Source organism: Brachyistius frenatus, unplaced genomic scaffold (genome assembly GCF_029030835.1).
Source record: "Brachyistius frenatus isolate BFR_SWC_R1_liver_20210118 unplaced genomic scaffold, ASM2903083v1 Contig_47, whole genome shotgun sequence".
Lineage (NCBI taxonomy): Eukaryota > Metazoa > Chordata > Actinopteri > Embiotocidae > Brachyistius > Brachyistius frenatus.
Genome location: NW_027210646.1, coordinates 1,110,077 through 1,240,020, shown reverse-complemented (window position 1 = coordinate 1,240,020; position 129,944 = coordinate 1,110,077). Strand labels below are relative to the sequence as shown.

At 41.2% G+C, this 129,944-nt stretch overlaps 7 protein-coding genes and 1 non-coding gene across 11 annotated transcripts; 3 read left to right on the top strand and 5 right to left on the bottom strand.

Annotated features, from left to right (window-relative positions):
• Positions 1-11,765: 11,765 nt before the first annotated feature.
• sec22c (SEC22 homolog C, vesicle trafficking protein) lies at positions 11,766-16,152 on the bottom strand. The gene is made up of 7 exons (XM_069703573.1): positions 15,903-16,152; positions 14,777-14,988; positions 14,422-14,585; positions 14,107-14,286; positions 13,851-13,969; positions 13,444-13,509; positions 11,766-13,360 (listed from the first exon to the last, which is right to left on the bottom strand). Exons 2-7 carry the CDS (start codon positions 14,956-14,958, stop codon positions 13,160-13,162), a joined length of 912 nt encoding a protein of 303 aa, XP_069559674.1. The 5' UTR covers positions 14,959-14,988; positions 15,903-16,152; the 3' UTR covers positions 11,766-13,159.
• Positions 16,153-18,600: 2,448 nt separating this feature from the next.
• nktr (natural killer cell triggering receptor) lies at positions 18,601-32,701 on the top strand. Of its 2 annotated transcripts, XM_069703572.1 has the most exons (16): positions 18,601-18,679; positions 19,361-19,435; positions 20,580-20,687; positions 21,249-21,293; positions 23,006-23,093; positions 23,945-23,974; positions 24,468-24,613; positions 25,761-25,983; positions 26,194-26,361; positions 26,476-26,563; positions 26,667-26,815; positions 26,922-29,630; positions 29,829-29,912; positions 30,230-30,289; positions 31,587-31,688; positions 32,021-32,701. In XM_069703572.1, exons 1-16 carry the CDS (start codon positions 18,622-18,624, stop codon positions 32,082-32,084), a joined length of 4,197 nt encoding a protein of 1,398 aa, XP_069559673.1. In that variant the 5' UTR covers positions 18,601-18,621; the 3' UTR covers positions 32,085-32,701. The 2 variants fall into 2 exon arrangements, with proteins under 2 accessions (XP_069559673.1, XP_069559672.1); XM_069703571.1 differs by lacking the exons at positions 18,601-18,679; positions 19,361-19,435; positions 20,580-20,687; ... (1 more) ...; positions 23,006-23,093; positions 23,945-23,974 and having other exon boundaries at positions 24,535-24,617; positions 26,898-29,630.
• Positions 32,702-35,624: 2,923 nt separating this feature from the next.
• Positions 35,625-56,904, top strand: zbtb47b (zinc finger and BTB domain containing 47b). Its single transcript, XM_069703537.1, has 6 exons — positions 35,625-35,877; positions 51,939-53,315; positions 53,769-53,916; positions 54,402-54,517; positions 55,501-55,645; positions 56,380-56,904. The coding sequence occupies exons 1-6, from the start codon at positions 35,875-35,877 to the stop codon at positions 56,823-56,825; spliced, it is 2,235 nt and encodes a 744-aa protein (XP_069559638.1). The 5' UTR covers positions 35,625-35,874; the 3' UTR covers positions 56,826-56,904.
• Positions 56,905-57,003: 99 nt separating this feature from the next.
• klhl40b (kelch-like family member 40b) lies at positions 57,004-67,376 on the bottom strand. Its single transcript, XM_069703540.1, is given in 8 exon segments — positions 57,004-57,252; positions 63,954-64,104; positions 64,448-64,597; positions 64,911-65,096; positions 65,277-65,384; positions 65,516-65,676; positions 66,066-66,346; positions 66,349-67,376. Coding segments are annotated over 7 exon segments (1,851 nt in total). The 5' UTR covers positions 67,202-67,376; the 3' UTR covers positions 57,004-57,252; positions 63,954-63,992.
• Positions 67,377-68,746: 1,370 nt separating this feature from the next.
• hhatlb (hedgehog acyltransferase like, b) lies at positions 68,747-75,756 on the bottom strand. Its single transcript, XM_069703543.1, has 12 exons — positions 75,689-75,756; positions 72,920-73,050; positions 72,341-72,408; positions 72,139-72,252; positions 71,577-71,771; positions 71,272-71,481; positions 70,531-70,702; positions 70,086-70,230; positions 69,969-70,004; positions 69,685-69,886; positions 69,458-69,599; positions 68,747-69,372 (listed from the first exon to the last, which is right to left on the bottom strand). The coding sequence occupies exons 2-12, from the start codon at positions 73,023-73,025 to the stop codon at positions 69,161-69,163; spliced, it is 1,602 nt and encodes a 533-aa protein (XP_069559644.1). The 5' UTR covers positions 73,026-73,050; positions 75,689-75,756; the 3' UTR covers positions 68,747-69,160.
• Positions 75,757-79,813: 4,057 nt separating this feature from the next.
• gars1 (glycyl-tRNA synthetase 1) lies at positions 79,814-86,734 on the bottom strand. Its single transcript, XM_069703536.1, has 17 exons — positions 86,447-86,734; positions 85,922-86,023; positions 85,330-85,432; positions 85,081-85,222; positions 84,618-84,706; positions 83,934-84,010; positions 83,690-83,835; positions 83,452-83,601; positions 83,183-83,345; positions 82,864-83,028; positions 82,669-82,781; positions 82,418-82,558; positions 82,220-82,305; positions 82,024-82,133; positions 81,223-81,316; positions 80,927-81,117; positions 79,814-80,320 (listed from the first exon to the last, which is right to left on the bottom strand). The coding sequence occupies exons 1-17, from the start codon at positions 86,693-86,695 to the stop codon at positions 80,195-80,197; spliced, it is 2,247 nt and encodes a 748-aa protein (XP_069559637.1). The 5' UTR covers positions 86,696-86,734; the 3' UTR covers positions 79,814-80,194.
• On the bottom strand, positions 84,795-84,930 carry LOC138623915 (small nucleolar RNA SNORA84). The gene has a single exon (XR_011311114.1). It is a non-coding gene; the product is annotated as a small nucleolar RNA SNORA84 (small nucleolar RNA).
• A 7,524-nt stretch (positions 86,735-94,258) lies between the features above and the next one.
• Positions 94,259-129,735, top strand: ctdspla (CTD (carboxy-terminal domain, RNA polymerase II, polypeptide A) small phosphatase-like a). Of its 3 annotated transcripts, XM_069703566.1 has the most exons (8): positions 94,260-94,876; positions 113,431-113,597; positions 114,907-114,939; positions 118,556-118,657; positions 126,363-126,419; positions 127,395-127,487; positions 127,581-127,766; positions 128,544-129,735. In XM_069703566.1, exons 1-8 carry the CDS (start codon positions 94,801-94,803, stop codon positions 128,667-128,669), a joined length of 840 nt encoding a protein of 279 aa, XP_069559667.1. In that variant the 5' UTR covers positions 94,260-94,800; the 3' UTR covers positions 128,670-129,735. The 3 variants fall into 3 exon arrangements, with proteins under 3 accessions (XP_069559669.1, XP_069559667.1, XP_069559668.1); XM_069703568.1 differs by lacking the exon at positions 126,363-126,419 and having other exon boundaries at positions 94,259-94,876; XM_069703567.1 differs by lacking the exon at positions 114,907-114,939 and having other exon boundaries at positions 94,261-94,876.
• The last annotated feature ends 209 nt before the right edge of the window (positions 129,736-129,944 follow it).

Here is a 129,944-nt window from a genome sequence, read left to right as displayed (position 1 = left end):
GCGGCAGAGTTTCGGCTGGGTACTGATTGGTTAAAGCTGCCCCAATAGTTTCCAAATGAATCCGAGGTCTACGCCCAGCAGCAGGCAACGACGACTGCAAACAATTCCCGACGGAGCGTACCCAGACCCGCATATTCACGCAAGCTAACAAACAGCGGCCTCCCGTTCGATCGATCCAAGCATCCCCAACCTAACCCGCTATGTGGACTTTGTCACTTTTTATATTCTGCTCCCATCATACTTACTACGACCACTAGAGGTCACAATGAATGTGAATATATGTAGTTTTACACCCTTTAACAATCGAAATGATGCTGTCGTTTTCCTTGTAAGGACGGGCTCGTAGATTGATACGGCTCACAGATATGAGATCAGTCAATCTTCTCATGTAAATTTCAACAATAGGGCAAATAAGCATATTTCAAAAAATTATCTTAAAGACTCCATATCCCACTTTGCTTAGTGCCTGTCCTGTGCTGTCTGGGATGTTCAATGTAATTTTGTGGAATTTTCAATATACCTCATAATGGTGAATGTAAATACATCTGTACATACTGAAGCGGCGGTTCTCGTACAGTTTAACGTTCAGTGACCGACGTCGCTACATTTGATCTTTTCATGTTTCGGTAACCTGCCATGGTCATTATTAACAGTGAGCTAACATTAAAAAGGGATATCGAGTCAACAAAATGTGCACTTACAATAACTATTCAGTACTGTCTAAATGTGTATTATTATTATTATAGATTTGTTTATCTGCAAACTGGATACTGTCCTGTGTAGATTTAAGATGACAGTTGATTTGTTTGGTTTGCTGTTGTGCAATTCGTGTAACACTGGTGCAATGCATACCGTGGTGATGCTAAGTGTACTGTACGTATTTATTTGCTTGAGTTCACAATTGTGTACACATAAAGCCACATTTTCTTTTTTTTCTTTTTTTTAACTTGCAGGGTTGTATTTGTATATACTTTTTATTGATTCTGTTGCCATTTTAATGTAATGAGTCTTTTATTAGCAGGAATTCAAATTGCCAAAAAACTATGTCATTTCTCCACTAATACTAAATGAATAAATCATTTAGAAATGTAAAATAACGTGTTCCATTTTCTTACATGAAGCTCCTCTTTGTAATAGTGTTGTTTTAAGTCTGTACACTTTTAAAGTGAAGTGATCTCAGCAGACCAGTGAGGCATGATTAGTTGTCCTCACTGACTGGTTTCTTGTCTAATAGAGGCTTATTTTCACAAGTGCTCTCTGCTACTTGACAAGGGCATGGCCTTAAGCTGATTCATTTTGAATTTAAGGTCAAGAAATGCTCACTTAAAGCTTCAGACTCAGTTATTTAGGTAGGTAGGTAGGTAGGTATATACTTTATTAATCCCCGAGGGGAAATTTTTTCACCACAACAGCATACATACAGGAGCAATAATAGAAACAATAGAATAAAATAATAATAGAATAGAATAATATAATAGAAAAGCAATAAAATAAAAAATAAATAAAAATATAAAATGCACAGTACATACAGTATATATACAGTACATTAAATATCTATATATATTATATACAACAAACCAATAAACACAGTCAACATATATATATATATATATATATATATATATACATACGGTACAGTATATATCTATATATATAATATACATATAATATACAAGCAAGAAACCAAGAAACACAGTCAACAGTGTTATTGTACTGTGATGGATTTTGCCAGAGGTGAGTTATTGTAAAGTCTTATGGCAGTGGGCAGGAATGATCTCCTGTATCTGTCCTTGTGACAGCGGAGCTGGAGGAATCTTTTAGAGAAAGTGCTCCGCTGTCCCTGCAGCAGGTGGTTGAGAGGGTGGACAGGATTATCCAAGATGGACAATAGTTTGATCAGCGTCCTCCTCTCCACCACCTTTTCCAGACTATCTAGTTTGTAGCCGATGATGGAGCCGGCCTTCTTAACCAGCTTGTTGAGTTTGTTGGTGTCGCCGGCTCCAATGCTTTTATTCCTATGACCAAAGATTTACATTTTATTTATTCATTTAAATATTCAGATTTCACACTCGGTGCCACTTTGTTCAGATTTAGCTTAGAAACAGATGATGACCTGTTCAAACATCACTATGTTTAATGTGCAAGCTTAATGTGTTAGGTGTTTGTGGCAGCTCAAAGGGTTGGAAACACGACACACACTGCCAGCAGCTCACAGAGAGGAATTATCCCAGTAAATGACTGCACTTTTTCATTTCATTGTGTGCTGCTGCAGGTCACCGTGCCCTGAAAAGACAATAGTCCCTGAAAATCCAGAAAATACTTTTCTTTAGGGCTTCAGGATTTCGGCTCATCAAAGCGAGTGTAACCAGTTTTTTACATTGATTAAGTCAACGATTGAAAGTAAATAAGTCAATTTATTTAAGGATTGTAGTCTTTTGTGAAGATGAATGCAAGCCAACAACTTTGTTGAGGTTATTCATGTTTGTTAATTGCGTGTAGTTAATTTCCAGTACATAAGCACACATAGCAGTAAAACAGGCCTAGTTCAGTTACAATAAGATGATTAATAGTTGATTTTTAAGTTGCAGTTAATTCATCATCAATATTAATAAGTTATTAACACTAAAAAATAATTGAATTTTTTTTAATTTTTTATTCCAAATATCTTTTACTGCTTTATTACATTTCCTTAAGCAGAACCAGACTTTTGACTTCTGAGTATTTTTACATTGTGGTATTGCAATAGTTTTATTCTAAGTACTTTCAGTGTAGTTCATCACTGTGGAGTTCTCAAAACACTCTCAGTGCCGTGGATCAATGTTTTTGTTTGTGTCATTGTTTCCCTGATGTCCAGGTGCAGCAAGAAACACTGCAGTGCAAAACAGGGGAAAATCTCTGTTCCTAATGTTTAGACCTCTGTTGGTGGTGAGTAACGCCGAATGTAAACAGAAAGAGATTTTGTTTACAATAAAGGTAAACGGGGAACCTTTAAGTACAGCTTTCAGGAAGTTTATGCAAATATATACTGATACTCCCCTACTATTTAGAGAAATACAAAGTGTATTTCATACTGGGTTATTTCTACTTTTGCTGAGCCATCTTCACTCACTGCAATGAAATGCTAAAAACCTTCTCCTTGTCTTGAAGGGCTAGGAGCTGTTTTTGCGGCAGGAGGTGACCTACAAAATATTAGGAAGGAGGTTTTAATGTTGTGGTTGATCAGTGTTTACTTCTGTAGTATCTGAGGTAGAAGCTGTCTAACTTCATGCAGACAATGTAGGCTGCACACAAGAAAGAAGATGGATGAAGTTATTTTCAGGTTCCCTATGACTTTTAAAATGTGAGACAGCTGTCTTGCCTTTAAGCAAATTTCAATATTCATGACACCGGTGGTTAAATATTCGTGTGACAAATAAGGGAAAGTTTGGAGAGGTGAGTGATTGAGCAAACAAGTTAGCTCTGTCCAAACCGCTGAGAGGCTGCTTGATCTCACCTGCCGTCCTCACTGCAGCTCTGAGAAGGGAAATCCCGATTTAAAGAGAAGTCGTCTGCCAAATCTGATCTGACATGTTGCCAGGAGTCACATTGATGAACATCAAAGGTTTGCCCACTTTTCACAGGCAGAGCTGTAGGACTTCGTTATTGTATCTCAATGATTTCATGACCTCTGTGGCTGAGACTGGCTCCCGCAGCTGTTTGTAATTCCAAACAGTCTCCACTGAATGATGACAAATGCTTGACTTTTCATTCAACACAAAGGCTCACCGGGGGGCTCTGGTCTTACTCGGCTCTGATCTTCTCATTTGCATATAACGGAGACCGTAAAAATGAACTGTATTACTTTGAACTTTATGAACTTTTCCCACACTAACATGCCGACTGCGACTTCCAACCAATGCCAGCTGGTATCAAAGAGCAAAATGACCCTGACTCACCAGAATTTAGCCCAAAGATATTCTGCTCAGTGGACTGTGTCATGTTCAGTATATAGCCAACCCAATATCATCCATCTATTTTCTTCCACTTATAAGGGGTCGGGTCGTGGTGGCAGTAGGCCTTGCAAGTTATCCCAGACTTCCCTCTTGCCAGCAACATTTTCCAGCTCCTCCTGGGGGATATCTATGCGTTCCCACGCCACATGAGATATAAAATCACTACAGCGTGTTTCACATTTACCCCGAGGTTTCTTACCAGTTGGGTCCAGGAGGCATCCTAATCTGATACTCAAAACAACTCAACTGTCTCCTTTCGAAGTAGTAGTAATTCTCCTGGGAGCTCCTGCACTGCACGTCGGAGCTTTCGAACCTTATCTGTAAGCCTGAGCTTGGCCACCCTGCGGAGAAAAACTAATTTAAGCCGCCTGTAACAGCAATCTCAGTGTTTCAGTCACTACCCACAGCTCATGACCATAGGTGAGGGCCGGAAAGTAGATTGACTGATAAATCGAAAGCTTTGTCTTGGCCTCCCAATCAGAATGAATCAGATTCACCGCTCGCTCCTCTGCAAACTTGTCCAAATATGGTGACTTCTGGCTCCAAAATAACAAGAAGGCAATGGCCTAAATACCCAAACGGAGGCTTTAGAACGTCAGTTCACCACCTCTCGGGCCTGTTCGCTGTAATCAGCTGTTCCGCTGCCACCAACTGGGGGTGGGGGGAACCATCAATCAACACATGCAGCTTTAAAGAGGTGTTATTTTTTTTCTTTCAGTTCTTTGGTCTTTTTGGTGCATTGTTGTTGTGCAGCCCTTTCATTTTGGGTTGTAAGGTACAGCCAGTTATGATTAAAGCCAATTCTTTTCTTTTAATCTATGCACTTACATGCAGTTCATAAAGTGATCTGTCACTTCCAACACACACTATAGAAGAAACCGTTTTAAAGCTACACTAGTTGATTCATGTTTAAACGTCACGTAAACAAACTTGTCAATTTGTTCCACACATTTTACAATGACAGGATGCTTGATGTCACTTTTGACACAAATACATCATTCATTTAGGGAAAATATGACTCATGTTGTGTTTCAAGTCTTGTTTGGGTGAAGCGGTTGCATTGTATTTTGGGCTGGGCTGGTTTAACGAGGAGAGTTTTTGTGAGTTTTGGAAGCTGCAGCCCTTTGTGCAGAAGCAGTCGGAGTTTTTGAGTCTTAACATTGAATTTGTGGCTTTTCTGTTGCAGCTATATGTAAAAAAAAAAAAAAAAAAAAAAAAAAGATTCCCAGAGCACAGGTCAATAACCTTTCAGATGACTCCACACTGTAACTACTTTAATAGCTCTCTCAATCACTGTACTATACATAATGTATATCACTGGTACATATATTTATTGATTTATGTGAACAAACTGTATGCAGAAAAAACCTTTAAGTCATGTTTATCACTTTGTTGTCACAGTAAATTTCAAGTTATGGTGCAGCAGCAATCCAGCAGACTAAAAAAAACAGTTCCATTGAACCAAAGAAAAAAACATCCCTTGAGTTTAAATGAATGCGGCTTCATCTGATTGCCTTTCTAATATTCCTTTACAGCCGCTTTACAGATAGCTCTCGTGGGAGCGGTAAGTGTTGGACTGATAGTGGAGTCAATTTCAGCCTATCTCTATGTTCTCGGAATTTCATAAGAGGGCAGGACTCGGATGAAAGCAAGAAAAATAAATGGCCAAAGTTATGAAAGTATTTTTTCAGGCTATATTAAGGCTGGACTGCAACATCAGAGAAGGCAAATAAAAGGGCAACGGTCAACAGAGCACGCTCTGTTCATGGATGAAAAGCGCTGCTTAAATACAGTTTATATCCTTAAAGTACAAAGGAGATGCTGCATATTGTGCAGGTCTATTTCAGACATTGCAAAGAACTTCAGTCATATCATGTTAATTGATCTTCATCAGTTCATCAGTTTAACTGGAGATGTTGTCACTGAATTGCAGCTCAAATTTCTGATGAAGATCATGTGATATAATTAAAAGCTGATGAGCAGCATGTGAGTGAATGTTGTGGTGGGACTGTCACCTCAACGATATCAGACCAATACTTTATTGGAGAACATTTAATAAAACAAAGTAGGGTTAAAATCTGATCTAAACTCTGTTTCTTAAAGTCAGGAAGAGCCAGCATGGATGAAAAAAACAACAACAACACCAGGTGAAACTTCATCTCCTGGTGAAGTTCACGTGATCATTACTGATCCATCTCAGAAATGGTTTTATTCTCGGATCAATTACCATTCTGACAGGCAGCATATCTGCATAGCAGGAGGAGAAACTTGTACTGTTGAGGGATGGTTCAGGGACCCTGAGCAGAGAACATCAAAGGGTTTATGAATTGTTGAATATATTAATAAGCATTAAGGACATGCTGTGTTGCTTGCTGGGCTCTCAGACTGGGAGCCAACACATCACAGCTGGAACACAGTGTGAATGTGAAAGCTTCGCCATTATGTTCTGCCACATCACTGAGAGCACACAGTAGACATCTACATAGCAAAAAACACAGAGGTGATGAGATTTCTGGATCAAAATAAATGTAGTTCCTTTATAAAACTTCCAAATCCATTAAAGTCTGTACAGCAGTGTTTTATATGGTGAAATCCAGATTTGAAATACATTAAATGCAGCTGCAATAATCTATATTTTGTAGCTAATATTGGATCCAATGAGTTGCTGTAGTGACAATCCACAGTGAATTGTCAACCAACATAAATCTTCCTCAACTGTCTAGGGTTTCTGCATCTTTTAACTAATTTTATCTTCACTTCCCACAATTTTATTGCTTTGTTTCAGTCTCTTTGCTCTCATCAGTGTTATTTTCTACATCTAACTAAATTAAACCTACTGTAATCTACCTGCCCAGCACCAAACAGCAGCAGCAGTTAGCAACTAGCCGGTGAACACAGTGGAGCGGCGATATTTCCCTCAGGGGTTGATGGAAAGCAAGATATTGGATGTAAACACATTCTAATGTTGCTCCAAATCTGTAAACAAGCTGTGTGACGCTTATATACACCACGACCCCGATGACTGGGAATCTTCATAGTCAAGCTGCAAGCCAACATGTCCGCCACAGTATGTGACTGTTGTGTTTCCTTTGTGTCGTTATGCCCCAAAGTGGCCAGAAAAAAAAAAAATCTCTTAATGCTAATATCTGTACTGTGAGCACAAGTGCTGCTGGCATAGGCATGAGAGGTGAAGTGTATCTGTACCCAATGCTCCTGATGCAGACAGAGAGAGGGAATAAAAATTCAAAATAATTCTCCACCTCTCATTGCAGACCTCCACAGAGGGACTGCTGCACTTATGGCACCTGGAATGAGAGATGAATGATGCATTTGAAATTCATGGAGAACACTAAAGTGTGGGCCTGAGACAAAGATAAAAAAGACAAGTGTGGGTGACCGGAGTAATTTCATAGTCGAACTCCAGAACACATCCTGCCATCACCTTAAACTCTCAGGTCAGGTCTGACTCTCTGAAAATGGCTGTTTTGGTTGTTTTTTTGCAGCCACAGTCAAGTTAAACAACAGAGCAGTGGTTCACAACCTTTCTTCTGTCCGACAGCCTTCAGACGAATTCAGGTTTACATTTCATTTGAATTTATTTTAAACTGGATGTTATAATAGAAGTGGATCAATCTAGGTTTTATCCAAATGCAACTGTATTTGGTTTTTTGAAGACTCTCAAAAAACCATAAAAACCTGCCAGGAATATGCCAGCTGAAGAACTGAACTGAAGACGCCTCTGGGATTAGAGGTGAAACGTCAATCCAATTGCCTTTGGATAAAACTTTGATTATTTTAACTGTTTATCATGTGGAGCAGAGCAGGCAACTGGCAAGGTGTTTTGTACACATTCTAGGCTATGTAATGGTAAATTTTGTGCAGTGAAACGGAAAACCATCAAGAAAATAAACATTTACTTCTTATAAAACTGGATATCTGTATCCCTTCAGAGGCTATTCGTCCAATTAACCAAAGAATAAGAAGTGTCTTATGGAAACGTTTACAATACAGAATCAGACTGTCAACTTAAAGCTTCATTTTCGTACTCTGCTGAACTGAAAAATCAACATTTGAAAACTCGTCAAATGTTTGCGTGGATGCAGATTTCATGCCTTTAAGCATTTGTTAGTCAGCGACAGTAAACAGCACAGAGGTAGGAAACAGCTGAGTGTACGTGTAGGTAACGACCATCACATTCACTGCTTATTATGAAACAGAACTATAACGCTACAGTGAAGATGGAAGTGGTTGTAAATTTTGTATTAAATCATCTGTGAAAGTTGTTGTTATGTATTTTGTTATTGCTTAAAGCCGATAAAGCAAACATGTATGAAAAACTTCTGTTCGGTGAACATGGGAGGAGATGAGCTCGTCTGTGAGCGAAAGAAATGTGAGCCGTAAACATTTCAGCAAGACCACCCATGCTATTCAAATGTATTTGCTGAGGGAGAGCTGGCAGCGTCTCAACAGCAGGACCTTCTGCCAATTACGATAAAAGGGGTTAATCCCTGCAAACGAGGATCACATCTGAAGCTGATCATTTAATTTGGATGCAGTGTAGCTGGACTGATGGCACTGCGGATTTTTAATGCCACTCTGAGCTCTGAGGGACATGATCCATTTGTTTGCAGGTCACAACCTCAGTTTTCCCTCCTTAATATGCATGAAAAAGATGAGTAAAATTTGCTTTACATCTTATGACAAATATGTCAATATCTGTAAACTAGTGACAAAAAAAAAAATAAAAGAGACAAAAGAGACCATCGGTCATATTCCTGGCAGGGTTTTATAGTTTTTTTTTTCTGATACTAAGCAAAAGCTTATTTGTGACTTTATTGGAAACTGCACTGAATGATGTCGGTTTAGGTCAAAGGTCATGAAAGGCCAATTCATATCTTAGTATAAGTAGTGTTGTTTAATGTGAGGAGGCTTAACACTGCACAAAACCTCTGCATTGAAGGTTGAATGAACTTAGCAAAATGGAAAAAGCAGGAAAAATACTACTTTATTTTCATGTCGTGACGGCCTGAGAGTTTAATTCATCACTCTCAAGGTTGTGTCCTATACCTTTAACTGAGTAAATGTTGAATAAATCAACCAAAGATCTGAAAAACACACAAATGAATGTGTACTCTGAACCCAACATTTCCATAGCACAAGTTTCCTTCTTTATTTAAAAGTCTTTGTACTTTTACCTGAAGTAGACATATTTTTGTATGCCTCTTTGAAATGTTGGCCAAAAGAAAAAAATTCGGATAATTCTGTACAGAAGGTTTGCATCTTTTCAGGGTTCTCGTGCTGGCAGAAGTGTGTGTTCAATGAGTTGGCAGCATGAACAGTTTATCTGATGGAAAGAAGCAGTTTAAAAAAAAACCCCAAAAAAACAACCTTTTTTTAAATTTGTAATGGAACTTGGTCTGGCAGCAAGGAAGAGTTTTACATGACTGGTCAAATTAAAACACAAATATCTATGAATGAACATATTGTTGATGTACGATGTGGAAAAATGCATCTGTATTATTGTGATGGTGCTGACCTGTTTGTTGTTTTAGCTTTCTGTTTTAGTTTGAAGGTTACCTTTTGTTATGGTTTGAACTTGTTTTTTCTGTTCTTTATTTTCAGTTTGATGTTTCCTGTTTTATTTTTGAAAGTCTCTTTCCTTTAGTGTGTGCTCACCTCCATGTTGTGTCACCTGCCTGCCACACCCACCTCACGTGCTTTCACTTGCCTATTCAGCCTCAGCTGCACTCACTTACCAATCACCCCTACCAGTATATATTCTTCCAGTCTTCATTCCCTCTTTGTCAGTCTGTTGTGTGTTCCCTGTTTAGCTACGTCAGCAGACAATCCAAATAGGAGACATGTGTCCTGCCTGTCTCCTATTTGGATTGCCTGCTTTAGTTCATTTGTCTGTAAGTTTTATTTTTCCTTTTATTGCTATTGTTTGGTTTAGTTTTATTTTTGTTGGACCCACTGCTATTTCAGAACAGCTTCACATTGGCACACCTTTTGTTTTTGTTTTTTTCTGTCATATTCCAAGTTTTTTGTGTTAATAAACCCTTTTCCACTTTTGTCGTGCAATTGGGTCCTACCGGAACCCGAAGAAGTATTAATGTGGCCAATTCAAATCAAGTTCTTGAAGGAAAAACTGGGCAAACAGTGAATAAAATCTAAACCTGATAAAGACATTTTTAATAAATCTAGTACTCTGAGCACTTTGTTGCAAACTTTTGTGTCTTTTCCCATCAGGCTTTTCTTGTGGTCTCAGGAGTATCTAATCCCAACTACCTGAGTGTAATCTTTGCAAGGCTGTAAGAACTCTTTCAAACTACAAACAGTATTTTGACCTGGAGCCCAATGTGAATATGCAGTGAGCTGAAAATATAGCAAAGCTTGTACTGATTCTGACATTGACTGCGCTAGTCTCCTATGCTACACACAAACCTCAGCCTTGTGAAAGGGCTCCATCTGGTGCAATATTGGAAAAATGCATTACTAAATTCACATTTGATTCTTAAAGGTTGCTGCAGCATTTTGAATAAAGTTTTATTTTTCTGTGGCTATTCTGTTTTGCTTTTGGTGCAGCTTCAAACATTAAAACATTTCTTATCTGGGATGTACCATTACAGATATATTTAATAGCAAAGTGAACTTAATTGTTAAAGGTAAATATTGTCTATCCCCTCTGAATATAATGGTAATTGTGATTATGTGCACTCACAAATGAAAGTCCAACAAGTGGAAAAAAAGACACTATTTATTAATGAAATGTCAGTTTCACCACATAAAAAAAATAAAAGCCCTGTATCATCAACAATGTTTTGGCAGTTATGATGAATGGCATGGTTTCAAGATTTCTGCAGCCACGAAAGCCATTTAAGCGACCTTATGTGAGTCCAATTAAATACAAATAACTGGGCAAACAAGAAAAACAGACACAACATACTTCAGGCTGCCTCTGAACCTGAATCATTTTTAAACTGGTTTCAGTTTAGACTTTACTTTTTATGCAAATCAAAGAAGAAAGGCTGCCACATGTTTCAGCTGCACAGTACATTTCTACTGTATATTAAAACCCTTAGTATATCCTCTATCATTTTGAGAGTTTAAATATCCTCCACATGATTTGGTTCAACATCTTGTACACACTGACGTTTACAACATTGTTTTACAATTCATTTGGTCAGCAGTTTAATTACTTGTAGTGGAGATGGTGAATCAGTAAGACCTCATTCGTATCAAAAATAGTACATCATCAATGGCCTGGAAAGGAAATGCCATGCAGCATAACAAAGTTTCTCTTCTTTTGAACATTTACTTATTACTGATCATAAAATCTGTTCAAGAAAACCTCATCAAAGGGCTGATCACTGAGCCTGTTTGATTCTCAGCACTGCACAAACTTCTGAATCGAATAACCTTATTAAGAAAATGTAAATTTACTGTTAGAGGGCTTACATGTGTTATCTGCAGCTTAACTACAGAACTAATGGGGGCTTTACCTACCTGATGGTACATTACCGTAAAGGACGTTTGGATTGTCGGATGACATGCGACATCTTCACTTTCCTTAAAATCCCCTTTAACTTTCTAAATTAAACTAGGGATTGAATATTATTTTTCTTTAAAAAGGACGGATTTTAGATAATTCCACTATAAGTAGCCATGATGCTACTTATGTGACTAAAATGCTAATAATTTACTTTGTTTGCTTTACAGAGTGAGTGAAACTTTTTAGCCGTAACACACTGTAAATGAAAAACAAAAGGACAATTATACTTAGTCTACTTATTTAGCAGCACTACTGATGTGTTTATATCCAAACACAACTAGGAACCATTGGACTTCTATGTTTACATAGAACTACAGATAGAGGTGATATAAAACAAACAACCAGTAAATATAAAATGGGACATAAATACCATCTTAGCTCAACCCAATGAGCAGCACATTCAGGAACGTTCGCCTAAAACATCACATAAAAGCTAAACTTAATAGTGCAACAACTTAAAAAGACTTCAACCATCAAATCAGTGCATTCAGTTTACATTTCCTCAATGTAGAGATCAGTAGAAAAAGATGGAACTTAAAATCTAAATTTGCTTTGCTTGTACAAAAAAGGTTAAATGGAGACGAAGTGAAGCACTTTTCAAAATCTGTTAAAAATGGCTGTTTAAACAATAACATGCCTCAACATCACATCTGACATGTCCACGAGACTAACACCCTCCCCTCATAGACTGTGAAGTCATTAAATTATGGAGCCCTTACATTTGGATCTTTGCGATGAGTAGCTGAGCACGTGCCGGTGAATCTATAAAACAATATAACTTAAAAAAAAAAAAAAAAAAAAAGGAAACCAATCAACTACAGTTTCATTGTCACACAATAAGGCATTAACAAGCCATAGCTTTACATTTACACCTGAAGCCTAAAGAGCAAAAATTAATTAAAAAAAAAAAAGCAGCTTGGCCCTTGAATTTCACCGATATTTATCTAAACAACACTAGAAAATGTAAGTATCATACCCCTATCAATGCAAGATGAACTAATTACCTATGAAGTCTTGTGTATTTATCTTACAAGTACAATTATATCAGTTTTAAGTCTGTTATAATAACTGCCACCTCACGTTGTAAACTGATTAAGAAAAGATAGTCAGTGGACGTGGTAGCAGAAAAGAAAACTGACCCGAATGTTCGCACAAATGCATACTAATTACAAAATTGAACCTCTAACAGTTAAGACTCTTTGGTCAGCAACCTTGAGTGGAAAAAATCCTTCATCTTCTTCAAAAACTTTTTGGAAAAGATGAATTTGACTGTGATTGAGCAAAAAATGTTCTCCTCTTCTTCCAAAGTTTTTCCTTTTTCTGATTATTTTGAGGTTAACCAGACGTTTTTGAGGTTCCAAAAAATTAATGCATTTCACTATGTTCTTTACAGTCTTGAAGACAATGTACACAAAGTGCAACTATGTACTGTACACAAGAACATATTAACTTCTAATTATCATGTCCCACGATGACTCAAAATTCAGATATGTTTTTCGTTAGAAATCCACACAACGTCTTTATTACTCATGTGGACGAAGTCATTTACTTCCCTGTTGTTGTCACTTGCACTGAAAACTGGAGCAGTGCAACACCTTAAAGTGTCCCGTGCTCCTCAGACCCCACAGTCATTGGTTCTGTCGTGGAATTTGCGATTCAGGATGAGGTGGGTGGAAAGGGAAGCGACAGAAATGTGGAAAAGAAGCTGCCACAAGTTTCTCATGCCGAGCAGGAACAAGTTGCATAGGACGATCACACTCAGCAGAGCGAAGGACTTCAGTTTCTTCAGAGACGAGTGGAACAGGTAGAGGTGGCACTACGGAGTGTAAAAAAGAGTTTGACGTGAGCTCATTTCTGTTTGCAATGAACACTTGTTTTATCGTGAGAGCTGCTATTCACCTGAAAAACACAGCAGAGAAACGCCAGCAGAAAAGCCACGACATTCCAAATGCCTTCGTAATCATCCTGTGGAAAAAATAAATGAATAAAATTAAAGAAATAATTAGTCATTCTGTTGAAAGTCTGTTCCTACGTTCATTTCAATTCATAAATTAATTCAGATACGAGTCAATTTCTGCAGACCTCAACATGACACCTCTGCTTTCACAAACAAAATGCTAATGCACAGCATTCAGTTGGGCCAGCTTAGCAAATCTGTAATTAACATTAGTTTATGCATGACTAATTCCCTGAAAAATCCCTAACCAAAAGAAAAATAACTGTTTTGATACGCGAGTGAGAAAGTCCCAGTACAGGACTTACGAGTAATTTATTTGTTCATATTTGTGGTCAGGTTGAGCCCCTACCTGGAACGTGTACTCTATGAGGTGCACCCCCCGGATCACATTCAAAGATGCACACATGATATTAAGGACCAGGGAGAGGATGCCTGGTGCTGTCACTGGTTCAAGTCTCTGATTTTGACCTGGAGAACAAAAGAAATTTACAACATGAGTAATTTATAACTTTAAAACATAATGAAAATGTTAAAGTTTTCTTATTTCTGGATTCCTTGAACATGAAAAGGCAGTAAGCATTTATTGTAATTGCTCTACGTCTTACCAGATCCAGGACCCTGCTCCATGTGCCCATTTGCAGTGCCGTTGGTTAGCTCAACGTCATCCAAGTTAATTACTTGTGGCGGATGGATCCTCAGATCTTCCTGGACTTCTGCCAAAGTCACCTCTAAGGCCGGACCACCGCTCTGGTTGTACTGCTGCTTCAGCTTCTGAATGGTGCTGTCTGTCAATTGCCAGCGAGATTCAGATACACATAATTCAGTTTATTTCACATGACAATGTTTGTCATTTAACACACTGCATCATAAATCAAAGTGAAACCTCTAAAATCTAGATGACGCTGTTTCTCTTCTCTCACCAAATTCCAAAAATGGATATGGCCTCGCTGCCAGGGCAACAACAGTGCTATTGAAGCATGCTGTGAACTCCCAGCGCAGATCTTCCAGGAAGCAGAAGGCCTTAGCAACAGGGAGGCTGCAGTGGCACACAGTCATGTAGGATACACCCTCTGAAGAGACGAAGCTGAACAGGTGAGAGGAGACAAGGTGTTTAGTAAACAAACAGCCTGACGCAGTGTGACATGGATGCTCACATGGATAACGCCGTGTCTGTCCTCAGCATCACAAAATCCAATACGCACTGAGATGCTTTCGACAAGAGTGCAGAGAGTGCAATGAATCCGTCTGCTGCTGCTTTGTTTACTGAGTGCTTACTGTATGTTGAGCTGCCGGCCCTTAACGGTCCCCCTGTCAGGGAAGCGGGCCAGCGACTTGCTGATGGTCCTGAGCTGCTGCTTCCTCTCCTGGAGCTCTCGGTTGTGTTCAAAGTCTGTGGAGGCTGACAGGGGGAGTCCATCCCTGACCCGAACCACAAAGGCAAACAGGATCAGAGACATGATCCACTGGGTCCATGAAGAACACACTGTCTAGAAAGCACAAAGTGGAAAGCAAGATTATACTATCAGCATTACCATATTAAGATACATGAAATGTAACTAAGTACATTTACTCAGGGGCTGTACTTAGGTAAACATTTTAGGTATCTGTACATTAATTGAGTATTTCTATTTAATGCAACTTTATACTTCTACTCCACTAAATCTCAGCGGCAAATATTGTGCTTTTTACACCTCTACATTTGTCTTACGGCTTTAGTTACTTTTAAGATTAGTTTTATACCTTTTCTGTCACATCAAAACCATATATTCTCAAATTTGTTGATTTTGAATTTGAATTCTTCTGACAAACTGAAGGATTACAAACATTGTTTTTCTCAGCTTGCTGACTGTTCAGAGACGTGGCTCTTAGAGCACAGAAACTATACAAAACTGATGATAAATATATGAGGTATGATGCATTACTGTAGATTTAACTGGCCAACAGTAAATAAAGCCATTACGAAATAGCGCCAAAACGGATAATATTTCAACAATAATATGAATCCAAAACCATAAAAAAAACAAAATGTGTGAAAATGTGTGTAAAAAAAAAACAAAAAAAAAAACACATGGTGTGTATTTTTTCTTTGATACTTCAAGTACATTTTGCGGATAATACTTCCACACTTTCACTTTGGCAATGCAGGGACTTAATTTTGTGGGTGAATATTTTCACAGCGTGGTACTAGTACTTTAACCGGATCGAAATACTTCTTCCTCCACCTAGTTTTAACACTAACACAGTTTGTGGTGCAGTTCAATTACGCGGCGCTGTATTAACACGTGTTTCTAACGCGTGATCATATTCCTCTTTATATCAGGACGACTTACTTGACTCTGACTGGGAGAAATATGAAGTGGAAAAAAAGTATGAAATGTAGTAACGTCGCATTACACCTTACCTCATTATTGCGGGTCTCATGCTGCACTTGTTACAAAGCTACTGTAGGTTAGCTGACTATGGCATGATATCACAGGACTAACCCACGGCTGGCAAGCCAGACTTCAGCTTCAGCTACGCGTTACAAGTGCAAACAGCTATTAATATAGACCGAAATAAACTTTGCAATAACACGGACGGTAAGACCTTTAGATCTAAACAAGCGTCCACCGAGCTCACTTTGAAATCAGCTTCCTGATACAACAAAAACCACAACAAATCTTCTACGGTGGCCCGGGAGGGACAAAACTCCTCGAGAGCGTCAGCCCCGCCCCCCCCCCCCCCTCTCCGAAAGGCGGAAGTGAAACACACGCCAATTATCGACCGTCAGTGACTAGCTAATTGCCTGGCTAGCTGCTGTACAGAGGTAAGGCTGTTATCATTTACACATTTTTTTTGTTTGTTTGTTTTTTTTTGTTGGTGACCTGTAATAGGATTTTAAATGTCGCAATACGGTGTTGATAATCATGACAGCGGAGAGAAAGCTCACGTGAGCGGCTCTGCTAACTTTAGCAGCGCTTCGCTGTTGTCTGCAACCATTTTGGAGGAAGACAACGTTTGCGCTCGCTGTTGTTGTCCGAGAAGACTCAACGGGTGTCCGCTGTCGTTTCGTTGCTCTCGGCGGACTAAACCGAGCTAACGAGTAAAAACGTGTGGACGAGGAGGTGTTTTGCGCGGACAGATGTCGACTCCCGGATTGAAAACAGTTGCGGTCCTTCAGGCTTCGTTTGTATTTTTTTTTTGTTTGTTTGTTTACTTGTAAACAGCTGATCCGGTTTACTAGTGAACGAAGGCTGCTGCATTGCATGTGGGAAATTAAGCTGATATACAGTTAATTGATCCAATTTAGATGACTTAAGTACTTCAAAAGTCTTGTGAGGAAAACAACAACAACAACAACAACAACAACTCTGAACGGTTTGGACTCCTCCAGAAGTTCAGCTCGATTATTGTTGTCTATATTTAGAAAGCGAGATTTACAGTCAGTTCCCAGTAAATCAAACACAGTCAAGGTTAGTAACGTGATACTGAGTTTGTGCCGTGAATGCGATGCAGGCCGGTTTTGGGGCTGTGCAGAAGTGATGAAGCCACACGAGCTGCTGTACAAACTCGGTATAAATCACCTGCAGATTTATTTGGTCAGATTTGTGATTGCTGTGTAATTCAGCTGCACCGACCCAACTTCTTTTCTTCTTCTGTTCATTACCCGTGTCGTAAGATTTGGAGGACACCAAGGTCTCTGTTGTTGTCCATTCATTTGCTGGCAGCTCTCTCTCGGTCCCTATCGAGCTGCCAGATATCAGGAAAGTATGAGGTTTAATGAAGTGTGTGACATTTACATGATGAAATTCAATGGAGTAAGTTAAATGTGCAATCGGGAAAATCAGGCCAGCTCCATTCATATAGTTTAGAAAGTGTGTTTTTCTTTGTAATACTTGCCATCCACGTCTACGTTTTTATTCGCGTTGGTTAGTGCCTGCAGAAGTCGATCTGTCTCAGTCTACCAGAGAGGCGAGTGTCACAGCAGATGCACATAAGCAGCTGTCGCTAAATTAGATTTCAGATATATTCATGCTCTCTCTCTTTCTCTCGTTACATTACTGTTCGATAATTGTTTTCATCAAGTGAAAGCTGCATGTTCTCCCTTGTTGTGTTCTGCTCCAAGTGGCCCGAAGTGAAGTTGAGTGCAGTAATCCTCTTATTCCACTTATTAGACCACTCTCTATGCAAAACATCCCCCCCGCCTCCCTCATACAGTATATGCAATATGGGAGCCGATAATCGTATCATGTCTGCAGTTTTTTTTGTTTTTTTTTAATCTAGACAATGCAGAAGAACTGCTCCTCTGCTTCGTTGTGGCGTTGCAATTTCACCAATGAACCTGTTTTGCAAGTCAGTCAGCATTTTATTTCGTCTAAAACTGGGACCCAGCGACATGAACAGCTGACAGGGCAAACATTCCCATGTACTTTAGTTATAATTAAGAAAGATAATGACATTTTTGTGAGTATAAACTTAAGACGTTTGTGCCATTCAGCTTCTCTGCTCGATAGCTAAGGACCACCGACAGCATCGTTTATTTTGGTGTGACAGTTTTATAATTTGACGAGTGTAAACATTGTGAGTTGTTGTACTATTGGTGGTTTTTGCTCCCATCGTTGTACTGGCTAATAATGTTGACATATTGAAAATCAAACCTGTTAAAAAAAAAAAAAAGGTGACTGACACACTTGAGATAAAAAAAAATTCCTCCCATTCCCAATTTCATGTCATCGATCAGGCTGAGCAGCGGCTCTGACATTTCACTGTTTGAAACTTGTGACTCTTTGCTATCAAACGGGCAGTAAAAAGACCTAAACAGGGATGCCGTGTTTTGCTCTGCTTGATTTGCTTTGTCAGTACATTTCCCCCATAGACATCCCTCTCCCTCTCCCTCTCTCTCTCTCCCCTCCCATGGTTCTCCCCTCCCCTTTCTGTTTCTTCCTCCCTCCATGTTATTTAGTCTCTCTACACCCACCCTTCTCAATATTCTGTACCTCTACGCTTAAACTAACATGTAAAGGGAACTTGAAAGACGGGTTTACTGCTCTTTTTTTTAAGAGCGATATACGCATTCTTTTTTTTTCTTGGCTATTTAATGTACTCTTTCTACATTTTAGGTCACCCAGACTTTGATCACAATGGGGGTGAAAGACCGCCCTCAGTGTTACTTTGATGTGGAGCTCAACCGGGAGCCAGGTAAGGAGGGACTTCCTTATCACTTTACAGGTGGGAGGATTAGTTAGTAATCATTAAAAAAAAAAAAAAAAAAAAAAAGAGAGATGCTTAGATTTTATGTTTGTAGTTTGTTGTTGTAGCGTTGGAGGTTTTCACTGAGGTTCATTTGGTTGTACAAAATGAAAGTGGAGCACCCAGTCACACATTGGCCTGGTCGACTGGTTTGCTATCAACCATATCTGTGCTGGAGGAATGTAATGAAGTTTAGACCTGAGGATGTGAGCAGGAACTATGTAAAGACAGACTGGACCATTTCAGTGGCCTTAGCTTTAAAAAAGGTAATTGGCTAATATTTGTGCTGAGGGGGGACAAAATGATTCCCCTTCACACTTGTGAGCATTGTGTCAGATTTGCTACCAGCTATGGAAAAGTTGTCTTTGTCTGAGCTTCACCACAGGATCCTTGTAATTACGTGCTGGAAGCCAATTAAAAGTGAGCAGTCTTGTAACTCTTGGGCTACTTAATTGTAATTCTTAATTATATTCCTGCCCTCGTAAAGATTATTCTCCTTTAGTTGTTTTCTGTAACTCAGAGTCATTATTCAAAATGCCTTATTTTATCTTTAAACATTCTTAAAACATGCTTGTTTTGTGTTGCAACGAGTTCAAGTCATTCTTCTTTTCTCTCTTTTGTGTTGTGCAGTGGGGCGCATTGTCTTTCAACTGTTTTCGGATGTTTGTTCCAAGACAAGTAAAAACTTTCTCAGTTTGTGCACTGGTGAGTAATGTTCACTCGACGTTGCGCTCAAATATCCTGCTTTTGCAACACTTGGAGCACTGAATAGTCAAATAAATACAGATTCAGTTTGAAAAATGTGATGTTATAACATGAAACTCTTTGTCGTATAATGAGTACAACCGCACAGTTGTTTTCGGGCTATGAACGTCCATAATAAAACCAACGGGGAGATACATTTCCAAAAAGTGAAAATGAAAGAAACACCACTGTGCTCCCTTCCCGTCTCTCGTCATTTAATATCTTGAGTAAATGCAGAGTGGCTGTGGTGTAAATGTTTCAGTGACAGACGGGGTCACTGCATGGATGGTGGTGGTGGTGGTGGTGAGGCGGGGGGGGGGGAGGATTGGTGTGTCGCCCAACGTATTTCATCCCCCAGAGCAGAGCAAATTGTATTGTAGAAGGTGGTCTGCAAAGAGATAGCCATGACTCTGCAAACAGGCAGCCGATCGATCCTCTCGAACGTGACGTGATGCTGGTGAGGGCAGACATAGGAGGCGGCAAGTTACTCTGTTCCTGAGCGTACGTCCAGCCAGTCAAGACAACGTGGGCGCAGTAATACAAACCGTTCAGCTGGTGCAGTTTGCTGAGACTCTCTCAAAGTGTCTTCTGTGTCCTTTCAGAACAGGGTCAGCTCGCACCGTAGGAAACCAAACCCTTGGAACAATGCTGAAGCCAGTGAAGCTAAATACTAAGAGATTAGCAACCTAAGCTGCCCATTTGATCAGCCAGCTCTCTCTCTGCTGAAAGCAACCTTAAACACATCAACACATCTAATTAAATCTCTGCCTCCATGTCTCTTAACCCCAGGGGAAAGGGGAAGGGGGAGTCCAGAGGGTAATAGCTTTGGGCCAATATTCTGTCCCCAGTCAGCGTGAGTCCAGTGGGAGATGTATTCATGAAATGTGCAGTCCTAAAGGGAGTTTTAAAACCTGGATGCCTGACCAGAGGCATATAGTTAACTGAAACCCACCACCAACTGTGTGGCTTTCAAGCCATTGTTGAGAGTAAACCCTCATGTGGGAACACAGTTAGGCACCCGGTACAACAAGAAGTCTTTACAGTAGCATCTCTGTTGAATGTTTGGTGTTTGACGCGAGCTCTGTTAACACACATGTGATTGCAGGTGAAAAGGGGACTGGGAAAATCACAGGGAAAAAGCTGTGCTACAAAGGCTCCACATTTCACAGAGTTGTAAAAAACTTTATGATTCAGGGAGGCGACTTCACCGAAGGTAAAATCACGCACAGCCAACTCGTCTACTTTGAAAGTGTATATTAAATCAAGTTGAGTGAATGACGTTCAATCAGCCTGTGGTCATATTCTTCCATCTTTTTAAACTGCTCGTTCTGTTAAATCTAACAAAACAGCTGCTGTGAAAAAGATTTGATTTGTTACTGGAAGAATTAAATGCTCTCTGGGGGGGGGGGGAAATTATTTTCAATAATAATGTTTTGCATGGTTTCACATCGAACAATTAATGACTTTAATTACAAGCAGAATTGAAATGGCTAATAAATGTGTGAAAGCTGTGAACATAGCGTGAAAGGGCACGACGGCTTTGTTGTGGGTGTTTGATGGCAGAAATCCAGCAGACTGTGGACTTTTTATTGAGTGCTACAGGCATTTAAAAAATGTGTCCTGTAAACTTACATTACCCACATCTTTTTTTCTTTTCTTTTCAATTTAGATGAGATGGCTTGTTTCTGTAACGTGATACAGTGTGTACACACAGTTATCAGGGTTTCATGTAAAGAAGCTGGAGTTTATTTATTTTCCTTGTTATTATCTGCAGGAAATGGAAGAGGAGGAGAGTCCATATATGGCGGCTATTTTGAAGGTATTGGGAATATCAAGTTATCTATTAAGCAGTCTAAATCGATATCTCATGAATGTGTATTTAAGTACCAAAATCTTTAGCCTGAGCATATTGTTGCATATTCCTTATTGTTGTAATCTTGACTTTCTTGTGATTTTTGTTTTGTTTTGTTTCCCTATGTATGGTTTGGTTGACCTTCACTTTTCCATTGTATAGTGCTGTCTTCTATCTAATAACAGTAGTGTGTTTTATCAAATCAGCATGGAGGGTAGGCATTCTCTTTACTGAAAGCTACAATCTTCCTGCCTAAAATTTTCAACATATTCTTTTATTTATAGAGTGGTCTTTTGCAAAATAAGAAGGTAAGAGATGTACACAGCTCAGTAACACCATGTCAACATCGTCCCCACCACCTTCCTCAGTCAGTCAAAGCAGTGCAAATGTTTGCAGCGGCGCAGATGCACATTTTATACCGAAGGATTTTCTGCCCAAACGGCTCCCCCTGTTAGTCCCCCAAAGCCTTCGGCTGCTCAAATGACTTTTTATGTTAAATATGTTGTATTTATAGCTACAGTACCATAAACATGAGTGCCACGTCGTGTAGTCGGATACAGACAGGTGGTTTTGCTCATTAGCGAGACTGTATAATGTACCACAGTGGAACGGATATATTTAGACTTACAACATGAATGGGTTTTAGGCCATTGGAAAGCTTTAATACATGCAGGTAGCATGATAAAGATCATTTTGTAATGATTTATACTGTATATTGACTATTTCAATATGCCCACGTATGATTTCAGCCTGAACAACGTCCTGGTTGTTTCATGTATTTTTATTCTATTAAAACTATTATACTTAATGTCGCAGAGGACCATTTTTCCAAAGCATCCCTAAAGTTTCTCGATTCATTTCTTATTGAATTATTTTAATTTCAGCATGCTTTGAAAATTATATTGCAAACTCTTGAAACTTGCTTTAGATAAGGTGAAACACAGATTTTACACCTTTCATTCTTGTCAAAGTTATGTTACATTGTAACTCCTAAAATGACTAAAATCAGCGGTGTCAGCAATTCTCTTTTTGAGATGTAACAAACCGTCCGGGAGAAATTGGCAGTTCTCCAATAACAAAGGTTAACAAAACTCTCTCTGCTCGCTCTCTGGTGAACTTGAGAGCAAGTTATGCTTCGTCATATTTGGATAATGTGTTTCCTCAGTGAGCAGCAGCATCTGTTTTTCTTTCCTTCCCTGTTCTGTCTAAATAAGTCGTGCAGACATGATTCTTGACTGCCTCGCAACCAAGTGTGCACTTGTTTACTTATTGTTCCTTCCTTCCTTCCGTAAATCAAATTCCGTATGTTTTATGGATGATCCTTGCTTGTTTTCTTTCTCCGAACAATCATAATGCAACTTTGACTAGAAAGGGGTGAAGGGTCATATTTCCTGTGGGTCCCCATGTAACGATGAAATGAACAGAAACTAATATGGTCTTCTTTGGAAAATGGTCTGAAAATGTAGCTTTAAATATACTGAACCACTGGTTTGGTGATTTAAAAAAAAAAAAAGATTTTTGCCCAAGAAAAACCTTTTTACAAACATCTGACTTTATGGAAGGGTAGGTTGGTGAGATGGATTTATTTGATTTTTTTTTTCCCTCCCTGAATATTTCCATTAACACGAATCAGAGAACGCACTCTGAGACCTGGATCCTTCTTTCTCTGCTCTCGCCAGACGAGAACTTCACTCTGAAACATGACAGGGCCTTCCTGCTGTCGATGGCCAATCGTGGGAAGGACACCAACGGTTCTCAGTTCTTCATGTGAGTAACTCTCAGTAAAACGGTTCTCTTTGCACCTTGAATAACCACATTGTTTAACTTTCATTCTTAATGAAGTCTGGTTTTGCTTTGTTCTTTTTTTTTTCTTTTCTGTTTTGAGACTGTAGAGTAGAATTTGTCATTGAGTGGGACCATCATCAGTCCCCTCTCTGTGTGCAGTTAGATTTCAAAGTGCAGAGAAACATTGGATTCATTCTTTTTTACCTACAAATGTGTTACATTTTTTCTCTTGCCGTTTTTGTGTAAAATTTACAGAAACTCTAGCATCCTGCTCTTCCAAGGTAATGTGTCTCAAAGGCTGTGTTTCTCTCTCTCCTGATTTTATTTATCATTCAGTAGTTTTTATATGCAAACATTCTGCACCGTACAGTGTTTATTATGCTTAAATATTTCACAACTGGCTCGAGGCGACTTATGTTATTTACCCTCGTAGTCACGTAAACAGGTCACGAAGTAAAACATTTCCTCTATGAATGAAAAAACCTTAAAACATGAAGAGGGAAATGTACATAGGCTATCTTTTTTTTTTTTTTTTTTTTTTTTACGAATTCATACGTAAAAATATGAAAATGTAATTTCCCACACTCTGTTGGAGTGTTTTTATTTAAAAAATAAAATAAAAAAATTTGCAATTAAATATCAGTAAACAAAAGGTGGTCTTGGAAATTCTGTAACTTTCATAGAGTTTTTCCCTGTGGCACAGTAGCACCCTCACTTTGTCAGAGTTATTTGTTATTCTCATTCTTTTCTCCATTTTTGTCCTCTTTTCATGACCCCACCACCGCCACTGCATGACTCCACACCTGGCTTACTGCTGAATGATCCACAAACAGCACAACAAAGACGGCACCTCATCTCGATGGGTAGGTTTGACCAAATTCTACAGTTATCATTGAAACATTGAAAATTGTCCTCACAGCTAATGGTGAACTTAATTCCTTAAAGCCCCTGAAAACAAGGCTTAAAAAGTATTTATCGTTTGATATTTTTAACCAAATAAGTTTGACAGAGTGAAACTATACTGAACTATAACATTGAGTCTGCTTCATCAGAACTGCGTAGGAGTGGTTTGATTGGATTTCATTGGCAGTGACCAAACACCCCACTCGCTGCCATCACATTCGTACTCTTAATATTGCTGCACTCGGACTGATGCAAAGTAGACTGACAGTAGACGGGAGAAAACAACCACGTATTCTAACGTTGGCTGCAAATAATGTGCTCATGCACGACACCCTCATTCTCACAGTAAGAAGTTGACTCGGAATAATGTGTTGTCTGGACCTTTGGATATAGTAAGATAATGTAATAGTTAATGTTGCTGTTTAGTTGTTAAAGGCCTGAATATATTTGCAGAGTCCACGTCGTCTTTGGTCTCGTCATCTCCGGCTTTGAAGTGATAAAGAAGATTGAGGGGCTGAAGACTGATTCAGCCAGCAGACCCTACGCTGATGTGAGAGTTGTGGACTGTGGACAGCTGATCACCAAGTCTGCAAATGATGGCGAGTTCAGTAACAGATCTACTTTTTCTTAAAAGTTTGGGTTAGCTTTCTTCTGGTATTCTGCTTTTTCTTTTTTCTTTCTCCTTTCTCGTCGTTAAATCTGATTAAAAGGCCAAAAGACGACCTCCTTACTTTGTCTGTGACATTTTTCCTGACTGAGATGTAAATCTTTAAAAACGGGTCACTGAGACATTCATCTTTTTAAAAAGCCTGAACAAGTGGGCACTGGAGATATTGCATTTGTTGGGGACCGTTTGTAGCTATGAATTTAGGCAGTTTCAGCATTTCCCATACGTAGGCTCGACTTGGGCGCCAAGGTTGCTCAAGAACCGCTGAGGTCGATAAAAACACTTGAATTCTACTTCTGGCATCAGATTGTCCTTTTTCACTTATTTATAACAAAAAAGAAACCTGTGGTCAAACACCTGCCTGAGTCCCACGTGCTGCGGTCACAAGAGTTTCTGTGCACGGCTGCTTAGCTAGCATCTACAGATAGCCTGCATGTGATGTGTTTCGGGATATTTGTAAATTGCAAGTATCAAATAACAAGTGAATTTGTTTGTTTTGGTCCTTTGAGAGTTATTGATTTAAAAAAAAAAAAAAAAAAAAGATTATGTGTTGCCACCCAGAAAAGTACAGTGTGGTGTGTAGAAGTTATTTTAATCCAAAAGTTGAAATAAATGTTATCCTTTGCTTTTCAGTGATCTATACACAAGGTTACACGTTTTCTCTTCTCCCTGGTTTGTGTGTCCAGTGAGGGATAACGTGTTGACTGATTGTAACTGGGTCATATTTTCTGCTCGTACTGTTGGAGGTTGACATCTGGATGCCAGACTTTTTCCCCACTGGCATTAGTATGGGGCGTGTAACCTGATCTTCTGTTTAATGAGGATCAGCGCGGCGATCTCTGCGGAGGTCAGTTGGCTTCAGCCAACCTGACTCTGCCAGGCCTGCTTTCATTGCCTCCGACATACCGGGAAGAATCAAACAAAGCCTGTTGTGGCAGAGTCATACCACCCTGAAAATGACTCCTGGCATTTGAAGATTCCCTCGTGCTTTATTTTGACTGATAATACAAGTGTCGTTTTCTTAAAAATTAGCACGTTTCAATTAAATGACACCCGTTCTGTTATATTTCTTCCTCCAGTGCTTGAAGGCAAGCGGAAAAGAGCCTCCTATTCTGCTGACTCGGCCCTCAACTCCCATGACTCGTCCTCTCAGTTGTCCTCCTCGGTGGAGTCTGAAAGTGAAACAGATGAAAAGCACAAACATCACAAGCGCAAGAGACATGCGAAAAGTAAACGGCCTAAAAAGAAAAGGAGGGAATCGAAAAAGGAGAAGAACATGGATGTTCCGCCTTCCAAGCAAAGGTAGTTTTAGTCCTTGTTCACGCTCACATTTTAAACATGCTCATATAAATACTCGCATGCATGTTAACCTACGTCGTCACAGTTTTGATCCAGTTTGCTCTGTATAAATAAACGTGCCAACATGAGTCAGTGACAACTTTAAGCGACAAAGCTTGTTTTTTTTTTTGCATAGACACGTTTTGCATTGTCGTGTTGTTGTTGCTCTCACAGTCCTGTGGAAAGCGAGATGCTGGAGGCCGACGACGAAGTGGAGGAAGAGAGGGAGCAGGGTGGGAAGAGAGAGAAGCCTGTTGTTCGGCCGGAGGAAATCCCACCTGTGCCAGAGAACCGCTTCCTGCTGCGACGGGACATGCCGACTCAGGAAGAGAAAACGGAAATGTCAGTTTTAAGCTGGGCTTCATTCATATGGTGTTTTTAGGAATAGATTTTAACATCATAGACTTAAGTGATACCAGGTGTGAATATTTATCTTTTCAAATTTGATCTTTTCAGAGTTGAAAAAGAAAAAGCAGCTCTCTTGACCGACCAGAAACCAGCGGTGTCGAAGTCCGGACGGAAGATCAAAGGCAGAGGAACAATTGTATGCTCATTTTAACTAACGTCAGACATTGACAATATAATTGTTATTCTGCAAACGTGTGCAACTGACAATCCTGTCGTCATCTTTTTTTATACCTTTGCAGAGATATCACACTCCCACGAGGTCTAAATCGCGCTCCGCATCTGTGGAGGAACGTGGAAGTAGCGAAACTCCGCCACACTGGAGAGAAGAAATGAAGCGAACTAAAGTTTATCAACCCCCGAGCACCGAGAGGTGGAGCAAAGGAGACAAGTATGACTTAACGTTTTACTTCCTAATTTCAAGGGCCAGTTTTTCCTTTTATATTCTTTCATGCATCTTTTGACTTTAACAGATTGAATGACCATTCCTCAAGCAGATGGGACGACAGAAGCGACTCTGCGTGGTCCCGGTCTGCAGAGCGCTCCTCTGACCGCAGCTCCGAGGGGTCCAGCCAGCGCCGCCAGCAGAAAAAAGAGAAGAAGAAAGCCAAACACAAGAAGAAGGCCAAAAAACGCAAACATGGCAAGAAGAAGAGCTCGAAGAAGAAACCTCAAGAACCTTACCTGTCAGACGGTAAACACTCCGTGTCTTCAGGAAAGAAGTCCGGAAGATCCCGTTCTCCAACTCGTTCTTCCTCAAGTCCGCATCAATCGTCAACCAGGAGGAGGCGGCGGTCCTCGCTGTCTTTCAGAGATTCACGATCTTACTCAAGGTCGTACGCATCCAGTCAATCCAAATCTCGAGGGCGGTCCAGGTCTTACTCAATATCCAGAAGCCTTTCGAGGTCTAGAAGTCGATTTTTGTCTAGATCCAGAACTCACTCTTATTCTCAATCCCGGTCGAGATCCAGGTCAAGGTCAAAGTCAAGGTCCAGGTCCAGGTCCAGGTCCAGATCCAGATCCAGATCCAGATCCAGATCTTTGTCACCATCCAGAAAAAAGAGTTTATCCAGATCTCCAAGAAAGAGAAAAACAAGCAAGCCCAAACCAGACGTCCTGATCCATGTGGCTGAGAAGCTTCCGGAGAGCAAAGCCACACTTGTCACCAGACTGCCAGCAGTCCCTGTTCCTGAAAGTGTCCCTGTGATCCCGCTGAGCGACAGTCCTCCTCCCTCACGCTGGAAACCAGGTCAGAAACCCTGGAAGCCCTCCTACATCCATATTCAGGAAATTAAAACTAAAGTAGCGCCCAGTAACGTTTCCTCCACTGGGAAAGGAGTTGATGGTGTCACAGAAAAACCTCAGACTTCAGTCACACCTAAGTCTTTGCCAGGCGCCTCCAAAAGCCACAAAGCACACAAACCTGCACGGCGCTCCCGCAGCAGGTCGTCCAGAAGCAAGTCCTACAGCCGTTCGTACAGTCGCTCGAGGAGTAGAAGTTATAGTAGATCCAGATCCAGATCCCCTCATCGGTACAAGAGCCGATCGGACTCTGAAAACTCCCAGAAAACAAACGGCAACAAGAAGAATTCATTAGACAAGGAATGGAAAGAGTACTACAGCTCTCTGAGGAGGATAAAAAATTTAGATAAGTACATTTCACTCGCCAGTAGTCAAGATGCCCACTCGGGATCAGAGAACAGGACAGGCAGTGAGCGGAGTCCTGATATGAGTGTCCCAAAGAGAAGTGTCTCTGTGGAGGAAGAGAAAGGCAGCCCACAGGAACCTGAGACAAAACATTACAGTTCAATGCCAGCGGAGGGCTTTTACAACAGGTCTGAATGGGATAGTGACAGTGATAAAGTGAGCCAAAGCAACAGTGCTGTCCCATTAGAAAAGCAGAAACAACTTGTTCAGGCTAGTGAATTCCTCGACAAGAAGTTGTCTGTCCTCATGGGATGGAATTCAGACAGTGAGTCTGAAAACGTAACGGCCAGGACTTTAGCCATATCTGAAAAAGAGGAAGGTGAGGCCAGTTCAGAATCAGATGATGAGAATTTCAGAAAGACATCGGAGGCGGTAGTTGCTCCGGCAGTCACCGGTCAGTTGGAGAAAAGCCCTGAGAAAGCCGCAGGGCCCGAGAAGCACAAGAGTAAGAAGAAAGCTAAACGCAAGCATAAACGTAAAAGGAGAAGAGAGAGTAAAAGCGGTTCCCATCACAGTAAGGACAAGGCCAAGAAATCTAAGAGAAAGCATCAGAAGCTGAAAGAGACTTTTCACTGGCAGCCACCTTTAGAGTTTGGAGAGGAGGAAGAAGAGGATGAAGCCAGAAGGGAAAGACACAGTTCTTGTAGAGTTGTAAATCCTGGCGTAGATATCCAGAACAACAAAAATCAAACCTTAACCCGCTTAAACAAGAAAGAAGAAGAAAGGGGTCAACGGAGGGCAAAAGAATGTATCAACAAAAACACAAAACACACTCAGCCTCATCTGGAGTCAGCCAATAGACACAGTGCCAGCAGTTCCCACCTGTCCAGCATCAAAGAGCAGCAGTCATTAGATGATATGGACATTTGTACCCCAGAGCACGATGTAGACATTTTTGAGCCTCCAGTCACACATGATTCAAACGACAACGCCCCTGAATTAACCCTAAAATCTACCTCGGAGTCCTCGGATATGGGAAGTGGTGATGGTGTTTTACCTCATATCAAAGAACAGTCTGACGTTACTGCCACAACAGCAGCCGGTGGGCCGCATGATGAAGCGACCACCGGCAAACCTCAAGCCGCTGCAGTTCATTTCAAGTGGAGGCCACTGAAAGGAATGGGAGCGCTCCAAAATGTGAATGTGCCGCCTGTCACGGCGAAAAACAACCAGACTCAAGAGACCCAGACCGTCAACGCACAGGGAGTCCGAATGGAGATAAAGAGCAACAGCCGGGTCCGACCGGGATCTCTGTTCGATGAGGTCCGCAAGACCGCACGGCTCAACCAGAGGCCAAGAAACCAGGAGAGCTCGAGCGAAGAGAGATCCCCGTCTGCGGGAAAGACCAGGGGGCCGTCGCGCACACGGGCCCCGAAGGAGTCCAGGTCCGGGTCCAGGAAGTCTCGCTCCGTTTCCAGTCACCGGTGCCGCTCCAGGGGTTGGTCCCGCTCCTACAGCAGGTCCAGGAGTCGATCCCACAGCTCCAGCTACTCCTCCAGGTGGGGGAAAGATTAAATAAAAGGAGCACGAGGGCAGCATCAGTAAATCTCTTTTAGTCTTAGATCAAGATTGTTGTGAAGTAATAAACGTGATGGATGTGAAGCATTTAGTGGAGGAGCTGAGTCTGTTTCTGCGATGCGCAGCCTTTGTGTTAGCGCGGGCGAAATGTAATTTAAATATCAATATCGTCGTTTCAGGAGCCGAAGCAGGAGTCGAAAGAGACGTGGGAGAGGACGCTCGCGCTCTCGCAGCAGCACATACCGGAGCTACAGGAGTCACAGGTGCACCTTGAAACTCTTGATTTAATCATCTGCTGAGGAAAATGAAGTGTCCCGGTGGGGAAATGGTTCCTGCTAAAGCCATTAGGAACTACATAGAGAAGGAACCTTGGAGCTGCTGCGCCGGCTTCAGTGTCAAACTCCTCAATTGATATTCCAGCCACGCAGATTGTGAAGCAGTCGAAAACCTCTCCGTCACGTTAAAACGGGTTTTTAACGTACACACAGTCTCGCCACGACCTCCCATTGTGTGTTTCATCATCAATAATTAACCACCTTGAAGTTAAACGTGTGTATTTTTCTCTTCTTCATCCCATCAGCCGGACGTACAGTAGAAGTCATTCCAGAACTCGCTCGTATAATCGCCGGAGGAGGTCCAGGTCTGTGAGAATGTTCTGTTATTTATTTATTTTTTTTATGGAAAGGAACACTGAGCAACATTAAGCTTTGATGTAAACAGCATTGCGTGTGAAGTATATGGAAATGAAAACAAACACAGCAGTCTAATTTGATCTTGATAAAAGCCAGTTGAGGAATCTGACGTGTATCCTGCAGAAGTGTTGAAATAATGTTTTTACACCTGTCTGTTGATGAATCATTTGGGTTATATGATAGCAAGGTAACGGTGAATCCTGAGTAATACACATCATGCAAATGAAGGCTTTACTTGATTAATTAATTAATTAGTCAGTTGACAGAAATATTTTAATATTTTAAAACACACTCAGAGCTTCTCAGTTGTGAAGATTTTCTGCTTTTGTCACGTGACGGTAAAATCAATATTAGGTCCCGGATCAGACAAAATAAACTCTTAAAAAGGGCTTTAAGAATTTGTTGGACACTGTTCATGTTTTTCTTACATTTTAGAGACTAAAAGATCAATTTATTAATTGAGGAAATCATCAAATCAATTAGTTGGTGCCCTAAAAAAGATAATTACTTAAACATAAAACAGACCGATAAACAGGACAAAAACGGTTTCTGCGGGTCTTGAAAAGTCTTTAAGTGTTGAATTAATTTTCATTAAAAAAAAGACCTTAAATTTCATACTAAAGTTTTAGATACGTTTTCTTAGCCGCTGTATATTATTTCTAAAACGTTTTTCTGTTTGATTCCCGGCGGTCAGGAGATGTTACTTACTTACTTACTTACTTACGTACATACTGGAATTTAAATAATTTATTAGATAGATTGATTAATCAATCTATCCATGGCACCTGTTTCGGCCCAGTTAGCATTAAGTTAATAATGTATGTAATTGGATTTATTGTTGTATGCCACTGGGAAATAGTCAAAACACGTTAATATGATGAGTAATTCTCTGCCATTTCGTCCTTTTTTGGTTCTGCTTTGCTGTCATACTTCGTTATTTTGTCGAATTACTTTCGCTAAACAGATGTGAAGTTGTATTCTTTGTGGTGCTGAAAAGCTTTTAAATAAATCTTAAATGTATAAACGGTGAAGCCTGCAGAAAACTCTAATTACATCCTTATGAGACTATATATGTTCATATGTCTTCAATAAGTCCCGATGACCAACATACCAGGACTCCTTTTTTTCTTTTTTTTTTTTTTAAAAATATGTCTCTACGAACCAGGTCACTTTGAATCAAACCGACTTTCTGTAGAAATTGCCAAAGTAACACGTCCGTTGTCATCCGGCTGTTTGTTAACGCAGGTCGGACTCCTATGACAGCTACTCCAGTCGGAGCCGCAGTGCGAGCAGGAGGCGAGGGCGCAGACGAAGTGACAGCTACAGGAGCTCAGACCGCCGATCCCGGTAAGACCGTCTTGCCCCCCCCCCCCTCCCCAACGGACACCATAACATAATGTGGCAGGTCCCACTTCAACCTTTTTTCCAACCCCTCTCTGGTCTCTGCGTCCCGCAGCAGAATGTGAGATTGTGGTTCGACGCCAAGACGCGCGCTTCAAAATGCATTTCAAGAAGCACGTCTGTGCTTTTTGCTTCGTTCACGGTCGACCATTAAGCTTTATGGACTGACAAGACTTGTTTTCGGCCACGGATGTATTCCCACGGCCTCCCGTCCCCGCGCGTGTGACGATGTGCGCGGTGGCTGAGGGGTAAAATATTTCCCCGTTATGTCTGTTCAGGTCGTACCGCTCCTCCAGCCGCAGCTCTTCCAGGAGTCACAGCCGCAGCAGCCGCTACAGTTGAAGCTCGGGCAGCCCGGCGGGGAGGAGGAGGAGGAGGAGGAGGGGGTGTTCACCTCCGCACAACAACAAGTACTCTCCTACTGGCAGACGAGGAGGCGTTATATTCCATCATGTTTCCAGGTTAATACTTCAGTCGTGAGCAAATGAATGTAAATACATAAACCACTTTACAAGCTTGCACAAAGACAGACCTCCCTCTTTCAGGGGCCGTGTTCAAATCTGTCGACGCGACGGAAACGTTTTATGTGAAATTGACGCTGTGCTTACTCCAAATATACAATAATGAAGCTGTAAATAATTTAGATTATTGTATATTTGTGTATTCTTTTTCTACTTCTGCCTTTTTCTACACTGAAAAGTAAAAATGTTCAAGTGTCTCATCCTCTCAGCTTCGATGTGTTCGAGGAGTCAATGGGTTACTAAGTCTAAGGTCATGCCTTAAGTTTTCTCACAAGAAAAGTTCACATTGAATGAAAAATTATTTGTTTTTGTAACTTGTTTATTTTCTCCATTGCTTTTATTACGTTACCATGAATGTTAAAACTGTACTCAAAGTTGAGTTTTTATTCAAGCTGTCACAAATGTTTACACTTAATAAAAAAAAACACCACATCTCAAGTCACTGGGTTTATCCTTTTTTTTTATTAGTTTATTTAGTTTGCTTTATTAGTTTACGAACCTCACGTGTGTCTGAAGTGTTTGTACCCGTACGATGGCGCCCCCTACCGCTTCATTTAGAACTGCGGCGTTTGTAAGTCCATCCAGTTATCGCTCCACGGTGATGTGTTAATTGTGGCAGATGTACGTCCAGCAGTTATCTTACCGATTAAAGGCTGCACTGTCATGTTTTTGTATTACATGTCATGCAATTAGAAGAATCAGATTACTACACGACTATATTTCCACTCTCTTGATTAGTGCACTTTAATGGAATTAGAAAAAAAGAGACGACACCGTGATTAAAAAAAATTTCCAGACCTAATCGCTGATATTTGCAGGAGTTGTGCTGCTGTGTGAGCGCCTGTCTTTTTATTGTGGGAGATTTGTGAGCTGCATGCAACAAACCAGAAAGTGTCCGTCGGTTACAGATTATAATAAGTGCTACATTGTCCACATTTTTATCTGCATGAGCAGGAGTGCAGGTGGTGAATACATTCACTGTTCAGGCCTGTTTTGTGTGGACGACCTTCAGTACAAATCAAATTTCAGTTCGTGGCACTTCATCAAAAGCTGGAAAGGAGCAACATGTTTACAGTTTTATACCAAAATATTTTTTGTAATATAATTTCAGCAAAGTTTGCAATGGGTAGTTATTGTGATGTGAAGGTATATTTTGAACATGTTAAATAACAGTGAAGATGATGGCAATGGAAACCTGTGGAAAGATAAGTCGAGATAATAAAATGCATAAAAAAGTAAACAATCTATTGTTTATAAATTATTCAAAAATATATAAAAAATTATACTCGTATAATAAATATTTTCATCTCTTCACTCCCTGAAGTGAAGAAAGATTACATCACTTTTGATTTAATCTTCCTACCTGTCCTGCTCGGGCTTTTGTTTATTTTTCATTTGTGTAGGTGTGTGCGTGTTTATATATAATGTATATGTTTGCCTTCGTGGACGTGAAGGTGTTCGCTGCACATGGACCGAAGTGGGATTTTTCAGGGTTCTTTTCCAAATGTGGGAGCTTCACTTGAGCTCAGCCTGACGTTTCATTAAAATCATTAGCCTGCTGTCACTATTCATCAAGTTTCCCTCTCTTTAGTTTCTGCTTGTCTGAAATATTAAGCAGAATCTGAAACACTGAGCTGTTTTTAAACTACACCAGTTTATCACACTTTCACATACCATCCATTCATTATCTATACCCGCTTTATTCTGAACAGGGGCACGGGGAGGGGGGGGGGGCTGGAGCCGATCCCAGCTTACTATTGGTGAAGGCAGGGTACACCCTGGCCGGGTTGCCAGTCCCATCACAACACATAGAGACAGACGGAAACAAAGACCATTCACGCTCTCCTTCACATCTAAGGGCAATTAGTAGAATCACCAATTAAGATGCATGTTAATTAAGCCCGAGATGTTTTTTGGATGGTGGGAGGAAGCCGGACTACCCGGAGAGAACCCACGCAGGCACAAGGGAGAACTTGCAAACTCCACACAGAAAGGCCCAGGCCCGGATTCAAACCCAGAACCTTTGTTCGCCGTGGGGCAACAATGTTAACCGCTTGCCGCCCAGTTTCACATACTGTGGTGTAAATACAAACTGGCACTATTTGCTGAATGTGTTTTAAAAGTAAAGGTTGACTTCTCAGTTCCTCTTGAGTGGACATGAAGTGTTTATGATTATATCCTGCTCAGGATTTAGTGGCAGTGACGTCCAGGGATCCTTATGGGAGCCACGGGACGAGGCTGCGGGGCCCTGAATGTCAGGAAATCTGGAGGCTCTGAGTTTTTGCAGGAACCAGGACATAAAATCAATAATTAGCAGATTATATTTCATTTGTAGCCTTTGCAGATGTGGTATTGATCTTGTCATCTCAATCAAGAAAGTGAATATTACCATAAAGTACTTTCAGGTCATTCTTGAGGCCCCATATTGCAGAGGGTGCACCTCAGTTTTTGGCCCTGGGCCCGTTAGCTGGATGTGTTCCCGTCATTACCGCCTTTTTTGTTTCCCTAAACAAACTAAGATATACCGTTACTTATCTTAAACACGAAGGAGGATTTTCATATCTGACATTGAAGATGTTTTTTCTTCTATATCTTCTGTTTTAGATGCCCTTAACAGAAGCAGACAGGAGTCACAGAGTTCGCCTTGGCACAGGCGGTACTAAAAAGACACAGGAGAAATGAAAATGGATGAAATTAAACTAAATTAAATTAATAAATATGTTGTTTTTTAAAATACGTCCATTGTCATTTATATATTAGATAAAGCCATCCATATAGGGCATAGACATATCTTTCATAACAGTTATCCTGGCTGTATATAAAGCAGGGGATTTTTATTTATTTATTTTTTTTTTTACAATATTTTGAAGTATTAATAGTATTTGACTATGGTTTAATATCGTTTGAAATACCACTGAAGTGCTGTTGATCTTTAGTAATGATTTCAATGTTGTTTCAGTGTTAACCGAGGGTGCAAAAGTGATTAGGAATCAACGTTCGAGCTCAACGTTGATTCAATGAAATCAATGTTGACAGAATAACGTTGACTTAACACAGTTTGAATGAATGTTTGCTATCCGGGCAGTAAAAGGCTATATTCATGGTGGAAATGAAGTTTCTGTAATATGGGAAATGAATGGCTCCCTGACCTCCGCATCTGTCTGCCCGCGTGACGTCACACAATTGCAGGCGCGCACAGCAGGGTGAGGAAAGCGCACTCGGGTTTGCGCCATATGACTGTGTGCGTGTGTCCTCCTCCGTCTTCCTCCTCCTCCTCCTCATCCTCCTCCTCCTCACTTCCAAATATTCCCGCACGGTACAAAGAAATGCGCCCGTCTCGCAACTCCGCGTTAAACAGTACCGTGTCCCTTTAAAAGCGTCTGACAAAAAGCCCATATGATCCCCGAGCTCCAATCACCAATTCCTTCTGCAAAAGCAGCCTCTGCATTTTTGTCTGTCTGAATGCTACAGCAGCACGGGGGGGAAAAGACTGAGAGCAGGCAAAAACTGAAGAAATGTGACAATTCCACGGTCATTTTCATGGCGGAGGGAAAACTGGTGCGAAAGGAGTTATTCTGGGACTCCTTCGAGCCTCGAAACGCCGGATCAAAATGGTAGGCTCTAGAGCTGCGCTGCATTTTTGTTTATTTTTTTTTATTTTTGTGTGTGTGTGTGTGTGTGTGTGTGTGTGTGTGTCCCTTCTTGATCTCTTGCAAATTTGAGCTACTTAGCAGGCCGATCAAACTTGCCACACTTGTGCGTCGTCGTGATTCCGTGCCACTGGCTGTCATACATGTGTGCCGTGCTCTGTGTCGTTAGCAGGGAAGTTTGTAACTTGCCGACATGGCACAAGTTGGAAATTGAAGCTGCCCCGGAAAGAATGCGATGGCTACAATAGCTGCACTGATGCAGACAAGGAGTTAAATTCTTTCATATCAGGGCGCTTCTGCTGAAGACTCAGGGGTCGTGACTGGTGCAAACGTAGACAGCATGAGTGTAACTCAAAGTGCCTCCTTGTTCTCCGAGCCAAGACAGCCGGTGCAGGGCAAGTTTGTCAGGCTTTGACATTCAGGCATGCATTAGAGAATCAGCTGCAGGAGGTGTCACTCTTCTTGTCTTAATAACTTTACTTGGTTGCAGGTGACACTCAAGTAGAGGTGAAATGATTCTAGAGATGTCAAAGGTTTTAGTTCAAGCTGCCTGGTGCAAATAATTACAAATACATTCTATGCTTTTTTTTTAATTTTTTTTTTTTTAAAGCAGAACAATCTTAATATTTGATTGTACAACGTGTAATTTCACAGTCTATGTAGTGTGCTGCTGTTGCTGTAGGGACATGTCTGATTCATGTTTACTGACTAACATCCCCTGTCACCCAGGATAACCTGTATTTTCAACCAGAATCTAAGATGCTTTTATCCCTCCTTCATGAGCGAGGATGACTGTGACAGAGAGAGAGAGAGTTGTGGGAATAGTGAGGCAGGCTGGCCGCTCTGTCTCCGGGGTCATTTTAGGATGCCTCATTAGGAAAGCATGTGGAGCTTGATGCAGTGGTGGAGTAATCCCAGTGCGCGTTCACATCTGGAGGCTTGGGTTAATATCTGGGTCAGGTCAGCAGGGTTAGCCCTGGTGCTCGCTGGGTGGCTTCTGGTGGAGGGAGAGGGAGAGGGAGGTTTGGTTATTGCTGTGTTTTTTTTTTTTTCTCTTTTTCCTTTTTTTTTTTCCTTTTAAATTTTTTTTGTTTTTTGCAAGTGTATGAAAGCAAACTGCGATAAAGTGCAAAGTGTGCACAGCAAATGCAATGCACCGGCGATCACAGATATCTTTTGACTGTTTTGGTGAACATGTTCCAGATAGTTTCTGCAGTTACACTGTTGACATGAAAAGCAGATTAATCCCAGCTAATTTAGTCTTTATTCAATAGCGTACCTTACATCACGCCAAGTCTCATGGTGATGGATGGATTACTGAACGGGCCCTGCAGCGACGGCATAGCGGCCCAAGGGGTCATGGGTCTCCTGGACAAGAGCCCGTGTATGAAGTGACTGTTAACATTTTCAGGTTAGAAAGTCAGTCAAATGACCACAAAGAGACTCAAAATGAGTGACGAAACTATAGAAGAGCTATAGAAAATGCCCACCAAGATGCAAAACAAGCACCTGATGAAAATAAATAAACTTAAGAGGCCACAAAGAGACAAAAAAAAAAAAAAAATGACCCAAGAGAAGATGCAAAACAATTACAAATGAGAAACATATTGACTAAAAGGAGGTGCAAAACCATCTAAAAAGACCTAATGAGTGAAAATTGGACACGAAACGGAGTTCAAAATGAGACGGACAGAAATGACCACAAAAAGGCAAAAATGACCAAAAAAGGTGCAAAACAATCAGAGATGCAAAATTAGATCCAAAAAAAAAAAAAAGACCCAATGTGTGGAAAAAAAATGCACACAAAACAGCTGCACAGATCAAAGTGAAAAAAAACCAACAACAGATAATGACCACAAACGGACACATAAATTACCCAAAAATATGCAAAACAGATGCAAAATTACTAAAAACAGGTGGAAAAAACCCAATACGAGTACAAATTGGACACAAAACAGTCACAGAGCATTTTAAGATTAGAAAAGAACAACAGAAATTGACCACAGAGACACAACAACGCCTAAAACGATGTCAAATACAACCACAAAGAAATGCAAGAGACACAAAACTGCAACAAAGTGATCTTTTACTCTTGTTCTTGTGTAGTTGTGGTTTGGGGCCGTTGTTTTATAATCCATCCTTCTTTCTTTTTTTTTCTTTTTTTTTTCTGCTGACAGGACTTTATTTGTTTTTGTCCTTATGCGACTGGCTGTGAAAATCTAAATGTGTCTCAGTTTCGTTCTCCCTAAAGATGTTTGTTGCGTACAGCTATGTGCTACAGTTTAGTTTCACTCGGCACCGAGAGGTCCTGAGTTGCTCCTTCTCGCTCCTCTCAGGGTGCTGCGAGTTTTACGTAACCGCCTATTCAGGGCATTCCTGCCCACCCTTGACTTTGAGGCTTCGCTGTCTCTGGGTGCTGAGTGAGGAAACTGTCTTTTAGTCTTTGTGACAAGTGCAGCTATTTCCCCGAGACCCGGCAAACAAACTCCAGCAGACATCGTCGGGGGCCGCGCTCCGTGGGAACTGTGAGCATACTGTAGGTGCTGCTAATTTATGCCCCAGAGATTAAGAGCAGTGGACAAGGCCGGGCAGACAGCAAGATCAAACTCAATGGGCTTATGTAAGGTTCCTTTTTCTTCTTCTCGGTTCAAATGGCACAATCTTGTTTGAAGGAAGTTCAGGTAGTTTTTACTCCTTGAGTAAATCTATATTTTTTATTGTTTCTCTGCAGATGCCACAAAGCTGTGTTTACATCTGCTTTAAGACAGTTCTTCTATTTAACCATTTGACTTTTTTTTTTTCTCTCTCTCTCTCTTAAAAAGACTTCATTATCAAAGAGCCCAAACAGCTTTTTCTTTTTATACAGTAAAGCTTGATATGAGGATTCCTATTAGCTTTTCATTGTGAGGCATTTGAAGATATTAAGAGAGTTTAAAAAAAAAAAAAAAAAAAAAAAAAAGGGGGGGGGGGGCGGAGGGGCGGCATCTATCGTGTTCTTATAGCTTTTAGCTGAATTCAGGCCAGTGAGCGAGAGAGAGACTTAGGAGGAGCTTTAAAGCAGATGGGAATGAGTTTTCGTGCTGTTTTCAGAGACTTGCCAAGCAGAAAAGTAGGGATCCTTGATCTGATCGTCATCATCACAAATATTTGTTTGACGCTCAGTCCTAGACGCAGATTAATGGGGGTTTTATACAGGAATGAAACCATTATCCATTTTTAGCTGCTTATCTGCGTTAGAGTAGTGCACAGATCTCAGATAGAATTGGGCAGAAAAGTTTGGGAAAATATATTTACTATATCTACGATCACAAAGTTCTCTCACCTTAAACTCAAGTTTTATCCTTAACCAGTAGTTTGGCTTTTTTTGGGGGGGGATGGAGGGGTGCATTCAGTTTCTTGCTGAGGAAGACGAGAAAGACTTCATGTTTATGCGTCAAATATTGAGCTGCAGTTAGAGTAGCACAAAGACTGGAAACCACAAGGACATGGAAAACTGAGTGTAAAAAGAGCAAACTGATGTTTATACAGGGTTCTCCATGACCGCAAAGATGAGAGACGTTCTTACCCGTCACACAGTGTCATCCGGGAGGCGTCGGATTGGTCCCACGTCAGCGACGGGGAGAATAAAGAAGTCCTGCTATTGACGGCGGTGTTGGTGTGTACGCTCCCCGCTGACATGCTCGCAACATCACGGAGTCAGTCTCTCATTACGTGAAGCGATAGAAGAACTGCTCTCCTTGGCAGACTGTGAACTCGTGCACCTGAGGGGAAATGGTGCCGTTTTAAAAGCGAAAAGTGGTCGCACCAAATATTTGTTGATGGGGTTATCGGGACAATAAATACTGGTCATGTGATTGTTTTTGAAAGAATCCTCACTTTGCTCTCCTAAAACTTCAGACAACGTCTTGGCTCTGCTGGAAGCTACTTCTCCCAGCCAAGAAATCACAACCCCGCTGTAAAGCAGCTGTTTGCCTGAGACGCTGCAGGCGGAGTTCGTTGCTTCTGGGTCGGGCCAGGCGAGCCGGGCCCCCTCCCCGCCCCCCTCCTCCCCACCCACCCCGCTTCCAGTTTTTAATAAGCCGATCGCTGTAGCTTTATACAGGAACAAACCAATACAAGAGTTTTTATCAGTCGTCTCATCTCGGCTCTTCACCGCAAAGTGAGTAAGTGTATTTGTGTCGATGTCGTGCGATTCCCTTCAAGCTCATATTCACCGTTCCTCTGATTGGTTGCGGCTATAGAAAGCCAATGCTCCTCCTCTACTTGTTTTTGTTTTTTTCCCCCCTCTTTCTCCTCTCTGACCTTCTCATCAAACACATCAACTGCCCACACACACACACACACACACACACACACACACACACACACACACACACACACACACACACACACACACACACACACACACACACACACAGAGCACTGCCACACCGCCACACCAGAGAGATTCCTCTGATAAGGAGCTCTTTAGAGTCTTGTGTTAGCCTCTTCTCTCTTTGTGTCATGCTATGAAAGGGATAATGAAGATATCACAGTTTCAACCTGTGTAATAGCCCTCGGGTATGTCTGCACCTGCTCTCTGCTACACATCAGACTTATCTGTTGTCTCTAATAGATCACTTCAAAGGTGCATCATTCACCCTTTTGTATCATTTACGCAGACAGATTTAGAGTGAGTAACTTCAGACTTGACTATAGTTCAATTTGACCCCCCCCCCCTTGTTTGCTTTTTTTTTTTTTTTACAAATGGAAATATCCCTGTTTGCACGAGCCTCCACACTTTACTGTGCCACAGGTATTTGGTGCCACATCCCAGTGTTTACTGATGAATGCGTGCTCAGCAGGCGGGGCGTGTGCGCCAGCGTCGCGCACATGCGTGTACGGCGCTGGCTTGGAAACAGTGTGTTATGACTCCAGCAGAGCGGTGGTGTGTGAAGCGTTGCAACGTGTGTGCGAGGAGGAGATGCCAGCACCACGGGCCCCCTCTCTTGGCCGGGCTTCCTGACTCAGCGCTTCCTCTCCCAGCTCATTGGCCCAGACACAAGCTTCCTGGCAGAGCTTCAGTGCGGACGCTCTAACCTCATCGCTGCCCCTCACCCTCCACCCCCTCCCGGTCCCTCCCCATCCCCACCTACAGCACCACACACACACACACACACACACACACACACACACACACACACACACACACACACACACACACACACACAAACCCCCACCTCCAGGCAGCTCCTTTGATTATCCAACCGCTCGTCATCTCAACTCCAGACGGCCGATGATTGATGTCTTCTTCCAGCATCACTCCTGATTGGGCAAAACACACAAACACACAAACACACACACACACACAAACACACAAACACACAAACACACTGTCCTCTGCTTCCACAAAATGATAAAACACACCGTCGTCCAGTTTGTTCAGAGGACAAGCCGCTAAAAGGACTTTGCAAATCAAGCAGCTGAGGCAATCCCGCTCACGCTGTCACATTTTAATGTACTGGAAGTCGCCAAGACGCTGCGCATGCTGTGTTCTCGTCCCTATTTTTGTTTGTGCGCCCCAATTTCATGCTCGGGTAAACGCATATCAGTTGTAGATTGGCTTGTCACCTGTGGTTGCATTAACATATAGATGGAAATGTATTTAAATCTAATGGTGGAAGCTGGTGGCGCTCCACCAGGGCAAGGCTGGGGCAAGTCCAAACTGCTAGATTAGGACGGGGAAAAGCCTACAGTGTGGAGGGGAGATTGGATGTCTAGGATTAGAGCAGCACTAATGCTGATAATATTGTCTTTATTAATTGCAGCCAGCAGTGATTGCTGTGGTTAAGAAAGTAAAATGTTTTATTAGGCTGAAGGGAATAAAATAATTAGCTAAAGTGGTGGAAAGAGAAAACTGCATAACCAGCAGCAAATTGTCAAGTAATTTAGGATTTTCCTGGTGCTGTATCTGAAATGATCCGACTGTACACTTCACCTGAAATCTCCTTCAGTTTTCAGGCAGTTCAGGTTGTTTGAGTTCATTTGACTTTCCCTTCCTTAGATTTACAAATATTCATCAGAACCAGAGAGTATGATTATTTTAATTATTATTTACATAGTAGATTCATTACGCCTGTGATTTAGCATTGCACTTATACAGCGGGAAGAAAAAGTCTGATTGAAATGACCGGGTTTCTACATTAACTGGTCATTAGATGTCATCTTATCTTCATCTCAGTCACGAGTATAGACGCACAAAATCTGCTTGAACTAATACCACACAAACAGTAATTGGTGTGCATACCCAGTACTGGTGGAAAAGGTAAATGAACCCTTGGATTTAACAACTCATCGAACCTCCTTTTACAGGAGTAGCCTCAAACGGACGTCTCCAGTAGCTGCAGCTCCGACCTCCACAAAGTTCAGGAGGAGTTTTAGACCATTCTTCTGCCCCATATTCTCAGGATGACCGGAGTGAACGGCTCTCTGGAGCTCATTCCTCAGCATCTCTTGTCGGCTTCAGGTCTGGGTGTGACCGGGCCGCTCTACAAGCTGGATTTGTATTTCTGTGGTAGATTCATTTTGAATGCATCATCCCTTTTCCACTAAGCTTCAGCTGACAGAAAGCCATCATTATCCTGTAAGTTACCTTGATAAACTTGGCATCACGACACTCTCTCCACCGTACTTTGCTTTGAGGTGGTGTTTTCACGTCGGTATCAAGCTGCGACCGACCGTGACGTCACCCATTGGTTTGTGAGCCGTTGTTCTGAAGATTAGAGTTTGGTCGGAAGTTGACCATATTTGGATGAGACTTTGCATATGCTCGACTCGCCAACAGAGATATTAGCTCATTGAGCATCCTGCTTTTATGCAGTGCTGAATCGACTCCATTGTAAAGTATTTGTCTAACGGTGGAGTGATCAACATTTTTTAACTCTTTGTGGTCTCTGTGTAACCCTCTCCAGCTTTATGCAAATCAACGATTTTTGATCATGAGTCTTCTGAGATCTTTTTATTTTGGCCTCATATGAATATGAGCCGCACACCTCCACTCTGGTTTCATTGATTGGGCTCCAGGTTTGCAAACTCCTGACCCCAATTAGCTTTTGTTGATGTTATTAGCCTCTGGGTTCAAATACTTTTTCCAACCTACCCTGAACGTTTAAGTGATGTATTCAATTCAGACAATAAGAACAATATCATGATTTCAGTGTTAGAAGTTAAAATAATGTATTTTTTGTTTTTGTTTTTTGGTATAACTAACTTAGATGAGAATGTGACCTTGTTTCAAGGCAAATTTATGCATAAATACAGATACTTAAAAAGGGTTGATTCACTTTTTTGTTTTTGCCATTAAATAGTTTGGTAACTAATGAAAGGTTTCAAGAACTATGTCTGTCTTCAATGGGGCAGTGGTCAAGATATCCTGACTGAGCCAAGTATTTTAGGAATACTGGATTACTTCTCCATCAATCAGCAGGAACTTCATGCAAACATTTTTTTTTATTATAAAAATGAAGTTGGCGACTGTTAAGTAGTTTCTGATAGTTTTGTATCTGTTCTGAGTTTTCATTCAGTCTTAAAGCAAATACATCATAATGACAAAATGTTAACCAAGCTCGCAGGGATATGGTTGTTGTCCACCACAAATTGGTTTTAAATTCATGTTTTGCTGTCTTTGTCAGTGCAGCTTTGTGATGATTGATTTTCCACCAATCTGCATCACACGCATCACTAGTTGTCTGGATTATATAATCCCATAGCCTAATTTCACAAGGTGTAACTGTCAGGCTTTAATACCATTATTATCCGATAAACAGTGCCTTCCCTGTTAGTATTACACTACACTTTAATGTGGCAGTGCATGTGACCGTGCCGTGTGTGACCTCAGCAGTGAGTATGCTGCCGCCCGCTGCTGTGGTTCCCCCTTTAGTCATTGAACATTGATTTTTATTAGCATTTTTTATCATAGCGCTGTGATGATCACCACGGGGCTTGTTAATAGCGAGACCTTGTCACTTGTGCTACCACCAGTCTGGCTTCGTCTGTGCAGGAGCAACATGTTTGATAGCAGGATAATGTGAGTGCACACTCGCATTTAGATCCTCTCGTTCATCTGCAGTGTCATCACGTGCGGCCAATTTTTTTATTTCCTGTTTACTGACGTTGGCACAAACGCATGATTATGATGAAGGTATGAATGCATAGAGTGTTCAGGGTTGCCGGCGTGTGGGCGGATGTGCTCGTGCATCTGCTACTGTATATTCTTCTACCTCAAGGTCAGTGCTGGGTCTCTGTGCTGATAGGATTTGGAGAGAGGAAGCAGTGCAGACTGCAGAAACAGGAGATATCTTCCACTAGATACATGGATGGATTACGAGACAAAGGGCCCCCGGGCACAGACATGTAAATGGCCCCGAATGCATACATAAGAGAAAGACGCCCGAGACTGAAAGATAGACGATCATTTTGTGTCTCTTTGTGGTTGATTTATGTCTCTGCAGTTGTTTTGTGTCTGTCTGTTGTTGTTTTGTTTGTCCTTGTGATCATGTCTATTTGTAGTCCTTTTCTGTCTCTCTGTAGTCGTTTTGTGTTTCTGTGGTCGTTTTGTGTCTGTTTGTAGTGACTTTGCTGCTATTTGAGGTTGATTTAGATCTCCTTGTACTTGTTAGTCTCTCCAACAAAAAATGAGGACGTCTCTTGACAGAATACAGAGGCCCTGGCCAAAGGGGGCCCCCTGAGACCTTGGGCCTTTGTTCCTATGCCCGGTAGGCCCATTCAATTATCCGTCCATGATTAGACACACATACTAAAAAGCAAGGAAATCATTTGGCAGACTACTTTCCATCCACGCGGGTCCTGCCCAGCGCGTATCCTGGACTAGATAACACGGGAGGATTAAGTTGTGCCACGATTCTCACCCAGAGAATCAGAAGTCACATCTCTGGCTCAGCATCCCGGAGACTAAGCCTGTCGTTTGGCGTCAGCAGCAGGGGCTGGTCTGGTGAGCACACAGAGGACACGGTGTCAGTCATTACCCTGATGACTTTTTAATGGCTGTCTGATTGGACTCTGCCAGAACTGACATGCCCTTGTCCCGTTCTGTTTGGTTGTGTTTACGCGTGAGCTGATCCATTTCCCGCCACGTAAAAGCACTCTGACGTTTATGCGAGACCAAACTTGCAGCTGTAACTGGGTGATCTCTTTGTGGAGAGTTTGTATTCAGGCCTGTCATGCCCCGCTCTCGACTGCACTGATGATGACTCAGGGATATGTGTTTGTGTGTTTGTGTGTTTGTGTGTGTGTGTGTGTGTGTGTGTGTGTGTGTGTGTGTGTGTGTGTGTGTGTGTGTGTGTGTGTGTAGGGGTGGGCCGCGTGTTCTTCCACCATCTCCATGCCAGTGAATGAGATGAGGCCTGACACGGTGCCCACTCTCCTTCCTCCGGGTGTCAGTCACGTCGAGCCCTGCACTGGCCCCCTCAGCAGGAGGCCTCGCTGTGAGGAGGGCTGCTGAGTGTGCTCTTTACTAGATGTTCAAGTGCTCTGTGGGTGGACGTGGCACGGCACACCCACCCACCGACCCCCCCCCCCCTCCACCACCACCCCAGTGGGTGACAAGGGGGCCTGGGCATGAGCTCATGGGATTGCTGCCTTCGCGTGAGTGAATGTTTGGGCGATCTCTTTTTTTGTTTCCCGATGCTCATATGTCCAAGTGGAAAGACGTCACTCTGCATAAGGAGAGTTTGTCTCAAGCAAGTTGTCTTTTGTGAGATTTTTTTGGGGTTCAGATTGAGTTGTTTTAGGATTGGGGGTAGAACTATACTGTAACTCAATGTCATTGTTATTGGTCTTTGATAAAACGATAAAATATATATCTGTCTCAAATAGGGCTCAAACTGAGTTATTTTTTATTATTATCAATCTGCAATTATTTTCCTCCATAAAATGTCAAAATATTCTAAAACAATATCGTTTTTTCCATTAAGTCTAGTTTGACATCTTCAGATGGCGTTTTTGGTTTCACAAAATGTCCCAAACCCAAAGATATTCAGTTTACTATAATATAAGATGAGGTAAAACAACCCAATCATCACATTTGAGAGGCTGAAACATCTCATGTTTAAATGTTTTTTTGCTTAAAAAAAAAATGCCTCAAACATTTATTCAGTTATTTGCTAAATAATTCTCTGTTGATTATTTCAATTCTAGTCTGATGGAATGATTAAAAAAAAACTATTGACTATTTAATTAAGTGGTAAAAAAAACAGCATACATCATTCATCAGAAAATGTAATATTCATTTTCATATTTTAAACTTGTTTGACTACAGAAATAATTCCACTGAAAGTCAATCATCATTTATATTGCTATATTTCCCGGCTATGTAATATAGATATACATTTTAAGATTACAATTGATTACACTTGCTTATTTCATCCTGTATGTTATTTGACAAAGCTACTCTTACATTTCAGTATTAATGTGAGCTGCTGTACTCAGACCTGGCGGTGATTTATCCAAAATAAAAATGGTTTAATTGATTATGAAGGCATACATTCAGGAGGATAATACACAGTGATCTTCAGTGATGGTAAGTTAGTCCACTTTCTGCAGCTTTAGTCAGATGTGTCAGTTTAAAAAGCGAAAGAAGGTGACGTAAGAGGACACCGAGTTCAGTCTGAGCAGTCTGTCAGCAGACGGAGAGAAAGCTTTAACCCCCTGCAGTGTTTTCCCCCAGGACTCCCTCCTGCCTGAATACAACCTGCCCTCCCTCGCACTATTGATGCGTCCATGACTCTGCGCTGTGCTCTGACATTGGCCCCTGCTAATGACTCAGTCTGTTCACCGGTCAGCAAACAAACCAGACACCCAAGGTAGATGCTGCTCGGTTCTCTGCACAGAAATCAAGCTTTGTGCAAAATAGTGGCTGAATATGTGTCCATCTTTTTTCAACACAAGAGAAAATATTGAAAAGGATGAACATTGTTGAGTTTTACTGAAGATTAAGATTTGTCATGTTATACCACTGTGGAAAGCCTCCAAAACGTTTTTAAAGACAAGCACCAACTACATGGAAGTGAACAGACAGGGGAAGTTTTAAAATGGCAGCTCGGTGGAGGTCACAGCCACGGTATGTAGTCAAGCTTCACAGTGACAGAGACTTTATAGTGCAGTAAATCTACATGGACCGTCCAGTGAAAAGGTGTGGGAGAGAAAGGGCATTCTCACCAGTGAAAGTCAAATTAGAAAGAAGGGTTTCATCCCCGGACTCAGATCTGTCTGGCTCAGGTCCAGGAGTCGAGGCTCTGCCAAGTGCATACCACCGGGGCCGACACGGCTGAGCTGGGTGAGGATTCAACGCTTTTTTTTGTTAGCGCTTTGACTGACACATTAACTGTGGGCTTCACTTGCACCTCGGAGTCTGACCATCATCTGAAGATAACAAAAGCAACCCCCCATTCATAATAATTAGTAAAACTGAATGATGAAGGCTCCTCTTGGGCCAAACTGTAATCCTGCACACCATTCATCACTGCTTCATCAAAACTGGATTAGTGGGAAAGTACTTTCAAAGTTGGAAAGTTGGAATCTTAATTAAAGCATCGCCATCAGTTTTTTTTTAAATGCCTGATTATCTTCCCAAAATGCAACATCCCTCCAAATTTGTGGCGAATTTCAAATCTGACACGAACTTGATTTGAAAGTTTTTTTTCCTCTTAATTCAACACCCCATTAGAGCAGCTCAACAATAGCTGGATTTGTGTTTGTATGAATTGTTCCTTTTCAGAGTTTGACATTTAATTACAGAGACTCCATCAGGCCAATTAGTGTAACGTTTTGAATGGAATACACAGTGAAACAACACTGATAGTTTGCAGCCGCGCTCGGCCCGACGAGACTGCACTTAGGTTTCCTGGTGCTTTGAGCTGATACACTTACAGTGACACATGTTAACATATTTTTTGTTTAGCAGGTATGATGTTTACAACTTTTACTTTAATGTTATAAATATGCTAATATTAGCTAAATGCAAGGTGCAGCTGGGACTGATGGGAATGCCATTAGAGTTGTTGGTATTTGGCCTTTGTCTTCAGTGAATGATTAAAAAAATCATCAGGATGTATCATCTGGGAGCCATAAATGTAACACATTATTATGCCAATCCCTCCAGGAAGTTACGTTTTCTGACCCGCTGATGGCACCAGAGGTAGAGTCAGGGCAGAAAGTAAAGGATTTGTCCTCTGGGAACCATGAATGTCTGCACAAAATAGAGATTTTTCAGTAAGGATCAACCGGCCATTGAGTCTGAAAGGTGGCTTCTCTAAAAACATCACCCCTTTAAATATAATCAGTGATTAAATAGTTATGACCTTTCAGTGTTAACCTTTAGATCCAGTCTAGCTTTTAAGCACACTGCAGTGCAAAGATGATTCGATGATCATGGTTTCCTCACATGATGCTGTAGTTTCACTCTCCTTAAGTCGTATACATCTTTATGGGACTAAGATGCATCAACCCTAGGGAGTCGCCTTGTGAAACAGACCCACCGCGGCCTCTACAATGCAAAAGGATTTGGACATTGTTGTGTTTGGCAGATGATGAAATGATCTGTGTGTACAGGGTGGGCTGAGCTTTGATTGAAGCCAGTTTAAATGACACCTCTCGTTTGGTGCGTCAGTAATCCCCCCGCGGTGTGTTTGTCACAGGTCAGGCCACATATGAATAATGTATTGGGAGACGTCTGACTGAGAGGCTGGTTAAAGGTGGCGCTCCCTCTAATGACGGCAAACAAGCTCTGTGCCTGACATTTCCAAGGAAAGGAGGGAGAGCGCAGGGGTGGGGGGTAATGACAGACAGAGATCGAGGGAGTCAGATTAGTCTTTCAATTCAAAGTACTCACTCAATTTGTTTGGCTACAGATGAAATGTGCCAAGATGGCTATGTCCTTGATGCATAGTGTGACATACAACTGCTTTCTACCAGATTAGATAGTAATGAAGCATCTGTCTTGATGCAAATAATGCAATTATTCACTGATTTTTGTCATTCAGTCACCTGCTGATAAACATTTAGAGCCTCCACATTTGAAGAGCCATGTTCAGTTTATTAAACAAAAAACATGTAAAAGGGCCTCATAAAGATGGAGATTAAAGGTAAATGTAAGCATCCTCACCAGCACCCGACCCCTGGGAGACGAGTAAAGAAAGAGTAGCTTGGTCTTGCAGTTCAGAATTAATTAACCATTTGGTAGTTTTAGAAATAAAAATGTATTTAAAACATTTCAAATGAGAAAAACTGGCTGTGCACTTACACCAATAGCATAAATCTCCCTGTTGTAAAAAAGTTCTTGTCCTCAAACTGACCCATTGCACATTTTTTATTATTAAGGCAACAAGTCAAACAGCCATGCAGCACACAGACTTTGTGCAGACAGCAGTGAAATCCTTTGGGAACTCATTTGGGGTCCTGTTCTTTTAGGTTCGTATGGCAAACATAATTATTTAGCATTTGAAATCACAGCGCTCAAACCCTGGGAGCTTTTCAGACTCACTAATGATGGGCCGGACACTGCAATCCTGAAGAGGTAGAACAAGTTGGATTACGGCGCTCACATGGCTGTTTTGTCAAAAAGAGTCTAAATCTACAAATTCAAATAACATGTTGTTGGTTCCTTTTCATTTTGGGTTGTGGGTGTTTTGAATCGGTTGCTACTCATCCTCCAGAATTTAATCTTTGACGGCATTGTCCTATTTGAATCCCAGAAGAAGAAGCAGATCGTTATCGCTAAAGGAGCATAACTTCCAGTCTGCAACTTATACTTGATCTGATTAAGGCTGCTGCGTTTTGCCCTTGGGCGATTGTCTGTAGCCTTGCACGGGGAGAGATAACCCGATCTCCACTCCTCTAGCTCAGAGTCTAATTTAGCAGCTCAAAACTATGAATAAATCTAACACTCCATAATTGAATTCTTCAAACGAACCGGATTTTCAAGGTTAGGCCCAAATGCAAATCCATTTTCCAGCCTGAACAATGAAAAGTCATTTTCATTGATCTTAAAGAGGAAATATGTCATAATGCAGGGAAAGTCAAAGTACTTATATATATATATATATATATATATATATATTTTTTTTTTTTTAAATTTAAAGGACAATTAACAGATGTTGCACTGTGATTCATAACTATTAAGAGTCCACTGTTTGCTACATAAATACCATAATTGTTATTGTCCGGAAAGGAAATGAATTATGAACATACTCTCTCCCCCCTTTTTCTTTGTTTTACATCTGGCCCTGCACATGCAACTGTTAATACTCAAAATTAAGAGATATGGAGATGTAATTACGGCTCACAACCTTAACATCTCCAGCAACATGTTGGCCAAAATAAGGCTCGTATCAATACTCCTCTTCTCCTGCCTTCAAAAGACGGCCAGAATTATAATTTCCATTAATTGTTTGGAGGGTTGGTTAGTATTTATTCAGCATGGTTTCCCTAATTATTTCTCCGGACGTGTTTTGTCGTGTGCATAATTCGTCATTCCTCAGGGAAAGTGTTGTGAGTGGGTGTGCTGCGAGAGCCTGCTAATAGGGGTGAAATGGCATTGAATACCAATGCACCAACCAGTCAGTCTTTGCAGAGAGACCAGACACTGTGTTTGTCTTTGTTGTGTGTGTGTGTGTGTGTGTGTGTGTGTGTGTGTGTGTGTGTGTGTGTGTGTGTGTGTGTGTGTGTGTGTGTGCGCGCGCGCGCGCATATGCGTTTGTGTGTGTGTGTGTGTGTGTGTGTGTGTGTGTGTGTGTGTGTGTGTGTGTGTGTGTGTGTGTGTGTGTGTGTGTGTGTGTGTGTGTGTGTGTGTGTGTGTGTGTGTGTGTGTGTGTGTGTGTGTGTGTGTGTGTGTGTGCGTGCTCTGTTTGCTGCCCTGTCCCCACTCACATCCCGTCTGGATCGAAACCCTGCCCTTCCTGTGCTAAAATAAACCCACCTTGGGAAGTTGAGGACCTTGCACAGAGCGCTGAGTGTTACACCTTTTGATTTTTCACTGACTTGTATCATGCAGCTTGCATGCAGTCCGTAACTTTGTGCTGTGCACTTGGCATCACAATAAGTATATATATATTTAAAAAAAAAACTGCTGCAAGAGTTTATTCCAACATTATTTATGATCTACTTTGTTAAAAAAAAAAAAAGTATCATAGAATATGGACAATGTGATGTGACTGAAATAACATAAAACTAACAATTAAAAGAAATCTACGCATGAAGATGCGCAAAAACAGGCTCGTCGAGCAAAAACTTGTCAAACTGTTATCTATTGTAATGTCAGATCGTCTGAAACACCCTCCCTAGAGGGGCTTTATGCAAACACACTCGGGTCAACAAGAAGACGCACACACAAAGCACAAATAATGCAATAAAGATACGATGGAAAACATAGCTGCATTTCTGATCCCTCCTCAAAAACGGCCTCGCCTCGTGTTTAAACGATCACGTTAATGATCGATTTTTGTTCTGTGTGTGAGGAGCTGCATGTATTGATCTCCTGCAAGAAGAAAACATTCGTCCAGTAAAGGTTTTATGAAAAGACAAATTCCCACTGAGGCACCCTGAGTGACAGAGAGCCCATCGCGTTTCTTCGTGTCACTGAACTACACAGCAGCCTGATTGTTTTCAGTTCAGTTCGATGAATAAAACGTATCATATTTAGGCAAAGAAGCACCGAGCACTGAAAGGACATCTTGTCATTGTTGGCTTAAATCCATAAATTGATGACAAAAGGGTAAACTCCATCTAATTAGGGTAATGCTAATGAAAAGCTCTAGATCAGTTAATAAATGGACCTTGTTTTTAGATTGATTTCTTGACTGTTGTTTTCAAGATGAAGAATGGACTTTGAACCTCAGAGTTTGTACTTTTAGTGTCTTAATAATGTGGCAGTGGTGAGATGTGAAATCATATTTATTGCCATGTGAAAGTTTTTTTTTTTTTTATCTCACCTCCTTTCTTTGTCTCTCTCCCTCATTCACTTTCTCTCCCAGCTCATAGTGGAGAAGACCACAGACTTCCCCTCTGCTGAGTTCTCTCTGGTGGAGGATGTGGCTCTGCACTTCACCTGTTTAATGGACAGGCTGAACGAGCAGCGCCTCTTCCAGCCTGACCTGTGTGACGTTGACATCGTTCTGGTGCGTCAGCGCAGCACCTTCCCGGCCCACAAGGGCGTGCTGGCGGCCTACAGCCCTTTCTTCCACTCTCTTTTTGCCCAAAGCAAGCAGCTGCGGCGGGTGGACCTGTCGCTGGACGCCCTGACCTCTCAGGGGCTGCAGCAGATCCTCAACTTCATTTACACCTCCAAACTGCTGGTGAGCAGCCGCACTGTCCGCGACGTGCTCAACGCCGCCACCCTGCTTCAGATGAGCGACATCGCAGCCTCCTGCCGCGACCTCATCAGCAGCCACTCGCTGAGAACGACCTGCACAGATATGGCCAATCAGGAGGGGCTCGGCGGCAGTGACCCATCTGCTGCAGCGATGCCCCCCAGCCAGCTGTACCGGGAGATCAAACAGGAGTCGGAGCTGGGCAGGCTGTACACGAGAGAAGGCAGCAGCCCCTTCTCGGTCAGAGTGGAGGACGCATGCAAGACGGCATCCCAGACAAAGCAGTACTATCAGAAAGAGGAAGGCTCGGGAGGGGGGGGCGGCGCAGGTGTGGCTGCTTTGTGTAAAGTGGAGGGCAATGGAGAGGAGTCAAAGACAGTTGATGGCCACGCCTCCTTCAACAGGGATCAGATCATCGTTGAAGTCAACCTCAACAACCAGACCCTCAACGTGTCAAAGGGCTCAGAGGGCAAATCAGCCACAGAGACGGCCACCATGTTTGGCTGTTGCCACGACAGTGAGCAAGACTCCGAGGGCGATGAGGAGAACGAAGTGGAGAACGACGACGCAGTTGGAGAAGAGGATGATGAAGACCTGAATAGGGGCGACATATTGGGGCAGAGCAGCGAAGAGGAAGATGAGGAGGAGAACGAAGAAGAGGAGGAGAACACCCTCAACATTCCAGGCTTGGAGCAGCCAGCCATGATGGATCGACCTCGCCGGGGCACCCGAGCCTTGACCATGGCGGGCACCGCCGCCTCCCTGCGGCAGACGCTCGCCGAGGCCACGCTGGCCAACCAGCGGCAGGGCGGGAAGAGGACGCTGGACGCGGAGGGCCTCGGCCAAAAAGTGAGGCTGGAGGAGAAGCAGCACTTCCCATGTAAGAAGTGCCCCCGCATCTTCAACAATCGTTGGTACCTGGAGAAACACATGAACGTCACTCACAACCGCATGCAGATCTGCAATAACTGTGGGAAACGCTTCCTGCTGGAGAGCGAGCTGCTGCTGCACCAGCAGACCGACTGTGAGAAGAGCATCCAGGTACGACGTTTAAAGGCGTCCCCCCTCATTCTTTAACAAAACCCCCGGATTTTCATAGCAGTGGTTCCAGCTTTACTCATTTCAATCGTAGCTGCAGGTAGTTACTAACTGGTAAACACATCTGCAGTCATTAAAACCAGTCCGGATCAGTAACTCGGTCAACTGGGAGTCGGTAATAATCAGTTCTGATATGTACCTCCACTGTTACCCCCATCAGCCCTGACCAGCTGGACCCCTGCTGTGGTTTTGAAGATCATTCACTGCTTTAATCTAGTGACTCTTAATTGCTTTTCTGCCACAGTGAATGCTCAAATGTCTGTATAAACACACACACCTGGGTTGTATTTGTAAAGACCTTTCCAGGTAATGATCTTTTTTGCATCGCTCATACCCAAATAATTCCAGTAATGGCTATATTTTGCCCACTCTTGTGTTATTTTTTTTCCCCCCAAGTGTGTGACGTGTGGCAAGGCCTTCAAGAAGCTGTGGTCGTTACACGAGCATAACAAGATCGTCCATGGCTACGCCGAGAAGAAGTTCTCCTGTGAGATCTGTGAGAAGAAGTTTTACACCATGGCTCATGTCAGGAAGCACATGGTCGGTGAGTGGCTGTAAAATCCACTGTTCGCTCACTTTGTGTTACTTTGGGCTTCCTCATCTACGTCCCACTGATTGTTGTGCAGGATGTGCTTCCGGTAGCGCTTTCTTAGATAAGCATATTTATTTCCCAGACAGACTTACTTTGCTCCTTGTTTACATCCATGTCTCCGCATTTAAAGAGGGGTTTGTATAAAATCCCCTTTTTCTATTTACCTTTCACTTGACAGTTCAATGTGGAAGCTTCAGAGGAAATTACTTATTTAGTAGATGAGACACATCCGTTGTCCTTAGCAGTGTAATTAGCCAATGAAAAAGCATCTCCTTGTCAGACTTTAAATGCTTTTTAGGGATGTAGTTTCTTTGTTTGTCCTCCTGCTGCCATTTGATCAAGAGCAGCTCAATACTGAGTCACACTAACTAATCTTCTACTGTGCGTGTGTGTGTGTGTGTGTGTGTGTGTGTGTGCGTGCGTGCGTGTGTGTGCAGCACATACAAAGGACATGCCGTTCACCTGTGAGACGTGCGGGAAGTCATTCAAGCGCAGCATGTCCCTGAAGGTTCACTCTCTACAGCACTCAGGAGAGAAACCCTTCAAGTGTGAGGTTTGAGCTCCTCTTATACGCTGCTGCTCCCAACTTCACCGGCACAAAGAGTTTCATTGCTAAACTGAGATAAATTTCAAATATTTCAAATTATGTGTGTTGGCTATTTCATTTAAATTAAATATATATGTTGTCTTTTCTCGTAAAATACTAATATTAAGGTCAAGAAATCCAGATGAGGCAGGCATCCAGATGTGCCAAGACAAACAGCCAAATGATTTGTTAATGAGCATTTTTCTTCCGCCTATCTTTGTACGCAGGGAACCCCATTAGGCACTTAAACTGTGAATATTGATTGGTCTATTAGTGCTCCTGGCATCACTTTCACTCCACGCAACACAATCACGTAAATGAAGGCTCTCCACCTTCTTCAATGTGGCTTTTGCTGCATTTGTGTGATGGGGGAGTATTTGTTGAATGACCCTGAGAACTTCAAGCAGTAGTTTCACATTGTATGTCAAACTATACATTGGCATTTAGCGTAGCATAAAGACTGGAAACGGGGGTACGGCTACCCTGGCTTTTGTCCAGCGGTTTAAAAAAAAGTATTAACCTGTTGCCACTTTATAGTTATATTTACAAGAGTGTTATCAAATCTTCTCGACTTCCTGCTGGCAATAAAACTACTCATTTTATAGAGACTGATTTTCTTATGTTGTGTCTTCGAGGCATTTAAAGTTTTCAAATTTCAGTTTAATGAAATTTTAATTACTTTAATTTTTAAGTTATATAATTTATCACGTGTAGTATTCACAAGAGGGCCATAACTGAGCAATTTTAAACTGGTAATGCATTTTATTTTATCACTGAAATAATTTACAATGTGTTTTAAAGAAAAACATAGTGCTAAGATTCAAATTCAATTTGTCTCATTTATGGATGAGTTTCATCAAACACTGCTTTTTCCTCTAAATGTGAAAACACCCATCGAGTGCACTTTTGACCCTCAGTTATGAAAAGACTTTTACTGTTCGCCATTTCAGAACTGCAGTGAGCGCTTCCAGTACAAATATCAGCTGCGCTCCCACATGAGCATCCACATCGGACACAAGCAGTTCATGTGCCAGTGGTGCGGAAAGGACTTCAACATGAAACAGTACTTCGATGAGCACATGAAGACACACACTGGTGAGTCACTTTCCGCTGCCTTGTCATTGGTTTTTCATGGTTGTGTTGTTGCTGAAACACAGCAGCGTGTTTCAAACACACATTAACTGATTTTTGTCGCGTCAGCAGAAACGAGCTGAAAACAATGACACCTTAGAAAGTTGATATGGAGAGCTTGTAGCAAACTGTTGCTTATTTACACATTCAGCACACATAAAGCAATATAATTCAGTTCAGAGCCGTGTTTGTGATCCATGATGATTTTAATTCCTACTATCCCCTTTGATCTAACTGTTTTTCTCTCCACCAGCTGCAGAGCTGATTTCTCTTTATTTACTAAATTCTCCTCTAACTTCATCCTTATTTTTATGTGTCTGATGTTTGTTTTGGGCAGGCGACATAAAGTGGAACTTTAGAGCTCTTTTACTTAAAACAGCTGCCTGCTGCAGCTGGAAGAAATTCTGATAGAGGGCATTTAGAGTAAAAATATATATTAAAAAGAAAAAGTTGTGGGATAAATCAAAACATTGTTTTAAAAGATACTAAAAAAAAACTCAGCACAGCTGAGGAGAACTGTAGCATTGGAGGATAATTTGCTCCGTGTTTGTCACTACGAGCCACTCCTTTCACATTGCAGTCATTTGATGTATTGTCGATATAAAAATGCTGACAAAGGCAGCTTTACATTTTATGATGAATGTTGAAATGTGCTAAGCAGGTGTGTTTTTCAGTTCGACGTGTCTCTCTGTTCCCAGGAGAGAAACCGTACATCTGTGAGATCTGTGGGAAGAGCTTCACGAGCCGGCCCAACATGAAGCGCCACCGCCGCACCCACACTGGGGAGAAGCCGTACCCCTGCGAGGTGTGCGGCCAGCGCTTCCGCTTCTCCAATATGCTCAAGGCCCACAGGGAGAAATGCTTCCGCGTCAGCAACCCCATGGTTACCGACGGCAACGACCCCCTCGGCCTCGACCGGCCCCTGGCCTCGCCCGCCGTGGACTCCTCCGCTCAGGTCCAACTGGGGCTGGCGCTCCCCGCCACGTCGGTGACCACACCCGCTGCTGCCTCCAGCCCCCACCCGGTCCACGGCGCCCCGCTGTCCCTCCCCCTGCTGCACTCCATGGGGGGGCTGCCTCCCACCCCGCATTTACCCCCACCGCCTCCCCTGTTCTCTGCTGGTAGGATGAACTCCAACAACTAACAAATCTCTGTAGCATTGAAAGCACTTTGTTACTTTCGTTTTATCGTTTCTGTTTGAGCTTTTAAGAGGACTCCTGCAGTGGGAGAGTGATGGACCTCCGTGACATTTACACAGAGAGGAAAAACTGAAAAAAGGCTACACGGAGGCCTGGTAAAAACACACACACACACACACCTACCACAATAAGAAATAGTTATTTTTTACTCTGTTGAATACAATAGCTAACCTCAGAGTCCAGTAGGACGTGTCATCATCACTCATGAATTTCACAGCTCTGTCCCAGGTTTCATTTGAGATTTCCCGACACCACACACATCTCTCCAGAGCCTTGCACAATGTGTTGATTGTAGCGTCTTTTACAAAACGGGAGGAACAGTTTCCTGAATCTTCTTTTAAACGGTGGGCCATCAGTCAAGTGAGAACCACTCTACGATGAGAAAAAAAAAAAAAAAGATTTATTTTTCGTTCTCTGCCAAGATGTAGCGAGCGGTTCTGGTCTGACCCAGCAATAACCAAATGCTGATTTGTCTTTGAGCATATACATGTATATGGCATTGCCAATAACCAAATCCTGTTAGCTCACCTGCTATAGATAGGTAATGTTATACAGCATTTATAATCGATCCTGCACCTTACATTTAACTCCAGTGATATTTAAAATGTACTCCTAACTGTCTTCATTTTTATAATTGTGATTGTGTATAATTTGTGGCACGTTACGTCGGTTTCTAAGGACATAAGAGAAGTTGTGAAGCGTGGAGAGTCGGCCGTGCAATGCAGTGTGTGGTGTTTGTGATGGTGTGCGTGTGAGATGCGAGGCAGAGACTGGAGGTGAGAATCCTCAGATCTACGTTCAGCTAATCAGTGCTTGAGCTCCCCCGGGTCAGGAGACGGAGGAATTTGTTGACTCATGTTTTTGCTTACATTAAGCAAGCGTGCTCCTCTCCTGCAGATCTGGCTTCGAGATGATATGGCACTTTTCTGTGACTTGTTGGTAAAACCTAATGTACTCAGACCTACAGTATATTTGTGGGTTAAAATCTAATGTTATTGTTAATGTTACTTACAGCTTACTTCCCAACTAAACCCGATCTGTGTAATTAGTTTGCAGAATATGAAAAGCTTAGGGATAGAAATGTTCACAAAAACGTGCAGAATTAAGAGAACACGTTTTATCTCGATAGAATGTGGCCCATATTGTAAAATGATAAACGCAAGATTATATTCAAACAAGTAAATCTCTTAGAGAACTGACAGTGATTACTTTTGGCACAACAGAGCTTGTCACTAAAGGGGCTCCTCACTATTACATCACTATAAAAAGATAAGGATTTTTTTTTTTTTTTTTTGGTCAAACTAATTCAAGCTAATTAAAGTCGGGGACGTGCAGTGTAATTTAGTGTTGATACCCCTGAAAAATCCTTTTTGTTCACTTTAGACATTTATATGTCATACATTTACCAAAATAGATCTGAAAATATCTTAATCAAACCCCCTCCAGTAAAAAATCTCTTAAATAAATAGTTTGACATTTGTGGAAATGTGTTTATTTGCCTTCTTGCTGAGAGTCAGATGAGAAAATCGATACCACTCAAAGATCTGCTTGTCAAATATGAAGCTATGTGAGAGCTGCAAAAAGACTGGAAACAGCTCGGCAAAAACAGTCCACCAACCTACATCTCTAAAGCTCCTTAATCAACTCATCACAAATCTGCAAAAAAAAAAAAAAATGGTGTAAAAATAACAACTTCTAGTATCACAGGAGGTTATGTGCTTGACTGTTTCCACACTTTTCAGACCTGGAAGCTACGTCCACTCTTGTATGCAGTCTATGGGTAGAGCTTAGCGAGCCCTTTACTGCCAATTACAGTCTTTATTCTAAGATAACTAGGCATAGCTTCATTATAAACAAATGAAAGCGGTATTCATCTTCTCCTTCAACTCATGGCTTGAAAGCAAAAATGCATCTGTCTCTGACATTTCAATTAGTTTTGTATTCGATAAAAAGTCTCTGTGCACTATCGATACGCTGCCGCTCACCTTATCTATTGATAGCCTATTTGTAGTGAAGCATTAACCTGTAAATATTGGTAAGACGTGTTTCTTCCTTGTGATTAATTCCTCATGTTTACATTTGGAGAGTCAGTTGAATGTGCCCCCACATGTGTCTTGGCTGGTACTACCGAAAGTTGGAATTTGTAGATATGCTTTTGTAAATGTAATAAGCTGTTATAATTGTTTTATTTAAGAGACAAATTTAAGCACCTTTTGTGTAGTCTTACGTCTAAGCTCACCCCAGATACATGTATTTCTTAAACTGCCATGGTTAAACTGCTTGGGGCCACATCAGACGTTATTTAATAATGGTACTTTTTTTTCTTCTTCATGTGTAAAACACATGTTTTGTATTTTGATTTGCTGCTTTTTTACAAGGTTCAGTTTGAAACTGCCCTTTAAATGAGAAGTCTACAGCTGTAGAAGTGTGTTGTCATTGAATTATATTCTGGCTGTGATTACATCCAATTTAGCCTTACTAGACAGTGAGCTCCAGGGTCGGAAATGAGCTCGAATTTTGAGCAGTTTGAGGGCGTAATTGCCGACGTTTTCAAAGTCAACGTGAACTTTATTATCATTCAAGACCATACGGCGAGGAGCAGAACGTACAGCAATTATGTTTCTCCAAGCTAAATGTGCAAAACAAAATACAGACACTATACACATGTCCATAGACATGCAGAGTATATATAGCACTATGTAACTATGACAACAAGTATTGCACAAGTTAAAAACAATTATACCTGCTAAGAATTAATGTGGTCATTCGACCGATTTTTAAGGACTGTTGCTCTCTGGTGGCAACTCGGTAAACTGCACTCTGTTAGCAATCCTACACTAAAAAAAAAGAGAAAAACTTCCCGCAAAGTAGATTATCATTCGTAGCTTGTGTCTATAATTATCATTGGAGAAGCACGTAGAACTTTGGGAACAAGAAAAACAATACTGAGATACTGTGGTTATAGTTTGCGTATTTGCCTTATACATGGAGGGATTTTGAATGTTTTTTCGTGGTATGGATAGTGATAGTAGCTGATGGTAAAGGAGGAGGAATAGTAGTTAATACTACTGATTTATGCACTTTGAATTTGTTTGCCACACAAGCCCACCATGGGGCCATTTATGCAGATACAAGGTGAAAATGGGTAGCAGAAAACCATACCAATGGCAAAATCATGTCCAGACGTTTCCTCATTTACAGAAGCATTTTAACCCAAAGGCAACCATTTTGCTTTTAAATGTACCACGCAGATTTTAACACATGATTAACAACATTTACAAATTACTGTAAATTTCTGTGTATTATTTGCTCCAAATGTGTGGTTAGTGAGTTGCACAGGTATCAGTACGAAGCTTGACCTGTGTTTTGTTTCCCAGAATAACTTGATGTCGCATCCTTGCACGCTGATGATAACTCAGCTGTGACTTATGTGTCACTCAGAAACTTCCCCTCGGCGCTTCAGTAGGTCCCACTCTTTATAAGTATCTGTGACTCCTCCCTGAGGGTGTGTTCAGTGCAGCCGCTTGTCCTCCGATCACTTCCGTAATCAAGAGAAATTAGTTTTGGTTGTTACTGGTGTGCTCCAGTTGAAGGGGCCTAATATGTGACTGTTATAATTCAAGGAAGTTAAAGGAAGTTGTCAGTTGCCAAATCGAGTAATGAAAAAGATAATTAATCATGAGAGCACTTTATACTTCAATCCAGCTGGTAGAGTTTGAAGGCTGATACTGTAGCAGTTATTCAAATCAAATCTGCTGATCACGTGTGTGTTATTTTTGAAAATACTTCCTGAGCAAACGATTATAGGAAATTATCAAAATGTAGTTTTTGAAGAAAATGTGTCCTTGGTATGTGTTCAGTCCTCTGAAACAGTATTTAGACAAAAGGCAAATCAAAAGTGTTTGTTCAGAAGATGCTAATTTAATTCCGGCTATATGTACCTGCTTTGAATTAGATCAAGAAATCTGCTCAGAAAAAGGGCTTCCAAATCAGTGTAGTATTAATATAAATCAAACAAAGAGCATCATGTCCTTTATATTGGAAGTAAATAACACTGAGCAGATGATTAGAGTATTTATTAAAGGCCAAAATCTATCTAATACATTTGTGAACAGTAGATAGATACTAAAATGTAATTTAAAAAGACAATGATTAGTTTTATCCCACTTTACACATTATATTACATGTATAGGGCAGGACATCAGAGAATGGACGTCTAAATCCACCCTGGAAAGCAGAGTTTGTATGTTAATCCTTTGTCTTGGATTATTTAGTGAACTAGTCTTCCCTAAATCCAGCTGCAGAAACAAAACCTATCTGTGACATCATCAAAGCAACACGTATGCAGAGGAAGTATATCTGAGACAGACATTTATTATCCCTGACATCTATCACAACTGGAAAAGGACAAAAATACATTATTTTTAATTCAGTGTTTTACAGTTAAATGGCAGTAAAGGTGAGATTCTAGTAACTGAGAAGGGAAATTTTGCACAGTGCACAGAAGTCCTGTATTCTAGGCAGGTTGACTGTATGTCGTTTAATTAGCCGAATTCTCCTTTTAATAAGCCTAGCGGCCAATGGCTTGTATTAGATTAGGAAAGGTGGACCTGCCCTTGTCCTTAAATGAGGGCTTGTCAGTGATTAAGTTTGTGCATAGACACCAGAGTGACTGTGCATTCTGTGTTGCACCCAAGGCAAATGTTTGCCACATAATGAAGCTTTTGAGAACCACCCCTGGTTCAGAGCAGAGAGTGCTCATGGGATTGCCAGGTTGGGTCTCTCCTGGGATGTGTAGTTTTGGATTTAGCTGCTAGAAGTGTGTATCCAAAAGAATTTGATTCTGTGGCCTTCACCTTCAAGAAAAGCATCGGGAATATTGTTGTCTTATTTTTAAATAATATTACTGAAATTCCTTGAGGATATTGGAGAGAAAGTATTGTTTGTAAGAATTGAAAGACGTGTTGATGTTTTGTTGTTTTTAAATGAAGAGTTGTGTGTTTTTTTTTTTTTTGTTTTTTTATCTGCCCATATTTTGGGCAAACGTATGGAGCCCCAAAACTGGCAAAACTGAATACATCATGATGTAATGTGGCGTGTGTAATGTAGAGCTGCACTGGCGAGCCAGTTAGATGTTGTTTTTAGTCCCTTTTTTTTTTTTTAAAGGCCAGAATTCACTAGTTCCAGCCTCTCAAATATGCATATTTTTGGATTCCTTAGTTTTCTTTGATATACTAAATGTCTTTGGGTTTTGTACTGTTGGTCAGACAAAAAGGACATTCGGAGATATCACCTTGTGTACTGGAAATGGCATTTTGTGCCATTTTTACAAGGTCTAAATAAAGGAATAATTTGGCCTGTTTATTAAAAATAATCAACAGACTATAATATAATTGCAGCCCTAGTAGACGGAAACTTGAAGCTTTATGCTATTTAACTTCCAATCAGTTGGTGGAAAAAGCACAAAGCTAAGGTATTTTAGTGGCTAACAAAAAAAGGACACGTGTACTGCCTGGTGTCGTTTTATAACCATAAGTTATAGCTACATAGCCAGCTGACGAGGCTAGTGCAACTTGCAGTGTGTCTGGTTAAAGCCGCAGTGCGTAGTTTTTGTCTCCCCCTTCTGCCACTAAGAGTAATTACAAAAATAATGTCAACATGCGCTTACGTCACAGACTCTACTGTTGCAGCTGTAAAATGGTGGCTACATTATTTTGAGTGTCACAATCACAGTGAGTATGCATTCGTCCGACCAGTGCAGGAATGTCTCCCCAAAACTACACGTACTGTGAAATACAGAGAGCTTCCTATGGTGGTGATCAGTTCATCGTGTGAACTCGTTTGGCTCGGGCTGAATGTAACGGACGTCCATTTGTTTATTTATTGACGTCCCTCATTGTCGATTTAAATTGGTGAAGCTGGTGAAGAAAACTAGAAAATGCTTAACAAGGGTAAAATAAGTGAATTACAAATTAGCTGATGGAAATGAATAAAAAAAAAGCTTCTTTTACCAACATTAAAAGTAGAATAGAGTTTCATATTTTTTTACAATCCAAATAAACTGAATTTTTTAATAACATTTTGTCAGTTTATGGGCTCCATAGCAACTTAACAACTGTTGTTGATTTTTTTTTTTTTTTTTTTTTTTTTTTTGCACATGAAAGTTCAGTTGGCTCTTTTAATACATTTGTCTAATGGTGAATTTTCCCCTCTTTTGGGCAGAGATACATGTGATGATAACCACAGGCACTAACGCCACAGTCGATTCAAAGATGTATTATCCGGATACCCTACAGTGCATTTCCCATAGTTACTCATACTGCAGCTGTGTTAAAGAAATCATAATGTGTACTGTTATTTGCTGATTCTCTACTTTATAATGTCAACACTATGTCTTAGTTAACTCTGGTGTACAAAGCCCATGTGTAGGCAGTAGTTGTCACGTTCAGCTATATAGAAATACTAAAAACAGTACAAGGACAGTAGTGTCTAGAGGTGCTAATAACATTAGACTGTATTTTCTGTCTATTATTGTATTATTGACTAGTGTTTACTGTCTGTAACACAGCAGAGCGTAATGAAATCATTTCAATATTAAACAGTATAGATATATTATTGCAAATGGAGATGTGTGCTGTGTTTTTGTTTATTTTCTAAACTCTTTTATCAAGTTTCATGTTCTAGTGAGCTGTCAAAAGGTACCTGCAGTACATCATGACTTTGCTGCCATCTGTTGGGTAAAGCACACATTTTCTATGATAGTCAAAGCAGCTTTTAATTGGTGTTAAATACTTTTATTTATTTGATACAGTGCAAAAATTGTCAGTGGACTGCTGATTGTTTGGCGCTTAAAAATCTGATTAAAATTGGAGAAACACGTGCATATATAAAAACATTATTCATCAAAAAAGAAAACTGTCTATGATATTAAGCCATAGACATAATTGGAACAGCTCCAGTGATGTTTGAAATAAAAATAAACAGAATATTAAACACACAAAGCTGAATCTTGATGTGTATGCCCCCAAATCTGTCCCTGGATTCAGGTAAAACAAGTGTAGACTGGAATCAACCTGAACAGATTTCTGTTGACAAACGGACTGGAGGTGGTTTTACATCTTGGTGAGACGCAGGGTGTTGAGTCGGACCCCCAAAATTGTGGCCCCTGAGGCATACTGGATCTCTCTGAGGATCCCAATCCACTTCCTCTCCGCCTCACTGAACCTGAGGAGGTTAACGGACATTTGTCATGAAAGGTATAGTGGGAGATTCACTGAGTAAGTAACATTTTTTTAAAAACACACAAAAAAAAAAACTACTATACAAATACTAAATGGGATTTCTGCAGGAATGATTTTCTGATTAGTCTCCAGATCAGACTCCAGTTTGAAATCTGATGAACCTTGCAAAGACAATTTAACAGGTGATTTTCTTTGGCTATAATTTTAGCAGGATAAAGTGGAAATATTTGATTAAAGTCACCTGATAAATTGTCTTTGTAATGTTCAACACAAAGAGCTGAATGAATGAAATAAATGGATGAATTATGTGTGTTATTTTGATCCACCTCCAGATGTCGTTCATCTCTTTGGGAACGATCTCTTCGCTGTCCTCTAAAGGCATCATGGAAAAACCTCCGACAGCGTAGAGCGAACCAGCCAAAGACACGAGATTCAAAGAGCTACGCTCCTGAAGAAACGGCTCACAGTCGGACCACCTGAAACATGAAAACGCACACAAGAGATTCAGTTTAGTAAACTGTAATACATTTACGCAAGTGATCACAGCAGCTTTAAAATGAACCTTCAATGTTCGGTTGTGTTACAGTGGCCAACAGGAAATCTACAACTTAACAACAATTTCCCTGCTTTTCCACATTTCCTGACCATCTGTAACAATTATATGCAGAGATAAAGGTACTTGCGTGTAGTTTTCCTTCACTTGAACGTCCAAAAATACTACTGCTATGAACAAAATAGAGGATAATGTACCTAAATTTGTCTTTGGTGCTCTATTCACTGAGAACTCACTTGTTGGTAGCGATGTCGTACACCTCCACAGAGTCGGTCAGGCCATTGTCGGTCACTCCTGCTGCCACATATATTTTGTCCTTGTGAACCGTGGCTCCAAATAAAGATCGTGCAGTCTTCATGGGAGCGAGCTCCTTCCATTCAAATCTCTTGGCGTTGTACACACACATCTTCTTTAGACAGCTCCTGTTCGCAAAAAGAATAATCGCGGTGGTTTCTCATTCCCTAGTGGTAGTGGTGTCATTATATGACTCTTATTAAGAGAAATAATCCTGCTCCATGTGTTGCTGGATTAAAGGATAAAGTCCTTTATCTTCACACTTGCCACATATGGATATTAAAATTTAGCTTGCAGCTTATACTCACTTGTTGTCTCCCTTTCCTCCAATCACATACACAACATCATTGTGGGATAACGTTGCATGCCCATAGACTGCATAAGGAATTGGTTCCGACTCCCCCCATTTGAATGATCTGTGAATGATAAACCACAGGAAAACAGTAAATTAATCTGAATGCCACATTGAGTGATTCATTTAATCATTTCAGTAAAATGATCATCCTCTTTTCTGAGTTTTGAATCATGAACTAAACCCTGTACTCACTGTCTGTCGTAGACCAAAACTGAGGCCAGTATCTGCTCCTGCTCCTTCAGCTCCCGCCCTCCCAGCACAAAGATGGAGTTCTCGGCCTCGGCCAGTCCAAACAAGAAGCGGGGAGACGGTAGGGGAGGCATCCCGAGCCAGTCGGCACTGACCGGGTCATACTGAGGTCACGGGAGTCAAACCTTATGTTTAGAGTTATGTTGAGTATATTGTATGTTCTGCAGTGTATACGAAACGTGCAAACCCAACATATACTCAGGTTAAATCCCTTTAACATCCCTTTTATTTGACCTAAAGTAGATTTAAGTGTAAAATAATATTTTTCCAAACTGTATCAGCTCATGAAGCTGTGAGGTTTGCATTAAGTGAAATGTTCAAACTCAAGACGTATGGCTGCACCATCCCATCAAATGGAAATATTCGAGGTGTTTTAAGGATAGTTTTATACAGATTTTCTCATAAATGTACTCGTAAAGGGGCTGAACTGGGATCTTGTTTTTGGTACTGCGAGTTTCTCTTTACTGAAAACTTTGCCTGGCACCTCTCCTACCTGCAGGAAGTAGGAGCACAATGGATCGTCCTTGTTCTGTTCATCAAAGAATAATCCTCCTGCCACAAAGATCTGGTTCTCCTTGGTGACCAGGCTGGTGTGGTTCTTGGGAATCTGCCTGGAGAGTGATGCCAAAAAGCAGTCGTTCCCTGATGGGTCATAGGCCACAGCACCTGTTTCATTCACCATCAGTATCAAGTTCTTTGCGAACATCCCAAATCGCAGGTTATCATTCAGGATGCTTGGGAGAAGGCCTTCCTCCTCCTCCTCCTCCTCCTGTCTTCACTCTCTCCATCTTTCTCTGCTCCACCATCCTCCTTCTTGCTTTTGCTTTTTTTAACCTCTGGCATTTTCCCAGCGTGAGCATCCCTAACCAGCTGGAGTTTCTGCTGCAACTCAGGATTGGATGAGATCAGTTTGTGTTTCTCCACTTTGTCTTTCAGGTAATCCTCGGTGACGAGACGCAAACGAACGCAATCCAGCAAACCCGGAAGCTCTTTCTCTCTGCTCTCTGTGTCCCGGGAAACCCAGCTCATCAATGCGTCAAACACGGCCTCCTCTGTCTCCACATTCAGATTGTCATTTGTTAAAATGGCTGCCAGCTCGCTGGGGAGCAGCTGGAGGAAGTCCTCGTCTCTGGAGATGAGCTGAAAGCGCTCGCAGGCGTAGTTTCGGGCGGAGACAGCCAACCTGGGACAATCCAGCATCAAGCCGAGCCTGAAGATTGCCAGACAGTTGCTGAGGCTTAGTCGCTTTTGTAAGAAAGACACACATACAGTGAAAATTGAAGGGATCTGGTACACATTTGCCACGGCGAAGATGTCCTGGACATTCTGCTCTGTCACATTGATTTTGGAGGTGTACAGGTACTTCAGGATCAGCCCCATGACACCAGGCTCCACATCCTCCAGGACAATTTCCCTCTTCTTGCTCTCCTCCAGGTCAGACAGAAAGATGGTACGGAAGTATGAGCTGCAGGCACATAGGACCAGCCGGTGGCAGGGGAACTCCTTGTCTTTGATCTTCAGCACGCAGTCAACCAGCTTGTCACTCTCCAGCAGGTCGTACAAGCCGTCCTGGAGCAGAGTCTGCTGGTACATCCTGGGCTCGTCCATGGGGTTTATCGGCAGAGCCATCGTTCCTGGCAGGGGGAGGTTTGAAGAGCCTTTCAGGGGCTGCAAATCAAACAAAAGCGGATTGTCTTTAATGCAGAGTAGTTCTAGTTTCCAGCCTGGAAAGAAGATTTCGAAGCCCAGTCAGTCTGCACACCAGCTGAATCCTGAGACGGCCCACTTCCACAGCTGTCCTAACTCTTCAACGAAGCTCCAACTGGAAGGTTATTTATAGACGGGGTGCTCAGTGTGGAGCTATGGGCTTTATTCTAGACCATGAAATGCAATATCCGCGCTGCTGTCCCTCTTTTCTCACCTCCAACCCCCGTCCCTACCCACTCCCCAGGAAAATCCACCCACTCTCGGACAGCTGACACATCGCTTCATGGGAAATATAGCCATCATGAGTCATGGAGGCCTCTGTGGCAATCATGTTAGCTATGCGTTTGTCATTTTGTATTAATGGTTTCTCATATTGAACACATACCCTGTGAAATGACAAACGGAAATATCCGCATTTATTGAAAATATCGTACATGCTATTGTGTACTCATTAAATTCAGATTATTTTGTCAGAGTGGCAAGAATTGCCTGGCGTTAAGAGGTATTTAACTGAAAGAGGTATTATTTAGAAAATTCAAATTGTATTGTTAGAACTTAGAACAACAGCCAAACTTTTCTCACTCAAGGTCTGACTTAAAGGGGCAGTTTCACAATTGTAAGGACATTAAGCTGGTTTGAGAAAATCTTTGGGGTGTCAGATGCTCAGATAGCAGTTAGCCTAAAGCTAATCTTCTAAACTGGGCAGTAACTTTCATGTAGGACTAGATGTTGTTAGATTTTTGTCATCTTTGAATTGAGGCGCCAGAGTCATTTGTGTGATAGTGAAACTGAATTACTTAAATATTAAAAAAATTTCCCAATTTTGACTGAACATGCAGTTAGCCTTCTGTGTTTCGCAGGACATATCGGTGAAGCTGCAGAAAGACCGGCTTGAGTGCCAAAACCTTTCCGTGTCCACACTCTCTGTTTGCAATGTAGCCTGCCATTTGTTCAACATGTTTTGGTCTTTGTGCTAAACTAATCTAACTGTTGTTGATCAGTTTCACGCAACAAACACATGACGAAACTCAGCGAGACGTGGTCTTGTGATGTTGTCAAGCCAAGCCTAGTAAAGGCTGGAGAGAATTCTAGCTCCACCAAAACACTTTGAAAAATGTCTCCAATTTCCTTTATTGATGTACGCTAGTCACACAAATACATATCACAAAAAAAAAGAAGATGTAATCTCTCTTCTTTAAAGTCCCTAAATGCCTTTTATTCAGATCCAGGAGGGGATTCACAGGTGTGACGTCAGCTCTTCCACTGGACAGTGTTGAAATTGTTTCCAGAGCGGAAGCATCAAACAGGAATTCAGCAGCAAACTAATGATGCAACGCAACGGAAATACCTCGTGGCCTTAATGATAAGACTCCCCATTAACTAGTGTAAAAAGCCCCTCATTCATATTCAAACAGCTCCCTCAGAAAGGTCAAAAACTCCATAAAAACACAAAGTGTAATGCTTCAATCAAATCTTTGCAGTTTAATTTTTTTGCATTATAGAGACAGGTTTCAGTAAAATCACAGTCCCTACATTGTTGTTTTTTGTGTTAGTAATTAAATTGGCTCCTGGATAGCATACAGGTGTACATTCTATGTTACATTAAATATCAGTGACATTTTCTCAATAGTATAAATTCTCCTTTGGTATAAATACTGTTAAATGATGGTAAACTTTATTTACAGTAATCATGGTTTTCTACATCCATTCAAAATGTTAAAAAAAAAATCTAAACTGCCGATAATACTGTTAGCATTTGGACAGCACTCACTACTGTGCTGTTGTATGCTGTATGCTGCTGTAGCGAAAAAATTTCCCCTCGGGGATTAATAAAGTAACTACCTAACCTAACCTATCCTTCATAATTTTAACACCAAATATCTATTCTGCTTTTTCCTTGCTGGGATCTGCGACTGACTGAGCAGCAGGGGGTGCAGCCAGAGGGGGGGTTGGGCTCATGGCAGCATTTGGAAGGGGTGGAGGAGGGAGTGGATCAGGGTCATCTATAAGGGCCTGTCTCCTCTCTCGCTCCTTGATCACTTGAACCAGGCAGTAGGTCACGAACATGACGATGATGGTGGTGATGGGGAAGCCTGCGAAGGTAATTTATTGTTAAAACAGTTGGAAGAAGCTGACCTTCTTCAAAATGAATTTTTTTTTTTTTTTTTTTTAAATCACCTTTAAGAAGCAGACGTTTAGTGACCAACTTGGCAAAGTCCAAACTGTTCAAAGCCAGAACGTTGTACAGCACAATGAACCAGAAGTTGAAAGTGTTGAAGATGGCTCTTATGCGACGGGACATTGCTTCCGACATAGCTATCTGCAAATTAAACATTATTGATATACAATCCACACTTTCCATTATTATCCTTACAGAAATGTAAAGGGAACCTCCTTGAACAAACCTCAAAAGAGGAAAACGGCTCCATGCAGAAGAACTTGGCGGTCCACAGCTCAAAGTTGAGACCGAAACAGTTAAAGAAAGCCCAGATGAGGACCACCTGACAGGGTCCCAACCAGAGGATGGTGACGCCGAAGGTGCACAGTGTCGCTATCAGCTCCTCCACCACATTGTCATGCTTTCCACCCAGGTAATCATACACATACCTGTAAATAATGCCTCATCAGAACCTCTTCATTTGACATGATTAATAAGACTTTACTGTATTTATCTTTCTGAAACACTCACTTGCACAGCCAGTCGTTGATCCCTCTGTCAAAATGGCTACAAAAAAAAAAGGTAAAGTATTACAGAATTATACCATGTACTATCTGAACCAGATGGGATTAAGCTGTGTTAACTCACGTTTCAGCAAAAACATAGAGCATAGTGATGCATTTTGGCGGTTTGGGCGGGTCCAGGTGATCCAGTCTCGACACAGTGTTGATGACTCCAAACATGACTGCCGCTTTTACCCAGTCATACACCAGGTTAAAGTAAGCCAGACCCACTGGAAATATGAAATTATGTGAGCTCCGCTGTCAGTTTACATTCAAATAACGAAAAGTAAAGCTGCCATAAAAATGGTACCCTATGTCTGCAGGAAATATGACAATTTTCTTTGCATGCTAAAAGTTTCTGAGGATTTTAACAGGAAAGAAATCAGAACTAGATTTTTACTCAAATCTAAACAACAAACATGGTTATAAAATGTGGACAATGTTAGTTTCTAATATTTTAATACTCAAACTTCATTTATGGCCCTGCGCACGTTACAGCATCAAAAGATATTCAAATAGGTGGCACAAACCTAGAGCCCAGTCAGAGAGGTGCTTCAGCAGCTTCATGTCAGTGGGGATGGTGAGGATGTACATAAAGTGGAAGAGAACGTCCACGACAATGATGACTCCCAGGTGGATCACGCCCTGCAGGTTGATATTCCACATCTCCCACTCTCTCCTGGTCATGTCCGACTTGTTGGCCTGCAGAGGGCAGCAAACATTTGTTCCAACTACCAATACAGCCAGAGACCTCCAACCTCAACAGAACAAGAGCAGTCTTGTGTTCTGTATGTATACAGTATAAATCAGACTGGTTTTGTCGTTGATGCAATCTGTATGGACCGCTGAGTCTATCCTTCACATTACCACAGAACATAAGAGGAACTCAATTTATTCTCGTGTTTTCTAAATCATCTCATCTCTACATGAATAGTAATCAAAGCAAAGGAAATCAGCAATTTAAGATCAGTGCTGGATCCCCAAGTCATTTTCAAAAGAGTGATTTCCAACCTTGAACTCAAAAGACACCAGCAGTGATCAATTAACATGATAGGAAAGCTGAAAACAGCATTACACAAGCTGGATAATTCAGCTAAACAGGGGAAAAAAAAAAAAAAAAAAACGGGATGTCAAAATTAACCATAAATCTAAAGGAGACATTGTTTTCTTTTAAGGTGCAAAAACACAACATAAAAATGTCATATGTCCATTAATGCCTGAACTTCTGGTTATATGACTGTGATTAATGCTTAGAATATAGTTCAACTTACTTGAACATAAAATTTATCAAAGGTCATGATGGGCCCAAAATAGAAGAAAGGGAGGTAGAAGTTATACTTGAGTAGCTCCAGGATATTGTAGTTCCCATCCTTCCTTTCACAGTTCTCCAAAGCGAAGCTCATACAGCGCATGATCGTAAACCCACAGCCTCCGTAGAAGAGAACGTGACGCAGATCAAAGTCGCCCTCCACAAAACCCGCCTGTATGGAGGAGAAAGAGTAAACCAGGAAAGAGATACAATGCCGAATATTTCTTTCTTTCTTTTTTTTTTGTAAAGAGAAGGCCAGCAGTTTACCTGCCAGGACACGAAGGGTTCGCACTTGAATGTAGCGAGGGTGCAGAGACCAGTGACAAAGCAAAGCCAGCGGATTTTCACTAAGGAGACACTGTAGAGCAGGATGCAGTGGGACAGGATGAGGGTGATGTAGGTCCAGCCCATACTGGTCCACACAGCCAGCAGACCATACACCATGTACACCAAGGACCTGTACTGTGGGAGAGAAAAGAAAGAAAAGATTCAATATTTTCTCTAAAAGTCACTCCAGTAATGAAGCTCGTGTCTCTCCACCTGCTCCCATTTATCATCTGCTGTTCAGCTAAAAATATAAAAAAGCTACAGTGTCATGTTGTAAAAATAAATTGCAATAAAGGGGATTACAAATGTCACAAAATATTCACAATGACACGATGCAGTGGGAGATAAATTCAGCTCAGACAGCCTGATGGTTTCTTCCACCTCATCTCAAAGTGGCTCAGTCTTTTACAAAGGCCGTTAACCCTAGCAGGAGATGATGGATCACTACTTTACTCTTCCTTCAGCAGCTCAGTGACAATAATCAGTCAGTGAGTAGAAGCACCTGTGGAGCCAGCATGGAGCAGATCTTGGCAAACAGCACATGGCCAGAGAGAGCAAACAGGATGTGCTCCCTGAAGGTGGAAAACCACATCACCCATTCGAAATCAGCCGTATCCTGCAGATCAGCGAGTAAAACAATCAAAAATAAGATAAATATTTACATTAATGAGAAAGGTCTTGATGAGCTGTAAACACTTTCTTACCATTTTCCTCCCAAAGTAGTACCATCCTGGCGTCACACTGGTTTTGAACGTCTTTCTGTTGGCATTGGCTGAAAACCGGACAGAAGGAAACAAATTCAAATATACGTTGCATGTTTTCTTGTCCTTGAATGCAAATGTGAAACTTTTGTTCCAGTGAAATAAATGCAGGTCGAACACAGGACCTATTTTCTTCTTGTGCTCTGTGGTATTAATACCGACACCTGATCTCCTCAGCGTAGTCTGCATAGCTCGAACTCTTCACACAGTAACACTGTCCCCATATGTATACTGCACATTGTGTTGTCAGTACATGACTGCACTACAGGCGGCTCAAGATAAACATCATGTCTTAGGTTAAGGATCCCACATGAACCTCAGTCAAGGAAACTAATGCACTGATTGGTTTAAGGTGTATTTGTTCTGTATTAGCAGGTTAATTAAAAAGCATGATATTCTACAATTATTTTGTGTGTGTGTGTGTGTGTGTGTGTGTGTGTGTGTGTGTGTGTGTGTGTGTGTGTGTGTGTGTGTGTGTGTGTGTGTGTGTGTGTGTGTGTGTGTGTGTGTCATCATACTCACAACTGGACACCTCAAAGACCCAGCTGGCCGCCCAGAACATGGCCAGACACAGCACCGTGTTGTAGAAATAGATCTCATATTTGGGTAGAGCAGCTCTGATCCCCATGCTGATGCAGAGAGGAAGCAAGAACCTAAACACAAACCACAATCAGAGCAGTCGACACTTTATCTGCACAACTTCTGTACAGCAGAAAGGAAGTGACATTATTGCTGTCAACCAGTGTGCAGTCCTGAACAAGCAGCTGTACGCTTAAAAGTAAAAATAAGTGTGTTACAATTTGGTGTACGAGAGTAATCTCCTCCATTATTTTCAATAATGGAACTAAAATAGACTTTTGAACAACTCGATCATTGTTAATTTAGGAAGCTGTCGGGGGTGAACTTCTGCACTCTCTGCAGTTACACATTGTCAGTGGTGTAAAGAAACAGAAGACATTTGCTTCCTGTGATGCAGGTACTGCACTGGAGGAATTTTTCTTTCTATGACACTTGATTTAGGATTCAAAAAGTACTTCTGCAGTACAGCCTTGTACAACCTGGACCATCTACAACATTATTATACAACTTCAACATGAACACATCAACTATTTAATGCTCTAAAGGGAGAATTTTTTATTTTTAAACTAAAGAACGTTGTATTTTTTTAATGACTACATTTTCATGTTGGTCAAGGTGCAGCTACTTTATACACTGTTGGGGAGTTTAACCTCAATAGATTCAGGATTTCCTTTTCAAAAACTGTATCTGCAAAATAACTTCATTTGTTTATATTTTTGACTGCTGGCCACACTTATATAAAGCATTTGTGCTCTTTTGTTGCTTCGTCCTATTATGTCAAATACTGATATCGACATTCACCGGCCACTTTATTAGGTATACTGTGCAAAAGTAGCAGGTTGGACCCCCTTTTGCCTTCAGGAAGGTCTGACTTCTTCATGGCATTGATTCACTAATGGTGCCAGAAACATTCTTTAAAGATCTTGGTCCATATTGACATGATTGCATAAAATCAAATGCTTTGTGAGCAGCACTTTCATAAAATAAATCTCAATTTCCACCACAACCGAAAGGTGCTATATAGGCTGGAGATCTGGTGTATGTGTGGAGGCTATTTCAGTACACTGTCATGCTCCAGATTATATGAGCTATGTGACATGCCGTGTTATACTGGGATTAGAAGATCGGTGCACTGCTCATAAGGGACGGGCATGGTCAGCATCAATACTCTTATTATTTATGCTCAATTAAGGGGCCCAAAGTTGTTAACACTATACTATAATTAATACTGTGATAAAAACTATTATCAGACCAGGGAACTTGGGATTCACAGTAATATCGGCACGTCAGGTATCAGCCGATAAAAGCTTTGAAGGGAAATATTGGCATCAGCCTGAAATGAACAATTCTGCCAATACAATAGGCTAATAGGCCAAAACATACAATGCTTGACTTGAAATAACTATCTCATATTTCACACAACATAAGTTAAAGTTGTTTTCTTATTTTACCCAGTGAATGGGCTCACTTTGAAAAGCACGATTATGCATCTGCCAGTTGGCTATCATATTGGTTTAATGTGTTAATTCCACTACAGGAGACACTTGGGGCAGGAGGGGGGCAGGAGGGGTGGGGGAGTCTATGTCTATTCTTGTATTAGCACTGGCAATCGGCCAGAGGGTTGGAAAATATTGAATATTGGTTTAAAAAATAAATAAAAAAATCTGCTATTGTGCATCCTTACTGGCAGTGTTTTTCCAATCTAACATTGTCCAATTTTGGTGAACCTGTGCCCACTATAACCTCCGTTTCTGGTTCTTGGCTGACGAGTAATACGACGTTTGACTTGTGCTTTCAGAGACGCTCGTCTATATATGTCCATCTAACAGGTTGACAAAGTCTGGCTATTCTTCTCTGGCTTCTGCCATCAATAAGGAATCTAGATGGGTTTTTTTCTTAGTAGATCAGCCCGTTTCTGAAATACTCAAATCACCTTTCTTCCCCGCTGATTTGAACTGCAGCAGATCTTGAGCCTTTCTAAAAAAAATAATAATAATTAAAAAAAAGCCTATAACTGCACTGAGTTTCTGTCACGCCATTGGCTGCTTGCTTTAATCAGCAGTTGGACAGGTGTACTAATGAGATGACGCTACCAGGAGGACTCGTTTTCCCTGTGCGGAATAATGCTTTTAATTTCATGTTCCTGATTTCTACACATTTCACACTCGCCGAGGAAAGAGCAGCGGATGGCAGATGAATACAATTGAGAGGTAAAAAATATCAACAAAGTGCAGCTGCCTGCTATTTTTAACCTAACAAACTTCTCTCCGGTGAATTTCTGCAGTCGTCTTTAAAAAAAAAAAAAAAAAAAAAATTCAGAACACGGTAAAACAATTTATATTATGCTTTTATTGTATTATACTTTGTAACAGTCAAATTAGAATCATCAAATTTAGTTTGTTTTTGTTTCACATTTCCACGCTGAATGACATAAACGCGAAGCTACAATAAAACCTCTCCCCGTTTTCTCGTCACAATGTCCGGGAGAGATGGCTGCTGTGGAAAATGCCACACGGTCACGCACTCCAGTTTGTCCTCCGCGCCACCTGTTGTGATACTGACCTTGAAGCGAGCAGTTGCAAGCCCAGAACAATTTGTTTAACAAACCTTTTCAGTTTGTTTAAAAGGAAGGGTGGGATTGTGGGGGACACATTAAGATATCATAATAGATATTAAAAAAAAATAAAAAAAAATACATAGAACAAAACTTACTGTAAACATCTGCTGTGGTTCCACGGTGCGCAGGGTGGGCTGCCGGTCCCTCTGACTCCCTGAGAGGGAGCTGCCACCGGTTAAAGGTGACATGATGTATTTATACTCTGACCACTGACACACAGGGGGGCGGAACAGGAGGGCTGCTAAAGCAGTATAATAGACTATAAAACATACAACATTGGGAATATATAAAGATCTATTATCTTGGGTATTTGATAGGCTATAACTTATCTTGCATCCCCAAATGATGCAATAAAGGGTTAACCTGTACCTAAACTCACTCACTGCAGCTGTCTGTCAACTTAATACAAAAAAAAAAGTTACATTTCTTTTTAACTGGATGAAAATATAATTATATGAATTGTATTTGTTTTGTCTGCATTGCATTACACTGTTTAACGTTGTAGATTTTGTGTGATTTATTTCTGCAATTTCAAATTAAAAGACCTCCTGTCTTCTTTCTCTCTGTGTTATTTTCCATATTCCTGGTTGCCAGATCTGTTTTGGGAAGGTCTTAGCCTGTTGCAATTTTGAACTGTAGCCAAATGTCCATGCCTCAAATTCTACTCCAAACAGCGAGCTGTGAAACAACACGCAGTGCCGACTAGTGACAGTACAACAAAATACAATACAGTGAAGTTCAGTGGTGTCATTCAAGCTGCAGAAGCAAAGCAACAGAGAAAAGAGCGATACAGTATGTGGTGTTTTTGGCGAGGTCAATTCAAGGTTACAGTATAAAGAAAATGTCTATAACATGGCTGTCTTTTTTTGCTTTCACAGAGCTGTGCGTCCATTAGGAGATGTGAAGAGGGGTGCTCAGGTGACACTGTGATGTAGGAGGCCTGACAGGACTGTTAACCCTCCAGTCTGTTGTGTGAGTAGTTTTCCTTCAGTCTATTTGGCACATACTTCATCTGTGTATTATATGCGTGAACAGATCTACAGATAAAGATACAATCCCACAAATTAATATTCTATCTATCATCTGTACAATCAAATGGCATGGTCTATGTTTAAATTTGTAAACCATATCCGATGGAATAAAACAGCTTTTCCCAGTATATAAAACTATTGATAAGAAAAAAATTAAGATAATAGCCTATTTAAGATTATATCTTGTTAGACCATTTTTATTGACAGGGTCCTTGTGTGTACTGGAGTTCCAGTCTCATTTCCTCTTCAAGCTCCCTAGTTAACACAATACATCTTTCTTCTTTTTTTTTTTTTTTTTAATCAACACAAAAACTGAAGTACAAAAATGGCAAATTGTGGTTTTACGCAGACGATTTCTTGGCCAAGTGGTAACTATCTGGAGTCTCGACTGGTTCCATGGCAACCGCTCACAGCCTAGAAAATGTCAGACACGTACATAAGTGGGCAAACTGTTGTCTTCACACTTTTTTGTGAGGATTAAAAAAAAAAAAGACAACATTTGAAATAAGGAGATTCAAAGTTGCTGATATTGTATTTTGGATAGAATTTAACTCCGGTCGAGGCAAATGGCCGCCCAACTCTGAGCCTGGTACCAGCGGAGTTTGTTCCTCCTACCTGTCGCTTGCGTAGGAATTGTTGAATTGTTGAATTGTTGGGTCTTTCTCTATAATGTTGTAAGATTCTGTTGTAAGGACTTTGCTGTTAAGTTCCCTGAAATAACTGATTTGGCGTAATATAAATAAAATTGAAATGAAGTGGTCGTTTCCCTTTGCGTCAGACTTTATGGTAAGCTCCTCTCCTGCCTCCGTATCAAACTCTTCTTAAAACGAAATAATAATGAATTGAAATCTGGACATTAGTATCATAACTGGTGGAAGAGGTGCACAAATTCTTGGCTTCTTCTAAAAGAGGAATCATTAATCCGGCGCTACGGTGGCAGGGAAAGTAAATTCCTGGACATGAAATAAATCATAGTAAAATGAGACAAAACAATGATTCCCACTGAGATCTGATTCCTGTTCTGAAACAGTCTTACCGTCGTCTGTGTTTCTTCCCCCTGCCGGATGCACAGTGAGTGCATGATTCTGCCAATGCCAAAGGAGGGCTTGGTTACACTGGGAACAATCTCCTCCACTGTGGCCGGAGAAAATGTAGACGGTTGTTTCCCCACAGGAACAACACGCTGTTCTACTCAACCGCTAGAAAGCAGGTTTCATGTCACCTTCTGTCATGCAGGACTTTCTGGAGCCTCCGTCTTTAATGAGTCTGAATGTTTTGCCCTCTGGCTCAAAGGACGATTTCGCTAGAGACAGAAACACAATATAAGCAAATAAAAAAATAAAAACAAATACGGAAAATAAATCAACTTTTATGGCAAAGGTCCTTTCCAGCTGATGTAGCATTTATCACGGACAGCCACGTACTCCTGCTAGCGTGAACCTGAACATTTACAGTTTTGTGGAAGAAACCGAGAAGTAAAATGGGAATTTGATTCCAAAAATATTAATAAGCCCAAATCAGACAACAGAGGGAATGCCAATGCATCAGAGACTTTACATTTCTATTCTGATTTATTAAAATCCTTGTCTGTGATCAGTTCGGTTTCAGTCTGAAAAAATAATAGGGTCTGAAAAACTGCATGTTATGTAGTCCTTTACAGAACTCACTTAAAATACAATAGGAAAGGTTTCACAAACAGGCACGTATAGACAATAAGTAGTTCACTTAAAAATGAAAATGTATTCAAACTTTTGACATCGGACACAACAAGCTTCCTATAAGGACCTATACCCTAACCCTTTAAGTCCATGGTCATTTTGGCTAAGAAATCTTTTTCGATGTTGCACTCTCCACGCTTGGTATCATTTCTTTCAGCACAAACTATAAACTGTATAGCTCCAAGTCTGACTTTTCTAAAACTTTTGTTCAATTTAACAAAGTATAAAGCTGCCTACACGCGCCTCATTGATAATCACTCAAAATTGGAGGAAAAATATTGTGTCATTCTTTATACACAGAAATCAGAATCCAGGATATGGTGCTGCCTCCACACAGCTGCAGGATGTTGTTCTTGAAGGAGCCAGTACTTCTTCCGTCTTAACACTGGGCGCGCTGCATTGCTCCTGCCAATCTGTTTTCACTTTGATTCAAGCCGTCTTTAGTCCTGACAGACGAGTGGAGGCGCTTGTGTCCTCTCAGTACGACTCTGGTGAACTGTGTCATCTGTAACCGGGACTTTTTGTTGCATCATCTCGGAAGCTCATACAAAATTCATTCACTCTGCCAGAAATATAGAAGTGAGCACTATAGTCTATCATTACCAGCCTGGTGCTGCATGCTTTGGGCGAGTGAACTCCCACAGGGGAAAAAAAATTAAATAACTGAGGCTGTTCTGCTCTGCAATCGGAGCACACAGACAAGTGACTACATTGCATCGAGACCCAGAATGCGGTTATTTGATTTAACAGAAATACATTTCAGACGTATGCTCCATCTAAGCAATGTATAAAACTAGATTTTGACACCGAGCACCTTCTAAATGAATAATAATGCAAACGTCACTTTAAAGAAAGACGACCATTTAAAGAATTTTCACATTTTAAAAAAAAACGTCGGTCTGTTCAACCTTTCAATGGAGCCAGTAACGGACACATTTTTTTTAATATTAGAAATAATTTCATTTGTTGATTACTACGTAACATCGAGTTGTTATGACAATTTAGTTTATTTTTTGGCAGAACAAATGGTAAAAGTTTAGGTGTGGTTGTAATTATTGTTAAGCGTAAATTATTCCGTTCATGTGACGTGTGCAGGGAAGAAAAAGTTTGGATCGCATACAACGTACAACAACTCTGGCAGGATCGATCGTTGGAGAGAAGCTACGAAGGATGTACAAAACGGATGGAAAATGAAAACTTGAATTTTTGGATAAATAAGCGGAAAACTCAGAATGGATCTCCACCAATTCTTTTTTTGGACTTTTAGACTATTGCAGGACTATTGGAGTACGAGTCAAAACTATAAACCTGCTGCCAACTAAAGGATCTTGTGAACCAAGTTTAATTTGTCCCGACAGAGCCATGATTGGACTTGATACTCCGATACAAGTGATCACAGTTGCATGCCTCGCTGAACAGTAGTGGTTGTGTGTTGCTCAGTCTGTGGCGCTCCAAAAACTCAGTACGACAGTTGTCTGCCCGTGTCCAGTAAGTGCTGGCTGCTTTTATTGAACCAGTTAAACATCTCCAACCAATCTGCCGGAAAACTGGAATGGCGGAAGCCTCCTTCCACCGACAACAACCTGATTACATTTTCTCCCTTTTACAACAGACATGGTCATACATGGATGAAATGCTGCTCATCGAAGAAACAACAGTCCTGTGCAAGCTTTTCCACAACTGTTAGATATGATAAATACATGACAAATTGGTGATTACAGTGGCGTGGAACACAAAGAGGGCTCAGCGCACCACTTTAACTCGTCACAATACAGTTGCAGTTCTTTTCCTGGTGGTGCATACGCAACGAGTCCGTGGATGTTCATGGAGTGACTGGCAGACGAGTGAGCTTTTACTCTTCAGACGTGTCCTTCTTGCTGGTCTCCTGCCCTTCAAAGACGGGGTACTTGCTCTCTACTTCAGCCCAGGTCATCGTGCCGTTGGCCAGATCCCGAACAATCACGGGCAGCTCACTGACCTGAGGAGACAGAAGAGTGTTGATGGAGTTTCTGGATTTGAAAAGAGAACGATGGCTTATCGTGAGGTGGTAATGGCTCATTACACCACCAGTATGTTGACAGAGTAAAGAAACTGTGTCGATCGCTGCAGCTTGTCTCCAGAGGATATGAAAGCGTGTCAGTGGCGACTTATGTTTTTGTGATCATGAGCATCACTCAGTCTCCGCTCCGCAATCACTGCAGATACAGGAGTAAAACAGGAAAACACACTTGAAGCCTCAAAAGACACTTCAGGTTGTGGTTTCGGGCCTAAAACCCCAAGTGAAACCCGAGTCCGTTGTGTTCGCCGCTGTATTGATTGAAACAGAGGAGAGTCTGTTCTCTCAAACATGTGTGAAGCGGGCAACTGAAACACATCCAGTATCGACACAATGCTACGTTTAGTTTCATTCAGCTCAGCGAGCTGATAAAATTCATCACCGTGGACACTCATCAGAAGAGTGGCACTCCAGACTCGACTGCTTGTGCGGAAGGACTGATTTGAGGAAAAGACCCTGATTTAAAAGAGAATCAAAGGACCCTGATGTGAAGAAACAACAAAATATCAACAGGAACTGGTTCCTTACCTCGGCTCTGATTTGCCTCATTGAGTCGCGGTCTCTCAGAGTGGCTGTGTGAGGCATCTTGTTCACCGTGTCGAAGTCAATGGTGATGCCGAACGCCACGCCGATCTCATCCGTCCTGGCGTAGCGCCGCCCGATGGATCCTGAGGAGTCGTCCACCTTGTGAGACACGCCGTTTTTGGTCATCGCCTCAGCTGAGACGAAGAGCGAGGAAAAACAATAAGTAAATGCAGAGCGCACCATTTCTCTTGAATCTCCAGTGAGACAGATATGGAACATATCATTATGTGGACACTTACATAATTCCCTTACGAAGGGCACGAATTCTTGGTTTTGGCTCAGAGGCAGGACGGAACATTTGTATGGAGCTACGGTAGCAGGGAAGCCAAAGTACTGCAAACACAAGAATTCATTATTACAGGCTGCCAGCAAACGCACCAATGCATGCAAAATCCTACTATAGTATTCAGTAGGAGTGAGTGGTACCACGTTTTCTAGGACTGTGATAGAATAATTAAGACTAGGTTTAATTAGGTCACTGCTTGTCATCTTTCATAAACTGTTGTCATTCAATTTCACTATTTCTATTTCAGCAGCATGACTAATAACAGTCATAACATCAGAGTTAATACCAGCGAATGATTATATTCAATATAATTAAGCCGCTTTGCACCTAAAAATACTCCAAACTATAACAGTGTCTGAACTCCATGTTGTTTAAAGCTGGACCCACTTGGTTATGTCCCTCTATTCAGAGATGAGAAATTAAACTGATTCAAATTGAACCCGCTTCTGAACACCTTTATGGGGCATTTTGCATGAACATTAAATTAAATTGGGAAACTGTGTTAAGTGGCCCGGGACTTATCAGCAGCTCCGTAAGCAGCTGCAGGAATATATAACTTCTCAATTCTTAGTCTGTTGCTGCAGAAATGGACTTGAAAGAAATGACGTTACACAGAGAAGGAACATAAATGAATAGAAACATGATAAATAGTAAACAAACTGGAAGGAGTGAACGCTTCTCATTGATAACATTTTTCATGGACAGAAATGTCACTTTAAAATGTAAATACTGTATCACCCGGTTCCGAACTTACCGTTCTTTGCTCGTCGCCTTCTCTGACATGGAATGTGTGCTCAAAGATGGTGTGCATGATCCTCCCGATGCCAAAGGAAGGCTCAATTACGTTGGGAACGACTTCCTCCACTGTGGATAACGACGACAGAGAGTCGGGTGTTATAAGAGCCGCCTCCAAAATAATTCTCTTCAGGTCAACATGAGCGAAACCTCACCGTGCAGCGTCTTCTGGAAGCGCTTCACGCTGACCATGTCCTTCGTGAGTTTGAACGTCTTGCCTTCTGTCACGATGGTGAACTCTCTGAAAAGTGAGAATAAGATACTGACTGATTTTTGGAAATGACAAAATCACAACCTTTTTTATAAGGTGCCCGTACTTCCCCCGCCTGACTCGGATGAACAGCAGCACTCACCCGGTCTCATTGAGCAGCTGCTCCTGCTCTGTGATGAAGCATTCGTCGCACACAGACAGATACTCCATGGCTATCTTAGCATCCTTCTTATACGCCTTCCCAATGGCTCCTTTGTTGGGCTCAAACTGGACGACATTTACAGTTTTGTGTGGAGAAGTTAAGGAGAAACGCTGATGACTGACCAACACCCAAATGCTCAAAAAGTCGTTTGAGGACTTTCTTTGCAGCGTTAAATGCTGCTGCAGTTCAAGGATATCGGTTCTTTTAGAGGCTTCTCGGCAACGAGAGGGACCTTTGTGGCTCGCGCGTGGCACAGCAGGTCGAAACAAGACCGGTCAGCGCAGCCCACAATTTCAATCCAGCCCTACAAGGGACAAACATCACTTTGAGCGACAGTCTGAAGACAGCCTGAAAACGCTACAAGAAAACACTGCGATGGAACGTACGTAGGAGGTTTTGGCTTCAGCGTCCCAGCAGTCACAGGCGTAGTGAGCCATCTCGTTGTCCATGTGCTGTCGGAAGCGCAGCTTGTCTTTGGCGATACCAACTTTAGTAAGATAGAGGTAGATCCTCCCGATGAAATATCCCAGGACGGAGTTATTGATCACTCCCTGAATGACACGGGAAACACAGTTTTTAGTTCCTTTTTAATAATTTGAATTAATCTGAATTAGAGTTTTGAGGCTATCCAATCAAGAAATAAGTACCACAAACATTCAGGTAGTTGTCATTTTACCCAGCCCTGCTTCAGTATCGGACATGTACCTGCTCCACCGCGTCCCCCAGCCGCCACATTTTTGCAGACTGTCCGCTGGTCTGAGCCTTGGAGGAGTACAACATGATATCCAGGTCAGCTAAATTGGAGAATTTTGGGTGGACCTTTTCATTGGGGTCCACAAAGTGCTCGATCTCAGCCATGGTGAACTCTCTGCACAGAAACATGGAGCAGTTTAATTCCCGTTTCTTCTTTTTTCTTTTTTTTTAGGACACAACCAAAATTAGTAAAGCAGTCGATGGGCGAGAGGATCGCTCACCTAACACGAATGAGTCCAGAGCGAGGAGAGATTTCGTTCCTGAAGGAGTTTCCTATCTGAGCAGCGGCGAAGGGCAGTTTTCCCTGGTTGAACTCCAAAAGACGCTTGAAGTTGAGGAAGATTCCCTGAGCTGTTTCAGGCCTTAGATAGCTGCAAATTCAGATTGATGAAATCAATCAATGACACGAATGTGACAACATAAAGAAAAGTTTCTGCAGAGCATTGCGTCTCGTCGTACCCTGGCATATTCCCCCCTGGTCCAATGGACGTCTGAAACATCAGGTTGAAGGACATGGGAGCCGTGAGCTCATTCCCTGTGGTGGGAGACTTGACGTTGTATTTCACAAACAGATCGGTCAGCTGTTGTTGGCTGTAGTTGTCCATCTGAAAGGGCATAAAGCAAGTACAGGGATTTAATAACATTGTCCCTTTTCTGCCACATGATTCCCTCAAAAGAGCATTTTGTCTCTGTTACTACTAACCTGAGTAGTGACCTCCTCCATCTCAGCCTTCTTCTCCGCTGTGCATTTCTTATCAGACATCAGTTTTTGAAGATGGGCTGCAAGAGACAGAAAAATGTAATGACTGCTTTAACAAACGGGTGTATTGATATCTGACCGTAAATGTAACGCACAATTTATTATCAACACTAGTTTTCCCGCCTTGGCGTATATTGCCAAATGTCACTTATTGTTGCTCAGTCACTACGTAGCATTACTTGACATATTTTAGTTATTACATAACATGTTCAAGTTTCATCAGATCAGTTATTTTGGGGCATCTGGACAAATTATTCTCCACGTCTTTCACGATCCGACATGCTGTCCCTTCACCGCTTTTGGCTGAGTTCCAGCCTCTGTGCTCCGAAAGCCCCGTGTGATTTCTACCGGTTCAGCCACTTCCTTTCCCCCTCAGGCACAGCAGTGATACTTAGAGACCGACCGACCGGCAGCAGTCACTGACAGAACAAGTTTGGACAGTGTCCATCCCTCGCGTCTGCAGAGTCCCATGAATAATACCGATTTTAAACTTTTGAATTCTGCTGCTGGCCTTTGCAGGATGACTAATCTTTTAGTTTACACAGCAGTGGAAGCCATCTCTAAATGTTCTCCACAAAAAAACAAAAAAAACAAGCATTAGTTAAAAAAAGAAAACTAAAGCCTTACCTTTGAGGAGGTGGTCAGCCCTGAAGCATTCACCATTCTTGACATCTTTCACCATGTAGTCCGCAAATTTGTCCACGTGTCCCGAAGTCCTGGCGAAAGAACAACGCAATAACTGAAGAATCAGATTCATCCAGAGGAAAAAAAAAAGAGGAAAGGGTTCATTTTAATTTCATTCAACAGTGTATCTGCAACCGGGCTATGGAAGGCTGCTATAGTGGCGGCTTCCATGCATAAAATCACAGAAATCGATATGCGCCTGTTAATAAAAACCCACAGTTCAGCACTTTGGAGCCGACTGCAGGAACCACCAGGCACCTTTTTCAGCAGTTTCCGACACAGCCGTCAATTATATATACATGAACAACGAGCAAGAACATTCAACTTTTGGTTTATCTTTCTAATTTCCTTTGACTACAAAAGCACGTGACCGACACGGCAGACAAAAGCATCTCGGTGCACCTACTTGAGGACAGTCTCGGGGGTGAGCATGGTGCAGTCGATCTCCAGGATCTGCTCCTCCTGGATGAAGTGCTGCCTCCAGGCCTGCAGGATGTTGTTCTTCAGGGCACAGCCCACAGGGCCGAAGTCGTACAGGCCACTCACACCTGAGGAGCACGACTGCATGGTAACAGAACGCTTAAAGACCGTGTTGTACGTTGGTTTAAGCACCAACCCAAACCTTCATTTCCACTGTTGGCAGTTCAAGCCTTACCTCCATAGATGGCAAAGGCCTGGTCGTAGAAAAATCGCCTCTTGAGGGTGTCCTCCATCTTGGTTCTGTCAACTATGTCATCTTTGGGTTGTAATGCCAGTTCCTGCGAGTTTTAACGTACAATTTTAAATCCACGAGGCACAAAAATACTAAAGACAAAGCTGAGCTCTACAACCAAGATCAGTTTAGAAATATCTGAACATTAAAGTTCATTCTTGGCCTTCAAGAAAACTATTGCCTATTTTAAAACATCAAGCCTTAAAGTTCCACTTACTAGCTTTCACAGTGTTCATTGCACCACACAGTTCTCATTTAGCAAATTGGGCTGACTCGGGTGTTATTATGTGACACTATGTTGTAATGCATATTTCTCAGATTAAAAGAAAAAAGTGCTTCAACATTCACAGCACATCCGGCTGAAATAATTGTGGCGGAAACATTTCGTGTGTCATCATGCAAACAGGTTACAGCAGGACCTGGCCGAGTCTGTAAATATGTTGCTTCACTAAGCAGAGTACATTCAGACTGAGTTAACTGCATTTTAATGCACCGCACTACTACGGTACTACTACACGGTGATTAAATAACTTACCTTGGCCTCCAGAGTTCTCTTTCTTGCTTTCAGTTCAGCCACAGCTTTAGTAACATCCACATCTGGAGCTCCTTCCTGTTTCATTTGGCGCACCAGCTCCCCCTAAAACGGAGAGAAGAGGCTTGAGACTTCCACACAGAAAACCACTGAGCCAGCAAACAAACACCGTTCAGCTCGGAGCATTGTTTACAAAGCGATCAGCTGATTGTTGGATTTTTTTTTTTTTTTTTAAACTTGGCCTCCTTTCTAAACCCCACCCTGCTCGCAAATGTCTGCAACAACAGCCAGAGCTCACTGAAACGTGGCAAAGGGTGCAGACATGACTGTCGGCGTGCTAACGTTAGCAGTTAGCTGTCCTCATTCATTGACAGCTTCGTGAGCAGGTTACCCGGTCAGCCCGACGGGCTTCCAGGCGGAACACGAGTCTAAAGGCCCCCCCCCCCCCTCCAAAAAGAAAGAAAGAAAGATACCCTATCATATAACCTTAACTCGCCAAGTCAGGACAAAGCGATAAATCAGCGTCACCTGTTCTTTGACTGCAACCCTCAAAGGGGCGAGAATCTCTTCAACGTCCATGGTTTGTCCTTCCGGCAGCTGCAGCCTCGTCTTCTTCTTCTTGTTGTTGTTACACGAGCAGACCGACGTTGAAAACGGCCTGTTTCCGGGCGGGTAGCGGAGCGACTGCTGAGCGAACCGGACCGCGGACACCGGGCGGAGGGAGGAGATCTCAGTGCTGGTCCTCAGCAGTGCTGATGCTGCGCTGCGGAGAAGCATGGACCGCCGTAATGCGAGAACCGGAGAATGATGAAATCTCTGGAAATAAGTAAACTCCGCTTCTGGTCCGGTTTAGCACTTTCGCTAACACAGCCTCGTACGCTTGGTGATGTAGTGGCAGATTCGTCACAGTCAAATAAAATAACATAAAAATGTATAATTTTTTTTTTTTTTTTTTTTTAATTAACAACGCTCCCTGAAAAAGAATTAAACCCAGCTAAGGGGCGACTAAAGCTATGTAAAGAGTGAGTCTGATTATCACCTGATGTTGACGTAAAACTCTCCTAATTTAGACTAATTATATTAAAATGTGCCATTGAAATGAAATTACATTTTGCCTATTTTGAAGCTTTCGGGTTTACTTAAGTAATGGGTTAATATATTGGCATTTATTCAACTTATTTTATGCCAATTGGCTACAAGACAGTCAAATCTAACCGAGACTGCTATGAGGCTATTTTAGTTTATGATTTCATTAGCTTATGATAGGATTATTGAAAAGTACAGCAATTAAGATGGGGTAATAGTCACTTGCTGTTCAGTATTTACTAGGGTCAAAACTATTGAAAACAGGTTTTTTTTTTTTTACTTCTGAGGGATGGCCCTTATAACAGTCATAGAAATGGTTGTTTTTCTTTACACCACAACTTCTGCTGGAGTTTTGACCCTTTAAGACAGCTTTTTGTTCCCCATACACATTGTAAGTAGATGTTGTACCAAAAGGGTCCTCTCTACTTCTGCAGTTCAATCTTTTTAACTTCAATAGTTCAATATTATATTATTATTTGAATTACTTTCTTAAAGCATCAGCAGCTCAGGAAACTATGTGCCTTTTTCCTTCAGCATCTTCCAAAAAATGTCTGGCTTGTAAATCGAAACATAAGATTTGATGAGATGCATTTTTTCAGATCCTCCTTGTTCCTTCGTCGTCTTGTGTTGTTACAGTTACAGACAACACAAGAGATCAGAAAAACTACAGATCTCACATAAACCCTCAGATATCAGTGAATCCACAGTAAAAAATCAATTCTGTGATATTTTCGTCATATGATTCCTTAAGCAGAATTGGCTTTTTGTAAAAGCAAGGACTCAATCATCCCTCTCACCAGATAAATCTCAGACAATTCAAGTATCCCCAGGGCTCAAATCTCATCATCTCAAACTTATTAAAACCTGTCCTGATTCTGTAGAGAAATTACAAGAAGTGACCTTTTCTGTTTCAAGTATTTTTAACACCCCTCGTGTCAGCGGAAAAAAAATTCCTGCCATGTGATTGACGAATGGCTGATTTATCAAGGTCTTTCCAGCTCAGCTCCTACTCTGTCGAAACCTGCAGGCCAGACCCCGTTTGAGATTCTTGCCCCTAAACAGCCAGAAGGTCCTTGCTGACGCAACCAGCTTCATTCATTTTGTGGCAAATTCCACCGATTCATTGCAGCTTTTTCACACCACACATTTTTATTTGTCATTGTAGGAAAAGCAAACGTGTTACAACGTTAAAGAGGGGGTTCCAGTTCAAGTGTCAATGACAATGAACCAGCCTAAACAATACCAGGACCCTGGAACTGATACCGCAACAGTAAAGGAAATTTAGCAAATCATTTTCCGAACAGCTGTACTTTTCCTACCATGGCATGTCAAATATCAGAACATTTCATGACCTTTTACTCCACAGTAAAAGTTCTCAGATTCAGAAATACTGTGTTTTCTGCTGTGTAACTATTAAAAGAGTCAGCTACTGTTCAAGAGGAGCGTTGTACACACTGGGGCTTTGTGCACTCCATTTACATCTAAAGAAGTAGAGCAATGACAGGGAAAATAAAATGGAATTTAACAAGAGGTGAGATCCCAAGCGGCAGAGGAAGCACTATTTAAAAAAATAAAATAAAATAGTGACTTCTTTCTTTCTTCTCTTTTAATGGCAATTCTTTTTATAACATTAAAACTTTGATTATGAATAAATATCTCAAATGATACTGAATAACGTGTCACATTATTTATCTAAATGTGGTTGCATTTTTTTAATCTATCTTATTTTGTTTATTTCATACGTTTTTTTTTATTTGTTCACACTGTGTACATGCTGCTGTGATGACTAAATTTCCCCACTGTGGGATTAATAAAGTCTAATCTATCTGTCTATCTATTCAATTTCCTTGAAATCAACCACTTATCAGTTCAGATTTATCCCAGGAGGTGGCACCAGAGGTAAACTAATGATTTGTCTTCGGCCACAAATGTCCAATTAGTGTTTTATAATTCATTTTGCACAGAGAGTGATCTGAGGGTATCTTTCTTTGAATCTTCAACATAAAAAAGCTGCCCATGTGATTTTAAAGTGTAAAAGATTTTACTTGGAGTCTGTCAAGATGTACTGTATTTGTAACATCTAGATTTGAGCTCTGAAGCAAAACTAACCAGTGAGGGAAAAGTATTATCTTTATGACTAGCCTACTTTGACATTTTATTTTTTTTCCAGGTCTTTTCAAACTGAGATTCCAGGTACTAAACTGGCATTTTACCTTTCATAGCTTTAGAATAGTCTGTAGAACGATATGATGCACACAGCACAACAATAGTATGTAATCTGCAAAGGGGATTTTCCTCCAAACCATGAAAAACATCCTCATAATACCAATGATACCATAATACCTCACACTGCAGGATGCAAGACTATCTTCCCTTCCTGAACTGAACTGTGTCCCTTTACAAGTCCCTTTTACTGTATCATTGTTTATGTTCGGCCAACTTCAAAGGCTCGACAACATGTGGAAACAGAATGAAAGAGGCCCATGCAGAGGGAGATTATTATAAAATTCCAACTCCTTACTGAACTACACCCACATTCATAAAACATTCAAGGACCCCGCAGCCTGACAGCACACCAGATGTAGTTGAAGGCGGCGAAAAAGATCATCTGCGTCCTATCAAAGTTGATATCAAGACCATATTTTTTTTTTAATTATTCATCAACAGAAATGTGTTACTGGAGGGCCGTGCTACTCTATTCCCTCAGAGAGAGGCCAGCAGTATTTGATGTCCATCATCAAAAAGTGCATACGCCAGTGTTTGGTCTAATTTGTTAAGGTGATGTTGGTCGATTATGTGTGGATGTATCTTTGTCCCTCTGACACTCACTGCTCACATGATAATGATAATTTATGTCCTGCTGGTGTCATTTTTCAAAGTGCATTATCTGGGCTGCCAAATAAGCTACGGGGGAGCTTTACTCAGTCTAACAACCAACTACGTCATTCAAATAACCATTCATCGGACTTACTGCAGTTGGCTGCTACTTTGTCAGTGATCTGAATGTGTTTTTTATATATATATATGTTTAAGGGACCTTGATGTAACATTTTGCATGCAGAAGATTAATTTGACATGATGAACAAAAGAAATAGTTACAGATTTAAGTTATTGTGCAACTTTTTTCTGATGAGTCACCCCCGTCATGAAGCATTTGTTAGTTTGTTTTAATCAAATATGCTCAAGCATTTTATCAATCCCACATTATGTGCTAAACTAGACTATAGTTGCAATTTGTATAGGTTTATTTATATACTCTTTAGGGACAGTGGTTGCTTCCCATGACCTGTGAACTAATATTGTTATATTCTCATTCTCTCTTACTTTATAAAATAGATAGATAACTCGTCGATTATTTTGTTTTATTGTTAGCCTACTTTTGTCTTGCGATTTGTCAAGTTTGTATGTTGCAAACTGGTGTTATGGTGTGGGACGTCTGGGTTGTCAGGTTGTTAAAAAAATATTCCCCAGCGGGTGTTTGTTCCCCTCCAGGAAACCTTTCTTTTTGGCTCTTTAACAGGCAGTGGCCCCTACATTATTTCAGCCACTAGGGGGCACTGGAAACAAGCTGTGAACACAAAGTTGACATATCACTGTTTAAATTCATATTGCGATAATGCTAGCAAACAGATGGGTAATAGCGAGCTTCTAAGATTTGTATACTTAAGTTATGCGTCCGACCAAATTAAGAAATTGAGTCCAATATGCACCTTCCTATTGATTTTTTTTTATATATATATATAACTCTTCTATAACTTTTGGTCTCCACAAACTGCTGATGGTCCTAAATATCTGACTGGGACAGGCAGCTGTTACTCTGTGGTGACATTTTTCTTGTTCTCCTGTTTTCCTATCTGTCCACTTCATATCGGATTATCGAGGCGATTCCTAATGGCCCCGAGAAAACTACATTACCCAGGAGGCATTTCGTGTCGCGCACCTGATTCCGTCCTCGTCGGCCTTTCGCAACACTGCTAACTGCAAAGAGCCTTTTGATGTAACGTCAGCATCAACAAAAAACAACCCAGAACTTCCGGTCATATTTCTGTGAGTATGTGAACATTATTATGTGTTGTTTTTTGCCCGCAAAAAAAAAAAAAAAAAAAAGTCTTATGCTTGCTGTGTTTATACGACTTTAAAATATCATAGACTGTATGTAAAAAAATAAATTAATCGGATATGTCTGGAGTCACCAATGGTTGGCTGCATGCCACAACTTCTATCTATTTCAAATTAATAACCCACTGGCCTTACACACACGGCCCAGCCATATAATAGGCTACTCTTATCAGGCTAATACTTGAAAAGGTTATCCCCTTGATGAAATACATTTATGTTGTGAACATCAGCAATATCTCCTAATTAACTGGCTACTAGTAAAACCATTGGATCTACTATTCATAACGTTTTAACAAGTGATACCATTAGGTTTCTGAGTCTATACTTACTATAATTATGAACAGCTTCTTACACGAACATATTTGCTGTAAAACTTTAAATTGTATTTATTTATCTACTCTCAACCTACTTTCTGTTTTCCTCTGAGGACTTGCTTATCTTATCTACGCAAAGTCCCCAAGTACAGTTGCACACTTTCTCTGTGTCATCAGATTTCAAGTGACCATGCAGTCTTGACAGACACAGTAACCTGAGACAGATTGTCAGGTGCTGAGAAGTGATTGCGATTGTGCAAAGTGACTGTGAGACCTTTGCTTTGGTGTCAACCGTACACATCCATTATGTTAAACACCAGGCCAGGCTTTGACCCTCATTGAAAACAGCTTATCGGCAGAGAGATTACATACTAATTATGAGCAGCATCAGCAGATGACAGTCTGCACTTAGCTGCTGTTTTCCTCCTGCCCCTATGCCATCATACGCTTGTCTCTCAGGTTGGGTCCTGTAGGGCTCTGTAGCCCTGAGCTCCATTTAAAGTGACAGCTAAGGTGAAGAGGGACGAACACTCAGACACGTCACTGCTGGCAGCGCACCAGAAAACCACTTTATCTCCCCTGTTGTTATTCTATGGACCGCCGAGGCTGAAATAGCACGATTAATGTTTGTTTATCTGTCCATGTGGACAGTGTAGGTCTCTGGTGCACAGGTGGATATCAGTTCAAGAGATGGCTACGGGTGACATGATGTAAAAAAAAATAAAAAAAAATGATAGAGGTTGTTGACTGATTTTACACGTACTGTAAAGGTTGTTTTATTTGGCCATCAGGGATATCGCAGCTTGACACATTTGTAACCTTGTATTAAATACTGCAAGCGTATTTAAAAAAGCAGGAATATGTTTTCCAAAGACGTGCTATGTGGGAAGAATTCATTATTATTACTTTTTGTATGTACAGTTCCATGTAAAAAATGTAAGGCGCGGATGCTTTCAAACCAGCGTCACAAATACACTCAACATAAATGCAAATTAAACACTTGTTTTTGGCTTCCATTGTTCATAAGTTAAAGTAAAATATGGAAGACTTCTTTTATTAACACAAAAAGTTTAAAAAAACAACAACCTCTGTTTGTGATGACTTCATCTCAAGATAACTCATCATAATGATGATTAAACAGCATGATTATAGCAAAGGTGTACCTTGGGCTGGTCACAATAAATTAGATCTTACATTTCTTTTAGGCATAATTTTACATACGGCTAAAGATACTTATTGGTGTGTGTGTGCGTGTGTTTGGGGTGGTAGGGCCACTCTTTTCACAACATTCATATCAGCAAACCACTCGCCCACACAACGCCATACGCGCTGTCTGCTTTCTGCCTGTGCCAGGCAGAAAGCAGACCGGGATTCATCCGAGAAAGGAACACTTCTCCAAAGTGCCAGACGGCATCACAGGTGAGCGTTCACCCTCTCAAGCAGGTTACGGCGAAGAACTGCAGTCAGGTCGAGACCCCCGGTGAGGACGACGAGCACTCAGATGAGCTTCCCCGAGACGCTTTCTGACAGTTTGTGGAGAAATTCTTTGGTTGTGCAAACCAACTGTTGCGTCAGCCGTCTGGGTGGCTGGTCTCGAGATGATCTCACAGGTGAAGCCACTGCTGTCGAATTCTCAGAAACTGAATATTCAGTTCATAGGCTACAGCTCTGACCGGAAATTCCTGCAGTCAGCATGCCAATTTCAAAACTTGTGATGTCTAGTGGCGTTGCGTTTCATGATATAACTGCACATTTTAGAGGGCTCTTTTTTGGAACCAGTCTGAGGCACACCTGTGCAAAAATCATGCTGTTTTCTTAGCATTTCGCCACACCCGTCAGGTGGATGGATTCATAACGGAGAGAGAATTGAATCTTTTGTGGGTATAAAAGATGGTTGAGACCTAATATTTCAACTCGTCGTAAATGGGGGGGAAAAAATGGCAAAAACAAAAGTGCCACGTTTATTTTTGTTTTGTTTTGTTTTGTTATATTTGTTAGTCAACTTCATAAAAGAGCTGTAAAGAGAAAAAGAAAGCAAATCAATATTTTATAACCGCTCCAATTCTCTTACTTGCGCGCAGTTTTTCAAAGATCCTTTGCAGAGCATCTTAAAGAATTTGCCACAATTCTTCTGTGGATTTAATCTGTCTCGGTGTCTTCATGTGACTGACTCCATGATGTTGTGATCAGGGCTGTGTGGGGGCCACACCATCTGCTCCAGGGCTCTTTATGACTCTGGCTGTGTTATTGGGGTTGCAGTCATCCTGCAATCATCAAATAGTCATGCATGATCAATAAGAATCTAAGCACATGATGCCTGAAACATCAGATGCCTGAACTTTTCCATAATATGTCTGTACGACTTTTCAAAAAGGCTTCCTTTATAATGTTTATAAGTAATATGCAAAAGCTTTATTCAAAAATGATTTGATGTGTATGTGAGGGGCGATTGATCAAAACAAGTCTGGAGTTGCCAGATTGTGAAAACCTGGTATGTTCAGTCATGTGATCATTTTTCTTTCAGGGAGTGTCGCTATGGCAAACGTTTACATCTTCCACAAAGTTTACATTGAGGAATTTGACAACGAGGCTTAGACCTATTTTGTGTCAAAATTCTTTTGTTGGACTTTTTTGGTTAAAATAGCACGATGTGGAATTTCTCCACAGGAGTTACAGTACATCATGGCATTTAAATAAAAAAAAAAAAAATGTTGTTGGACAAAACAAATACCAAAATTCAAAAAGATTTGCTGAGCCTATAAGCTGCGTGTGAAGTGGTTGCCCCCCCCCCCCCCCTCTCACCACCCCCGAGCTTTAAGGACATGAAAGGATGGGAACAAACAGTGGCGGACTGAGAGGGTTTTTCCATCATGGACTGAAAAGGATAATAGAAATGTTGAAGGCGTGTTGTTGTAGCGAGCCTGCGTGGCCCTGTGGCAGGAGGACGGTCGCCATCTGTGGGTAAACACTGAAACCGTATCACGCAGTTGATATTGTAGTGTGTGGAGTGAAGCCGGAGCGTACAGTAGCAGCCAGCAGCAGAAGGCGGGGGCTATGCTGCCTGCAACAGCCACAGCGGACACACACGGCTTCAATGCAGGACTGACGCTTTGTTTGTCTCCTGCACATCGGACTGTCACCTCAGATCGAGGACGCACCGTGGCCGCGTTTTTCCCCCACTGATATTTCGTGTTGTTTGTAAGCTCCGGGGGATGGGACTTGCATGCTTCGAATAAAATGGGATTTTAATGGTGCAAACAGCGGACTCTCTAGCCTGTGCTCAGCCAGGGGACTGTAGTGCGCTTGGTAATGTTTGCCAAGGAATAAAACGGTGTAGCCGAAGTCGCACAACATCTCGTTTCCATGGACAGCACGTCCATAATAACACAGGTTGCAAATCCGAAAGAGGAGGAGAGCATTTCTTCAAGTCCAGATAAAGGTAAGGCGCGCAGAAATGTCTAATGTCACCGCACGCTTTGTTATTTGAATTCGGGCATGCCTGATTTTGGATCTATTTCGGTGCAGCCGTTGCTTGTTTTGGTTGCTCGGTGCCCATCTGTTAAATCTGCAGAGAGGATACTGGGCACCGGACTGCAATAGCAAGAGTATCGACGGAAAACCTCCATTGTTCAGTTGAAGCAGGGAAACATTAAGAGCAGGAGCCCCCAGCCAGCCTGGCAATATGTAGTGTAATGTTGTGAGTGCACTGCAACTTTAATGCCAGCACCTTTTATTATTTAGAGCCAAAGAAGATGAGATTTATAAATCTTAAAGGTTTTTTATTATTATTTTTTTTAAATTATTATTTTTAAACCTAAAACGTACAATTATTTCCTCAGCTGTAGAGTGTGCAGGGTTTACTACAGGGGGCGGGTACTCCACGCCTTTTGCCTTGCACCGTCGAGATCCCTGTATCACCGACACTGTAAAATGCCTGCTACACTATCAATAACAAGCGCCACATATGACCAGGGCTAAAGACAACAGTTTGTAAAACACATTGTACCTGCTCACATTGAAAAGTATTTAAATAGGAACACATTCGCGGGAGTCCCCGATCAGTGTTGCAGAGGATGTTTTTATACATTTACCAAGCCAAAAGCCAGTATTAAAATGTTTATATTTTACACATCTGGTCCATTTTAAAATTAAAGCTTCACTTTAAAGCATTTAAATATTGAAAGGTTTTGCCCCTGCAGTAAAACGGGTATTGTTTATTGTCATCATAAACTCTCTTGTGCAATTCTCGTTGATAAGAAAACAATCTACGGTTTGTATCCACACTGTTTGAAATGTCCGGTTCAAGCTGTGTAAAAAAAAAAAAAAAAAAAAAAAGTGCCTGAAAACAACAGCTCAACAGCTGCGCCGCAGATTACAGAGGCTGAACGAAAACACATTTTCTCTTGGGTTGTTTTGCGCAAGTCGCCGCTTCACTGTGGGGTGATGACATAAAGGACAAATCCCCCTCGTGATTCAGGAGTTTTTCAGTTTTCATTAACTTGGAGGGACGTTTGCTAGTCTTTGCAGGCCACTGACTCTCGTCAACACAGAGGAAACTGGTGCATATTTCACCATTTTCCATTTTGATTTAAGTCCACGTTGGGTTGTGTAATGGCCACTCAAGGAAAGCAGGCTAGGGAGTCGCGTGTAGCTACATACATGCGGGGTGGGGGGGTACATGAAGGCCCTGACATTCTCCCACCGGCACCCAACCCATTTAGCCACAGGGTGCCTGGAGGCCAGAGGGACCACCGCTTCCTGCTACACCCGGTACTCTGTTGGAGAAAAGGTCACCTTCCTCCATCACCCACCGCTGAGCAACACTGACATACATGAACCACTGACTCACTGGCCTTGCAGCCAGCGGTCATCAGATTAAGTGATAATCAATACAATATGAACTTGTTTGCCTAGATTAGTCTTCTGAGTATTAATATAGTTTAAGATCAAAAGTGAAGCTTTGACATAACCTTTATTTTCACTACAATTATGCACGGTCTGTGTTCAAAACTACTCCAAGACTGACCAATTCAATTTTGATTTAGCTACCGCCACATATTTCCGTTATCTTTTCTCCTCAGCAGCCACCTTCATAATGATAATCCACCAGAAACAATCACTAAACGTCAACATTCATCATCACTGGCTGTGTCCTGGTAGAAGTAATATCATCCAGGAAATTTGTTTGAAGGAAAATAAAACTGTTGCTTCTTTCCCTTTCAGCACATTTTAATCATTTACCCAGAATTCCCACACTTTCTTGTCCACAACATCCTGCTTGCCTTGAACAGTAAATCCCAGATGACATGTGGAATCTGACAATTAATCTGGCAAGATAAAATCCAGGGTCAGTCAGCACACACAGCACACACACAGCACACACACACACGCACTGTGGCTCCTTAAACAGATGCTGTCACACACAAAATGTCACCAGGGAGCTTTCTGAACGGAGTCCCTGCCCTTCACTCCCGTCTCTGTCAAAGCAGACAGCAAACAGCACTTGTTGTCCAGGAGAGTTAGTCTGTGACCTGCTTGGGCTGCTCTGAAGCCACACACACACACACACACACACACACACACACACACACACACACACACACACACACACACACACACACACACACACACGCGCGCTGAATATTTCAGAGCACAGGCAGGCTATTTCTGGAGTCCTATCAGTTTCATTCCAAGCAAAGACGTAGTGACTCATTAGAGCCAACTTTTTAAGACAGTTAACCAGGTGCAGATTATATCTTTATGCATTATGGATTATGTTAAATGAGATGAGTGTTGTAATCATAATGTGGGTGGTTTCTTTCTTCACTCAGAGCAACCATGTCGTACTTGTGGAAAATATACAGAGCTCTTTTTTTTGCATGATAAAGACAGCCTTAGGTGCTTGTTGTATCAAATAGACGATTTACAGCATAATCGGGCTATTTGTGGTATTATGTTTTTTTTTCTGATAAAACAGGACTTACACTAATTTAAGGAAAGATATTTTACAGGAATGAACACACAAGCACATCAGTTTCTGCTTTTCAAACCCAATTTATGCTCTTCATTTGTGAACCTGTTTATTTTTCAGGATCTGATGCAATGAAATGCAATGACTGGACTACCAACAGGGGAGAGGAGTCACAGGCTGGCCTGCCTCAGTCTCGCTTCGCAAGTCACTCAGGCTTTTCTCCGATAACTTCACAGTAAAAGAAGGTGTCATAGGACAAGCTGTTTACCTTAATCAGATTAAGTCAAATCCAAGTTTAACTCTTCACTCCTGCAGTGTGACGGGCAATATGATTTGTGGCCAAACACAGTGGTGATATCCTAGCATGAGTCTTTCGCACTCAATTGGCCTTAATTTGTGTTGTGTAACACATCTGGAGAGTGATTAAGTCTCATCTAGTGTCACATGGGGATGAAGCTGTGTTTTTGTCAACATCGCTTCTTTCACGCTGCTGAGTACATTTGTTGCATTTCCCCTGGAGTCCTTGGAATAACTGTTTGCTTTTTTAAAAATTACTTCCTTGGGAAAACAACAAATACACATTCATTTATTAGATTCAAAGTATGGCTTTTTTTTGGTATGAGGCTGAGTAATATGCATTCGCCTGAACAGACTTAAAGTCCTTCTGCCCTGGCCTTATTCAGTTGTAATTCAAGGCTGCTACATAACAGTTTAGACACTAAACTGTGTTTTTGACATAGACCATTGACCTTCAGCCTTTTAATACACTGGTTAAGGCACTGTGTCTGCCCTGTGAGAGGACATGTATAATTTGAGAAGAAGCATAGACAAGGAGGAGCAGCAGTGGCTGGGATTTCTGCACACTAGTGGTATGTTAAAATGTGATTCCCCTTTCGGTCGTATTGGTTGCATTGCCAGAGAGAAATGAGAAAAAAAAATACTGACTGTAATTATAAATTAATCTGGAGAAAAGCCGGTGATTTCATGCACACTTGGCTTTTGAGGTTATTCCTGGAACTCGCTGCTGTACATTAATAAAGTGTTAATGCTGTGTGGACCACACCTGCAGGGACGTGTGCAGCGCAGCTAGTGAGGGGAGCTACTGTGAGTTCTGGCTGTCCAGAAGTCGTTGGCACAAGTTGCCACTCTTCGCCACTTTGCTGTCATGACTAGACTGAAGTGTTGGGTAGAGGAGGACAATCTTTTATAGGTTTCCACCTCTCTTGGGAATCACATTGGGCTGCCATGTGCGTACAGTGAAGTCAATATTCAGTGCACCATTTTGACTGAGAGGAAGAAGGAGAGAAAAGCTGGACTTTGAAGTGCAGGTCCTTATTACTGATTTATGAGCCTATTTCAGCCAATGCTGCTCAGAAAAGCTGATTATCTGCACCTCCAGCGAAGAGTTGGGAGTGTTAGATGTTTCCCAACGCCACCTCATTACTTTCTGTCCAATACCATACTGGGCAATTCATTGGGAAAAGTTGAATGTTTTCCCTCCAAGCCTAATCTCCTTGACTGATAAGCTTGTTAACTGCATGCGTAGGATCGGCCCGTGTCTCAGTGTGTGGATGAACATGCCTCACGCGGAAGTAGGGGATTGTATTAATTTATATATTTTCACATTAAATCAGTTAAAAAAACAAGAAACAATGGAATGTTTTTACCGCTGCATGCAGCAAATAAAACTGTTGTTGATGTAGCTTAGTGTTGTTGTTGCTACATGGAGTTTGTTCGGCATTTTAAGTAACCACAATGGACTCAATTTCACATAATGCAAGAGCTCATAAACCACCAGTAGTCTTACGTCACCATAAGTGGCTTCCTTAAGTGTTTGTTGATGTGTCAGGTGCTTGTTTTACTTGGAAATGATGATTGAAAACGATATAGTTTATTTTCATATCTCCCCGATTAAGTTAGTTTTGTATCAGTGGTTCCATTTTAAAGTAATAATCTTGAAGATTTTGATTTTTTTTTTTTTTAAAGTCACTATTTATTGTTAAATGAGGTGACACAATGATGGCTGAGCCTGTGACCCACTGATATAAGGATTTGCATACTCAGTATTAGAAACTCGATGAACTGGTTGTCGGTGGAAAATTCTGATGTAACGGACTCGCTCTTTAACTTCGTTGTGCTTGAAGTGGCATACTGAGGAGAAGAAGAAGAAAAAGCAGGCATTCTGGTTTTTTTCCCAGTCTCTGCTATAGAGTTGCGAGTAAACAGTTACAATGGAGAAACAAAGAAAATGAATGACTGCTGGCGATGAAACGAGTGCAAATTCAGAGAAAAAGAAACCACGTCCCACGGTTTGGATTTCTGGGAAGTGAAGTCCAAAAACAGCTGCAGTTACAGTTTATCGCCCAGGTGTCACTACAGCGAACAAAACGGAGATCTTCAAAATTGGTATTGTAAAGAAAAATGTTTGCCGCAAACAACCTTTAAGTACTGTCAAGAGAAGATAAACATATTGAAGGTGACTTCAACTTAACTGACGTCCACCAATCTAGCAGTTAGCATACAGTGTTTATGTTGAGCTAAGCTGATTTTTTTTTTTAACTAAAAGGTTAAAATCTCTAATCAAAGTGATAAAATAAGGCTACGTCCGTTAAGCTGTTTTTTAATGTTACCTTTATTTAGATAACCATAACCTTTCTAATTGCTATGTAGAAGCTAGTTCAGTAGCAGCCTTTTAAGTCTGTCTCGTGTCTTTACTTGGCAGTGGAGTTGGAGCCTGATCAAAAATGGCTGGCGGAGTTTTTTTTCCAGTGCCAATTAGTGTTATCTTGTGTGACAAAGAATGCATTACGAAGATTTATGTCAGATTTGCACATCTGCTCACAATAAAGACTCAAGTTCGAAATCAGGAAAGTGGTCCTTAATTGTGAGGCAGTCTGTAGATCTATGGATGATCAGACACAGTGAAGGAGATGCAATCGCACTGCAATCCATCCTAAGAGAGGCCACAGGGGAAAATAGTGTGGGTTGACTTTTTCTTCACTCCCACTCTTGATGACTGTGAAGACTTAAACCTTGACTCACAATGCAGTTGAATCTGGAAAAAAGAGAAGAGTTCAGATTCCTGCTCAGAAGTCCCTGACTAGCTTTCAGTTTAGAATGGAGTTTTCACATCCTTTTACTTGTTTATAAATCTTGAGTTGTTGATATGCTGATTTTATGTCTCCAGTAGAGCCCCATGACCCAAAAAAATATCCACTTACAGACCTGAACTTTGTAAAACGTTACTACTGAATATGACCTGAGAGCAGTTTGACCCACAATTTTAGCTTTGCTTTTAGATCAGGTCATAGCTCTCTCTCTCACCATTACAAACAGAGCAAGTATTGGCATTTTTGAAATAAAAGAATAAACCAGATGATATTGAAATATTTTCTTAATGTCAACAAATCCCATGAAAACACATATAGCTCATTCCTCGGTGCCGTACCACCACAGAGCTCCACCTCTGTCTCAAAACTATTAAAAAACACATAAATGACACGCACATGATAACCTATTATTTCCCTCATGATAAACATGTGTACTGTAGTTTATTTTGAGTCAATTACACATACGGTTTACCAGTTGATTACACTTCCTGTTGCTGTAAATGCTAGAGCACCAAATGTGTGTTCATTCGAAGCTGAAAATAGTCCCAAACTAATGCTCCTTTGGCCTGTTAATTTATGTTATTTATTTACCTTCTTCACCTTTGCAAAAATTGTGACTGTTTTAATGTGGCTTGGGTTAAAATTATTGTTGGTGCTGACAGAAAGTAAATTGTCCCTTTTTAAATGTTGTGCAGTTTAGTATAAAGCAAAGTGGCAGTGCTCCAGTAAAGTACCCGAAAGCTGTATTCACAAGTACAGCGATGGAATAAATGGAGATACACTCCACCACCGTTTTTGTGTTACTATTAATAGTTTTATTATAAAAAATGTTTTATCTTTCATAATTCACTTTTGTACTATCCTACTTTATCACGTTGTTGCTTGAGCGAGAACTGTAGGTCCTGAAAGTCACATGAGGATACTGTATGTTCCTGTTTCTGTTCCTGAGTCTCATTCCTATGTTACAAGATGATGATTGGTTGCTGTGTTTGAATTGGACCAATGCCATGTAAGTGCTGGGATTTTTTTTTTTCTATGCTTGGTGGCTGCAGTAAAAGAACATGCATTTTAAGTATGTTTGTTTAAGACAAAGCAGATTGAGCTGTAATCCATAAAGACCCCGTATGAATAAAAATGTATATTATGATTATTTTTGAGAATACGTGCACGTGCCTTCCTGCACATGAAAAACTTTGCATTTCCCTGCACTCAGTAAAGTTTGTTAGCTTGTTGGTTCTTCTGCACAGCATGGTTTGGGTTTTTCTGGGCCTCTTTTTATGTATGTGTGCTTTGGACCGTACGTTTGACAGCACTGTGGGGAAGTGTTATGCTTGAATGTGGCCTCAAGTGTAGCTCATATGCTGTGGTTGCTTGTTTTGGAGTAAACGCCGTTTCAAAATGTCCGGCGTGGGCTTTGAAGAGATTTTTAAAGTAGGATTTCAATTAAACTCTTTATAAAATCAGATTCTGTCCAATCAACTTCCATTCTGAGCTGCGATTAGTTGCATTGTAATAATGTAAGTTCTCCTGATTTGATTGAGAAAAGCCAATAAGAACACGGTACCAGAAGAACATCATCCATACGTGTAGTTAGGATAGGAGCATAGAGCTGTGTCTGTCTTCAGCTTTTGGTCTAATTAACTGCAGCCGTCGGTGACTTTCAAGCCGTCAAACTTCAGACTTCCTCTAATTAACTACAGAAGACAAACGACTGACACTCTGGTTCTTCTGGTGCATGCTTGTCATGCTTCGCTTTGAATGCGCAGTATTGTTGTTGGGTTACATCATTCGGCTTTTCCTGTATATCTTGACACATCGGCGTACAGTGGCTGTGAATGAGTGAAGGCCATTATTAATGCTCCAAAAGCCACAATCCCTTCGGAGCAAAAGCGGCCGCCTGCCACACGGCCGCAGCCGCCTGTATGGTGCTGCTCTAAAGGCCGTTTATAACAGGACGGGATTGTTCAGCTGGGACTCACACAGGCCACAAGCTACAATTAATTGAGCACCCGTTCGGACAAACGGACATTGTTAAAACGGCTCAAAACAGTCTTCGAAATTTAGGGGTCAAGAAGAAAAGCGAGACTGGAGGTGTGCGTATGAAGAGAGATCAGGATAAAGCATCTGGGTTGCAGTCAGGTATTCACCTCGCTCTGACAAGGCGATGGCCTTTCTGCATATTTTGCCCTCTTATGGCTGGCATTTATCATCAGTAATTGGCTGTCTAAAAGGGAGATCATGTTTTGTCCATAGTGATTTTCTGTCACCCTGTCTGAGTTATGCTGCGTCCCAGTTTGGGAGATATTTGACAGAATAGCATAAAAGCTTTATACATTTTTAAACAGATGAGCAGAGAATAAGCAAATACACTTGTACAGAGGCTGTAAAAGATACAAGGAGGCATCTTTTTTTTCATCCTCCTGAGGCAAAGGTGAATACTATTTAACTGTAAATCTCAGAGGCCTCTAAGTAGGACATGCTGTGTGTGGAAATGTGGAGATGAATGCCTTTCAGAGAGCACAGGCATGGGAAAGCAATGCACAAGCAGGACTCCCACATTCTCACACCAACACGCATACAAGTACATGACCTACTTGTTTACTTATTTTCATAACAAGCATTTAGTGTTAGTGCTAAAAATGGACATCAGTAAGATAAAATGTAAACTACAGCTTAACGGATCACCTTTTTTTTTTTTTTTTTGTCAATCCAATACTACGTTCATACAGTCCAACTTGTCTGTCGACTCCTATAAACAAAGTGGTGTTAAAAGATGGTACTTGAATCTTACATATTGCACCTTTTAAAGGCTCACTCCACAGATTTGAGTAAATGTTTACTCATAATAGGGAGCACTTGGCTGTTGTAACCAGTTGTGTAATGTATTTTGTGTCTCCAGCGGTGCTTTCGACAATAATGCCGATGATGTCGTAGTGATGTCATCGGGATAATCTCATTTTGGATTTAGAGACTATACAATTTTAACAGAAATCCTGCTTTACAAACCAGGGATGTGGAGTTTGACAATCATTTACCAGGCTTAAATATGTTGTTGGTTGTGTTCTGGGTAATGTAGGATCTGGTGTTGTTGGGGCTTCACTCATGTTAAGGAAGTCTGCTTTCATTTTTAGTCATTTGTCTTTTAAACCTGTGTCTTGTAACTTCTCCAGTTTTCTGAAAAATCAAAACTAAATTGTTGTCGTATGCCTTTAAATTTCACTCTGCTCACTGGATTGGCTTTCAAAATCAATGTTACAGCCGCATGGACAGCATTTCTTACTCCGGGGTCACCAAGTGTTCGACGAGCATGTCCATGTTCAAGAGGAGCCTGAAGACAGGCCTTTGATCACATCTGACACCAATTCTTCTGCCCTTTGTTTTTAACCAACAGACAGGAGAGGAGGATTACCCATCAGTCACTGAGCCTCTGGATTTTAGCACACAGTTGTAGATGAGAATATAAAAAGATATATAAATAATAAACTGCCGCAGCCCCAAACAACGTGGGCTGTGTTGCTGCCGGTTGCGTAACTCCGGCAGAATAGTCAGATCTCCCTCATTATTTCTCCCTGAGCTCTCAGTGGGTTAATTCCCCCGCCCTTGTCATCTCCTTCATTTCGCAGAGCGCTCGAGAAGCGGCAGCCCTCTTCCCCCGGGGGCCGCAGGCAGGCTGGCACCGCCACCACATCTCCTCTGCCGCTATATAACTGAGACAGGAAAGCAGGGGAAGACTCACCCACGTCTCCGTGTCAGAGTTCACTGCAGGGAGAATGAGTATCTTGCATGACATTGGAGCGAACCGAATGGTTTGTGTGTCTAAATCACTGCAAACCATGTCTTGGCTTTTTCAAATGTAACTGGGTTATTGAGTAATGTCAGTTACATAAGCTTACGTAGGATGCATATGTATATATAAATCCTCGCAGATAAGTAGAGAAATAAAGCCAGAAGGGCGGCTGAGGGTCAGTCAGTGTGACTAAAGGCATCTGCTAGAACTGAGTGTACCTCCACAGTCTATAATTTTCACCCCAGCCTCAGCTGTCTGTGTGGGGAAGTAAGGAGGCTTAATGGGAGTTTATTTTATCATACTGTGCTATTATTGCCTTGATAGCCTCACACATAACACGCCAAGGACCTCGGCACAGTGAGCACACGCAGACTGATGCGCACAACTGTCAGTCTCAGCTCATTCGTTGCTACCTCACTCTACTCAACTGTTTGATTTGCTCTGTGTGTGTGTGTGTGTGTGTGTGTGTGTGTGTGTGTGTGTGTGTGTGTGTGTGTGTGTGTGTGTGTGTGTCAGTAAACACATGATCGTGAAGCAGATGCTGTATGGTGTAAATATTGTTTTAGAAATTGATCTGTTGTAATTGTCACAGCAATTGTTATTGCTGGTATTTTCTCTGCTGTTTTTAATAAGCGATGGCAGTTAAGTCAATCTTAAAAAAAAAAAAAAAAAAAAAAAAATAAAAAAAAGTGCATCAACACTTTATTGACAAATCAATTAGTTGACAAACAAAACAAAATTAAAGGAATTGTAGCTCCGGTGGTGTAAAGGATTAGCTGCTACTTTAGCTTAAGAGTTTCCGCATGTCCTTAAGTGTTGTTGGACAGGACGCTGAATAAACTGGCTCCTGATGTACAATATGAAAATGAAAAAAATGGAAGACACATCGAAATCATCTGCTGAATAACGTAATATATATTGATTTGCTAAGTAGAATTTTCAAACATTTTCTGGTTCCAACTTGTCATATGTGAATTTTTGCCGCTTGTCGGTTTTATGTTTACGTCTTAGGGTTTTAGAGCGTGGGGTTATAAAACTAGAGGACCAACTACACAGCCACTCAGACATCTTTGTGAGGCTGTGCTTTGAGCTAAATGCTCATGTCAACATGCTAAGATGGTTACAATGATACATATATGTATGTATGTATATATATATATATATATATATATATATATATATATATATATATATAATACTTGCGTTTGCAGGTATTTAATCATCAACCAAAAAGTTAAAGGTTTGTCCTGATGATGGTGGCGCTAGAGGTAAAGTCAAGGATCATCATTATTTTAATTTACTTCGAAGGCAGCAAGAAGTTCTATATCAATTTTTAAGACCATCCATTAAATAGTTATTGAGATATTTCAACTAAAGATGCTATATATAGCCTTTGTGAGTAAGTATTCCAATTTGCATCACTTTTTTTTTTATGGCCACAGGTACAATTTCACCATGTACCTGAAACTTGAGCAGAGAGTACACATCAAATTCTACAACAGAAACATTTCAAATGCTTCAGAAAACCTACGGCAACGAAGCAATGAAGTGGGCAAAGTGTTTTTTTTAGTGATATTCGCATTTCAAGCGGGGTGGAACATCACTGTCCAAAACCGAAGAGCTTTCAGTGGGTTGTGCGCTGTGGATTCGTCCCACAGAGTCAGACTGTCAACACTGAGTTCTACTTTTGACTTTGTATAAAAAGTGATTCGCTTCCCTGCAACTTTATTCTGGTCTGCGAAAATCTGACACCAAATTTGACGTGAGCGCTCTGCTCAGGAGCTGATGTTCATCAAGCAATATAACTTCCACTTACTCACAAAGGTTGCAGCTTTACAAGGCTTTTTGATCTCCCCCTCGTATGTGTTAGTTGTAGCCTCTGTATAAATGTCAGAATAGTATAAAACTGTTTCTTTTCTTAGCACCGTCCCATTTGGAGATTTATTGTGTACTACAGGGTTTCCTACCACAGTGTTATTCTGCTGACAAAGGGAACAACAAGGAGTTCCCCCTCACCGCTGTCTGCTTCTGTTAGTGATAGCCAGGGACCGAAACGGCTTCATCTGGAGGTGCTCACTCTGCCTTTTCAATGTTGTGAACTCCAGACATTAGATCCCAAACTGTAGGCGAATAGTGGATTACCTGTCAGTGTACGTGTGTGTGTGAGTCCTGTTCTTCATTGTGTCTGTAGGCGAATAAGTATTTTATCTCGCATGGTATTACATAAGCCCCCGGACGATTTGGTCCCGCTTTTAATGCAACCACCCCACTCTCCAAATGTTAGTGAGGGGAGGCAGCTAATAATCTGTGAAATCATGCCCACTGCCTGAGGGGTGGCAGGGTTTTAGCGTGTCATTTTTGGTTGTTGGTGTCTTATTACCATAGAGTCACTTTGCCACCCTGTGAAGGCTCTTTTAGAGTTATACAGTAGCGATACCATGGAAATCCATATGGCTGCAGGTTGTTTTATTCGGTGTATGTCAAGTATCTGGCCGTGCCATTCAAAACCTTCCTGTTTTCCATCTGAATTATTAAAGCTCCACATTCACACAGACTGTTCTCACAGTTACCTTCATGCCCCCCAGGTACTGAACAATTTACCTGCCCGGCTGGTTAACTAAGTGCTACTGGAGCACAGTTCGATCTATGTCACCCAGACACTTCTAAAACAGTATAATAAAGCGTCATTTTATTTTCTATTCTGTTTTATGTTAGATAGTTTTGGTCATTCTTTATGTGCATCCATTACTAATCCCGGAAAAGTCAGGCTGTCTGGTATTGTATCAGGAATTTGGTGAAGGAGTGATATCTCGTTTGATTGGAGAACACACTGCTAACTGCTACTAACTACATGTTAGTTGGGCTCCAGGCCATGGAGGTGTAAAGAAGTGGTTGACCTCCACCAAAAGAGAAAAATACACCTTTCAGTTACTCAAAAGTTGTCTACTTCTCATGATGTGTCTTATTTAGCCGCCTGTAGCTTTGCCTGTGTTTGGTCGGTAAGCCTTCAGTTGAGGATGAGACTTGAGGAGTTCGTTATTCAGATGGTCTGAGTAAATGACCCGTGGGTTTGGAGGCTTTTGAAGTTGTTATGAGCAACGGAAGTAAAAGTAATGCAACAAATAACTTCTGCTTTGCTGAGGAGTATTAAGTAAGCTATGTTTTACTGAAGATGATCACAAGTGTTTCTTGTCCCATTTACTTTATTGTTTTAATGCTGTCATGTTTTTAGGTCGCAGCAATTAGCATGGAGACTACAGTACTTATAACTGACAGGAATTATGCTCAAACCTGTACTAAAAAAAGTTGCCATCAGCCTAAATTCACCTTCAATTGTCTGGAGCACTGGGCACTTTCAGCTCGAAGCATTTGGCTCCTGAATGATGCTTGTCCTAACATAAACCTATCAAATCGTGCACTGTAAACAGAACCGGCAGCTAAATCATATTTTTAAATGTGGCATGTTGTTTTTGGACTGCGTGCATATTTTAGTGCCTTTTAAAGCTACAGTAAAGGAGGCCACCTCAAAAGTCTTTTTTTTTTTTTTTTTTTTTTTTTTTTTTTTTTTTTTTTTTTTTTTTTTTTTTTTTTTTTTTTTTTTTTTTTTTTTTTTTTTTTTTTTTTTTTTTTTTTTTTTTTTTTTTTTTTTTTTTTTTTTTTTTTTTTTTTTTTTTGAGCTAAGCCGGGATCATATTCCCTCTCAGAGCCTGGCATTATTCCACGCTGTGGGTCACAGGGTGATTATCTCTTCCTGTCAGGAATGCTGAGAATTTCCTGCATTTTCTCCCTCTTCCGGCCTTGTTAGTGGTTGTGCCTGAACATGTGACAGGGAGCCTGGGCAGTTCTTGATTGACGAGCAGGCTTTCTATCACTGTTACCTTACGCTCAGCAACCTTACTTAAAGGGGCATTTTCAAAGCTCCAAGATCAAGTGAAGATCCTGAATTGAATGAAGCACATTCAGCTTCAAATAAAAAAGGAGAAAGGTGCAAATAATGTGCACCTGCTTTGAAGAGGCTACAGATATGGTCTACTATCTCTCTCTCTCTCTCTCTCTCCAGGGAGCTTTTTTGTTGAATAAAGCCACTGGCAACCACCTTTTACTTAAGATTTTTAGTGTATCTGTTATTAACAGAGCCGCAAACTATTAACCAATCTACTTCAGTCTGGGTGCTTTAGTGCATTATTTGACCGAGTTAACTTGCGTTGGTGCAATCTGTGCAGGTCAATACGCCTGTGTTCTTAATGGCAAGTGCTGCACTTTAACCTTTTGCTGTTATTCTCAGGGCTGACGAAAGCTCCATTACTATGCAAGGCGAGCTTACTCCAGGCACATTCCTGAGCAAGGACACTGAATGAAAAAAGTTTCTGTGTGCCTCAGTGTGTTAAGTATGCCGTTTGTTGATCAATGTGCCCCTTTGCCTGGATGTGTGAACATGTATGCTACATGTATTTGTGTATGTGAGTCTGTGTGTGTGTGTGTGTGTGTGTGTGTGTGTGTGTGTGTGTGTGTGTGTGTGTGTGTGTGTGTGTGTGTGTGTGTGTGTGTGTGTGTGTGTGTGTGTGTGTTTGCTCAGTCTCAGGCCGCAGTCAACTCTGAGCTATGTTGTTTGTGTCCAAGGGAGAAAGGAAAGCTCTGTTTGTGTAGGGTGGTGGTGCAGGAGGGGGTGGAGTAAGAATCAGACCCAAGTATAGGCTGTCTCACCACAGTAACTCTCCCCACCCATTCTCAACCCTTCCAGCTCCCTCTCCTTTCTCTCCCTCTCTCGAACTCCCACCTGCTTTTTCGCGGCGGTCGATCGGGGCAGACGACCGGGGCGGGAAAATGTAGCCGCTCTCAAAATGGAGGAGCGAAGAATGACATCAAGGCGTTTTAAGACCAACTTCAGAGAAATGTGGGCTGATTAAGGGCCCCAAACTGGAAACTTACCCTGAAAGGATATGACCGCTGAATTGATGTATTTTTTTTTCTCACTTTGATCTAGTTTTCTACTGCCATGCACATAGTTTTCCTTAAATCTGGCCAATTTTTTTTTTTTTAAAGATATCTGTCCCAGTTAATCCTGCCTCCACCACAATATAATGAAAATGAAAGAAATTTAACTAAATTACTTGAAATTGTATTTATTGGAACGTCTCGTTCCAGAAGTAGTAAGCCTGGTACTTAGGATATTAACCATTGTGAGAATTGTCCAGAGATGCAGTGTTTTTGAAAAGAGACACGGCTGTAATCTCTCTGATGAGTCATCGATAAAGTCATTGACAAAGTAAAGGGTAACAAGCGTCTCACTTTCTGATGAGCCACCAAGTCTGCACAAGTGTTAGTGTCTCTGCATCAGGAGTCCAAGTCAAAAGTCAGGGGCCAAGACTTTTCCACCATGTGCGATGGAGATCTTGGCAAAATAATGCATCCAAGGACAGCAACGGCTAAACCTATGAAGGATTTAGCAGTTTTTAGTTTGCGGGTTTGGCACATCCAATATTGCTTGGATGCGTTCGGGACCCAATTTGCAATCCTCCAGAGTAATAATTGAATCGAAGGGAAAGCAAACTAGAACTGTGTCAGCATGGACAGGAATGCTAAAATATGCAGTTGCTGAATCAATAACGGAGGACCAGCTGAAGGAACTACAGACACGAGTGTTGATACGTTTACTGCGATTGAATCTATAGCTCCAACTATTTGGGGCAGATCATCAACGACCTTTTGGTTTCTTTACGTACAAGATGATTTCCATGGCAAAGGTTTCTCGGCTGATAAACCAATAGCAAAAGTTGAATAGAAATATATTGATTTCGGTCCAGATTCTGCGCAGCAGAGGCCGACCTCATAAGCTAAATGTAAACACCAGCAAGATTTTTCACAACCCTGCGAACTGAAATGCGTTCGTATTGATGGCTTACAGTTGATCCCCACAGCCTTATTGATTCCAGTTGATAAATCCTTCATAAAGGGCACCTGATGTAAAGGTGGAACAACTTCTATGAGTGCAATCAAAATTCACAACCTTTGGACTGGGATTGAATCTCAGACACTGGGAAATTCAACCGAGTCCAAGTTTGCATGTTTAAACTTAAATGCTTTGGCCTTTTGCGTGAACTAACCCTTCAGATTATGTAATTACACTGATCTCTAAATGTGCTGCTGCAATTTAAAGCATTTCATATATCTTTAATTCCACCACAGTAAGTCCTGACAAATTAATGAAGCCTCCTCGTCCCTGTGGGTGTGGACATGTCTGTGTGTGATTGGTGACCTTTGTCTTATGAGGTTAATGCTTTTAGTGTGTGCAGTGTGGCTTTTCTATAATCAAGAGAATTCCTGTCGTGTTTCATCTATTAATGCGCTGTCTGTACGTGAGAGTAAATTTACTTTTATATTTGCAGGGACAAATATAGACTCTATACTCTCAGCCAGTATGCTTTTATGAGTTTTCTTTAGCAGCCGTGAGGGAATCATGCCTACAAGGGCAGAGCATCTGCTTCAATCACCACGCAGGTTATAGCAACACAGCATGTTTCCTTCCTTTTTCAACCTTATAGCTGTGTTTGTTTACTGAAATATTGCTGCTTGGGAATATCTATTGGGATAGAAGAAGAGCCACAGCGAGCTTTGGACTACAAAGTCAAGAGAGAACAAAGAAGACGAACTGCCCGCAGCCTGTCAGATCCAGTCGGAGCAACCCGAGTATAGTTCCAGGCGTCAAATCTGAAAGCTCTCAGAACCGAGGCAGGCTGCGAACAGCCGCAGCACGCATGCCTTACTGGGCTGCCTGTGTCACACGGCTGTACGAACACGTTAACAAGACGGCAGCAAACAGGGGAACTGTATGATGGCCGCTCCGAGGCACGAAAATGACGATTCTGGCTCAAGTCAGCCTCACCGGAAACTTCAAAGTCCTGAGCAGAGTTGGGATTTCCATACTTAAGAATTACCTTTAGAGCAATTAGGCTAGCAGAATGTCTGCTTCAGGAACACCTCATGAAAATTTTAGTATTTGTAATAGAGCTGCCCACATTTTTTATTGTCAGTATCATCCTCAACGACAGAAAATATAATTTTTTTTTTAATAAAAATCCGTGATAGAACATTTTTAAAGGCCCACAGACCATTCGAGCCCACTTGTTTCTGCTCTGTCAGTGTGAAAGTAGGCCATGGGCTTCAGAGACAGTGAAGGAGGAATGATGTAACCAGGGACCTACATGTGTATGTTGTTTTCTCCCTGGAGCTTTACAGCACTCAGCCATTTATCAAGCCTTCTTGCCAAGCATGTGACTGTGTAATTACTGGCAGATAACGGAAATGATTTCAAATCTCAGATGAGTGACATATCGAATCTGCTTTCTGTTTACAGCAATTTTCTGACTTCCCAGTGTGTTGTTTTTAATGTAGAACATTTTATATTATCAATTTTTTTCTGCCTCTTCTCATATGCATACATATATGATATTATTTTGTAAATCTTTCCCTCTTTCTTTGATGTTGATCAACTGAACTACCTTCCCAGAGGGCCCTGTAATGGCGGCTATTTTTGTCCCTGTGCTCCTTATTGCATGAACTGATGCCTCACTGTTTGGTACAACATACATCTCTGCTCTTTTTGTCACGATAAAGCGATGATGCGTGTGAAACACAGTCTGCAAATCTGAGCAGCACTGCCATCTTTTTCTTTCATTGGGAGCAGCGTTCATTACCATAAAGGCTTTTAAACAAAAATGAGGTCTCCTCTCCACAGGTGACATTGCACTGAAATTGCACTGAAACAGCACATCATTCAAAGTTGAGGAGGACATTTTTCTGAGCTCACAAAGTGTTTTGTTGGCAATTGCAGTGGAAGTAAGCACACATCCTAAAAATATATATATATATTTTTTTTACCTGACTGGATTTTTTTGCATTACGTGCCACTTTGCACTTCTATTCCCTAACATTTATTAGGGGTACATTTTCTTTTTTACTGCACAACATTTATTAGAGAGCAAGCTGTCTGTTAGTCTACTTAAGATTCCAAATACAAAATATACATAATAGCTTATGCAATGCATCGTGAAAGACTAAACAACAATGCCTAAGTCGTATTTTATTTTAAGTTGTATTATTTTGTAAAAAAAATAAAATAAATGAAGGGACTGTGAATAAATCTGCATAACAGTCTATAAAATAGTTTAAACTGGTGACATCTTCACCAACTGCAAGCGTAAAAACCTCTTGCAAATGAATGTGGCAGCAGTAATAATCTATTAATATGCTATATAGTACTATGACACTAAAAGGGGCTATTTTTGTAACTTTGAGTACTTTGAAACGTTTTTGCGTTGGCATCGCTGAACACTGGAAAAGAGGGAAAACGGCAATCTCCGTTCAAAGCTAACAAAATTATTGCACCAGGGCCTGAGGCTCACAAATGAACACATGAAATCTTATTTGTTTCATACACTCCGGAAAAAAAGCCAGTAAAAATACAGCTCAATGTACCGTGTAAATATGAAAGAACGCTCTGTAGCAATTCTTCAAAAGGGTTTTTACCCGTATTGTATGAATACGCTTTGCATTGTGGGAACAAGAACCTCTGTCAAGTGCAAAAAGTGGAAGAGGCAGCAGCCATCACACATGTCGATCGATGTAAATCTACATCGATCGACCACTTTAGGGTTAACAAAAGAGCCTGAATGGTACAGAAGAGTTACTGTAAATCTAAAGAATTTTCCTCTTTCGTGTTGAAGGAAATGTCTGAAAACTTAAAGGAAAGGGTACTGGTAAATGTCTGCCAGTACATGATCTGTTTTTCTTCAGATTTTTGTGTTAACAGTGTATAACAATCTGACATGTAAAATTGGCTGTTTTAAAATGGCTTCCATGCCAGACGACTTCGCTGAGAGCCAATTAGCTGTAGCTCCCTGTTTCCAGTCAAACCTAAGCAAACCAGCTTCCTGCTGGACTCACTGATATGACATTAGTATTGATCTTCCTAACTCGCTTTCTACAGCTGAACTATTGGTAACAATTTAATTCCAGTGTTGCTACTGACGTAAAGGATGTTGTTGTTGGCATATATAAAGGAGCCTAATGTAACCGTACTCTTTTTTTTTTTTTTTTCCTCTCTTTTTGATTGTCACCCTTTCTAGTCTCCCAGTCTAACAGCAGCCTAAAGAAGCACCGGAGTCGGAGCATTTTCAGCCCTTTCTTCTGCTGCTTCCGCAACTACAATGACTACCACGTGGAGCCACCGCCCGCCAACAACAAGACACTTTCTCTGCCCCCGCCGCCAGAGGAGAATGGCAGTCCTCCCAAGGTAAAGCTCCGTTTTCCCTGGTGTTATGGTTGGCCAGCGTCCAAATTACATACCATTTCCATCCACGTGACCAAAAACACCTTGGAGGAATTAGTTAATATTTTATGACAGAAATCCTCCTTTGACTGGAGAGATCCAGTAACGAGTTTGGTTTTGCTACGGAGAGCTTGTTAGGGTTTGCCTTTTCCTGCGGAGAGCCGAGGCTGAGGCGCTGTGCAGCCTCGCTGAGCTCCCTCCACAAATTTTTCCAGCTGCTTCAAACCCGTTGAACCCAGAGGTTGTTTACCATCCACTGCTTGAAAATACGGGCTCGCTTCCCATCTTGCATTCTTCGATATCTGCCTACGCACACAACCGCACACAAAATAACACACTGAGCACGCTGAGAAGCTCAAAGAGACATGCGCTCGCTCACACGCTCGCTCTTTCGGGCCGCGCGCTTGCACATATACCCATGACAACACATGAACCGAGACACACGCACACACACACACACACACACACACACACACACACACACACACACACACACACACGCACGCACTCAAACTGCTGCCTCTCTAATCCCCATAAAGTGGGCCTTGTGTGTGTGCCCCGGTGTGATGGATTGGCTGGCACCCACGCCTCCCCCTCTCCTAATACACACTCTGACCAGTGTAGTGAGGATGTGTGAAGAGAACGCTCTGGCTGCGGAAAAGGCGCCAAACCCAGAAGCTCCTCTACAAACACAGTGTCCTGCTGCCAAGGCAGGTACACGGGGCTAAAAATGGAGCTGAATCATATCACATTTCCACTCCTGTTTACCTGTAAATGTCTCTCATTCAGGCGAGGAATGTGTGGCCCTTTAAAGACACTATACATGCGGTCAGTGCTGACCCGGTCCGGACCTCTCCTCGACAAATGAATTCCCGTTAAGTTAGAGTGAACCTAGCGAACCTTTTCATAATAAAAAAAGCCTTGTTATAGTGCAAGGCTGATTTTCAAGCTGGGTCGGTGCCCACAGTCCCTCCCAGCACTGTACTGTTGCTGGATTTCTGGCCAGCCGTATTTGTTACTATGGCAGCTCTGTTTGTTTTTGAGCAAGTTGTTCTCACTTTCTCTCACCACGTGTACTATATGTCCTTTTCCTCGGTCCCTCTCCCTCCTTTCCCCCTGTGCATTTGTTGATTAGAATATTGATGTTGTCGATTTCTTTCTCGCAACGATCTCTCACTGGTTTTCTTTTGCTTCCCTGTTCCTTTTTTTTTCCTTGTTTTTCCACCCCGTCTCTCTCAATCACTTTCTCTTTCTCTGTGTTTATTTTCTCCAGTGTGACCAGGTCCAGGTCATCCCCATACCCAGTGTATGTATTATTATCTTTAGTTGGTTTTTTTTCATCTCACTCCATCACAGTAACCTTCTCCCTCTGCTTGCTGTGCTTCATCATTCTAACGGCATGTGGCTGTTGACACGGAGGTGATTTTTCTTTGCTCCCAAATGAAATTTTGCACGGACCCTTTCCTATGATCATGTAGCTTTCCAGGCTTTCCTTTGTGCTGCTTACCCTCCGCTCATGCCACTCAGAGAAACAAGTGATTCAGATCCATTTGTTATCATATGACTTATTTGTGTCCTTTTCCCATTTCTGTAGTGTCATCATTGGAAAAGAACAAGAGATTGATTTCCGTGTTAGATTAAATTGACTGAATCTCATAACAGACCTCTGCTTCCACAGTTTGGGTCAACAAATGGATGACTTGCCCTCAAAAGACTTGATTGAATTAGGTGTTTGTGTGTATTGAGAAAGGTTACTTTGTGATTATGCAATCACTGGTCAATGAACTGCTGTTAGTCCGTAAGAAGCGGGCTCGGTTTCAGCGATTTGTACTTCATCATCCACCAAAAAGGAGGAATCATCTGGTCCTTGCTTTGTTTGTGCTGCAACTGCAATTCATTTAACTATTTTGGAATCCATGCGGTGCCTGTGGTTTTCTGTAATTTTGGATATTCACACTCGCAGCATCCCACATTGCAGCCAAGCGTTAAACTACACCACCCAGCAGACACCTCCCTTCAATAGCAGGAAATGCATGTGGCGATGAGGTCTGCTCTTTGTCTTGCCAGGAGGGTCAGAGGCGAGGACTCTGAGGGGCGACTGAAATAACTCGTGCTGACCTGGATAGGTCACGCCTGCGTCATTCGTTACTGTAACGCAGAGTGAAAAGCAACGTCATAGAGTACAAAAACAAAAAGACGTCCCTGAGTGATTGCTTATCTTAATGCAAAAAAGCACAATACCCAGTTCTGCCAATGAAACCTTTAAATGACAAAACCAAAAACTAGTATATATATAGTATAACATAACTTGAATCTTCCCTGATTCGTATTTATAAACAGATAATTGACAATACATTGTTTATGATGTGAAACCGTTTGTTTGAGTTAGCAATGTAGTTATAACTTTAAGCATGTGTAATGGTACTTTGTAAACTTCTTAACTCAATAATACATACTTTCTTACATAGTTTTGTAAATAAACAATAAATACTATATATGATTATAGCAAGCACTTCAATAAAATACCCATTTTTATAATGCACTTTGTTTAACCAGTAGTCTGAACATTCTTCCAATAAAATTCCCACATCCAAAACACATCAATGTAATCCATACTCTTTTGTATTTATATTTTTATATTACATTTATTTCTGAATTTGAGAACCAAAGAAACACATGAAACAGTTACTTGCAGTTATGTATGTCCTTTACTTTTTTCATCATTGTCTGTATAGTCTTAGATCTTTTTTTTTTTTTTGTCTTCGCTTGTCTGCACATAACAGACAGAAAAAGGAAAATTGGTAAAAGACATTAAATCGTGCAGTTCGGGGAATGTTAACAGAGGAGAAAAGAAGCCGAGACTTGCCTAACAGAAGAAACAAAAAAAGTAAAATGATGAGAAAAAAGTTATTTTTTTGCTGTCAGTGAGAGGTATTTTTAGTTCAGTCATGATGAATTAATTTGATTTCAAAGTGCTTCTTCTATATTTAATGGTACACTTAAGTGATATCCAGAAGTAACAGTTTTCGAAATTGGCTTTGAACATTTTGATTAAAAATTCACTATATACTAACGACTATTTGAATATTCGAAAATCATGTCCCATTATGAGACCTACATGCTATATCGGGACCTTGATGGCATAGGGGGGACATGGTGGAATTTCCATTTGCACTCTTCCTCCCAAAAGACTAAATATGTCTGTTTTTTAGATTTGCCAGCTTCATGCTGATCAAGTGACACCATTTCCTGTAAGCTAGCATGGTACGCTGTGGCTGAATGTAATCAGTTTGGGAGAGCGCCCCCTGGCTGAGGCTTTAGTAGCTTCTTTTTTTTTTTTTTTTTTTTTAACACATTGCAGCTGCATGGTGAAAATGTCAAGGTCCCAGTGAGTCTCTCTTTCTTTGTTCAACCTGTATGTGTAAATCACATTCATCACGGCCTGACAGGATGCCATTCAGCGTCCTTGCGTGAAGGGAATTCTTCCTGTGATACATCAGCATGCGATAAGACATGATAAATCGGGTCTGAGATCAGTCTGCCCGCCCAAAACACACAAAAGCACACATACATGCAGAAAAAGCCTGGCATACTTAGCAGCAGCAGGGGAGTGTGCGTATTAGTTGGGCTGACGGAGTCCTTGTTCCTCACCTCTGTATAGATTTGTGTGCGCGTATGGACGTATGTGTGTGTTTCCCCCGTAGTGAGACCATCTGCCCCGTGCCTGTCTGTCACCCCAGGCCCGCTTGGTAGAGGACACAAGTCTTTCTCCTTTTCCCCGCTGTCCCTGAAGGCATCACAGTCACAGGACTCAGTCAACATAATGTAATACAGAAAATATCAGGAGGAACCACAGTACAACAACAGACGCAGGGCAATTATTTAAAATATTATCAGCTGTAGAAATAATTCTTCACAGGTGACGGCCTTTAAGCAGACATTAAATGCCACATTATTTTGACAGAATGAATTCTTGTTGATATGTTGGTTTCATCCAGGTGTCGGTGATATGCAGAAGAAAGCATCGGCAACGCAGACGTCAAGGTCAAGCAGAGACAGTTAGCGATGATGACAGACGATGGACAAGTCAATCGTCTTCATACAATTTGGCCACTTCATTAATGCAATTTAAGGCTGCAAAATAAGTCATTGATATCATATTATGTCAAAACAATCTCCATGTCTCTACATTTTCTGAGCAAATTCACGATTTATTGTTTAAAAGTTAAATGTAAAATATAAATGATATTCAAACCAAATTGTTCCCCCAAAATTTCGCTATTAGGAAGGGAAAAAAAAGAAGAGTACATTGAAAGCAAGTTCATTTAGCACCATTCAGACCGAAGGGGATTTAAAGGGCTTTAAAGAGGCATAGAAATACATTGAAAATAACATATTAAGACAAAGACAATATATTTTTTGAATAAAAGACAATAACAACAAGGCAGTTCAAATTGTTTTTCAAGCGTATAAGACAGTACATCTGTGGTTACCTGTAATATTACAACAACCAAAATCACAGATAAGCCTCATACCATGTCATCAACATATCAATCTATGTCTCAGCAGTACAGTCAAACCTCCACAGAAGCTGAGGAAGTCGCTCCTGCAGGTCATTAATCCTGCTAAGTGTTTCTTGAGTATCAACTGAAGCAGCCAAAGTGATCATGTCCAACACTCTGACTGAGCTTCCATCACACTCTCAGTGTGAGTGTGTGTGGGTGTGTGTTACAGTCTGTTCCCTCTAATGCTCATCTATATATACACAGCATTGTAAAAGTGTGTGTGTGTGTGTGTGTGTGTGTGTGTGTGTGTGTGTGTGTGTGTGTGTGTGTGTGTGTGTGTGTGTGTGTGTGTGTGTGTGTGTGTGTGTGTGTGTGTGTGTGTGTGTGTGTGCGTATGTGTGTGTTTTGTCTCTGCAGCCTCCAGCCAAGTTCCTTCTGCCGGAGGTCAGTATAGCAGACTATGGCAAGAACTGCGTGGTGATCGACCTGGACGAAACCCTCGTACACAGCTCCTTCAAGGTACAGCGCCTCGCTGCGTTACCTCTTCGTCACACACTCAAAGCACACATATGAACAATGTTATGTTTCCGTTGTGTCTTTCTGTTATTACGCGACTCTTTGGGGGGGACCGTTGGATTACACCGGAATAAATCCTGAAACATTCTTTGGTGTGAATATGATATGAGGACAATTAGTATGAGATGTTGCTGAGCTCTGTTAGCACTAGTGAGCAACACATAATCTCCAGCATCTCTATCCTTGAAGGTATTATGGCTTTTAAACAGCAGTTACAACAGGAGAGAGCAAGACAAGAGACCTAACTGTTACTATAAGAAGGTGTTGGCATAGCAACTAGTACATCTTTGGGGGGGATGTGATTCATCTTTAGTCAATCCACTTAATAAGCAGGGGATTATCTACAGTTTACTGCTGTCCTGTGAAATCCATATATTTCCTAAATTATGGTTTATACTGAACTAATGTCTGTTAGGTGTTAAAAGGTGTTAAAGCCACATGGCTATCATTGATGAATTGACCCATACGATATATTTGGACATTAGGTTTTTAACAAACATTGGTTGCCAGACTGCTTTGAAACCATATTTTGAACCATATTTTTAGGCTTAACTGTGGATTTACTGTTTTATGTAGTGCAAGTGTCCCTTATAGGCAGAACAGGTAAAAGCCTTGTTGCACTGCATTTTTTTTTTCTTTGATTCAGTTGTGTTTTATTGGACTAAGAAGTACAGGAATGATCTTAACACAGAAAAATGTGTTAAAGGCCAGGAGGGACATTTTTTCAGTCGGCTTCTTTCTATGAATGATGAACTCCTACATGGATACAAACAGCTTTGGCGATTTCACAAGACATTTCTCAATCAGTAATAATAATACAATTTAATAACAGTTGGTGGGTTGTTTGGTTTCGACCAATCAAATGTGATCAAACCACTCCCACACAGTCCTGTGTCAAACTCTCCTGCACCTAAGTTATCAGGAGGATTACATGTAGTTATACACTTATTTTATTAGACACTTAAAAACTTCAATTCAATTTAAACACCAACTTTTAAATTTATAATTTGTAATACTTGGAAGATGCATGGTTTTCATTAGCAAGCAGCTTACGTGTTGCATAGTCTTTTGTCGTTGTATTAGATTGTTTTTATGGCGACTCTATGGCATTTTATTTGATTGTGTGCTTGTACTTGTAGCAAACAGTAAATCCTTTTGTGTTTTTCCACCGGGCCTGCGTACAGGATAAGACTAGACTGTCAGATAGGATTATATTAGTCAAATATCTCAAACAGCTGGTTAGTTAAGGCTGAAAAATGTTATATTCTAAAAAGAACATATAATATATCTTGTGTGTATGATATGATATATATATATATATATATATATATATATATATATATATATATATATATATATATATATATATATATATCATGACAGAGATTTACAGATTTTTGTTTTGTTTTTGTATCTTAAAAAAGGTTTTAAAGTGGCCATTTACCCCACAGAATTGTTTAAGTTTAAGATATGGTCTGTTATAGATGCTCAAGGCCGATACATATACAGGCCAGCGCTAAACTGTCCGTGTTAATTACTACTGTGCGTCTCCATCAAAAGTTCCCTCTACTGACACACCTGGCACACCTCATGACCCACTTCAGCACAGCTCCGCCTCGGCCCCAGCTGATCTCATTATGCCTGTTTGTACTGTATCTGTCCCCGAGTGCCTTTGTCCTCAGCTTGAGTGCAGCTGAAATGAAAAACCCGGACAACAAAGTAGAGGAGAAATCTTTTGTGCTCTAGTTTTTATTTAGCTGTGAAGAAGAGCAGGTTATAATTGAAATAACTGCAGAGGAAAAACTTTGAGTAAAGAAAGAGAAAAATGTACACGCGCTATATTTTGACCCACCCATTACGATCACATGCCAGCAGTGCAGGTCCACACACACACACACACACACACACACACACACACACACACACACACACACACACACACACACACACACACACACACACACACACACACACACACACACACGCACGCTCAGCCTCACACAAGGGTGTGTCCAGTACAGTGTACGGTTGCCTTGAACGGCTGCGGGATGAATTTCGCAGAAATCTTGGATGTGTTCTAACAGTCTGAAGGGTTTTTATTTTCTCCTCTGCCAAAACCAGACACTCACACAGGAGATTTATTTTTCTTTTTTTTTTCTTTTGATGAAACTCACACACCGTGTACTGTGTCCATCAAAATTAATTTAGTTCAGAGATCAGTATGCAGCAATGAAATGGACTCGGGTAAAGCAATGAATGAAAATCAGTTGGGAGAGGAAGAGAGGGAGACACAAAGCGACACACACGCAGCATTTTCAGTTCCGTTCCCAACCCTTGCAGGATTTCCTGTTTGGAGGTCATTTTAATTCAAGATATGAAGCACTTTATTTCTCGAATGCACGCATTAACACTGGAATTTGACAATTAGTGCAGAAACACAGCCACAACCGACAGGGGACACAAACGATACACAGATGGACGTAGACTAAAAAAGAAACATTGCATAACACATCACGTACTCTGTGCTTTATCCTGCATGTTATGGATGACGAGATAATTCCTGGTCCTGCTCTGGGATTAAGTTGCTCAAAGGATAGACAATATTTTCTATAGTAATCTGAGTAACTTCGTTTAGTACCTCTCAGAAAAGAGTCATAACATGTGGACACCTGAACTTTACACCTTTATGTGATTGCCAAACATCTAATTCCAAAATGGTATAAATAACTCCCTCTTCTGGGATACTTTTCCGCTGTAGTTTGGGATATGGCCGCAGGGATATGATCCCGTCCAGCCACAAGAAAATTAGTGAGGTCAGACGCTGACGCAGGCTGTAAGACATGAAGTGCAGTCGGTGTTCCTGTTGATCTTAAAGGTGTTGGAAGGAGTTGACGTCAACGCTCTGTGCTGGGCAATATACAGTCGTTCATCCACTGCTTCCACACCAAACAGGAAAGCAGTGATTTATGGGCCTCACAGAAATGGCACTCTCAGGTCAAAATTGTTGCCGAGAAGTAGGAAACACATTGTTGTCCAAAAAGTTATCGCACAAGTACAGATTGGCTGCAACAATCGGTCAATTGATTGGATGAAAGTATATTATTTCAAGATTTTGCCATTTAAACTATTTTGAATTCAAAAATCACTACTTACAGCATTTCAGTTGTAAGTATTTTCATCATCTTCCATGATAATAAATAATCTTTTTGTACTTGGTATATCTTTGAATGTGGAGTAATGGTTGGACGAAAACAAGACGATAAAAGTGTTGCCTTGAATATGATGCAAATTAGTAGAGGCTTACCAAGCCATTAATCGAGTACTAATAACAGATTAAAATAATCAGTAGTTTCAGCCTTAAAAGACTTTTTATGCAACCCCTTTTCCTTATTTCACCAAAGGATTACTGTCCAGATATCAAAGGTAACGTGCAGTATATAAAACAAAATCAAAGGGTCGAGCATAAAACTTTAACTTATTAAAAATCAAAACAGATAAAAATGGTTTTAAGAAGTATTTCAAAAGATGAGCCTGGACAGCTTTGGACCCATAATTGTAAATGATTATAAATAGATATGTAGGTATTTATACAGTGGGTACGGAAAGTATTCAGACCCCTTTAAATTTTTCACTCTTTGTTTCATTGCAGCCATTTGCTAAAATCAAAAAAGCTCATTTTATTTCTCATTAACGTACACTCAGCACCCCATTTTGACAGAAAAAAACAGAAATGTAGAAATTTGTGCAAATTTATTAAAAAAGAAAAACTGAAATATCACATGGTCATAAGTATTCAGACCCTTTGCTGTGACACTCATATTTAACTCACATGCTGTCCATTTCTTCTGATCCTCCTTGAGATGGTTCTACTCCTTCATTGGAGTCCAGCTGTGTTTAATTAAACTGATTGGACTTGATTAGGAAAGGCACACACCTGTCTATATAAGACCTTACAGCTCACAGTGCATGTCAGAGCAAATGAGAATCATGAGGTCGAAGGAACTGTCCAAGGAGCTCAGAGACAGAATTGTGGCAAGGCACAGATCTGGCCAAGGTTACAAAATAATTTCTGCAGCACTCAAGGTTCCTAAGAGCACAGTGGCCTCCATAATCCTTAAATGGAAGAAGTTTGGGACGACCAGAACTCTTCCTAGACCTGGCCGTCCAGCCAAACTGAGCAATCGTGGGAGAAGAGCCTTGGTGAGAGAGGTAAAGAAGAACCCAAAGATCACTGTGGCTGAGCTCCAGAGATGCAGTAGGGAGATGGGAGAAAGTTCCACAAAGTCAACTATCACTGCAGCCCTCCACCAGTCGGGGCTTTATGGCAGAGTGGCCCGACGGAAGCCTCTCCTCAGTGCAAGACATATGAAAGCCCGCATAGAGTTTGCCAAAAAACACATGAAGGACTCCCAGACTATGAGAAATAAGATTCTCTGGTCTGATGAGACCAAGATTGAACTTTTTGGCGTTAATTCTAAGCGGTATGTGTGGAGAAAACCAGGCACTGCTCATCACCTGCCCAATACAATCCCAACAGTGAAACATGGTGGCGGCAGCATCATGCTATGGGGGTGCTTTTCAGCTGCAGGGACAGGACGACTGGTTGCAATTGAAGGAAAGATGAATGCGGCCAAGTACAGAGATATCCTGGAAGAAAACCTCTTCCAGAGTGCTCTGGACCTCAGACTGGGCCGAAGGTTCACCTTCCAACAAGACAATGACCCTAAGCACACAGCTAAAATAACAAAGGAGTGGCTTCGGAACAACTCTGTGACCATTCTTGACTGGCCCAGCCAGAGTCCTGACCTAAACCCAATTGAGCATCTCTGGAGAGACCTGAAAATGGCTGTCCACCAACGTTCACCATCCAACCTGACGGAACTGGAGAGGATCTGCAAGGAAGAATGGCAGAGGATCCCCAAATCCAGGTGTGAAAAGCTTGTTGCATCATTCCCAAGAAGACTCATGGCTGTACCAGCTCAAAAGGGTGCTTCTACTCAATACTGAGCAAAGGGTCTGAATACTTATGACCATCTGATATTTCAGTTTTTCTTTTTTAATAAATTTGCACAAATTTCTACATTTCTGTTTTTTTCTGTCAAGATGGGGTGCTGAGTGTACATTAATGAGAAATAAAATGAACTTTTTTGATTTTAGCAAATGGCTGCAATGAAACAAAGAGTGAAACATTTAAAGGGGTCTGAATACTTTCCGTACCCACTGTATATGTAAAGCAAACGCTGAACCAGAAGAATAAGTTATCTCCGTCAACCCTGTCGACTCTGATTCAGCAGAGATCATAAAACAAACACAGTCCCTCCTCAACATTTACTTCATTTCAACCTTCATTTCTCTCTCGCATACATCCCACTCCCATCCTCCATTTCCATATCTCTGGTTGTCTCTGATCCGGGCTCATTACAGAGCAGGCCGATGAGCAGCTGTTGTGTGTTCAGTCTTCAGATGATGGAGTGATTCAGCAGAAGAGCAATAGTCAGATGAGCAGAGACAAGTCTGTTTCTGCATCTCATCCTCCATCTGTGCGTCTCCCTCTTCTCCTTCCTTTCTCCTTGCGATAGCCTGTTTTTCTCTTCCCTGCCTGTCACTGGTTTCCTTCATTGTTTTCAGTCAGCTTCAGTCGTCATGTTCTCTGGTGGGACCATTAGCCGAGGCTGAATATAGCAACCCTGATGTATACAACGACTCCCATCTGTCTTTGGGGGACATGAGAGGCTTTCATTGTGAGCGGACTCACTCTTGCGTCACATAAAGAAATCAAATAATGGTTTTATTAGATTAAAATACAGTTCTAATAGGCCGATTATACAGGTGACATGTGGAAGGTCAAAGTGTTGTGCTTAGCATTCCTACAGCAAACACCCCCTCTGCTGGATGGCATTGAACTGCACTGTTTAACTGTTAAATGCCTGAAGGCAACAGTACAAACACTGGGGATGCAGGTATATTTGAAGACGGTGACATTAGTGTTCATTGAAAAATGTTTAAGTGGTTTTATGGAAAGAGGAGCGCATCATTGTAACACCTGAGGACAAGTCTGCGCCGAAAAGACAACAAGCAAACTATTGATTCCCTATTTCACATTTACAAGCAGCATAAAGTAATACATAATAAATAAATGGTTTGAAACGCGCAAGTGTTTTCTCAACATACAGCTCTCGTCAACAGTTATAATTTATAAGAATGTTATTGGTCTACAGCTGTGTACTACTATAACCTTCATAACCTCCTCGAAAGAATGAGTTATAGTTGTTGCCAAATAAACATATATTCCATCTGATTAAAATCATGTTACAATGTGTTAAACCATTTATTTAGTATTTATATACGGACACAAAATGCTAAATAGGGAGACTGAAAATAAAGTGTTGCTAAAATGCAGCAACATATTTGGTCTTAAGCTGAGTTAAGATCAGAATGGCCTTTATATGCTTTGCCATATCATTTTTATGCCATAGAAATGTGTAATTAAGAAAAACGACAAAGGAAGCAGGACACGCGTAACAGAAGAAAAAAAAAACAAATTGCAGTAGGCTAACTACACTCGAGCTAGCAGCTAATCTAAGACAAAGCTAATGGATTCATTATTCTGACCTTTTTTTCTGGAGTTGAAAAATGAATGCTGATAGTTCAACATCTTCAACATCAGTAGTTGAGTTTGTTAAATTACAGCATTAAAGCAGTAGCTAAGCAGCAACATGTGATTTAAGTACTTTTCTGTTATGGTTATTCCCTTAATAATACACATTTTGGTGAAGTAGCCTTCAAACTCTTTTCTTTACTACATTGGTTTTGTACTAATATCTGACTTCAGTACAGAATTGTAAAATATAGAAAGAAAAAAAAAGCATGTTTTTGTATTCAAAAAAAAAAATCACATTTTTTAAACATTACTTCACCAAAAACAGATGTTTTTATTGCAGATTTGCTTCTATTCTTACAATTTAAAAAGGTGAATTGCAATCAACTTAAAATAATGCTTCTACATAATCCTCTATTATTTTCTTTCTGTACAACAAGCTCTCCGAACAGGTGACAGCTGAGCTCTTACAGGAAAAAAAAAAGGAGAAAAAAAAAAAAAAGAAGCTTCCTTTGAGTTTCTGAGAACGCACACAAACATCTTTTCTCTGTCGCCTATTTTTCTTCCTCTCCCTTTCCGAAATGACACCGCTGTGCCTCCTACCTAATCCTTTCATCCTCGTCTCTTCGCCCTCTGCTCGTCTTCCACCCACACCCCTCTGGCATCTATCTTCCTCTACCTCCTGCACCTCTCCCCTCTCCTGCTTTTAAAAATGACACAAGTCACGCAGAGAAAATGGCAGCACTCCTCCAGTCCGCGTTCACGTCTGTCATCTTGTTCAGCTCCCAGGTCCCCCCCCCCCCCCAATTCTCACTTCTGGTTTCTATTTAACACCGAGATGTGAAGCGCTGGAGCAGAGGGAACCACACAATGCTTAAAGCCTTCATCGTTTGCCTCGGGCACCTTGCAGGAGTATTTCACCTTGCTCTCTTTTTTAACCAACATGTGGGCATGTGGCTCGGCTGTTTCCTTGTAGGATTGTACTGTTGCGACCCCCCAAAAAAAACACAATACAAGATTTTAAACCTTTTCCTTGTCTTCTTCCTGCAGCCTATCAGTAATGCAGACTTCATCGTTCCAGTGGAGATTGATGGCACTGTTCATCAGGTAACACCGCACTGAAGTGGAGGACTTCCAGAAGTGGGCTTGAATAAGATGTGTTAATTTATGAGAGTTCCCATGGAGTCCTTAGCTTCGTCTTCTTTTCCTCTGCATTTATTATTCCGTATTATCTCACAGCTAAATCAAAGTGGAACAGCTCAAACAATTTAGTTGCTCCTGCTTTATCCGTTGTGTCGTTGGAGCCCTCGCTGGCTGTAAAGACAGATGAGCCGTGACGTGACTGTGTCACCACAAATGCCTTCAAGCGTGTTGAAGATGCTGTTGCGTGCGCAGCAGCAGAAACTCTTCGCTTCAGTTCAAAATGTGTGTGAAAAGAGAAAATTGAAGTCAGAAAGTGCCCTTTTCTGTTTTATTTGTTGTTTATTTACACTGAAGGTTTCATTTCTGTGTCCTGTTTGAAGCAGAGGAAGTCGTGTTGTAGCTGTAACCGGGTTCAAGTAATCCAGGATAGGCTTTCTGCATCTGCTCTGGCCTATGCTTGATTACTTGCACTCGGGGGCAGCAACTAACCAGCAGAGATCCAACGAAGGGGACGAAGACGAGCAGAAATGGAAGATATGAGCACAAAGTGTTGACCGGTGGTTTTCAAAAATGTGCGCTACGAGTCTAGATCCAATATCTGGAATTTTGTACTGACACATGATGCATTATTTTTTGATGAAACCCAGTTTATATAATTTTTTATTTAATAAAGGAAAACAACCTACATAAATGTTGCACGCTGTTATAAAGACAAGCAGCTGTACAACAACTTTCCTTAAATACTAAACTAAAATTTGCATGTTTTTAAGAAAAATGTTGAACTAAATGATTTAAAGGAGGAGATTTCAGAATTGTTGGTACTTTGTATTGTTTGATATTCGGTGCTTCGGGCACATTTTGCTTCCCGAAAATGTAGTGCGGTCTGAAACCCAGCAGCAGAACTCTAAAGGTGTGTTTGTTTGCGTGTGTTGGTTTCAGGTGTACGTGCTGAAGAGGCCCCATGTGGACGAGTTCCTGCAGAAGATGGGGGAGTTGTTTGAATGTGTCCTCTTTACAGCGAGCTTAGCCAAGGTGGCTTCTCCGGCTTATAAACACTGCTTTGACAGTCACATTAAAGGTTACACGCATTCTCTGTATCACCCTGACGGTTTTTGCTCTGCTCAGTATGCTGACCCTGTGGCGGACCTGCTGGACCAGTGGGGGGTGTTTCGCGCCCGGCTCTTCAGGGAATCCTGTGTTTTCCACAGAGGAAACTACGTCAAAGACCTCAGCCGGCTGGGCCGAGAGCTCAGTAAAGTCATCATCATAGACAACTCACCTGCCTCCTACATCTTCCACCCTGAGAATGCAGTAAGTCATTCCTTTCCGGTCACTTTGACCTGAAATCTCCATTATCCCGAATTACTGACACCCTCCGTTTCTGCTTTATATTTGTACATCAAAGGATTATTCTAGATAGGCAAGGGGGAGGCTGGAGGTTCTGTTTAGGCAGCTGAAAAAATATAATCTGTTAGAAATTCACAGAAATGAGAAAATGCTGTGTTCCTTCTCTCTGCTTTTGTTACCCGAGAGTCCTTCTTCCATGTTTAACCCAGGAATATTGCTGTTTTTGTTCACTTGATCTTGAGGTTGCGAGAAATTGCCAAATATTTAGATTTCCATTCTTTCTCACATGAACCCTAAGAATGGAAAATAAAGTTAGAAGATGAAGCTGGTTGGTACATTTTGGTGACATGACAATTGATTCCTGACGGTGCAGATTTAGGATTCAAAAGCCTTGATCTAAAACACGGTGGTGGAGCAGAAATAAGTTACTTATGAAGTTGATAATAATGTAAATTATTATATCTGCAAGACATTTTCAGGGTTTTTAATCCTCCGTGTTGTTTTTCAGCCGGAGGCAGCGTTCCCAGTTTTATGAGATTCCTCTCCTCTAAGGAGAACATGCCTGGTGGAGCTGCTGCCACTCTTCGTGCCTTTGATGCATTTCGCTCATTAATTATTTACACAAAACCCGCATCAGCTCCTCACCTATAACGTAACACTTTAGCATTACCTGTCAGCTGAGTTTGATCCCTTTCCCTTCGCTTAAATTAAACCTCTCACCACTTCCTTTTCCCTCCACAGGTCCCAGTGCAGTCCTGGTTTGACGACTTGACGGACACGGAGCTGCTGGACCTGATTCCAATGTTTGAGGGTCTCGGTAAAGAGGAGGACGTTTACAGTCTGTTACAGAGCCTGAGAAACAGGTAGCAGACGGCAGCTCCAGCTGCTCCTTCCTGCCTCAGCCCCGCTGAACAGAGGCCTCACCTCGCTGCCAAGGCCCTCCAGCCCGGCTCCCGTCCTCACACCAGCTATGGGAGTCCCAGCGCGGCTCCCAGTCGGAGGGTTTCAGGCAAATATTCTGGTCATAATCAAACCGAGAGAAATCATGGACTCTTTGTACAGGACTCTTACTGGCAAAAGATTATATTACTGACAAAAGGTTATATTACTGTATGTACATACTAAATGTTTCTAAGAGCAAGACATACATAAAGTAATTTTTCTATCAAAGAGATGAGGTTTTACTATCCTATCAAGTAATATTTTAGTTACCAAAAACAATCAAATACACAGAACAACGTTTTGTTTTTGTTTTATTTGGTGTTTTTTCCCAGGACGTTGGGTGACGTTTTGTTTTTGTTTTTTGTGTTGAGCAGTGCTATGCAGGCTGTTGTTTCTCGTCTTGACTTTTTGTTCAAGCAACTGTGATTTATCTTCTCTAACAGAATGAAGTGCCTTCATTACTGTGCTGATTTTGTTGTGTCAGGTTGTGGGGTTCACATTTTTATGCCGCATATTTACTCAAATCTCCAAAAGCGTATTAACTATAAATCTTTAAATTGAAGTTGGAAATGAGTCTTTGGTAACTGTCATTTATTCGAAAGAGTAATCCTAGAAATGTTTCAAATTAGCCTGTTAGACTTTGATGGATGACCTTGATTTTGAGTTTAGTAGCATTGAATTGTAAAATTTGCCAATGATTTGTACAATTCAATGTGATTTGTGACTGACTGTTGATCATTAGATCTTTGACAGTGACTGTAAATTGATGATCCTTGAAGACATTGAAACCCAGCTTAATTACTGAAAAAGATTAAATGTTTGTGATGACATCACTGTCCACCAATAAATGTTCAACTTTTGAGGAAAATAGAAACATTAGCTTAGATTATATGAAATTCTATTTATTGGGGAGAGGGTGTTGGGTGCATTGTAAAGAATGCTGTTGAAATCGTACTGTACATTATTAAAGTTGCAAGTTTGCACACTGTCAGTGTGTTTCACAGTGTAATGACTTTCACAAAAATTGAAGATGCTTTAATCACCAACACTGTGTTAAGAGTTAATCAAATGACCATGTTTTTCGTAAAAGGTTCACCTGAAGTGACGACCCAGAGACAATCATCACCCGGCTCTGCAGTTCTCCTCAGCTCGGTCCTCGAAGAGGGCTGGTAGTCTTCTCTGGCCTCTCTATATCAGGGT

Coding starts and splice junctions, on each gene's coding strand:
- zbtb47b (XM_069703537.1), top strand. Junction 53,316..53,768: donor ACTGTGAGAAGAGCATCCAG/GTACGACGTTTA, acceptor TTTCCCCCCAAG/TGTGTGACGTGTGGCAAGGC. Junction 55,646..56,379: donor GCACATGAAGACACACACTG/GTGAGTCACTTT, acceptor CTCTGTTCCCAG/GAGAGAAACCGTACATCTGT.
- hhatlb (XM_069703543.1), bottom strand. CDS start 73,025: ATGGGGATCAGAGCTGCTCTACCCAAATATGAGATCTATTTCTACAAC. Junction 69,887..69,968: donor ATCAACGACTGGCTGTGCAA/GTGAGTGTTTCA, acceptor CATTATTTACAG/GTATGTGTATGATTACCTGG. Junction 69,600..69,684: donor AGCCGTTTTCCTCTTTTGAG/GTTTGTTCAAGG, acceptor TTTAATTTGCAG/ATAGCTATGTCGGAAGCAAT.
- nktr (XM_069703572.1), top strand. CDS start 18,622: ATGGGGGTGAAAGACCGCCCTCAGTGTTACTTTGATGTGGAGCTCAAC. Junction 26,564..26,666: donor TCAAAGGCAGAGGAACAATT/GTATGCTCATTT, acceptor ATACCTTTGCAG/AGATATCACACTCCCACGAG. Junction 26,816..26,921: donor AGGTGGAGCAAAGGAGACAA/GTATGACTTAAC, acceptor TTCCTCAAGCAG/ATGGGACGACAGAAGCGACT.
- ctdspla (XM_069703566.1), top strand. CDS start 94,801: ATGGACAGCACGTCCATAATAACACAGGTTGCAAATCCGAAAGAGGAG. Junction 94,877..113,430: donor TTCTTCAAGTCCAGATAAAG/GTAAGGCGCGCA, acceptor CACCCTTTCTAG/TCTCCCAGTCTAACAGCAGC. Junction 118,658..126,362: donor TCGTACACAGCTCCTTCAAG/GTACAGCGCCTC, acceptor TTCTTCCTGCAG/CCTATCAGTAATGCAGACTT.
- gars1 (XM_069703536.1), bottom strand. CDS start 86,695: ATGCTTCTCCGCAGCGCAGCATCAGCACTGCTGAGGACCAGCACTGAG. Junction 82,559..82,668: donor CCTCTAAAAGAACCGATATC/CTTGAACTGCAG, acceptor TCCACACAAAAC/TGTAAATGTCGTCCAGTTTG. Junction 81,317..82,023: donor AAGGCGACGAGCAAAGAACG/GTAAGTTCGGAA, acceptor TTGTGTTTGCAG/TACTTTGGCTTCCCTGCTAC.
- sec22c (XM_069703573.1), bottom strand. CDS start 14,958: ATGTCTCTGATCCTGTTTGCCTTTGTGGTTCGGGTCAGGGATGGACTC. Junction 14,586..14,776: donor GGCCGGCAGCTCAACATACA/GTAAGCACTCAG, acceptor TCACCTGTTCAG/CTTCGTCTCTTCAGAGGGTG. Junction 13,970..14,106: donor GGAGCAGGGTCCTGGATCTG/GTAAGACGTAGA, acceptor TTTGTTCTCCAG/GTCAAAATCAGAGACTTGAA.